Genomic DNA, 131,675 nt, shown 5'->3' on the forward strand with positions numbered 1-131,675 from the left:
GGCTTCATTTTTAAACAGGATGGCAAGAGTTTTAATGTCATTCTGTTCATTAGGTCTTTTGCCACAAGAGAGGTCACAAGAATGCAGTGTGAATGAGAGAAAACTGAAAAGACTATGCACGAGAAGACCCTTATGCTCAGCTCAAGTTTACATCATAGAGGCACAGAGGATTCAAATAAAGAACAAATCCACATATCTGATATTGAGTTATCCTATCAATTCCAATATTTAAATTTTACTCCCTTGGTGACTCAAAAGATTTCATTCCCCCCCCCCCCCAAGAAAATAATGACATTAATCCAAAAGATTTATCAAATATAAGTATTTTTCTCAGTATTACTAAATAAGTCAAAACCAATTACAATACAAATAACTGTTGCACATTCGCCATTATACACCTGTGACTTGTCGCCACACTACTACACCAACACAAAAGTCATGAGCATAACAGAGCATGACTCATTATGACATATGCTGTGTTTCTATTTCACACCATAGGCATGATGTGACTAATTTATAGAAAGTTTAGAGGGTAATAATTAAACTATGTTATATTTAGAAGGCTCTTGTGTTAAAAGGAATAATTGCAAATCAAAATGTGAAGACTAATATGTTACCTTAAACATATCACGATTCAGGTTAGCAAAGTGTTAAACAGAATGCCTTTAAGGCCTTGACATACATATTATATATCTATATTTGTTCTTCTTTTTTTTTGACACACCTACTTGTATTATGGAGTTTCCAGTAGTGTAAGATGGAGTAACACTATCAAATTTGCTTTTATGTGATGTCATATCACACGTGCAAAAGTGATGTTCCACAACAGACATACAAAACATGGGAAGTAGTACTTGCATCAGAGTTTGAGGTATGTCCTTGGATTTAAGGCTCCAAAGCCAGACAAATCAAGAGGGAACTTTGTGCATCACCAAATTCACTCCCGTGATAAAGATAGTTCTCCAATCAAGGTGATGCTAGAGAAAAGTCCTCAAGAACCTTTGAGCTACGTATCCGTGGAGAGGTTTTTCCTCTCCTCAAACTGTTTCTGGACCACCTTGTGCAGGGCGAGCAGAAAGTCGTCGAGAGAAAGCTGTGATCCATGTGAGCACTGGTAACAGAATGAGACACAAGAAGGTACTCAGTAAGTCATTCTTTCTTCAAATTACTGGTATGTGTATGTAATTAATTCTTGCATTGAGTTATTTTCATTATTTAAAGCACTGATTTTTCAGTGTTTTAGTAGTAGTCACGATAAAGAATCATGCCCATGTGTCCGATAAAACATCATTGGCATAAAACCTGAGTATGAATGCCCCTGATTTTTTTTTTTTTTTTTTAAATGGTTAATACTAAAGAACTCAATAATCAGCGCTTAATAATGTTGCTGAAGTGCAATTTGTCAATCCCCGTTTCTTCTTCTTCTGATTGGAGTACAGTGGACTACTGTAAACAAACACAGCTCTAACAAAATTCTCATTACAACGAAGTGAAAATTCAGGTCCCAAAATTATCATTTCTATATCTTTCTGTACTTTACTGTTTAGATAAAAAAAAAAAAAATGATAATATGAAAGAAAACTGCTAGTCCTGAGAACTTTGTTGTAATGAGAGTTGCCTGTAAAGTCAACCATCAGGAGTACTATTGTACTCATACTTAATGACTGCTCGGGTGCATTTTCCTGTATATGTTTGGGATGGACCACTTCATAGGTTTAGTATATCAGTGTTTACTAGAGAAGGTGTCTGTTATTGGAAGAATACCATATCACAGAAAGGTGTCAAACATGCTTTCATAAATACACAACTTCAGAACACTCTTTGTACATAATTAAGATGCACTTTTAGTCTGACAAAGGTGGTGCTAAAGGGTGGATATGCTGAAAATAAAAAGGTGCACATGTGATACACTGACATATAGATAAAAGTTTTCGTAATTTTTATGAAAAATGCACTACAACAAATTGACAACAAAACTTGAAATGCCTTCTTGACAAGGAATAATTTGGCTACAGAAACCACAGGAAGTACTGAGGTGTTGTTAGGGCACTGGAGGGTAGATATATCAGTTTGATTCTCTTGTGATGAGCTTGTTGTGGAGTATTAGGGTTGTCTGCACAATTATCTTATATGCACATGAGCAAGCTTATTTCAGATGTTGGCATTTAAAGGTAGGGAATCCCATTTGCATGCCTTAAATGAAGAGTTGTATAAATACAGTGGTATGTTGAAGAGAGTATCATTTTAGAAACTCCAATAAAGTATTGAAAGTGGAAGGTAACATTTAGTACATTTTTATTGACCGTTAGATTTTGAATTGAATTTTTTTTCGGGGCTCACCATAAATTCCAGTACATTACTAGGCCCATGCACTGCATGTGTGTCCATCATGTATATTTTGTGAAGAAAGTTCATCAAAACTTACAAAAATTTCTATATACATTCTTGTCACACACTCTGTATGTTATTACATCAGCTCTTATACTTTTAGATTTGTGTTTATAGATACAAAAATACAGAAGACTGCAACAAAAAGGCTTAAGTGTGGCTGACACACAGAACTACTGAGTAGTTGAGTTTTGTGCATTATTCAAAATTGTAGATAACTGTTGACTTCCAAATTTCTCAGCAGTGGCCTAAACAAGTCCCCTGAGGTTCATATTCAATGTTTTGCTGCATTTTGGGAGGTCTGTAAAAGGTATCCCCTACCTTTAAGAACTACCACAGGATTTACAGGATTCAGAAACAAACTGCCATGTTGTGTGCAAACAGTATGATGTGGTAATAGGCTGAGCATGATATAAACATTGGAAAATATTGAAGGATTACCAAGATAAAAACAACTCCTCATAATGGTTCTTGTTAAACAAACCCTTGCATTGTCATTGCCTCCATCAAGGAAGGAGGTTATGTTTTCATCAGCCTTTGTTTGTTTGTCCGTTTGCAAAATAACTCGAAAAGTTGTGAATAGATCTGAATGAACTTTGCAGGAAAACTCGATAATAACACAAGGAACAGATAATGAAATTTTGGTAGTGATCCAAGAATCTGGATGGGTTTTTGAAGGGTTCTTTTATCTTTTGGCAGATAGGATCAATGAAGTTGGGAGTGCAAGCTGCACCTATTTGAGGTTTGCATAAGCACTCTGAGCACATGTTCTGCTAAGGCAAGGCGCCGAGTAGCTGGAAGCTGATGACGTAAACAAAAAGAGTTCTATACTGGGAATTGGGTGATTTTCAGCATGCGTGTATAGGTGGAAATGAGCTACTTGACGGAGGTCTGCACTCTCCGAAAGCTTTTCTAGTTCCCCTTTTTTTCCTTGTCATCAATGTGTTTTCAGAGATAGAAATATCTTAAGAAAAACAAACTGAATGAATCAATGTTTCTATTTTTGTTCAGAAATGTATTATGAACTATACGATGACATCTGACACAAATGTCATCTTCAGATAAACTTTGAATAGAACTGAGAAGCCTTGTTGAACAAGAACCACTAACTGTCTCTAGCCCACTAATTCTATGTTTGCATTCCAGACATAATCATTGAAGTGAGCAGCATCCATACTGAAAGACTGGATGACAATTTTCATGTTATATCATCTCTCTCTTTTCTACAGTTGGAATTCTCTGGGCTTACCTGCAGATATGTTGAGTGGGCGAGGAAGGGTAGTTTCCTGAGAGTCCTACCACTGAGACCATAGCTTTCTCTGCATTTGCAGAAACAAGATTGATTTGAATTCATTACAGGTCTCCCACACACATGGCACAACATATAACAGAGTGTAATTGTGATAGTCCTCCCAATCTCCTGCCCCCCCCCCCCAAAAAAAAAGACATACGCCTAACCACTTAAAATCTGTGAACATCTGCAGTGTATTACCTTCTTCAGTTCTTTTCCACAGAAGGAAGTATAGAAATCTCACAACCTTCAAAAAGATGTTTTCATCTAAAAATTCTTTTCTAATACCTATCTGTACTCCATCCAGGTAATATTTTGCAGCAGTTGTGATTGCACTTGGGCTGAGTTGTATGTGCAAGGTATTGTCTTTCTTCAAAAATACATGCTGTTATGAGGATGGAAGGTCGGTATTTCACATAGGTAGAAATGTGTCATCTATGCTGATATGAGACAACCATTTCTGACATCCCCCTTATATTTCAGTCAAAATATGTCCTAGTGAGCCTACCAGCTACTGTATATGTGGTACATTTCGCAGTGTTTTGCAAATTTTACGAGTCAAGTGCTACTTGTGAAATTAACAACTTATAAAAAAGTTACCTCCTGTATTACAAATGCATTGAATAGTGCATCTAAGGTGGGATATCACTAACTTGAAAAGGAAAATACTTACTATTCATTCTTCTACTGTGTATCTCTATCACAAACTCAACCAGAAATGACATGGTCTTATAAGTCCCAATTCACAAACAACTTTACTTGTGAAATAATCATGTTGCGTATACAGTATACTGAAGAAGTAACCTTTTCTACAATGCAGGGGTATGAAAGCAATACGAGTCAGAGCAATCATAGGTATTGCTCACTTTGAGATCTTGAGAAGGAAGAGACTCGGTCTTGTGGCAGCATTCTCCTTGTACTTGATTACCTCCAAAGCATTCAGATCCAGGATCTGTTGTGAATTGATGATGTTCTTCTACAGATGACAAATATCAACAGAAAGGAATTATCAGACATTTGGGAAAAACATGTCAACAAAGCAAAACACAGAAAAGAAAAATGAATGAATATAGAGCCCCTTACAAAAAAAATAGATTTGCACAAAATCTTGGAATAAAGCGAGGGTTTGTTGCCAACAGTTGGGAGTTTGGTATTTTCTGAGACGCTCCAGCTTCATCAGTCTGCAGAGCACCATCTAAATTCTTACTTGGACTAGTGTGTTCCTGAAAAGGGTGAGTGAACCCTTTCCAGGAAGACATTCATCCAAGAAAGGTTTCTATGTGCTGTGTGGCAAATCAATGTAGTTAAATTATTTGGAGTTAAAAGGGCAGAGGTAATTAAACCCCTTGATATTAATCACAACAGTGTCTAAACCCCTTGATATTAATCACAACAGTGTCGGTTTACGGATCTTTTTCATATGACATGGCATTGGCTGAGAACTAGAAGGGCTTTATTGCAATTTTCGGAAGTACTTAGTTATTGGTATCATGTTGTAGAGCTTGATCCCCTCTTCATTATTGTGTCAATTTTGAATTATTTCAATTTCTTTTTTTTTTTTTTTTACAGGGTAAAAGTTAAAACTGCAAGGGCACTATTTACCCTATATTTGGAGCAATACATATAAATCTACCCACTTTTGATTAAATAAACTTGTTATAGCATGAAATTTGATTTTTTTTATTTGATTTTTTTTTATTTAGACTCATATCTAAGAACGTAATAACACCCTTCTGGTTATCAGCTGACGATAGCATGCTTGCATCCCATACTTCTTTTCCTGTGTGCATTATAAGAAAGAAGTATCATTCATCATTTGTGCAGCTTGGAAATAGGCCTGCCATGGACTGCTATGGGATGTTGAATCACTGCAGTCAATGTATGTCACAGCATAATATTCATGCAATTACAGCGCACTCCCGTTATAACGAACACGGTTATAACGAAATTCTAGTTACAACGAAGTAAAAATTCAGGCCGCAACATTATCGTCTCTATGTATTCTTATTGTTTATTTGTTCGGTTAAAACGAAATTCCAATATAATGAAAGAAAACTGCAGGTCCCGAGGACTTCATTATAACGGGAATCCACTGTATTCAAACTCCCCTCATTTACTGCTACTGTTAGATGCTGTTAGGATTCAATGAAACAGAAGGCTATTCATATATCACTAAGACCTTTTCTCTTCTCAAGCCTTTCTCACACTGACACTGAATTTTGAATGTGCTATTCTGTCAAAAATTTCAATTTTGACAATAAAATTAATAAGCACAGGTGGATCCAGGAATTCCGTAAAAGGGGGGGGGGGGTGGCTTCACAAAATTAAAGGAGGCGCACACGCCCCCCATTTTTTTCTTCTTTTTCTTTTGTTTTGACAAAAAATAAAGGGGGTCTTGCCCTCCTGGATCTACCACTGGATAAGTATTGGGGGGGGGGGAAGTATTTGTTTGTTCATTTTCCATCTGACAAGATGGCTGGATAGCCCCATATTCAGCTACGTTAAGCTGGTCTTCCATGGGGTCCAGTTGGATGTGAGGTGGGACCACTTCACCGGGTTAAACACCCTGCTCTTTGCGATGAATGAATGAAGCCGGATCTTTTACGTGCACGAGTAGCAGAGGGTGACTTCAAATAAGCATGCAAACACCATCAGAGTTAACACTGAGTATTCTGTAGACTACTTTCACCCTATTATGTACAATAATACCAGGCACAAACATTTCTGCAATGTCTGAATTTGGTCTTTAACTGTTGAAACACAGACATGAACAGGGAAGAGAAAAAAAGAACAAATCTAAAACAAGTCAATCAAACAATTTTAACCTTCATGAGTTCTGTGAGACACGAACGGAAGATCATGAAGATAGCCTCAGGAGAAGGGGGCCCGATGTACTGCTTGATGTCAGCCCGGTCAATGAAGGCGAGATCGATGGCCTCAGTGATGTTTGATGTGGCAAGTATCAATACATTTGGATTTCTAATGTAAGAGTAACACAGGGTAAATAATAATCTTAACACAGAAGCTGAAGGCTATCAGAGATCGCTAGTAAAAGAATTTAGATTTAAATTTGATAAGTGGATTAAATGAATGCAGAAATATTAGTAGTCAACATCAGTGAAATTTGAAGAAAATATAAAAGTCACAAATCTTCAGAGTTTTGGTTGAATTCATCAACAATTTTCTGCATGTTTTAATTTTTCATGTGTAGTGAAAGAGGACTTGACTTACCTCCTTCAGAAGGCATTACCCTTAACATATATCAGAAACTAGTGGAAGAATGTATACTTTTTATCAAGAAAAAAAAAAAAGATGTGGAATTTTCTTTATAATTGATCCTATTGTGACATCACAAATTGTTGTAGCCTTTTTATCTGTGATGGCACATGTGTATTATGACAAATATTTCTGCATTCACTGAACCCACATATATATATATATATATATATACATATTTGAGTCAAATTCCCCTTCAAGCAAGGAAATTGGTATTCTCAAAGCCAAATTGAGAATAAACTAGTACAATACCATATAACCATCATAAAGTAATGGTAAGTTATCACTCCACAATCCATTCTCAATCCTGTAAAAGATCAGTAGTGACAGTGTGCATTTGTGATAAAAAATGTTGAATAGAAGCTTGAATTCAACTTCTCTATTCGAGGTTTAAATTTTCCCAAAACATTTACCAGTTATTATGTGATGAAGGCTGAGCCAAGAAATCTTGAGCGCCACTGAAATCGAACATGCAATCATTTACTAATTAAACTGGGTGTTTATTAAGTCAGTTTCAATAGATTCCCTCTGAAAAAAAAAAGAAATTAAGATATGCTGATGTCAGCAAAGTTCATCGTCTTTATCTTGAAAACAAGGCACTTACAGTAAACACTAATATGAAAGTGTACAATCCTACAACATGAATGGCAAATAGAGAATGGGCTGTTTGTTTTGTTTTATTTTGTTTTGTTTTTGTTTTGTTTTGTTTTTTCAGGTATGAATACTACGGTAAGGAAGTGTAAATTCTTGTAGGAATGAAAATTGTCCTTTAGGCTAACCTTTTTATTAGGTCTATCTGTGTGAGCAGAGCATTGACTACCCTGATGGCATCTGATGGTTCTGTACCAGCGAGGGCGCTTTTCCTGGCTGATGTGAGGCTCTCAACCTAAGCATTGAAACAAACAAGCAAATACAAACAATCAACAGTTTGTAAAGATGATATAACTTCAACATCCAAATTTTTGAACCTCCTGAAAGTTTGCTATAATTGACTATACCTGTTTCGAAATCACATACATAATCAAGAACAAAACAGTCACATCTGCACAGATTATGCAGATAAAAAAATCCATCCTCAAACGATACATCTAGAAAACCTCAATGGTACAAGACACTGTAAATGACACTCAACAGACTTGATTCAATTTTCATAGAGTCTATTAAACCAAATACGAAGATACTGTACAGCATGTTCAAAAAGATAGATACTTTGACTTTATTTCTGCCTTTGCTTGCACTCAATATTAGCATTAAATGGATTGGACTTGACATTGCCCAGATGGTAGGGAAGGCATTCCAACTTGCCTCTTTCTTGTGTATTCTTTTACTTATTCATGAACCCTCCTAGGACCTTTACTCTGAAATACCATAAACATGTGCAGTTTTAATCATTAATAGCAGACACCTGACATGTGGAATCAGGCAGACAACATTCAAGTTCCGGCACACTTCTCACCTCATCAATCAGGATGCAGACAAGGGAATCCCTATCAGACACCAGCTCCTGGATCTTCTGGAACATCTTCATCACCAGCTTCCCACTCTGTTGGGAGAGAGACCAATGAGTGTATGACCATGTGCGCAAGAGTTGAAGAATACTAAATTACAGTATACTGTTCTGTTTAAAAGTATGTCATCAATACTGCCATTCTGACATTAAGTCCTCAATAGGACTTTTTTTTTAACATAGCAATTCTCTCCATCAAGAAATATTCTATATTCTAACTGCATGCTCTATCCACAATACTACACAAGTTTTTTTCTTTTTTTTCTTTCTTTCTTTCTTCTCTCCTGTCTGATGCTTCTTTTCACTCACGCCAACACGTCACTCCACCCCCCCCCCCCAAAAAAAAAAATACCTTGAGGCACCATGAAACACATTTGCCCAATACACTGTCATGAAACAAGCTCTGTTGTAAGCAACAGTAAATTTTCGTACTGTATAGAATTTTTGTAAAAGTTAAATACTATCCAAAGAACATTACAAAAAGCATGTGTTTCCATGAAATGTTAAAAATTAAAGGTAAACAATATTTTGAAGGTCACTGCTTTTCTCTGGTCGAGAATATTCATTCTGTAATTTTATACTGAAAACACAAACATAACTAGAAATGTCGCTATGGCGACTGGTATGCCTCCGCCATAATGCATGATTCTCCTATTTAGGTCTATAGTACATGTCGACAATGTGTGATTACATTTTCACAAAGTTGGCAAAATATTAAAATGATATGTTTGTCACAAATGTGTTGAATGTTCACCTTCCTTGACCTAGATTTAATTGGATGAATAGGAAAGCATGTATATGGGAATTTAGGGACTTTAACTTGACTTTGGCCCTTCATAAGTTTATGCATTGAGTAATTTTCAAGGTATGGAGAAAAAGTGCAATTTCTGTATTGAATAATAAATTTTTACCATTTTCATCTGGCCTTTGACCCTAAAATTCATAAGAGAATCACTGTCAGGCAGAACATGCATAAATATGTACTAAGTTTCAAGATAACTTGAGCCACTTCTGAGATATGGAGGAAGAAGGAAGTTCAGCACTTTAACTTGATCTTTGACCTTTTGACCTTTGACCTTTTTTGGCAAAAAAAAAAAAAAATACCCAGAGAATCTCTATTCGGTTATACGTGCATACACCAAGTTTTAAAAAAATAATCCTGCTGGCATTGCATAAATATGAGGGAAATAGTAAAATTTTGAAGTGTTGCCCTTGGACCTTTGACCCCTGACCTTTGACCCCATGAACCCCAAATTGCCTAGATAATCACTGCCAGTCAGTGCATGCATATATACTATGTTCAATGAAGATACCTTGAACCATTTCCAAAATACGGAGAAAAAAGTGAAATTTTACCATTTTTACTTGTCCTTTTGACCTTTGACCTCATGACCCCAAAATTTTACCAGAGAATCTTAATTGGGTAATACATGTATACACTAGGTTTCAAGAAAATATCTTGAGGCATTGCATAGATATGGGGGAAATATTGAAATTTTACACATTTGACCTTGACCTTTTGACCTTTGACCTTGAGCATGTGCACCCAAAAGTTGGTAGCCACAACTTCACCCCCTAATACACATACATGCCAAGTTTCATTAGGATACCTCAAAAGGTTTTTTAGTTACGCTGTCCACAAAATTCATTACGGACGGAAGGACGGACGGACGGAAGGAAGGACGGACGGACGGACGGAAGGACAGACGAACAGACGAAAGGACGGACGGATGGAAGGACGGACAACCCGTAAACATAATGCCTCTGGCACCACTTTGTGGCGGAGGCATGAAAACACAAAATAAAATCTTTTTTTTTGAGAAAATCTCTGCTGGCAATGTCATTTGAACGACTGCATTGACATTTGGGTGCTAATTCTATCAAATATTGAAAGTGAAAGTATATCAAGTTTGGGGATTTGTTGTTTTTCTTGTATTTTGCATGTTATTTTCTTTATACCTCAGAGAACCATCTTGAAAACAAGCTGTGGCTGTTGATTTCAATGAGTTGTCCGTACTTGTACCTGAAGCAGGGAGATTGCATGAAATAAATGAAAAGAATACAGCAGATTGATGTCAATAGTCAGATACTTTGCAGTGTCAATAGCAGATACTTTGCAGTGTATACATACTTTTTTTTGGGGGGGGGGGCATTTTTGCACTCCACCAATCTAGCACAAAAAAAAAAGAACATGTGAAAGTATTCTAAAGATATCAAAATATGAAGAGAAATACTCCCTTCTTGGGGAAATCATAAACAAGTGAAGCTCACTAAATTGGCCCACTGAGAAAAACAAATCACGCAAAATTGTCCACAATTCCACTATGCTTTTGTTGGAATCATACATATTTTATAATCATAGGAGAAGTACTATAAAATAGAATAACAACACACACACAGATCGTTTATCATCTTGTTGATGCCATTGCTACAATGTACTACCATCAAGGCCTTCAAAAGGAAAACAAAAACAAAAACAAACAAACAAACAAACAAAAATGTATGTTATTAGGTACTCTAAAAGTGGAAATTTTTGCGGTGTTGAATTTTTTGCGCATTTTGCACGAGAAACTGGCGCAAAAATAAAAGCACAAACTAGAAATGCATGGTTCTCCTTATAGGTCTGTAGTACATGTGGACAATGTGTGATTACATTTTCACAAAATTGGCAAAATACTACAATGACAAGTTTGTCACAAATGTGTTGAATGTTCACCTTCCTTGACCTAGGTTTAATTGGATGAATAGGAGAGCATGTATTTGGAGATTTAAGAACTTTAACTTGTTGATCCATTCATAAGTTTAAGCATTGAGTAATTTTCAAGGTATGGAGAAAAAGTGCAATTTCTCTATAATTGAATAGTAAATTGTTGCCATTTTCATCTGGCCTTTGACCCTAAAGTTCATATTAAGATAATCACTGTCAGGCAGAACATGCAAAAATATGTAGTAAGTTTCAAAATAACTTGAACCCATTCCTAGATATGGAGGAAACAGTTCAGCACTTTCACTTGATCTTTGACCTTTTGACCTTTGAGGCAAAAAAAAAAAAGAAAAAAAAAACTTAACAGAGAATCTCCATTGGGTTATACATGCATACACCAAGTGTAAAAAAACAAAAATCCTGCTGGCATTGCATAAATATGAGGGAAATAGTAAAATTTTGAAGTGTTGCCATTGACCTTTGACCCCATGAACCCTAAATTCTCTAGATAATCACTGCCAGTCAGTACATGTACATATACTATGTTCCATGAAGATACCTTGAACAATTTCCAAGGTCCGAGAAAAAAGTGAAATTTTAATATTTTTACTTGACCTTTTGACCTTTGACCTCATGACTCCAAACTTTCATCACAGAATCTTAATTGGGTAATACATGTATACACTACATGTAAGTTTCAAGAAAATATCTTCAGGCAATGCATAGATATGGAGGAAATAGTCAAATTTTATGTATTTGACCTTGACCTTTTGACCTTTGACCTTGCGCATGTGCACCCAAAAGTTGATAGGCACAACTTCATCCCCTAATACACATACATGCCAAGTTTCATTAGGATACCTCAAAAGGTTTTTTAGTTACGCTTGCCACAAAATTCATTACGGACGGACGGACGGACGGAAGGACAGACGGACGGACAACCCGAAAACATAATGCCTCCGGCACCACTTCGTGGCGGAGGCATAAAAATATTTTTGCTTGCCATATGTTCCAGTACTTGGTGTCTTGATTCCGCAGAAATTTGAAAGACGTGTAACTCTTACCTGCCGAGCGAGAAAAATTAGTCACAAGAAAATATCCACTTTTACAGTAGATGTGGTCAAACCTGGCATAGTGGTCACCTGTCTATGACAGCCACTTTTTTGTATCCCTTGGGTGGTGGCTATAAGCAGGTTTGACTGAACGTATTAAGTGTATATATATGCATATACTGTATGCGCCGAATATTTCGCGAGGTTTTTATTTTCGCGAATTTCACGAGTCACGTGCTATTCGCGAAATTAAAGACACGCGAAAATATTGATTCTGATCCCGATGTTATATGTGACGTACGCGTGTACACTTCTCCGTTCAGAACAGGACTCCAGCAATCACGAATTTAACCACTCACGAAATCGTCAGAATTCATGATTCGCGAAAATTTAGACTCGCGAAAAATATGGCGTATACAGTACGTTTATATAGTCAAACCTGTACATGTAAATAGCAGCCACCAAAGGGAGATGAAGAGAGTAGCCATTATAGACAGGTGACTGCTATGGACAGGTTCTCTGACATTTTGTGTACATTGCCTACATGTTATTATCATTGTATCCATCTATAAGTACTTACATGTACATGTAAGTGTGCATGTATGCACACGTGTTTTATGCATTCAACTATGGAGGTATTGATCGAGTTGTTGCACAGTAGCATGCATACAGCAAAGCAAGTTTTTCATTGTTTTTCATCATTTTTGCATTGTTATATCTGAATAGTTGATGAATGCAGCGGTGGCGATCACTGAACATTAACCATAGATAAACCAGCACACACCAAACACATTGAATTATTGGCTTAGCTGCGGCTAGGTACAGGTCTGTGGCCACTATACACAGGTTAAAATCTACCATGGGAGACAAAATCGGTCCCCGCTGGCTGCATTAGAGAGGTGGCCACTATACACAAGGTCTTTAACATGGCTTTTCTTAGGGGGATTTTTCAGTGGCCACGCATGGCAGGTGGCTGCAAAGGCAGGTTTGATTGTATTACGTATAATTATAAACACATACTTGAGGTTCAAGTCTAAATACCTGTCTGAGAGCCTGATGCAGAGTTTCTGGGCCAGTGCTTTACTCAAGGATGTTTTGCCAGTTCCTGGGGGCCCTGTGAAAAGAGAAATATAGACCAGAACTTTACAGCAGTGAATATTGACAACTCTTGTTAGTTGTTATTAAACTGACATGATACCAATTCATCTTCAAAGTACTGATGAAGTCACCAGCACCATTCATCAGGCAGGGAAATACCTTCATTTATCATTGTTTAATACTGAACATTGTTTTTTTTTTTTTTTGTATTTGTATGTTTTATTGATTTTCATGATTACAAACAATACAAATTACACAATAATTATGAACGTATGGAACAAAAAATAAAAATGAAAATAAGATCATCAATAAGACATAAAAACGCAGTATCATTTTGATCAATACACAACTTATTGTGGTAGTCACCAGTATAACATCTTGAAGGTTCTACCCTAACAAATACAGTCTATGTTAAACATCTACTAGGTTTTACAACTCAAATTTCCATTTCTTAAAGTGAAGATGAAGTTTACCTCGTTTCTTAGCCACATAATACTCTGTTTCTTTCTTAATTTTCAAGTGTAACTTAAAAAATTCAAAATTGGGTCTAATGTTTTTAAATTTACATATATATATGAAATATTTTAACGACAAAAACAAAAAGGATAAGAATTTATCTGAAGAAACTCCAAACATTTTCTTGAAATTATCCAGACTAAAATCACTATCATGTTTTAAAATTATTTGCAACAAATCATTCCATAAAGGCATTACTACATTACACTCGCAAAACAAGTGAACAATTGTTTCTGGTAATATTCCACAAAAGGTACAGTTAGGCGAATTTTTTCTCTTTATCTTAAACAAAAAATCATTTAAAGCAATAGCTTTATGAAAAATTTTGAAATAAAAAGAGCGTAAACGAGTATCGATTGAACACTTGAAATTCACATTATGGACCACTTCCCAATTCAAGTCTGGTGGAATAGTTACATTTCTTTTCCAGTATTCATAACGGTCATCTGGGGTACATTTTTCTTGTATTACATAATATGCATACTTAGGGACTTTTTTAGATTGAACAAGCTTATCAACAATCATACCAACAACATCATTGTCAGTATTTTCTACATTAGTGGATTCCAGCCAAAAATTTGGTATACTTTTCAACAAAAATGTATATTTTCTTCTGTCTTTACGAGAAACATCAAAATCTAAAATTAATTCTTCAAATAATTTGTGTCCAGGGAAAGGTGGGTTCAACAAATCTGAAACCTTACGAACATTTTTATCATACCATTCATCATAATACAGATATTGTTTTGATTTGGATCTAATCTTTTTATTGAACCACAATGACTGACAATTCCCAATATCTGAGAAAGTTTTCCCTAAGATTTCCCTAGAAGCCCCTTCCCTAAAAATATACCAAGTCCGGAGGGAATCTGCCAACTGGGTGTTATTAAGAGTTCTCATAATGGATTCTGGAGCATGAGAAATCCACAAAATATCTATGTCTGCATGAAATTTTTTTAAAAATGTGAGTTCAATTCTCTTCCATACACTATCATAATTTTTATCTAATAAACATTTAACCCATGTCATTTTTTGAGCAAGGGCATATGAATAGGGATCAATCATACAAAGACCACATTGCGCATAATCATTACACATTAATTTCCTTTTCACCCTATCCCTACCACCATTCCAAATAAAACTATAAAATATCTTATTCAATTCTTTGAAAAAAACAGTAGGGATTTTGATACCTAACACCGAGAAAAGATACAGAAATTGTGGCAATACCAGAGTTTTAATCACACATATTTTCCCAATAAGTGAAAGGTTTCTCATACGCCAACATTTAACAGTAAGTTCAACTTGTTTTAACTTTTTCTTATAATTTAGATCAAATAATAATCTTTTATCAAATGAAAAATATATACCCAAAGATTTAAACTGAGTAGTTTTCCAAGATATTCCAAACCCAGAAGCAGGGATATCCCTACAACCTCTTTTTGAACCAATCCAAACAGCTTCTGTTTTACTCTTATTAATTTTGCATCCAGAAAGTTCACTGAAACAATTTAATGTCTTAAACAAATTGTCAAAAGATTCTGAAGAACCATCTAAAAAACAAACTGTGTCATCAGCTAACAGAGACGTTTTAATTTCCTGATTATCAACGTCAAATCCTTTAATATCTTTATTCTGACGGATTGAAGACGCCATCATTTCGATTACAAATAAAAATAAGTAAGGAGAAATAGGGCATCCTTGAAAGATACCCCTTTCCATGTGTATACGATCAGTCATAAAACCATTATTCATGACATAACTAATTCTATTTGAATAGATAACTCTAATCCAATCAATAAATGTTTTTCCAAAATTAAAATGTTTCAATGCCCGGAATAAAAAATCATGTCTGACACTATCGAAAGCTTTCTCAATATCAAGCATTACAATAGAACCTGGAAGATCATTTTCATTGGCATATTCAATAACATCTAAAATAAGGCGAATGTTGGTACCAATAGATCTGCCTTTGAGAAAGCCGGATTGGTCAGAATAAATAAGTTGACCTATAAAACGCTTTAAACGATTAGCAAGGCATTTAGCTATAATTTTATAATCTACAGTTAAGAGGGTAATGGGTCTGTAATTTTTTATATACATTGGATCTTTATCCTTTTTAGGGATTAAAGTAATAATACCATTTCTTTGAGATTGGGAAAGCATTCCATGTTGCAAAGAAAAATTGTAGGCATTAATCAGCAAGTCACTTACATCATACCAAAATACAATATAAAATTTAACTGGCAAACCATCATACCCAGGGGTTTTATTTGTTTTCATAGTCTTAAGAGCATCATACAACTCTTGTTTTGAAAGTGGCTGTTCAAGATTTAAATTTTCTCCTCCAGCCAATGAGCTCTGGAGCGAATTATTAAACCCTTAGTTTCAAAATCATATATCTTATTTAAGTTCTCTTCCAATTTTTCCAAATCCAAAATAAGTGTACTGTTATTATCGTTGCTATTACTAATTTGTTCTTTAATTTTGTCTATTTCCAATAATAATCTACTTTTCTCTCTATTCCTTTCCTTCTTTTTTCTAGAAGTGTATTCCATACAAATACCAGTAATTACACATTTTAATGTATCCCACAATGTATTAGGATTACACTTTACATCTTTGTGCAGTTCTTTAAATTCTTTTATTTTATCCTTAATAATATTTACAAAATCAGCATCATGATGTAAATAATGACAATTTAATTTCCAAAATCCTCTACCTTTTAATGGCTGATTATCTTTGAAATCCAAGGAAACCACTGAATGGTCTGATTGTATGCCAGGTAAAATTTTGGATTTTACACAATTATTAAGAAAATTATTAGAAACTAAAATAAAATCCAGCCTGGACAAAACTTTCGGATTTTTCTGGTGTCTAGTATATTGTCTCATGGTTGGATGGAAATTTCTCAAAATATCAGTCAAACAAAAATCTTCCATTAAAACAGATAACATTTCACTAGATTTTATATTGGAATGTTGAGGTCTGTTACCCTGGTAATCCATATTTCCTATAACTGTATTGAAATCTCCTCCAACAATTATAGATGACCCATTTTGTTTATCAATCTCACCAAATACTTCAAGGAAGAAATCAGGATCATCGTTATTTGGGGCATACAAATTAACAAGAATAATAGGAATATCATTTAAAACTGTATTCATTATCAAATATCTACCATTCGGATCCTTAACAATAGATTTTACTTGAATAGAGAGTGAATTTCTAATCAGGATAGCCACTCCTCTACTATTAGATTTATAACTTGTGAACCAGGCTGATTCCCCCCATTGAGTTTTCCAAAAATGTTCATCACATACATCCGAGTGTGTTTCTTGCAAAAAAATAATATTAGATTCAATATTTCTCATATAATAAAACACTTTTCTCCTCTTTACGGGGTCTTGCAATCCACGACAATTAAAGGTACACATTTTTAACATCATAATGATTAAAAAGTGAAAAATTTTACAAATAGATCAACCTCAAAAATAAAAATATTACATGTATTCAAATTAACCACATAATTTATCAACAAACAATTGGCATAGACTGCATCTGTCAGGGCAAGTTCTTTGTTGAACTTGATAGTGATACTACCACATTCATGAACAAATATTACAACTGCTAAAAAGAAAAAAAGAAAAAATAAAGCTACAAGCAAATTTGATAGTGACCAAAAAAAGACAAAGATCGCGCTAGATAAAAATGCAGGACCCCAAATCAATATACGGTCCTGCATTATAAAGCGCAATGTAGATCTACGGCAACAACAGACCATAATCCAACAAATGCAAAACATAACCAGAGTGCCAAAAAGGTTGCTTCCTTTAAAATGGATCTTAACTTATTACTGCAGTTTCCACTAGACTCCATATACAACATGTACCTTTGTCTGAATAGCCTGAAATTGCCATTTTGAAAAATAAAACTAAACTCAACAAAGTAATGCAAAGCAGAGGCATCAAAAATGATAGTTTTCAGTAAATGTTCGGAGCAACATAAAATAAATTAAAAAGAACATTCCTAGTCCAATGTTTCTATGTTACGTTTTGTACTGGGTACCCTTACTAATGAAAAAAAAAATATATCTCTCTCTTTAATCTTGTGAACCTCAGCTTCAAGGGAATAATAATGGCCAACAAGGACCATAAAAATCCTTCATTCTTTTAATAAGACAGTGGAGGCTCCAACTTGTATGTTGAGAGCGTAAAATAATGCTCAACTTAAAAAACAAAACAAAACAAAACAAAAAACAAGAGTACACATACAACTGTACATCGTTGTCTATAGAACACAGTAAAATCTACGACATTTCAACAAAACTAAAAGGCATAAAGTGGAGGCTCCAACTTGTGTGTTGAGCGTAAAATAATGCCCAACTTTTAAACACACTCAAATATCAAGAGTATTATATACTAGTCTACAGAACACAGTAAAATCTACGACATTTCAACAGAACTAAAAAGCACAAAAAAAAACAAAAAAACTGTTCAGCAAGTCACTAATTTCTTGGAAAAATCTCTGAAAAGTCAATAACAACATGCTCCGCACTAACCATAGTAACTTCGAATACCAGTGCTCTACATTATTTTGCAGAGACTTCAAAGAGTAATTGGAGCAAAGAAGATGAATGTCAATCATGTCAGAACAGTACATACGTTCGCATGATGTACAGGATATACATGAGTTGAAGATACTGATGATACACAATTCACAGCACAACGAGCTTCCCAGTATTAGGATCCTTGTGAGCCAGCTTCGCAGGATATATGAAAAACGGTTTCTTTCCTTCACCCCGGAGACGCTTGAAATCCTCCATCCTGCTCTTGCGTAGGTTACGCACCCTCTTGCTCAGATCATCTACGATGAATAGCTTGTGGTTTTTGTACTCCTCAGCCTTGAAGCGCTTCAGGCACTCTGCTTTGACCTTTTCCTTTTGCATGAATGATGAAAAACATGCGTGGATCATTCTTGGCTTGGTATTTCTGACCTGACCACCTTGACCTTGACCATGACGATGAGTAGGGGTCCGATGTACCCTTTCAATGGAGTAGGAAGATGAGGCCAGGCCCACAAATTGCTGCAAAACGGTGTCGATGGTTTGTTGACAGTCCTCCGTTTCTCCCATCTCCGGGACCCCGTGAAACACTAAGTTGTTACGCTTGGAGCGATTTTCTAGATCATCAACAGCAGCTATGAGGGTAGAATTCTCCTCTCTAAGGTCTGCAACCTCTCTCTTAAGATTGTCATAATCAATCTCCAGACTGCTTATTTTCTCCCCTTGCTCATTCAGTTTCAGAGTCAACTCACCCAGCCTCTTGACAAGCATGCTGTCGATCTTGTCCTCAAAACGTTTCTCAAACGACACGAACCACATTGGAGCCTGCTCTGATGCAGTACCGGTACCCTCTGTGGCTAGCTTGCCCAGCGCGACGGGGGAAGTGACAGTTGAGGTTTCGATGGTGCTCGAGTCGTCGCTGTCGCTGTCATTCAGCTTAGGTTTTTTGCTTGAAGGCTTGCTTGGGGAGCTAACCTCGGGTCCTGTAGGTCTTTTAACTTGATCCATGTTCGTTTAGTTTGGATTTGACACTAATTCTGTTACAACATGACAAGCAAAAGTTGGATTCCGGACCGAAATGTACGAGTTCAGAAAAAACTCAACATGTCGCTACCGTAACCACGTGATCTCCCTCTAATACTGAACATTGTTTGGGATACAGATGCAACAAGAAATGATTCCCCATCGAGAAGTAAAAAAAAATAAAAAATAAAAAATAAAAGACAGAGAGAGAGGTAAACTCACATATGCTTTTATCGTATGATTTCTTAGTTGAAAGAAAATTTGTATTTGCAAACAAAAGAGTAGATACAGATGCCTGAAAAGAGCTTCATGTCAAGTAAAATTACATTGAGGGGCTCTAATGGAGTGGCAATCAACACCTGTCATATGCATGTGCTATCTTTCTTATTTATGCTTTTTCCCCAATATGAAACTTCATATGAATGAGGTCAAATGTTGAAGACATCCTCTCAAAAATGATTATTGAATTCCGAGATGCATACTGGTGCTCTTGTGAAAGGCACATTGTCACAGCTAGACTACATTGTCTGGCCCTCATTAGTGCAATGACATGTAGATATAATTGATAGTGCCTAAAACTGTCTGGCAAAAGATACATCAAAATTTCTTTTTTCTTTTGTACAAGATTACCAATGAACATATCTGCATTCCACACAAAGCAGAGTGGATATCTCATTCAGTGGTTTGACACTCCAGCTTTGGGTTAACATGAAGGCACTCAGCTTTTAACTACACATTCAGTTTATCCCTCCATACATGACCTAGTTGTAAGTTAGCAAGCCCACTCAGGTATCACATTAAAGGTCCAGTTTACCTTTGGGAGCAGTGATTTCAAAAATGTTCAAGATATCACATTTGATGCATATGTGTAGGTCTGTTGTATCATAAAACATCCTACCATATAAAATATTTGCAATAAAACCTAAAATATAAGGAGATATCAGGGTTTTCCTCAATAAACCGTAACTGTATACGCTTTATTCTGGAAACATTTTTATTATAACTATTGTTCACATTTTGTGTATTTAACAACATTTAACATCGATTATACGGATTCAAATTTTGACAGTGGTTGTTTCTATCCCTAACTCACATTTTAGAATTATTTTATAGCACTAATGCTTTCATCTGCAAATGGTAAATTATGCCTTTAAGTGTGCCTCAGTCCAACATGATGACCACAGTGACACAATAAGGATTAGGAGATAGGTAATCTCTAATGATTGATGATTAGTTTCCTGATGGCAGTGCCAATTGGGGAAGAAAGCACTTCAAACAGACATGGAAAGCAGTGAAGAAAGCACAGTACGGGTTAAAGGGGATGGCTAGTAACTGATCAGTGAGAATCAGTGGGAATGCTGGGGGATGATTGTTCCAATCCTTGTGGGATTCATTTAAGAGTACATTATGTATCTATTGTTGTGTGAAAATTATTTGCTTCAGACTGGTCTCGTATTCAAGTAATGTGCAGTTCACTGTTTCCAGGTTAGCATGCCTGTGCAGTGACAGGGCGATTAAAGGTCCAGATTACCTTTGGGAGCAGTAATTTCAAAAATGTTCAAAATATCATATTTGATGCATATATGTAGGTCTGTTATATCACAAAACATCCTACCATATAAAATTTTCGCAATAAAGCCTAAAATATAAGGAGATATCAGTGTTTTTCTCAATAAACCATAACTGTAGACGGTTTAGTCTGGAAACATTTTTATTATAACTATTGTTCACATTTTGTGTATTAAACAACACTTAACATCCATTATACGGATTCACATTTTTACAGTGGTTGTTTTTATCCCTAACTCACATTTTAGAACTATTTTAAAGCACTAATGCTGGGTTTTTGTTTCATCTGCGAATGGTAAGTTATGCCTTTAAACTGCACATTACTTGAATATGAGACCATTCTTAAGCAAATAATTTTCACACAACAATAGATATATAATGTATTCTTAAATGAATCCCACAAGGATTGGAACAATCATCCCCAAGCATTCCAACTGACTCCCACTGATCAGTTACTCAGTTACTAACCACCCCCTTTAAAGCCCAAGCTAACATAGCTAGCGAATGTTTCTATGAGATGTCCTGAAAGTTTAAACTGCCACTCTTCACCTCATAGCAATTGGGCAATAGCAAGAAGAAGAAAGTCAATGAGTCTTAGCACTTGTGGAATAGCAGTCAGAGAAGGCTGCTCTACTTTACAGTGTAATATATCATGATAATTATTCATCTACTGACTGGGGAAACAAGTAGAAAATAGTGTGTCATGATACTTGTACATCCTGGAGAAGCTGCCTACAGTGGGTGGCCATGGCTTATCATACGGGAAGCATTGCTATAGCAAACATCTAAAACTCTTACCATGCAGTAGCACCACCCTGTTCCATGAGATTATGTTTGGGTCAACTCCAGCATCGGAGAAGAGTAGCGTTGTTGAGGCGTAGTTTAGGAGCTGCAGTTTGATGGCGCTGTCGAAGATTAGAGTCTCCCACAACCCATGGATATCAGCTAAAGTGGATTTGTAACACAGTCGAAATGAGGAAACTTAGACAATTTGTTTTTATCACTGATCTGATGCATGCAGCACCACGAAAAGAGATTGACTTGATAAATAGATAACTAGATAAACAAACAATTGAATGAATAAATACATGAATAAATGAATTAATAAATATCTAGCTCAACTAACTATTGAACTACTTTATCATAAATCAAAACAAATGTACAGATAATATGTCTGTTAAAGTGTATTGTTGATCAAGTCCATGTGGTCCAATACAAGTCAATACAAATCTTATTCCAAGATACTTCCATGTAAAATCATCAGCCTGCAAGAGTACATGTTGAAGTTGATCTACCAATAGAAGCATCTTTATATGATAGAGTGACAATCTAGCCAGGAGTATATAACATGTAAAATGGAAAAATAAAACACCACAAATTGATGAAATGCAGAAAAGGATAATTGTCAAGTCGAGTCTAAATGCAGAGCTGCCAACATTCACACGTAAAGTCAGGGAGGTTCCATGGAGCAACCAGAGAGATGCTTGTGTGTTTCATGCATCTCAACAGGCAAAAATCAATATATTCTAAATCACTGAGATTTACTATATTCTCTCGTCTACACACGAAGAGATATTGACATTTTCAGGAAGCTTCCTGCAGCATCAGAGAGATTAAGCAGCTCTGCTGCACATTTCAAAAACTTGGACTAAATTACAAATCTGAATGCAACACTGCCTACTGCAACTACCACACCAGCTTATTCCAGGTTTTGCAACCTGTGTGTTCTCACCTGCCGGTAAGAGCCAGTGACTTGCTGCAGCCAGGTCCTCATCATCCAGCTCCTCACTGGCCGGTCCCTCCTCATTCAGCTGGAACACACTGACCTTCAGTACTGACTTCTTCAGGTCAATGACCTAAAGGGCGAAGCAGGTGTGCTCACAAGTCTCAATATCTAGCTGATATGAATCACTTGAATAAAACTAGCTGAATACTACATTTATATATGCAGACACTGAAGAGAGTTACAGGTAAAAAATAGTTTTGTTTTGTTTTGAAGTTTGTATGGTTGTCCCTGAATCCTATTCTGCCATCTGAATCTCACATCAGGGAGACTTGATAGCTTAGCCGCTGCGATATGACTGTCACTATATGTTTTCCTCTAATACACTCCCTGTCATACACTTGTCTCCCTATGTCATTTCCCTCCTTCACTCTCATCTTTTTAAGCTCTTCTTTTGCCAAACAATGTTCCTTGCAAATGACTACATTCGTATGTTACCACAAACCTCTTTTCCTCATCAAATAGTTTGTACACCTGCAACATACTAGAAACAATTTACTGCACATATGCACTGGGATACTCATAGACTGTAATACCATAGACTACAAAGGGTGTGCATGTAGTTGCTGGTGGGTTTCTTTTTTATGTACAGGTCCCTCCCCATGCAGCAAATATGGTTATAATTATATTTTGTTACAACAAATTAGATATTCAGGTCCAGGATTGTCATCACTAAATTCTATGATGCTCAATTTCCTTTGGTTATAATAAAATTTGATATTCACAATGAAAGAAAACCGACAGCTCTGAGGACTTTGTTAAAATGAGTGAGACCTGTAGGCCTACTCTCTTCATACTTTCATACATTATGCTACATGTATTTAGAGGTGAAACATACGTTCCTGAGCAGTCATGACTGATGTTGATATCATAATGCATCAAAACACTTACAGTTTTCCTATTGCTGTTCTGTAGCTCAGTATCACAGATTGCCACTGATATCACATGCTCGGCGAGGAAGGGGTCATCAAACTTTGTCAAGACTGTGTCGCCCACCACTGTTCCATGCTGACGAAGCAGGACCAAAACATGTTCAGAGATTGTTTTTGTTTGGGCTGTGCTGTAGTAGTGAATGAACAAGTCGAAAACAAGCAGGGTTTGACAGAACCTTGTTTATCGATATAGCTCCAGACATACAACCTTCAATGCCAGTTTATATGCATGGTAAAAGTACAAAGAAAAACAGAACTGCTATAGGCTTCTGCACTTTCTCAGGAGACCTAGACTTACCATTAACTTCAATCATCTGCCTCTTATAATACAGCCTAGAAAAATGTACTTACAATAGAATAAGTTAAACTATAAAGGCAGAAAGAGATTATTTTTACACATCAGTAGGCCTTCTGCAGCACCACTCATTATGGCATGAAAATCAAAATAAATCATGAACTTGTATCAGTGTGTTTGTCCTTAAAACAGTTACTAATTCACCACATTGTGGCTTGTAGCTTTAACTTACACTATTTCTTTTTCATCCCCTTTTTGTTTGTTGGCATACACTGTGTGCTAAAAGCTCTGCTGTATGATAATACACAAGTACATAAAAACTATGATATAGTAGATTATTTTTCACAAGAGACACAGATTTTGCATGTTTCAATTCAACTCAACTCAACTCGATTTATGGCTTATATAGATTGTGTAGAGATGTACTAGTGTACCGGTATGAATAAATTCTGTTTTAACAAATGCTTATTTTGCTTCTTTCATTGTTTCCTCTCATCAACATGGAAATTGTGAAAGTTTACACACTGGTTGGATTATTTAATTTGTGTGCTAAGCCTTTACTTGACATGCACATTGTCGTGGATACATACCACACAAATAACCACAACATTCATATGTGCATAATAATGCTGCCACTTATTTGACAGTACAGTGGGGGCACATGAAGTTATTACAGACCTTTCTAAACTGTTGACTTGAAGCAATTAGAATCTGACTAAGTCAGTTACTCTGTCATGTTGTATTTAATCTTTGTTTAAAAAACTAGTGAAACATTTGTAATATGTCTTTGCATATTCTTCTAAAGTTCTAGATAGACAGCGAAACACTAATTTTCTTTAAAAATTGCTTCCAACAAAGTACTATTTAAAAGTACACGGTATTGTTTTTCTACATATTGTAGCATTCTGAAAGTTGACTGTATAGCCTCTTCCAGTAGCACAAGAGTACAATTTTTAGGTACTATATCATGGTAAATTATGGTATAGTAGGTGCCCAACACATTGACATGTACATTAAAACCGACACCCCTCTATTTATAGCATTGCACGTAAAGAATGAACTTTCATGCATGAGACTACACACAGTGGTTTTGCATTCTTCACTGGGGATTTGAAGATGTTAAAATATTACTGAAAAACCTGATAATAAACAAGATCAACAGCAAAACAATGCTATTGTAGATTATAAATGCACATAGGAGAAGCATTACGTGCCTTTCACATGTATTGTCAATGGAGGGTAGGGGTGTTGGTTTCCAAATCATGGCGCAATCGAGGGCGTCAAAACAACAACCCATACGTTCGGAGCAGTTATCTTGGAGCATGTACCGCCAATCGCATTTTCAATGCGCGCCTGTGAATTCAGAGTATTTTCTTTACGTGTGAGTAAAATTTCAGGCAAATTGTGAGATATTCTAAGTATCTATTAATAGAAAAACATTAGGGTGTCGATGTGTCGGACACCCAACTATTGGTACAATGCTTTGCAACTTTCTGTGAAAGGCCTAGAAAGTCTTTCCTAATGTTTATCTCTTCAGTAGAAGCCCAACACTTAACACTTTACCTGTTAGAATGCTGTGTGACTTCAACATAGACAGTCATTCCAGGCTCCCACTTAGGCAGTGCTTCCTCGAGACCCTGAATATTGTACAAGGCCCCAATGCTAGATGGCTGGTTGCTAGCTGGTTCGTGCATCATACCATTAACTTGGGCACCCCCATCTCCACAATACTGAGAGATGCGCTTGGTTTCAATTGCCATCTCTTGTTGGCCCTGAGCTGTGTTCTGTAAGTGTAACTTTTATATCAAACAAGATATAACTTCAATGATTTAATACCTAGAAACAATAAATTTACATTGTCAATGGTGAGTAAACGGCATCGTTAAAATACAATCTGTTGCACCGGTGATCTGATTTCAATTCAAGATAAAAATATGATTATGATTTTAGGCCCTATCATCCTACTAGAGACCCTAGAGAGTAGCCTAACGTCAATTACCGTATAGTCGCCACTTGCATGTATTTCCTATGCACTCCCGGGTTGGCGAACTAACGACAGGCACTGAATTAGTTCGCCGCCCATAGCGCACCACGTATTATTAGCATGTGTGATATACACACACTTCAATGTAGGATGCATTGTGCATCATCGCGTTAGAAAAACTTTGTTAATCTGCCACCACCTGAAATCCATTCGAAATCAAAAACATTCTCGCACTAAAAATGATTTGTCACCTGTTACATATGGTAAAATACATTTGGATTACAATTATTAGTGTTTTTACGGAGGAAAAGGGTGAGTTAGGAATGTCTTTTGAGAGCGATGAAAATCCGTTGCCCCAGCTGATTTCCGATCGCGGCGCGCGTTACATGCTATGTGAATGTCTGGCGACTTTGGGTAGTGGCGACTTAATCGACGTTAGACCTATATAGATTTAAAAAGGACAAGTTCACCTTCATAGACATGTGGATTGAGTGGATAGACGTGTTCTACAGGAATATTGATAGAACACATCAGCAAGAGTTTGAGGAAAATTGGACAATCCGTTTAAAAGTTATGCATTTTTAAAGTTTCTGCTTAGTCACTCCTGGATGAGAAGACTACTACGGCTTGTGATGTCACATGTGTACGACGACATAATGAAAATATAAAGAAAATTATATTTAGATAAAAAGATATTTTCCCTTTTCTCGAATAATTAAGGAACACTTGAACTCCCTCATTTAGAAGGCAAGGGAGAATAAAATTACCCTTAGCATATTTCTGTGACGAGTCGAGGAAATGTGCACATTTTTTTCAAAAAGTAAATTTTTGTTAAATTATCTCATCCTTTAAAAATACGCATGTGACATCATACACTGTAGTCTAACTACACGCAGCCGCTGTCGCGAAGCGACGCGGCTGCACCTGTATTCCTTCGCAGACGTTGTCATTTTTCAGTGTGGTTGTGCGACTCCTTCATGAATATCTTTATTAATCATGGAAAACTAAAATACAAGGAATTATCGTAATCTATGATAATCATTCAATAATAGGTATGCGATTTTTTGTTTAATTACGTCAAAAACTCACCGAAATCTGTGGCTGAAATCAGGTCTGTAAACGTCCTTATTGCTTCACTCCTCATCTGCGTGTTATTTGAATGGCATTCACTCTCGTATACTACAACGTACAAGGTAGGTAGTCGGAGAGCTAGAGGGCGCCTTTTCGACTACCTACGTTGTACGTTGTAGTATACGAGAGTGAATGCCATTCATAATAACACGCAGATGAGGAGTGAAGCAATAAGGACGTTTACAGACCTGATTTCAGCCACAGATTTCGGTGAGTTTTTGACGTAATTAAACAAAAAATCGCATACCGATTATTGAATGATTATCATAGATTACGATAATTCCTTGTATTTTAGTTTTCCACGATTAATAAAGATATTCATGAAGGAGTCGCACAACCACACTGAAAAATGACAACGTCTGCGAAGGAATAGAGGTGCAGCCGCTGTCCCTACAGCGGCTGCGTGTAGCTAACTGTAGTCGTTCTCATCTATATGATCCAGCATAACTATACACAGCCCAGTCGCCGCTGTATTCGCGTAGCGTATTAACAGCGTCTGGTCGGGCTAGATCCAGCATAGACAGAAAGATCCGTCTGTCCGGAGGACTCTTTTATATTTTGCCATTAACGCTGTCCTCCGTAGACAACGGAGGGGATCCGTGAAGCCAGACGTAGTCTCCGCGGAACATTCCCCGACGGACAGATACAGACCGATCTTTCGGTCAAGATCCAGCAGTGACTGTGCAGATACTTTAAAAATTCATGACTTTTGAACGGATTGTCCGATTTTCCGTAAACTTTTTTTTCACTGATGTGTTCTACTAATATTGCTACCTTCAAGATCTAGTATAAAACAGCTGATAAAAACGCGCCAGTAACTGCCCACAATCAAGGCTGCTTTCGTCACCAACCTCCTTCCATTAGGTTCTACTGTACATTAATTCCACTCTGTCGTGATGTCTCTCGATTCATGATTTAAGTTTAAATTCACACTTGATATTGGCCATTGGGGTTGCGTAAAATTTTAATTCTGATAATGCTAACACAATTATGCACTTATGGGACTCAACAAGGGCGCGCCAGACAAGGCACAGTCGGTGGATCGATCGTTTGTCTTATTTCCGAGTTTTTTCCAGTAGATATATGTTCACGACGATGCATCTTCTTTCAGAATATTTAAGAGTTTAAGATAGTATGTAAGGCATGATTTTAAGCACGTTAATACTTACATTATATTTACAAACTTGCAGCAGCGCTGGAGACCGACTAAACAGAAAACAAATTCAAATCTACCGCCACACAATTGTACAAGTGCACTAGGTACAGGTACCGACGATACCGTGGCTGAGAATGGGAGCTAGCTAGCTAGCTAGCTGTGTAGTGAAGAGCAGCCACAGAACTCGGAGCAGCGCAAAGGGTCCTCCTATAAATCATTGACGCAAACTAATGCAAACTGATGCAAACTGACGCACATTAATGCAAACTCAATGCAAACTCAATGCAAACTCAATGCAAACTATTAATCAATAGGGGAGGTTTCTACCACCACGATCGGAGCCTTGTATTGTATACTACTATGCCACGGATACCACTGATCACATCCTCATCTCGCAAAACTACAAAAATACAAATGGGAAGATGATGATGCCCTCACAACATGGGCGTAAATCCCGGTTGGGGGGGGGGGGGATAGGGGATGCATCCCCGAGAAATGGAGGAGGGGGAGGAGGGGGGGGGCTGTGCAATCATCCCCCCTGAAATTTTTTGGGGAAAATGGAAGAAGCAGAAATGTGATTGTATTCATTGCATGACGTTCTTACGCCCGCCTTCAGAAAGCTAAAGAGAGCTTAAAAGTATTCCATCTTTTAGGATATGTATCATACATAATATTCTCAAAGCGCTCGCTCGCGAAAATAGTAATATCGACATAGATGTTGAAAAAGTGAAATAATATAGGCCGACATGACGGTATGCCTGATGCTATGACGCGCGCAACTGATGGGACCATCTGCAAATTACTTACGAAAAAAAACCCCAAAACAAACAAACAAATACAATACCGTCATAACTGAACTCCCCCGCCCTCCATTTCCTGAATCATTGAGCAAACGATGATGACTCATACGTCTATGGGCATACACAGGGATGATCAGGGGCATCGATCGAGGGCGGGCAAAGGGGCATTTGCCCCGCCTTCATTGTATTTGTTGGGGGCAAACAACAATTTGTCCCCCAAACAATGCCCAAGTTGAATACAAATCTCAAACTTTTTTTATGGAAAAATTATTGTCCAAATACCACCAGACGTAATATATGCACCAGATCGTTGAATTCCAATCATAAACATTATATTTCGATAGACTTTGTACACTTTAAAGGGGAAGGCTAGTAACTGATCAGTGGGAATCAGTGGAAATGCTGGGAGATGATTGTTCCAATCCTTATGGGATTCATTCAAGAGTTCATTGTATATCTATTGTTGTGTGAAAATGATTTGCTTCAGAATGGTCTCATATTCAAGTAATGTGCATCCAGGTTAGCGTCCCTGGTCAGTGACGGAGCCTTAATCTGCACATTACTTGAATATGAGACCGTTCTGAAGCAAATCATTTTCACACAACAATAGATATACAATGAACTCTTGAATGAATCCCATAAGGATTGGAACAATCATCTCCCAGCATTTCCACTGATTCCCACTGATCAGTTACTAGCCTTCCCCTTTAAGATTGACATTATTTCCTAACATTTCATCGTGAGCAGCAGATCTTTCACTTATAAAAGTTCCCTCATAATGATATGCAGAGGCGTCGATATGGCAGGGAGGGGGAGGGGATGGTTCCCCAATCCCATAAAAGTACTGGGGCAAACATATCATAACAGGCTCCCCCTCGTAATTCTGAGATGGGGAAATTTTCTTGCTTTTTATATAAAACTGTCTAAATATTTCACCCAGTGACTGAATTTCAATTCTGAAAATGTAAAATCTCCCTCGCGTGAGAGGGGGATATGCTTTACCCCCTTCCATACCCTCCCGTTTCCATCCTTTCTACTTAAAGGTCCAATTTACCTTTGGGAGCAGTGATTTCAAAAATGTTCCAGATATCACATTTGATGCATATGTGCAGGTCTGTTGCATCATAAAACATCCTACCATACAATGAAATATTTGCAATAAAACCTAAAATATAAGGAGATATCAGGGTTTTTCTCAATAAACCGTAACTGTAACGGTTTAGTCTGGAAACATTTTTATCATAACTATTGTTCACATTTTGTGTATTTAACAACACTTAACATCGATTATACGGATTCAAATTTCGACAGTGGTTGTTTCTATCCCTAACTCACATTTCAGAACTATTTTAAAGCACTAATGCTTTCATCTGCAAATGGTAAATTATGCCTTTAATAATACACTTTTAGATTGACAGATTTCCAAATGTTTCATGTAAAGTGTGCAGGTCTGTCACTTCGGTTTAAAAAAATGCAATAGTTCTGTCGGATGAACGGGAGAAGATATCTATACTTTCAATTATAATGGAGGGTTTCCCTACATAGATTTAGTACACTTCAGGGATTGAAAAATTCCAACATGAATGTGTTTACGAGATATTTTCATCTTAATTCTAAAAATGCAATTTTAACTTCCTATAGGGAGCAAACATGACATTTTGTCCCCAGTAATTCCCGAAATGAGGAAAATTTTCCTGCTATTTTGATAGAAAACTGTCCAAATATGTCACCCACATAATTATGCACCAGATCCTTGAATTTCAATTCTGAAAATGCAAAATCTTCCTCGCGTGGGAGGCAGATACCCCTTCCCACACCCTCCCCCATTTCGTCTCCTTGGAGTATACTTAATACACTTTGGAGAGTTGGGCCTATAGTGCAGAATATTTCATCAAAAAGTGTGCATCAAATCTATCAATTCAATTCTAACAAATTCAGAAGTTCCCTCATTCTCTTTAATAACCAGTTCCTCACTCGACTCCCATCCATTTAATAAAATTGTAGACTTGGCACGTTTTGGGAATTCAAAATTTTCATGGTATTCCACAAAAGTGTGCATCAGATCGTTTTATACCTATTTTATTCTAAAAATGCAAAAAAAACAACAACAACAACAACATTTCGTGATGTGGAAGGGGACTACCCTCTCCCACACAGTCCCCCCCCCCCCCGTCAACTTCCATTATACACTTGGTATACAGTGATGTCGCACACGCGGATCAAGAACTGAGATACTGCGATTTACCGCGAATACGTGTGTTTCTTACTTTTTTGACAGAAGGAAAACTGGAATATTTCACAAAATTGTGTGCACCGAGATCTCTGAAGTAGTTTACCGGTCAGAAATTGCTAAATCTCATTCATGTTGGAGGGGGTAACTCCCTCCCTAAAATGCATCGATCCTGGGGGGCAGGGGGTAGTTCCCCCCCCCCAACACTCCCATAAAAATGTTGGAGGGGCAAACATAATATTATCAATTTGCCCTCCATATTTCCCGAGATGTTAAAATGTTCTTGGTTTTTGTTTTTTATTGTGCGAATATTTTACCCAAAAAGTGCACCAAATTGCTGAATTTCAATTCTTAAAATGCTAAATCTCTCTCGCGTGGGAGGGGGATACCCCCTCCCACACCCACCCCAGTTCAGTCCTTTTCCTATAGATTTATACACTTTCAGATTCATCTAAAAGTGTATAAATCTATAGGAAAATTACTTTCGATGAAACATTTGGAAATCTGTCAATTTGACAGATTTCAAAATGTTCCATCGAAAGTAATTTGCATCTGAATTTTAAGGAAAGGAAGAGGCTCCCTTGTATGTGCAGGAGCGTCAATCCTGGAGGACGGGGGAGGGGATGGGGGAGGAACATATTATTTTGTTCCGCAATAATTCCCAAAATAATTAAAATCTTCTTCTTTTGTTTAAATAGAAAATTGTCCAAATATTTCTTCCAAAGTGTGCTCCAAATTGCTGAATTTCAATTCAGAAAATGCTGTTCGGTCGGTCGGTCCTTTTCCTACAGACCCAGTACACAATTTTAGATTGACAGATTTCAAAATGTTTCATCTAAAGTTTGTATCAGGTCTTTAACTTCAGTTTCAAAAAAAAAAGAGCAAACGTTCCGTTTGGTGAGAGGAGATACCTTTTTTTGATTAACCCTTTCCCCGCTTGGTTTCCGTTTAAAAACAGTTACTATAGTACACTTTGGGAATTCAGCTTTCCAAATTTCACTAAAAAAACAACAACTGTTTTTTACGAGATGTTTTCATTTTTGTATTTGTATTCTAAGAATGAAAAAGCTCCCTCGTATAAGAATGCAGGGACGTCGATCCTGGAGGATGGGGGGGGGGGGGGGCACACATGTCATTCTATCCCCCAATAATTCCCGAAATGAGGAAAATTTCCAAGCTTTTTTGATAAAAAATCGTCCAAATATTTTATCCAAAGTGTGCACCAGATTGCTGAATTTCAATTCTGAAATGCTAAATCTCTCTTGCGTGGGAGGGGATTTACCCCCTCCCATATACCCTCCCCCGTTTGTTCCTTTTCCTAAAGACTTAGTATACATCTAGCTTGAAATATTTCAAAATGTTTCGTTAATAAGTGTGCATCAGATCTATCCCTTCAATTCTAATAAATCTAAAAGTTCTCTCATCCTCTTTTGATTTACCTTTCCCCCGCTCGGCTCCATCCATTGATTGAGACTCTGCACACTTTGGGGATTGACATATTCCTCAGAAATGCGTATCAGATCGTTCTGTGTCAATCCTAAAAATGCAAATGCTCCGTCGTGTGGGAGGGGGCTACCCCCTCCCACATCACCCTCCCCCTCCCCCTGACAACTTCCATGTATCTACACAGTGGTGACGCACACGCGGAACAAGAGCTGAGATACCACGATTTAGTCATTCAATTATCTGTGAATATTTATTTTTCTTACTTTTTTTTTTTGGGAAACAAAACTTTCAAAATTTCACCCAAAGTGTGCACCAGATCGCTGAACTTCAGGTCTAAAAATGCAAAATCTTCCTTGCGTGGGATACCCCTCCCACACCCTCCCCCCGCTCGGTCGCTCCGCTCCCTCGCACAGATATTCAAAGTCCAAGTCCCCTCCCCCCAGTAATCGTGAAAACGGATCGACGCCTCTTCCCCTCCCATCCCCTTCCCTCCCTCTGTCGCTCCGCTCTCTCGCACATAATTTCCATGTTTTTCCCCACCCCCATCATTGAAACGGAACGATGCCCCTGGGGATGATTGCGTTAATTGACTTAAATCAAGACAATTGAGAAACGCAGTAGCTTTAAGGAAATAATTTACTACATAATGGATGCAAACATTCGATCCTTGTATCTTCTGCAAAAAAAAGGGGGGCCGGCCCTCCCCCTCCCCAACAAAGCTTCCTCCCCCTCCCCCCCCCCCCTCCCCCCCTCCCCCCCTCCCCCCCCCCCCCCCCCCGTTGCGCCGGTCTGCTCTGCACAAACAGCTATTAATTCTGGTAATCTATAATGATATTTGTTGTTAAAGTATTAGGGTCTCTACTGCACGTGTCGTCTTAACAGTGTCAAGCTGTACTCTAGACATACTGGGAGAACCATGCGATATGGTAGTCGCCATGTCTAGCGACATTCTAGTTTAAAGGTCCAGTTTACCTTTGGGAGCAGTGATTTCAAAAATGTTCAAGATATCACATTTGATGCATATGTGTAGGTCTGTTGTATCATAAAACATCCTACCATATGAAATATTGGCAATAAAACCTAAAATATAAGGAGATATCAGGGTTTTTCTCAGTAAACCGTAACTGTATACGGTTTAATCTGGAAACATTTTTATTATAACTATTGTTCACATTTTGTGTATTTAACAACACTTCACATCAATTATACGGATTCAAATTTTGACAGTGGTTGTTTCTATCCCTAACTCACATTTTAGAACTATTTTAAAGCACTAATGCTTTCACCTGCAAATGGTAAATTATGCCTTTAATATTGTTGTCCAAAATGACGTCATGAACTGTAGTGGTGACGGCACCGAAAATGTTAAAGTTCACAACTTTTGAATCGATTGTCCGGTTTTCCTCAAACTTTCACTGAAGTGTTCTATCAATATATAGGCCTATTGCTGATTTTACTCCATCCACATTTTATATTTTGGCTTTGATTTCCTTTAAACGATGTGCACCCTTAAAGCATGTGACATGCCACTAATGAACATGTTGTGTTATTACGTTCCTTATACAGAGGTCCCGATGCTAATCTAATTCTAGATCTCAGTAGGCCTAATTCTTTGCCACAATAATGATACATATTGCTAATTGTGATGAAAATACGATGATTTCCATTAGTGTTCAAACGTCAAGTTCAATCGGGATGCCCACCTATGAAGAAGGATTAACCTGGAGAGATTCTACTTTTTCATGCTTTGGCATGCTATATAATCTGAATTTTAACCAAAAGATTATAGGTAACATTGAACAGTCCCTTTAATTTTCCCATTTTCAATACAGTGGTGAAAACTGTGATATCCTTTTTACAACTCTTTGTATTCATAATATACCTAAAAAAATAAAAGGTTATAGAACTAATTGTTTTAATAAATTTATTTGGTCAAGTTATAGCGTCAACTACTGTGCAATGACTAAGTGCTTTGAATATGGTTGATATTAGGGCACTTGCCCTTGCACAGAAATTGGTCTGGGTCAAATAAACTTTAGATGATAATTTTGACAGTGAATGTGAACGAGTGGAAATTTAACTTTAGCTGAATTTCACAAAGATTTCATGATTTTATTTCGAGCACAAGCTCCCGAGAGTGTTCTCAAAACTCTTAATTTTCAAGTTACAGAAAACTTGAGAACTTGTGGTATGTGTTTATTATTATTATTATTTATTCGGCAATTCAACATACAATACAAACGGACATAGAATATAAACAGAAAATCGTATTACATGATATAAGAATTGTGGTGATTCCAGGTGCATGCCGCTAGTTGCCAGGGGAGGAAAAGGCAAACTTAATCACCGAGGCTCGAGGTCTTCCTCCCCACCCAGTGCATGCATGCACCCAGAATCAGCTATATCAATGTTAAACAGTTACAAACATTATCAAATAATACATTATTACACAAAATTGCACTGAATTCAAACACAAATTTAACTAAAACTAACTGATTATGACCGATGCCCACCCTGACCTGATGATCTTAGCTCATCCAGCAAAACTGGTGATTTGATATTCTTTCAAAACAAACAAACAAACAAACAAACAAACAGTACCGCTGCAGCACATTGCCCAACGATGATCACAAACATTATGTTCTGCTCATTTAAAACTGAACATCCTTGCCAAAATCTCAATGCAGAAACCCAGCCTTTGGAGTGAGCAAAACACTGGTACACCTTGTAATATATATATTTTTTCTAAAAATACTGTTGCCATGACAACACATTATCTAACACCGACATGTGACAAAGGTTGCACAGTCCTTATAGGAAAACAGCCACATAATACATCAAACCTAAACTCAAATTCAAGTACAGTAAACTGAGGGAGTGTTCAGTCAATTAACTGTATACTATGGATACAAAAAACGTGGTTACTATAGCAATGTATTGCTTTAACACTGGAAAAAAAAAAAACAATAGAATTTGCACACCTACTGTGTAGGCCTATGTACTATTCCGGCCATATATACCAAAATCTAAGTCAAATGCCTAGAACCTGAGCCACACATGGCACATTATTCGACAATAGGACCAGAAAAAAAAAAACTCTGCACATTTACATACTGGTTCCACATGCCAAAATACAAAACTGAACCATGCACAAGTAAACTATTTTCAATAAATCTGTTTAAAAGAAATACTTTTTTACGTTTAAAGAAAGATTCTACACACTTTGGTTTAAGTCACTCACAAAGTTAACTTGAACCTTAGGGAAATGCACAAACTCGATTTGTTGTGGTAAAGCAAGAACAGTTGTTTAAAAACTATAAAAAAAAAAATGTTTTTATTATCCTGTCTGGTATAAAGGTATTAGAGCAATACAGGATGCAATTCATAATAATAATTGCTTTAAAGAACTGGTATTGGATTGTCTATAGGCCTTAAGAAGTATAGGCCTATACACTTCCTTAATAAAGGCAATCCTTAGAGAGGAAATCCAGTCCAAATATAAGTTAGTCTGACAAAAAAAAAAAAGAGTATAATTTTACGATTTCAACTTTAAACATTTGACTGAAATCGGTTGAAAAATAAACTGAAGAAGTTATGAAATTTTGAAGTTTTGATAATTTATCCTAAACAGTTCTTGTACAGTGGGTATATGAATATGCAGATGAGTGAGCTAACCGTGTCATACCATCACAATTTTGCATTGATCGTGAACAAAAAAATGACAAAAATTCATTGTTTCTATCATTGAAAGTCTTTAACATAACGTTATTGCTGATGGCTGAATAACTTCACAATAGTGATCAGTTATAGATATATGAGGATTCGAGCCTCGGGCATAATTGCGTTTGAATGAAAAACTGGAAATTTCCAAATAATTATGTACAAACTATTATTATGGTAAGTTGTGAGGGAATGACATGCTCACTTTGCCATTTGCATATTCATATTTACTGTTCAAGAACTGTTTCCCACCAAAATAGCGAAACTTCAAAATGTCATAACTTCCTTATTTTTCTTTATTTTTCATCCGATTTCGATCAAATTTATACCGTTGAACTCGTAATAATTTACTCTTTCTTATCAGATTAACTTTTGGACTGGATTTCCCCTTTAATTGTATAGATATTGTGGTCGAACGATGAGAGACCCATATTAATTACGTGCTAATAACCTTTCAAGATTCTTCTATTCAGTGTTTATCAAAATTCTTTTACCCTATAAAGATGTGGAAAGTGGAATGAAAATTTTATAATGGTCCCTTATCCAGAAGAATAATTTTAAGTGTGCGATAACACATGAAATCCTTTTATTTCACTAGGCTTTTCACAAGGCTATATATGGCCACGAACGATTTGTGCGTGTGTGTGTGTGTGTGTGTGTGTGTGTGTGTTTGTCCAAGATAAAGAGATCAGACAATGACCTATTGCTTATAAAATGCAATCAGATGTCGGATTCCATTGAATATATTTTGATTGAGTGTGCCGTTGCTTTGTGTGACCTATGAGTACTATTGTCATGAGTCTTTTCAACTATTTGGTTGCAGAAAAGACCATCAACTATCTTTCTCAACTTTTTTCTTTTGTTTAATATAACCATTTTTATATTCATCGCTGTAAGTTTAGAAAATAGAAGCCCGATTTTCAATCTCTTCTTATTTTCTATTTAAAGTGAAATATAAATCTGAATTCGTTATTCCTGCTATAATTTATAAGCACGATAACACTGATAGACAACACGCATTTTCAAAAGTTTGTAGGCCTATATTTGTTAGGCCTGAATTTGATTTGTATAAACTTGTACTATGCTTTTTTTGTGAGCTGGTTCTTGAGTACCAAATGATAATAATAATAATGATATTTTAAAAAAAAGGTTTCATCGGTATGCATAAACCCCCAGTTTGTATCATTTTTACAATCTGTCACAAACTGCCCTTTTCGCCCTCGATCTATATGATCCTTCTTGCCGGCCTATTCTATGTACCCTTCTCTCGACCTGACCGTAGATAGGCCTATACTTCGTTTCCCAACTCTCCCCCCTCATGACCTCTCTGCCCTAATATAGTTAGCTCCTACTTCCCAAATTCTTTGAAAAAAAAAGAAACAAAATGGGATCACAATCTTAAACCATATAAGATATGCCATGTAAAAATAAGAGTCTTTAATTCATGCACTGCATGGTGTGAAGAGAGTCAGGACATTCCAGGTGAGTTCCTCACAGAACTCATAACCCTTATCATCATTTTATTATGTTGGACAGACTTTGGTAGTCGAAACACACAGAGAAAATCTTTCTGTGCTTTTTCCTACCAACCTCATATGCATGGGATTTATGGAGTAAATTATCTCCTTGTAACCAGTTCTCGGGAACCACATTCAAGTTGCATCATTATATCGGTGTGAAATGGGAATGGCTTGAAAGTTCTTGATTATACCAGCAATGATTATCAGCAGTTATATATCAATCTGTCATAAGGTACGCTCAGCTTAAAAAAAAAAAAAAAAAAAAAAGTATACACTTTTTCCAGTTCATATTTTAATTGGTAAAATCATTGTGTCATAATACACACCATACTAAAAGTTATCTAATATTGCTTATCAGCTGGTATAGGCTTATGCAAAAGAAAATTGTACGCATGAGGGCCGAACACATTAGTTTTTGTCCTCCAAGGCACAAAAGTAAAAATTGCAGAGATTGTCATCGAAATTCATTCTGCAAATGCCCTTCAAGATAACAATGATAACAAAACAGAGGCGGATCCAGGAATTTCGTAAAGAGGGGGCGTGTTTACAAAAATAAAGGGGGCGCACGCACCCCTCCCCCCATTTTTTTCTTTTTATTTCTTTTGTTTCAACAAAAAATAAAGGGGGGCGTGCGCCGTTTCTGGTCCTCCCTGGATCCGCCCCTGCAAAAGACCTATAACGCAATGAGAGACATGAATAAAATAGCAGAAATAAGTTTTCGTTCCCTTGTTTAAGGTATTCTCAAACAAAAACATTGTGGGGAAATTGAAGGGGGACATGAAAATATTATGTCAGTTCAAACTACATGACATATAGGGAGTACAGAATGGACAGAATTTCTTTGTCTAATTTTTTGATTAAGGAAATTCAGAACTCATGAGATAAATTCAAGAACTAAACATAATTCAAAGTTTCCTTAATTTGTTTCAAATTTCTATCCATTTTGTTACCATTTCTTCTCCCCTTATGTCTTTTGAATATAGATATGAGAGAATGATCTTCGTTTTCCTCTTTTATTTATTTATGTTTCTTTTTTGCCTTAATCTATGTTTCGGAATAGTTACACAGACATTTTAGAGATCATGTGTTGATTTTTGCAGATTTGTATTCATTGTTACATATGGAAGATAGATTGAATAACAATTTGTCAATTTTTTTTTGCCATTTTTACTTTTGTGCCTTGGAAGAGAAAAACGAATGTGTTCACTCGTGGGCATTTTAAAAGTTTCCCTTCTTCCTAGGTTGACAGACAATTTAATTTGCTTTAACATGGTGTATAAAACATTAATATTAGCCAAATGATCTATGAGAAAGATGAGCTTGAAAAGTATTTACTTTTTTTTTCTGAATGTAAATTTAAAGCATAAAATGATCGAGATAGCAGCGGCCCAGCATCGCCTGAGCTTCCTTGTTAATTAAAGTTGTTTGGTATTTACACGATATTACCGTCCACTAGCTCCAGAGTACCTCAAAATTGCTTCCCAAACGTTACAATACACGATATAATGAGAAACTAATCACTGCTGATCACCGAGCTTTGTTGGTGGAACCAGGGAGGTGGGAAGAGACCAAAGATGTAGTGTAAGATGTTTGGTGGAACTCTTTCGCTTTTATTCAGTACAACGAAAAAGCGTTACTGTTGCCATAGCAAGACCCAGCATTCTATTGTTTCGATCGAGCTAGCGATCGCCAGCCTCCGTAAGCTTCCCCCGCGCGCTGCCGGGCCTTTCTCGCTCGCAATTCGCAGGGTTTCCCGCACCTCTCGCGCTGAGAGTGAGTGCTCTTTGGTACATGGCGCTCACAATACACTTATCATACTTAGCATGCGCAGTATAACGTGAAACCATAGGTTGGTAATGCGGTGTATATGCGCAGTGTACGTGAGTAGTGTGACATGCTAAAAGCAAGCAAGGAGCTTGCATGCTTGTCGTCATCAGAGTCCGTAGCGTAGTGTGAGTGAACTGTGCTGAGAGGGTCGGGTATGGGTTTCGCCATCGGCTGGAAACTCTAAATATTTTGTCATATAGAGTTGAACCTGAATTTACTGAAAACTACGTGATCGACGACTACTAGTCACTGACTAGTATGCTGAACTTCACAACCGGGCCGCGATCGAGAGTGCTAGCCTGAGTTTTTCGTGGGTGGCAGTGCAGTGGGTTAGCTTTCTCTGCTCTGCTGAATTGAAAGGTAGAGTAGTAGAGTCTAACGTGTTAGAGACACAATTAAATTAATGTTTTCTACCCAAGTAACACGTTTAGGTACTCTTTCTATCCATGTTTAACGTTAATACTAGTTAGATCTAGGCTTACTTCATAGGTTCTATGTACTAGTAGTACGTACACTTGTCTGTATAGAGGGTTCTGATACTTCTCCAATTAAATATAGGTAGGTAGGCTTAGGCCTACTAGTAACAAGGTGGGTGTAGGCCTAGGGTTATGTTTACTGTGTGTCTTGAATGATCATGGATGTGTGTGACAAGACTGGAACTGTTCAGTTCGAGTTGGTTGGGTCACACAGCCCAGCCAGGCTAGTGTCGGGCTAGGGTGCACATATTGATTTCATTATGTTTTATCATGGACCTAGGCCTATGTCATATGTAGGCCTTCTACACACATGGACGATGAACGGAGCGGAGGTCTTTCTTTGAAGTTTGATCCGACCTGCATCACCGCCACCTGATTTTATGTGCATCTCGTTGAGTATGGAAGTTTATCTTCTTAGTGGTCGTGAATTCTGTAACGCGTTAATCTCATTGACATTGACATTGGTCAATCACATAATTGATAAAATCCCGTATTAGGCCTATACCTGTGTTTGATACTCAGACCAACTACTGAATATTACCCGTATTTCGTGAATAAGGTCATATTGTGCACATGCGCTAAATCCGCCACTGAATATTTTCTGTATTCTGTGATATGACGTCATGATACTACATAGCTAGCTGTGTGTGTACGTATGAGCGCATAATCAGTTCGCAAGACGTAACTCAACATGGCTGACAGCCGGCGATTTCAACATCATTCACGAGAGAAAATCAGCGAGAAGAAGGTTAGCACAACACCCAAAAATACAGCAAAGGCCAATGCAAAGCGAAGGCAGCCTGGGCCCTCTCGAGCTCTCAAGGCATACTTGGAAGAAAGTGACGAAGTGTACCGTAGAGTTCAATGTAGAGTTCAGTGAGTATTCCGCATAGAGTTGGATTATTAAATCATAATCCAGCTCTATGGTATTCCATGACTGGTGACGTTACGCACAGCAACGCACATCTATAATCAGCGCTAGCTCACGCATTCAAGTATTTCAACAGCCGGCGATTTCAACTCCACTCGCTGCAAAAAATTAACGGGAACAGAAGTAAAATCCTGGATTGCCTGTGTGACTTTACCAATGAGATTACACTACAGAATTCATGTAGATCTACACTTACATGTAAAAAGATAAAATCGTTACCCTCTGCTTGTTCTTACGAAATATGGGAAATATCTGCCATAATGGTATTCCATTTAGCCTCCGGCCTCATGGAATACTTGTATGGCACCAGACCGTAGATTTGCCTGTATTTTGTGAACAAGCAGGGGGTAACTAAAAGTAACCTATTACCAAATGATTTTTATTCAATTGCTCCCAGCCAGCGGCTTCATTCTGAATTAAATCAGCTAAAAATTTGCCAGTATATAATTGAAATGATATTGATCATTCTAGCTGTAACAGTTTTCCTTGAAAAATAAGCCACGTACTCACAAAATCCGCATTTGAAATGACCCTTCCTAGTAAAAAGCTGCCTCTTTTAACCGATGCAAATTGTATTGTATTACCAAACGTGAGCCCTCTAATGGGGAAATTCATACAGTGTATTTTTCAGTCAGTGTGATTATAACACTGGATAACGAACATAACTTTTGTTATTGTGTATAAGTATGAATTTGCGGTAAATTGTACTTACGGTTTTTTGCTGCATTTCAGCAGTTTTCCAGTTTGGTTTCCCCTGTGACCGCTGTGAAATAACAGCGAGTAGATTCTAGTCCCATGCATATAAAAAGCATTCTACAATGTACACGCTTTTAATGTACACATTCGGTAATAGGATACTGTTAGGTAATAGGATACCTGCCTATACATTCAGATGTTTGGACAATGACGCTTGTGTAATAGACCGGTTTACTAATGATATGCATAATGACGTCAACCCCACGCGACCCTAGTGATTGTAACTAGGTCGGGCAAGCGAAATAAGCGCGGACGCGCGCGCCACACTGTTTTTGCATTCACGCGTGTATTGTCTACGATCATTACTCGCTGCGGATTATCGACAACTTTTGTTTGCTATAATCTTGCTTTGAGATGGCGTCAGCTTCAAGTTCTAGCCAAAGTTCGAGCAAGCCATGGAAGAATTGGACAGTTAAGGAATTAACTGAGTATTTGAGGGATATAGGTGTGAGCACAAGCGGCTACAACAAGGAGAAACTCATCAAACTAGTGCAACTGCCGTAGCCGATTTGGATTTGCCCATCAATCCCGACCTCTCCCGGGCGGACACCGGCCGGTCACTGCTGCAGGAGAAGCTCGCTCTGGTAGGCTGCTCGTTCTCCGATCCTAACAAGCTCGCTGGGTTTACATCCAACTTTGACAGATTTTGGACTCTTTGACGTGTTCAACTACCTGATCATCAATCGGACTGACTATGACTGTAAAAGCTAAAGGGATACAAGTCATTTGACGACTACCGTCTTTTCGCGGATGGGAGTGTTTCAAGCCTGAAGTTCAACGAGGTTTCGGACACGAGCCCTTTTCGTGTTTTCCTTAGTGAGGTTAGGCCGACCTGACATACCTCAACAAACCAACGTACCAGACCTGGGTCGTGATGATTAAGTCAACGGGGGAAATAAATGTTGCCTACTGCGAATGTCAGGGAGGTTAGGTCTATCATTGTTTTTGTTTTTAATTTTAGGTCTACGTCTAGATCTACTCTAGGTCTAGTCTATATAGGGCTAGGCCCCTAGGCCCTAACTGTTATTGTTAATAGAAAAATAGGTCAAAATCGCCATTCTATTTCATGAAGTTTAATCAGTCTGAGTCTAACTTATAAAAAAAATCCTTGGAAACATATCGATTATGAGAGATTCGTTGTCTAGTTTAGATTTCACAATCAATCATAATGCTTAGAATCATTGAAGTTTGAAGTGATGCGGTCATACTGTTGTATGTTCCGTAGCAGCAGTGTTTTCCACCCATTTTCAGAACTACTGAAGACAAAATCGAAGCCAAAATTCAATAAAATCGAAACTATAGTCCAAATTGCGTTTGATCACAGCAGAATTTTCCCTCATCTAAGGTTGGGAATTGATTTAGAGCCACACGAAATGCCACGAGGTAAAGTCGAAGTTGATGCATCTTACACATGTACACAACATACACGTAAGTCTACATGTGGGGATGTATCGGGGACGGCTGCAGCAGCCGACGTTGCAGGCTCGCATCCTTTGTTTGCCTGAGGTTGCGGCCGTGTGCAAAATTAAAGATCTGTGCATACATTAGTAAACCGGTCTATTGTGCATCGTCACTGACAAAAGAACCGTTTCCCTCATTTCCTTTTTATTTCGCTGAGGGTGCCTTTTCAGACTTAACTGCCTTTGGAAACTCGACAATGATATGCTGGAGCAGCAAACCTCAAATTATGACAAAAAGACCTATCTGAGTATCTCACTGAGCGTTGTTGTCTTGGCCGAAATCGTCGAAATGCAACACAAAAATGTAGAATTTTAGTAATGCTGAGTAGACCCTCACAATCAACATTCTACATTTTACATATTTAATAGAAACTATATACCTTGGATTTTGAAGATTTAGAGATTCTATATTTATCAAAAGATTTTACTGCATATTAAAGGGACTGTACAGTTCTGGTAGAGGTGAGGATGTAGCTTTTAACGCTTCGCGAGATATTCAGAAACCAATCCATGAGATGTCAAAGAGCATGCAATTCTAAGGGGTATCAAAAGTTTATTTGATGAAAATCGGTTTTGAAATGGCCGAGATATCCAAAAACAAGGTGAAACAAAGAGATCCTAATGAAAGGTGTGGCCTGTCGCCTTTTATTATTATCACTTTTTTGGATATATCAGCCATTTGAAAACCAAGCTTCATCAAATAAACGTTTAATCCTGTTTAAAATTACATGCTCTTTCATATTTCATAAGAGGTTTCTCATTATCTCACTTAGGAATGTTATAAACCTGAATCCCCACCTCAACCAGTACTGTACAGTCCCTTTAAATTGTTGGAAATATTCATGTTTGACCTTTTACCGTACAATACTAAATTTGAGCCTCATTTGCCATTTTTCTCTATGTTGTCCACTCAACACGAAGGTGTGCAGTGAATTGTGTGTTTGAGTAGTGAATTTGATACTTGAAAGATGTTGATTTTACTATCCCGTTATGAAAATCATGTTCGGAATTACAATGCGATTTTGCATTGTGCAAAAAGATAACTTTTTGTGGAGGGGTTAGCTTGAAGTATTTTTTTCAAAATCAGAGAGAATAATTCACATAATGTTGCAAAATTTGTAATTTTCAGGACTTTATGAGTAACTGGCACAATCTAGTGCTACTGGTTGTATTTTTGCTCGAATTTTCAGCCTCTGAGGACAGAATTCAGAGCAACGAATTTAAATGAGTGTCCGGTAACACGATTGACCCTCCTACTTAAATGATATTGATGAAATATGATGACAAGTGAGGTATGACACTATCAGTAGAAGAGTTTTTTTTTTGTCCCCGCCGAACGAGTTCGAGCAGGGGACTATGAAACGGGCTCCGTATGTGTGTGTGTCTGTGCGTGCGTGCGTCCGTGCGTCCGTCTGTGCGTGCTAACGAGAGTATGCTTGTGTGGCTAGGAGAACAATAGTGCACAATAGATGGCCTTTATTCCGTCAGGCTTGTGTGGCTAAAATTTTTGCTTGTGTGTCTATTTTAACAAAAGGGAGAACAAAGGGGTAGACACACAAGCATATCACCGTGAGGTCGGACGTCCGTGCGTCCGTCCGTGCGTCCGTCCGTGCGTCCGTCCGTGTGTGCGTCCGTGTGTGATCAAAATGTTAAATTTGCTACTTCTCTGTCATTTATTAGCCAATTTTGATTATGTTTGCGTCATATGATAGCACTACATGGGAGCTTTGAAACTTCTACACAGAATTTCAGTTGTGACCTCTGACCTATATTGTACATTTTGCTACAAAATGCTACTCCTTCGCCATTTCTAACCCGATTTCGATTCCGTTTGCTTTATGTGATGGCACTAGGTGAGGGCTTCAAAACTGCTACACAGAATTTTGACCTTTGACTTCTTTGACCTTTGACCTTGATTTTTGACCTATATTGTACAATTTGCTACAAAATGCTACTCCTTCGCCATTTCTAACCCGATTTCGATTCCGTTTGATTCATGTGATGGCACTAGGTGAGGGCTTCAAAACTTCTACACAGAATTTTGACCTTTGACTTCTTTGACCTTTGACCTTGACTTTTTACCTATATTGTACATTTTGCTACAAAATGCTACTCCTTCGCCATTTCTAACCCGATTTTGATTCTGTTTGCTTTATGTGATGGCACTAGGTGAGGGCTTCAAAACTTCTACACAGAATATTGACCTTTGCCTTCTTTGACCTTTGGCCTTGATTTTTGACCTATATTGTACATTTTGCTACAAAATGCTACTCCTTCGCAATTTCTAACCCGATTTCGATTCCGTTTGCTTTATGTGATGGTACTAGGTGAGGGCTTCAAAACTTCTACACAGAATTTTGACCTTTGCCTTCTTTGACCTTTGACCTTGATTTTTGACTTGTACTGTACATTGGCTACAAAATGCTACTCCTTCGCCATTTCTAACCCGATTTTGATTCCGTTTGCTTTATGTGATGGCACTAGGTGAGGGCTTCAAAACTTTTACACAGAATTTTGACCTTTGGCTTCTTTGACCTTTGACCTTGATTTTTGACCTGTATTGTACATTGGCTACAAAATGCTACTCCTTCGCCATTTCTAACCCGATTTCGATTCCGTTTGCTTTATGTGATGGCACTAGGTGAGGGCTTCAAAACTTTTACACAGAATTTTGACCTTTGACTTCTTTGACCTTTGACCTTGATTTTTTACCTATATTGCACATTTTGTTACAAAATGCTACTTCCGGCGGGGACATATATTACGCACCGCGTAATTTCTACTTTTCCTTGTTTTCCTTGCTTCAGTTTTGTAAATGTTTTCTCAAATGATAGTCCCCTGAGTTTTATTTGTTGAGTGCTTTGAACCAAGAATGCAATACAAACTATCACATCATTCTGACACTTTGATGTTTCCCTGCAACCCCTATCCAGCAGAAACAAAAGACAGGCAACAACGACAACATCATCTCCTGGTGTATCAACAACTAGCGACCATTTTACAAGTACAGTCCAACCATGGGTTGTGGATCCTCACAGGGTGTTTCACAAGCTCAGTACCAGACCTATGAGGTCTCGTCAGTTTGGGAACAAGTCTCACGAACTGTGGAAGCCAAACGCAGTGGGCAGGACAAGCTCATTGTCAGGCGTTCAGGATGGAAGACTATCCGCATTTTTGTATCATCAACCTTCAGAGATTTTCATGCAGAAAGAGAACTTTTTATCAAAGAGGTATGATAGAGAATATCATACACTGTGTACTGTAAAAGTGGATATTTTCGCGCGATGAATTTTTTGCGCTCGGCCAGGTAAGAAGAGTTTTGCGTGTTTCTAATTCCGCAGAATCAAGACATCAAATACTGGAACATATGGCACGCAAAAATATTTGTGTGCTTTTATTTTTATGCTAGCTTCTGGTTGCGCAAATGCGCGAAAATTTCAACACCACGAAAATTTCCACGTTTACAGTATCGTATTTATGGAGACATACATGTACAGTGTGTACCAGTAGTAGGTTAAATTTTGAAGTACTTTACAGTACATCAGTTAATGTATGATCTATAGATGTCTGTGCAACTAGAATCTTGAAATCAAAATTCATAAGTAGCTTCTGACAGGTGATGATATGTCCTACAAATGTACGTACCTATGTCCTACAAATGTACGTACCTGTACACCGTATACTCTGTAGTCAATAAAGGGTCATTATGCAGTAACAGTGTACATATTGCATTTTTATGCCATATCATAGTGCCATGAAGAAATTGTACAGCTGACATACCACACATACATGTGTAACACACACGCACACACACACACACACACATGTGAGCACTGTATGCACTCACTAAAGGAGGGTTTACCGGTACTCCTGAGAGAAAGTTCTGTATTAAGGAGAATTTATCCCTAAAGTACATATTTTAGTTTTTAAGTTTTGATTAAAATGCATGTGCTGTCATTGCTTGATAAGAAGGCTACAACAATTTATGATATCACAGTATTGGAAAGATTTAAAAAAAAAAAAATGATATTATACAGATGTATGTATACGTGTGTGTGTATCAGAGAATGCTGCAAAACTGGCAACCTGAGAGTTATTTGAAAGTAAATTTTGTATCTTGTTATGACAGCTGTATCTTGTGATTCTCTTGTAACAGGTCTTTCCTGAACTTCGGATGTGGTGTGAGAAGCGCCGGCTTCATCTTGTTGACTGTGACCTCAGATGGGTAAGAGACACAAAATGTAACAAGGGCTCTTTGCAATTACTATACTTCTTTCTATTATGTATTTTACTGTTTTGAAAATTGTACAGAAACTTTTTTTTTTCTGAGTTAAACTGATTGGGCTTTAATCATTGACATCATGTAGACTGTAAACTTGAAATGACAGGCTGAAACAAAAAATAAACATGTTTGTTGGTATCAGAGCACAGGGGCATTAAATCTAAAGTCTACCAATTGTTTACATCATAATTATCTGGTTTTCAACTAATCATGCATTAGAACATGTTATGTGGTCTCACTGACCTTTTGTCTTCAAAGTGCATCCTAATCTTTATGGCTGTAATATATAGTATTTCTTGAAATAATTTCGTTTAAGTTGATTGTGTTACTTTTCTCCTTTTGGATGATTAATCTCTCATTGCCATGATACTTTCCATGCCACTTGCATTATTGAAATAAAATTTGTCATACATCATGAATGTAATAAAAATGAAGAGATGATATTGTGGTCTACCTCAGAAATCATGTTTGGTTCAGAGCTAGAGATGATATGTCACATTCCAAGCAATAAATCTCAAGGCATGGTGAGAAATTCTTGCTGTGAATAATAGGACCCATTGCATATTTGATATTTGGTCAGCTCTGGAGAAAGATTATAGTAAAAGTACAGTGTACTCCCGTTATAACGAACACGGTTATGATGAAATTCTGTTTACAACGAAGTAGAAATACAGGCTGCAACGTTGTCCACTCTGTGCTTTTTTATTGTTTATTTGTTTGGCGAAAACGAAATGTAATGAAAGAAAACTGCCCGTCCCGAGGACTTTGTTATAACGGGAGTCCACTGTATGTTTGGTCTTAAGATAAACTAGACAAACCAGGGGCCCGTTGCATAAAAGTTACAATTATGGTAACTTTGCCATCCAGTGGTAACTACCATGGCAACAATACTCAACAGCCAATCAAAATCAAGAATTCCATGGAAGTTACCATTGGATGGCAAAGTTACCATAATAGTAACTTTTATGCAACGGGCCCCTGGATTAAGGGTTGCTAAACTGACACCAGACGTGTGGAAAGTACAAACAAAACAATGTACTGATGTGATGTGTGGATACATCTTGCATGAGTCAAAGGTCAAGGACAAGTTCATGAGATATACTGATGTAGCCAGGTATTGCACTTGTTACTCTAGAGCTTTTGCACCACCGGTAATTGATACAGATGCCACTGTAGGAGTGTATTGATGACAGTTTTGATAGACCTGCTTTACCTATGTTGTACAATGTACAGTATTACACATAAAGTATGATTATCAATTATTAATTTGTCTTATCCAGCCTCTTGCTTTCATCATTGTGATATTGACTTGGAATCATGTTATCCCTTTCATTGCTACAGGGTGTTCCAAAAGATACAACAACAGAAGAAACCTTGCGTACATGTCTCAGTGAAATCGATCGCTGCTACCAAGACAATGTCATGCCTTTCTTTCTAAATTTGACCAGGTAACCCATAATATCAAAGTTTTCCTTCACCTGAATGTATAGAAACTTTTAAATGGAATCTGTTTCATATGTGTCATAAACTGTGGTGCACTTGTGCTTTATTCTCTTTCTGTTACAAAGTGTAATTGATTCAATTCCTTCAGTAGTTTATTCCATCAAAATTGTTGGCATTGAAGTAGACCAGAGATAGACCAAAATTGATAGAAGACAGATATTGATTGTGTTAGTAACTCATGGAAGAGAATTTACAAAATACATGTTCCCTCTAATTGAATTTGTACTTTTCTTGGATGATCTCGTATGGAGGGGAAGTGCTTGAAACTGTCAACACAATTATTTATTGACTTGCTGGATTCGTTTCTCTGTGCGACATCAGTGACAATCTGGGAATAGTGAATTTCTTCATTTTTAGGTTGAACGCAAAGCTTTAAAAGACAGTATAATGGAACACATGGGACTATTATGAATCTGGCTGCTTGAATCATGCTGCTTGAAGCAAAGATTTGGTTTGAAGTCAGTACTTGATTTTAAGCTAGAAGGCTCAGTTTCCTCAGTCAGGAGGATGTCTGATTTATATGACTAAACAGGACTTTATGATTAGTGAAATGTATTTTGTCAATATTGTTTTAAAGCTATGAAGACTCAATAGCATTCAATGTAGCTCACCCTTTTCAAAAACCAAGTTAATGGTGATCTGGAACTTTCCCTATTCAAAGCAAATTCTGGTTTGCAGTTTTGACTTACTGGCAAATTTGCCTAATGTCAACGCTGTGGCTCACCATATCCCACATACTGATCTACATCCCAGTGCTATGCCAGTAAAGAAATTGGGAGTATTTGTCTGTGCACAGGTGATCACCTTTAACTGAGTTCGCTTCCTTGTGACTACTATTCTCCTGTATTGTATGTCTTTGATGTTCTGTCGTTTCTTTCTTCTTTTCAGTCCTGATCTCATGATGAAGATGTTACCAATATTTTCTCAGTCGCCAGAAGCTTCTGGGTATGAATATGCTCTACCCCGCATTGTTTGGCAGACAACCAAATATTTCACAGCCCGTTTTCTGTCTTTTTTGTTTTTCTGTTTGTATGGTGCTGGAATCCTTTCATGCCCTTCCTCTGTCTATTCTCTTTCTATCTTGTCCTTTCTCTCCTCTACACGCAGTTCATTGTAATTGTGACATGTGTCGTGTTAATTTCTTCAAATAACATACTATAAAAAATGCATGCCAAACATTTCACTGCAAAGAAATTGTAGGTGACCCCTGCATGGACATACACATTGTATGTAGTCACATTACTGCTCAAAATAGTCATAATGCAAGTAATCATAAACTTGTTGGCTTTTCCAATAAGTAGTAAAATGAATTAGTTGTTGAAAGGCAGTGGAATGCTCTGAGCATGTACAAGCATTAATCAGCATGTTCTGGAACAGTGCAGTACAATGTATGTCATCATATTATTTTGTTGTGTTCCTTGTGCAGCTGTGTTGTTGAGCTGGAATGCTTAATCATGTTTGTTTGATCTTTTGTTTGCATGCAGCAAGATCACCAAATATTGCTCTGTCTGTACTTGTTACAGGGGACTGCCCAATTAAGGGAGACTTAAGTTAATCTTTTATTGCTTAAAAAAAGATATACCAATGAAGTACATATAGCTTTGCTTTTATTTCTTATGGAGAGGAAACCAAGAAATTATCTATGGCATTTATAAGATTTATCAGATATATAAATGCCAATCACAACTTTTGTCTGTTTGATCATTTTAATGATATGCATGTGTTTAGCGCTTATTGCTTCTAAATTATTGGGCCTACTGCATTAACAATTGTAGAGCACTGACCATGTACACTCATGCATAGTAGACTGTGCATGCACATGCCTTGGTTGTGACTGGGTGCATGCTGGGGCCAGCAATATATCACTTTACATTGCATTGAGATCTTCTTATGTATTACAAGAAAATCCCAGAGGTGGATTTTCATATTTGGCTACACAACTGTACATGATGTGGAGGAGGTCATTTGAATTTGTGCAAATTCTCTTGAGATGAATGGTCAGTGGTCACTAAACCTGCTCTCCAAACTGCTATTTTCCAGCCATTTGTTAAGCTAGGAACATTTAGTGATTAAAAAAGGAAATTTTAGCTGTAAATTCCACCAAGAATGTCCAGTGATAATTCATTTGATGTATTGGATAGAAATACATTTTAGCAAATAAGCCTCACTGCAGTGAGAATAAAACAGCAGTCCTCAAGGTGAGTAGTCAAGATCAGTAAATTTCATAGCTTGATCTTTGCTGCAGTCATCAAGTTGCTTCAGTTGTTTGTTTGTTTGCTTTTTGTTGCATATTCATGATCTGCATGAAAAAGACATCAAGCATCATATCGTGTGCACACAAATAATCTATATTCCTTTAAACGGTTAAAAGATAAATGTTGTCTGCCTGGCATGTTTATTTTAAAGAAAGTCTAGAAGTTTGCTCATTCTCAGCAAACATTTGCAGGAACACACTGCCCTCAATATGTAAAGAGAGGGAGAGGGAGGGAGAGAGGAGCGTTTTGTACAGGCAAAGTGAGCCACTTGCATACCAATTTTCCTTCAGTTTACTGCAGTAAGCAGTACAAAGTAAGCATGCCTGATGCTGGACAGGAAAGGCCTCACAATAAACAGAATGCAGCTTCTATGGGATCCTTTCAGACCAGTATACACACAACAAATAAGTACAGAAAAGGTCTGAGGCAACCCACATATAAGCCATTCTTTTGTGTGTCTCTCAACAAGTGGCAGACACAGCATTTGCCAAGATGTTCTTGCCTGTAAAGATGACATAGTTACAGTATGACACCTGTGAAGTTGCAACAGGAAAAAGATTCTTTAAACGGCTTTAATTTGCCTTGCTTATTGTTTCTATTGGTCATATATTTTTCTTCATAAGCAAGTGCTATGATTTAATTTTTGTATCATAATTTTCATATATATATATTTTTTTTTTTGTTATTGTTGTCTGTCATTGAAACTGCTTTCTGATGACAGTTATGAAATGATTAATGTCAAATGAACAGAGATATACAAGTTGTTGTTTTTATGATAAGACATAATGTAAGAGAAATATTCATGAAACATGATAACATAGATCTAAATCACATGCATAAATTAATCATGGCAATGCCATCGCCTCACAAGTCTTTTTTTTTTATAATTTAATCGAACCTGTATAAAATCTTTACTAGTTTCCCTATTAAGATAGAGATAAAGAATGATTGATATCATTTACAACAAATTAGTATAGAATTGTAATGTCTACACAGTTTTGAATTTCAAGGTAGAGGAGGCAGCAGTTATATCTACAAACATGTATTACAGCGTTTGTGATGGACAAAGCAGTAGAAGGACTGTAAGGGGTTGACTTATTTGATTTTGCACAACTTTACAACCATTGCCACCTTTTCATAAAAACATGTAAAATATTAAGAATTCCATTTAAGTTTCTTTTGATTCCCATGAAACTTTTAACATTGTGTTTGTTTGACTTTATCTACATCATTGTTAGTCAACTTGAACATTTATTGGCATTTCACTTTGCCACCAAACTTGTACAGATAGTGTGGTTGTCAACTGCATGTTGTGCTTGTCAGCATAAGACTTGATATGCAGACTACCAGTAGTGAGAAAAGGAAGTGTCAGTGTTTTAAATGTTGTGCCCTTACTTCTATTCTTATCAAATACAATATGTAATGAACAAATACAATAGCGCTCATGGCAATCAAGATGCGAGCAGTGCATTGTTCAAGAGTACAGTGAACTTTAAGAATACTGCAGTCTTAATAGCAGTTACATGATGTAATCTTGTTGAAAATAAAAGATTCACTATTTGTTTTATTTGCTCTTTGACCAAGATAAGTCCAATGAATATGACAAAGCTTGACACTATCTTTGTTTTCTGGTGACCCTCTAAAATTTGTAAATCTGAAAATTTGGTGACCTGGAGAAGAAATGTAGTGGCCCAAAATGAAAAGAAACATAACAATCTATTCTGAATATAAAGTGCCAGATTGGGCCACCAAACGATAGCCTATTTGGAAATGTTGTGGCCCAACATCAATTTTTTTTTCACCCGTCACTAATGTCGAGCCCTGGATAAGATTCAGAGATATGCTGATTCACAGACATTACTTTCATTGAATATCATTGTCATTCAGCACAATTGTCAGACTCTGGCAATAATAATAGTTCATGGTCACTCTGCTACCATGTGCAATGTGTAACCATCCATTTCCATCTCCATTTGGGATTATGAGTAACTTTTTTGGTGTATTATCACTTCTATTTTTCATTTTTATAATTTTTGGTACATTGCAACCACATGTCTCTCTGGTAATAGTGGCTTACATTGATTCATCGTACATTTAATATTTATGACTGTATTACTCAGGTGAAATGTTCTTTGTATGTATGTTGTAAGGTGGCAAGTCTTGTCTCTATGCTCATTGACACTCTTTCTCAAGTAGGTTGGGCTGTGACGATCACATTTATTTTTACTCTGACTAACAAAGAACACTATACTTGTATTTCTATTCTTACACAATTATTAGTTGTAGTATGGCATGAGTTGTTGCAGTAGATAAGGCAGAGGAATATTAATGAAATCTGTGAAAAGGGGAGCATATGTACACTTAACATTTCACATTAAGGGTGTGTATACAACACAAGCTTTATACCTTGTCGGTATATTTTAACATTTTCTTTTCTTCGAAAGTGACAGTCTGATTTCAATCAGCTTTAAGCCAAGGCTTGGTGTTGTTTTTCTGAAGTGCCAAAATCCATAGACTCATCCTAAATGCGCCTGAATCCATAGACTAATAGCACAACTGTGATCCACGCTCCAGCACCTGACATGACTCAGTCAATGGATCACAGTTGTAAATACTTTAGTGCAGTAGCCTATTTCAAGGCTTTAGTAGCCCAAGGCCTTGCCAAAGGCTAGATTTCAACCAATCTTGGCCGGAATCTTTGTCAAGAATATTGGTTACACAGTGTTTCAATGAGTTAAGATGGTCCTGATGGTAGCCCAGGGATGGGGTCCCAAAGGCCAAGAACTATGGAAATTTTGAAGATCTTATCCAGATGATCAAGAATTGGTACAACAAAGTTCTTTTGAATTTAGATACTCTTACAAGTAAGTTCTTGACAGACAATGGAAGTTGTGGCCTGTTTGGGTGTAAGCATTTTTAATAGGCCTGATGGTCAATATCTAAACGTCATTGTCTTCTTTTCATAACACATGGTAAATTTTTTTGTAGCAAAGTTGACAGGAAACATTCGTACAGGCAGATAAATGTGTAGCTTTTCAAATTGTGTATAAAGTGGCCTCATTGTGTCCCCAGGGGCAGCCCCTAAGGCTAAAATTGATATGAATTTGTAACATTACCCTTTACATTGACAGCCAAGAGTTCTTTTTGTTTATTTATTTTTGTTTTTGTTTTTGTTTTGTTGTTGTACATGCAGCATGCACATCCACTGTAACCATGCCTGAAATGCAATTGTGCACTGGACCAATGACAGATTTCTGTTATAGAAATTGAACTGCAAAGCAAAGCAAAGGGGAAAAAAAGCAACAAAGTGCTAGAAACTAAACTAAGTATGCCACAAAGCATACTTCTGCCTGCTCTGTTGACCACATGCTTTCATTAGATGCAGTTGTAGTGACAGTAGTAGAGACCAACTAAAAAAGCAAATGATATGAAGTGATGATGTCATGGCCTGATAAGTCTTGCTCTGACCTGCTCACAAATCCTTGCTGAGTTTAAAAACAAGAAGTCAATCCCTTTGCAGCAAATTGTAGCATTGCATTGCAATATCTGAGTATACATTGTATATTGATTCTAGGGGTTAAAGGGTTGTTTGTGCTAAATAATTAGGGCCTAACCCAAATTTACATGTTTGTGCTTTGATCATTTAGAGAGCTAGAAGTTGATGACATCATCTCATCTTCATGTGATTAGGAGTCGTATCACTACTGTGTGAAATCGTGTTGAAGCTTTGCAGTTTCATAATTTTCTTTTCAGATGGTGATGAACCTTGTCCAAAATTCTGTTGGTATGAGTTTAGCAAAGTCATCTTGAACATGAAATGGAATAGAGCTTTAACTACAAGATTTACATTGTATACTCACAGAAGTGTGAGCATTTCATGATTTACAGGCTTGAAATGTCAAAATGAATGCTTACCATACACATTATTGATGGGATAACCCATTTCTAAGTACTCAGAATGTGAATGTTATTACACATACATTGGTATATTCACTACAAGTCCACATAGAGTCCCATTTGAATACAGGCACTACAGGGCACACAACTTATTTTGATCTAAAAGTAGGTTTCTGCAACACCATCCTGACACCCCCCCCCCCCCCAATATTCATCCTGAACATTTCCTTTACAATATACCAAAAGAATGATGAGACAGAATGTCATACCTGCACGCATGTAAACATTTGTTTTCTTTCTTTTATAAGTATTGTTAATGAAACTAGGAAAATTTCCATGAAGAGGTGTAGTCTAATTGGCAGCCGTTTTTTTCTCTACCTGCTCTGTAGTGAAGAGGTGTAGTCTAATTGGCAGCCGTTTTTTTCTCTACCTGCTCTGTAGTGAACGCTGTGGCTGGATTCCAAACCAGATGGAAGTGCCTGAATCTATCATGCAAGAGTACCGTTGGATCATGGGATTGTCTGTGACAGAGATGGAGATCATGCACGCAGCATACAGGAAGAACAATCCTAATTGTGAGTCATATGAGAAGTGACGGAGTCTGTGTTCTGGGAAAATGTCCATATGCAACATACTGTACTTTGCAGAAATGGCTCGAATTAAGATGATGTGCCCTCGCTCCTCTTTTGGTACAATTTTGTTTATCGTCTAGAAGCTGAAAGGAAGTATGTATGTAGCATTACAATGTATTTTTTCCCCCTTATTGACAATACAGGGAAATGAGGAGTGATTACTTATGTGTTGTTCATCAGGAAAAGTAAGATGCATCAAGATAGTCGAATTTGAACGCTCCAATGATTTTCTTTCATTGCATGTAGATTTACTGTAAAAGTGTATACCTTCAAGATATCTTGTTTATCGTGATAGGAGCTCATCTGGTAGCAGGACTAGAGCGCTATTCAAACTTGCAAGCATATTCAAGATCACCTTTTGCAAGCATATTCAAGATCACCTTTTGCAAATGTGTGCAACACTGAGGGAGATTTTTATGATGAATATGTTGTGTTACATTATTCATCGGATCGGCACACTGTATTGTGTATCCACATGTATACAGTGAACTGTCATTGTGAGAACCGTCTAGGAACTTGTGAAATCCCTTTTTTACTTTAAAATTTTGTTATGTTTGGGTTTTGCAACATAGCAATATATACAGAGATACATTAAAGTTTGAGGCAAGAAAAATTACCTTATTTTGTTTTTTGTTTTATATATGGAAAGTCCATGGTATAAATCCAAAACATATTTTTGCCACCCCCCCCCCCCCCCCCTCCTTTTTATGGCTGGTGTAAGTCGTGAATGTCAGATTAACACCGGTCATTTTCTTCACTTACTTTGTTTCAACTCATTTTTCTTTCTGTTGTGCAGCAATCTTCATGATCAGAGACTCAAGCTTTGTGGGTGATATTCCAGAAGCTCAAAAGAAGGATTTTGTTGATGTCAACCCCATTGCACCCCAGAAACTGAGCATGCTCAAACAGATGCTGAAAGAGAGATTTGGGGTAAGCCTATTATACTTTTCCTTTTGTCCGTTTTACTTTCACTGCATTTTCCATTATGTTTGGATGACAGTGCGTGTCATGAAAAATGATGACTTTAAATGATAGTACCACATGCATCACAATTCCGTCCCCATAGAAGGAAAGAGAAGAGACACTTGTCTTATTTTGTGCATAGTTTTCATAACAGCTTCTTGTAAAATTTTGTTTAAAAGTCAAATGTTATTTTTTCCTAAAAAAGTAGAATCAGTGCTTCTAATTGCTTTATATTTCTTTGTAGTTTTTAGTTTTGATAGAGTGCAGTTCTGTAATCCATAGAACACCTTGGCATAAAATTTGTGAACTCATGCTTTTCAGGCTCTGTAAGTATTCCTGTCTTTTATCTGATGGGTTGCAACAACAGTCCCAATATCAAAAGAGTCTTTTTGTGTTTTGTCCTTTGTAGAGAATCTGAAAGACTACGACAGATATGCTATGCACTCTACACGATTGGACCAAAATTCATATTATGTTTGTATCATTTTCTGACATCTTTGCAGGAGCATCAGGTACACTTCTACGAGTGCAGTTACAATGGGCTGGACGAAAATGGTGTTGTGCAGTTTCAGGGATTAGAAAGACTCAGAGATATGGTAAGATGTGTTGTGAGGAGTGGAATGGCAGAATGTCCAGTGCATTTTAGACATTATCATTCATATCCTAGTTATAACTGTTCATTATATTGCTGCTCTTACCAGTAATGTCACAATGTGATGGTCCTGTACCAAATTTGTTACCAAGGATCACTTTCTCTTGTGTTGAAGTCCTGAAATTCATATGAATTATGTAGAATGGCAGCTTCTTCTGGACAATTTCATAGCGTGTTTATCTATTGCTTGGCATTGCCTCTTGTGAATAACTCTTTCAGTTGCATTTAAATGGGTCTTACTTTCAAATTTACTGGTTTATCTCACCTAACCAAAACATTCTGTGTAAAAGATTCACTCCAAATGAATATGCAAGTATCTTTGTATTCATCTCTGACCATTGTCATCTTTTTAGGACTCAGTGATAAAAGTAACAGATGATTGTCAAACTATTGCAAGCAATGAATGGATGTAGAAACTGCTTCATGATAGGAACCTCTTTGTTTCCTCACTCCGTCTGATTCTGTGTCAACCACCCTTGCCCCTACCCAGGTGTTTGACTTCTTCCAGAAGCGTATCACTGAGCAGTACCCACTGGATGACCGCCCCATGGACCCCTACCAGCAAGCTAAGGAGGCACACGAATCCTTCATGAAGAACCGCAGTGCCTGTGTCCTGGGCCGTACCTCCATCCTGGAGCAGGTGAAGGACCACGTCCTCTGCACCTCCAGCACGGCACCTTTGGCCCTCCTTGGTGGGCCAGGCACCGGCAAGTCTTCTATCATGGCACGTGTGGCAGAGGTGGCCGTCTCTAAGGCCTTGACCAGGGAGATACCTGGGTGAGTAGTTTTATTTATCTCATATTTTCATCTCTCACTCCTCGCCTATGGAACTCCTTCCCATCTTTCCCCTGTGAAACTGACAAACTGGATCACTTCAAAGCCTCACTCAAGACTCACATTTTTCACCAGGCATTCAGTTGCTAATTTTCTTGGAGGAGTCTGTGCCTTTGAATGTTTCTACAACAGATATGGTGCTATTCAAATGTTGTGGATCATCGTAATCATCATATTCATGTTGATAGTTGCTCTGGGTATTTACCGTTTTTGTTGTTGTTTCACTTTTCTGATATAAATGGCCTCACATACTTCACATTATCCTGAAAGTGGCACAAACCACCAATGATGTTTTGCAATTCACTGGTAATATGAGAAATTTCTTTGAACTCAAATTTGTATGACATCAAGCAAATGTTATTCCTGTTGTGTACTTGTTCCTGTCCCTAGGTTATATGATCTGTGCAATTCTAACTAATCCTGTTGTCCTCTTTTTCAAACTGTACATGAATGTGCTTGATGTGTGATTGTCTCACTTATTGTCATTCTTTAAGCACCTCAGTTGTAAGACAGAAGGTCAAATAATGCAACTCTGTAAGAACAAAATATACAAGCGGGAGAAAGAGGAAAAGGATTGCAGAAAAAAAGAAACAGGGAGAAAGACATGAATAACATAGACAAAGAAAGGTAAAGAGAAAGGTGGAAAGAAAGGCCAAAAAGTTGACCATCATCTATGATTTTGTCCTACCACAGTGCTCCTGATGTTGGATGGCATGTGTTCTATCACTTTGTTGGGGCTGTTCCAGGCTCACCAAATCTTGAAGTGACACTGAAGAGACTTCTGAGAGAGATTGGTGCTGTCAAGGTATTCACACAACTTGATAAGCCTTAATAGTTAGCTCTCACATGCAAACATCGTTGTGTGTGGGGCTTTGTGGGGATTATGGTATATGAGTTGACACATTTCAATACTTTTCAATAATTTCCCTAATTCCAATTCATTTCATTACCTGTTAAGCCTTGAAGCATATAGCTCTGAAGCAATGTATAATGTATTCATGGCTATAATGATTTGCGAATTGGTACATGCAAGACAATTTCATTAGTGGTTGAGTTTATGAACGAGAACTGCAGTTACAGAATGAAAAATTAATGATATCCATTTTCAGGGGAAAGTTTTCTGTTTAATTTCCTGGCTTGGTATGATATACAGGCATTTGAAGTAATGATGGCGATATTTAATGAGTTTTTAATTTTGCAAGTTTTACAAGTCAACAGATATTCACAAAAATAAAAACACTATGAAACATACAGCACAGTTACTTATAATGTATTAAAGTAGTTCTGACAAAGGAAAGTTTGCAAATTTGATTTGAAATGATTAACAGAATTAGCCTCTTCCAAGTAAGGGGAAATAAACTTCTCAGGGATGGATGATCAAAGAAAGAAGCTTGATCCCCATAAAACTTTGTGCACCTGCACAGGGCAGTGTAGTAGATGTGTTTCTTATTATCACAGTTTCCTAGCTGCTGTATACATGACTCATAGGCAACTTTAATGTGTGGCTGTGTGCTGACAAGTTTTCATTATTTGGTTACCTTGTGTAAACATTGTATTCAAAGTGATGAGAATGAATGTCATTAATCGTTGGAGTTTATAAAGACTTGATGCCAAATACTAATTTTAGACAAAGTTTGATGGAGACTGAAAGAGCCTACAAAGGAGAGCAACTATCTCTTCTCCCCATTGTCTAGATGTATGGCTTTGATGAAACATTCGGCAGTAAAAGTCATCTCACTGCATGCTAACTTACAGATGAACTTGTTTATACTGTTGTGATCTGTTTTTCCCCCTGTAATATTCACACATTTGTCATCCTATGTCATGTGACTTTAGGACACCCAAATGCCAAAGGACCTGGAGGAAACATGTCAGGTGACTTATGCTGCTCTCTCCAATCCCAACACCCGACCAGTCATCATCATTATTGATGCCCTCAATCAGGTCAGTATGACACCATTAGAATCAAAGGCACAGTAATCCACCAACTTTATCATTGACTTGCAGCCTGATACACTCTCCAGCCTATGTTGTTAAATCTCCAAACTTGGGTCAACTGTATTATAGCACTGTTCATGTAAGTTGCTCTTGTGCACCTTACTGTAAGACCAGATGAAATATATTGTTTTGTCATCTTTGTAGATTTTATTTATTTATTTATTTATTTTTTTTTTTTTTTTTTGGGGGGGGGGGGGCACACTCAGACGTTATGACTACAGTAAGATACTACAAGACGTACCTTATGGGCATATATATATATGTGATAGGACACTCTTCACTTTTTCACTTTGATCAAGTTATTCTATTATATGAATTTCAAAAATCTGAACTTCAGTGTAAATTTCTCCTGAGCATAGACTGATGTAAATTCTTCTGATCATCCAGTAGAAGTACAAGATCAATAATTAGTTGAATCAAGAAACCGGAATTAAACTCACTTGTTGAGACATTTTGCCAATTGTCAATTGGCTTCTTCAGGCGAATGATGCTCCCATTGATGGAACTGCCTTTATATAGTGTGACGTCACAAAAAGGGAGTTTAATTCCAGTTTCTTGATTCAACTGATGATAGATATTTGTTCCTGAGCATGTTTCACAAACTGTTTTTTTTTTTTTTTCATCTCTTCTCTGTTCTCTCTGATTTAGTTTGATGAGAGCAAGGAATCCACTGTCCTCACCTGGCTGCCCAGCAAGCTGGCTCCTCAAGTCCGCTGCATCTTTTCCATGATAGACGACACCCCCCAGCACCAGTCACTCACTAGCCGCTCAAATGCTCCTACTGAGGTGTTTGTCACACCCCTTGACATGGAATCTCGAGAGGTAAGCACGAAGCCAAAAATGAAAACACTTTGTGAGATGTGAGTCAAGAAGCAGGGCTTGAATTCCTCTTTTCTATCACAATGGTGTTATAAGCAAATAATCAACGTTTGTAAAGGTGATGGGACAAACTATCACTTCCGAGGCGATCTGGATGTAGCTATCTTTCCGAAGCGCAGCTGAGGAAAGATAGTGTACACATTCAGATTGCCGAGGAAGTGATAGTTTGTCTCATTGCCTGAAACTAAAAGTTGATTATTTGCTTTATATTCCACATCTAGGGTTCTAGATATTCCCATTTTATTCCACATCTGAAACTGTTTTAGCTGTCTTAGGGTATCCTGAGGGCTTAGGCTACATAGTTTACTTTATGACGTATGCGCGTAGATGACAAAACAACAAATTTGCTCCGTACCCCGCGCATGGCACCGAAATAAAAGTGCGTTGCACTGTGGTCTATCACTTGACCCAGGTCAAATGATAGACCACAGTGCAACGCACTTTCATTTCGCGCGTACTCAAAATTGTAAGTTATATCACGCGTTAGGACTGTGTGGAATAAGAGATCAGCAAAACAAAATGACTATCATCATAGAATGTAACGAACTTTTCTTCTCAGGTGATGTGAGGGCAGAACTACGCTTTATCACATGATCAGCTCTTGACCAATCCTATAGCAAGATTCTTAGTATGTGGAATATAATACTGGATATTATCGAAAGAGCTGTCTTGATTTCCCACCCCCCCCCCCCCCCACCCAATTTTGTGTGAGGTCAAGCAAATGAACTAGACACCTTTGCAGAAAAACATGTATATTAGATACACACACACTCAACACACACACATGCAGTACATATTAAAGGATAGAGAAAGGGATAGAAAAAGAGAACATATCTTTTTAGCTATAGTTATTGTTTAAAATTAAAAAGAATACTTCCATAAGCATTTAAATCTAGACAGAGTTGTGGTGCATTTAACACAGTACTTATTGAATTCCATCATTTACACCAGTAAACCTTATAGAGTGGGATCATACACACAGTCAAATGGGTGAAAGGGTACCATAAATTAGTCTGAGAACAAGAGGTTATTCAGAACATTTGTCACCCGGTACAACAAAAGGATCAGAAAGTCGAGGGAGGTCAATTTTCTGACAGTGACATGACATTATTCCCTTACTCTTCTGCTTTAATTTCATATATAACACGACTCATAAAATACTCGGTTGTGGAGATATTGATGATTTTATGAGACCATGTTGAGTGGTTTTAGGAAATCAGCATTTTGAGAAAACCGCCGTCAAAGTTTTCTTTCCGACACAGTCGTGATCAAGGGGAGGTCACCTCTTTGCAATAGAAGGTCCGCTCATAGCAACCTCCGCGATGTTCATTCAAGCTTTGAATAGCGTCAGCGGTCTACGCATGACCAATCAGTAACCGTGATGCCACGCACTGACCAATTGTCACTAGGGGTGGAGTCTTGCAGCACTAAATCCAAATCTTCGGACACGTTTCTGTTCCTTTGATCATTTAGCTTCAAAATTCAGCAGATGACAGACGAAACATTAGCCAACACACATACAACATTATGCCAACAACTGAAATTCGATGGTTTTTACCGATTTTGATGATTTGACTTTAAATTTGATTTTCTCGGCTCTGCCGTCAGCGACTTTCGGATCCTTTTGTTGTGGCGGGTCATATTTTATCAAATACAGAAGGAAGCATACCTTTATGATATTTAAACATAAAGATGAGAATATTTAGTCTGGCAAGTTCATGGCAAAATCTTCAATTTGTCAAAAACTGTAATATGTACATTAAAAAAAATAATGAATATGTGGTGGAATATTGTAGAAGTAAAACTTGTAAACAATTCTTTAGTAATGCCACTCGATACACTAGTACTTAATTTATTAATTAGATTTTCATTTAGATGCAGTATGTACTGTGTTTTGAAAGAAATTGCCTGAGATAAGGTAAAAAAAACCCCCAAAACAACACACAAATACCATTCACTTTTCTTTTCCCATACAGGCCATTGTGAGGGAGACACTTGGGAAGTACAACAAGAAGTTGGATGCTGAACAAATGGCCAACCTCCTGAGCAAGGAATCCTCCCAGAACCCCCTGTGGCTCTCAGTGGCATGTGAGGAGCTCCGTGTCTTTGGCCTCTTCTCCAAGGTCACAGACAAGATCAACAAGCTTGCTGATGGACTCTTGAAGTAAGCAGTGATGATCAGTTAAAGTTCAGATAGTAGTCCTTGGAATTTGTAAACCTATATCTGGGAGTGACTTTGGGTTTGTTAGAAAGAGAAGTAAAGGTTGTAGGTGTATGGTCTTAGTCAAAATAGACATTATATCATGGTTGTTATTGATAACTTAAGCACTAAATACGGCTTTCACTTCGGTCAGCAGAAAAGCAAATATCAATATATTTGTTAAGCTTTAATCACCTGATCAGATGAACATTTTTAGAACTGATCTGATATGCAATATGCAGTATATCTCTTAAATAACTTGGGATTGTTCAGTTAGTATATTCACATTACCATACCCTGGTGCCCCCTACATTTATTGATTCTCAATATGATTTTGGATATATCTGAAAGTAACTTGATCATGGAAAAGCGAAGACTGAAAACAGTCTACTATTCCCTAGCGATTTTATGTCTTTTTTTAGTGTTTTTTTTTTTGGGGGGGGGGGGGGATGTTGCCTTTGTGAATCTAAATTATGCTTTGCACTGGGTATTTCTGTAGTCTCCTGGCCCAGGTGTTTGACCGCTTTGAGGAGGAAAATGGAGGCAATCTTCTGGTGGCTACTCTGTGTCTGCTGGAGTGTTCCAACACTGGACTCCTGGAGACAGAACTACTTACCATCCTTGGTGATGAGGATCATCTCATGCCCAAGAAGTTTTTCCACGGGTCAGAGAAGAAAGGTCAGTTTCCTGTCAGAAAACAATTTCCTGTAGAGAGCCTGTCAATTCTTGTAACTTTCCTCAAGCTATTTAGGCTGTCCTTTATTTCTGCACTTGTATGAAGAAGTAAATATATGTGCAATGAAAGTAAAAGCAAATTTACATAATGATTGTAAAAACTAAGCAAAGCATGATGTCCAGTACAGTCATAGTATGCAAATTACTGACAGATTTATACACGACAAGTAGGTGTCTATTGAATGGATATAAATGCCAAGTCAAAAAGCAAGATTTAAGTATATTTAATGCTTCAGAGTGAAGTTGAGCATGAATAAGTGATAAGCTTTATACACATGGTGAAAAACCTATTCTGTCACTAGAATGGGCATAAAGAAATGGAAAAGAGACAGGGTTACAAACTTTGGGCCAAGGTACGTATAAATGAACAATTTAAAAGAATAAAAAAGAGACAGGGAAGATATATATGAGATAAAACAGACAAAGTCAGAAAAAGACACACATTGAACAAATATCCACATGCTCGGATTTACATTCTAATCTTCTAGTTAGCTAAGTCCTCAACATATTTGTAAGTGAATGAATGCTTTCAGCATTTTTTTTTTCTGAAACTGTAGAGGAATCTTTAAGTCTTTCTATCTTTGCTTTATTTTGCTCTTCTATCCAACAGACAAGAGAGAGAAGAAGGAAAGTGATATTGGGCCTCTATCAGCCCACAAGTGGTCACGTGTGTTCCGGGGCCTCAAGCCATTCCTCAGGCCATTTGGAGAGAGCGGAGAGGGGCGTCTGGACTTCTACCATCGCTCCCTCAGCAAGGCGGTTCGAAGAAAGTGAGCCCTGTGAATAGAAACCGTAACATATGTAGTTCTAATTGTTTGTCTCTGTGCCTCCGCCACAAAATGTTGCCAGAGGCATTATGTTTTTGTTTTCATCTTTGCATGGTCCAACAACTATCTGTTACATATCACCAACTTTTGTTTGTAAATGTGCCTTTGTGTCTCCAACAAGACAAAACTAGGAAGTAAATTGATGTGAAAGCCAATGTAATTTTCTTAACCCTAATCAGGCTGGGGGGGGGGGGGGCGGAATCCGCCCCCCCTCGACGTTTCGCGCAATATCTTCGCATCGCGATAAGCTCCCGCCGCGATGTTTCATGACTTTTTTCTTTCAAGTATTGCGCAACTTTTGAGACCCAAATTGTTGCGCCCGCGCGTACCGTTTTGACGTGACGCCCGTTCGAAAAAAAATTTATCAACCCCAAAATTGCTCCAAAACGTGATTTTGTGTACAAATCCAATGCAAATTGTGTTTTTTCAATTAATTCACATAAAAATTCATATCTTCACTTAGAATGGCCAAAATTAATTCATTTTAGCATAATAATGCTTTGAAAAATGTTTGTGACAAATTTTGGCCAAAAAACAAACAAAAACAAAAGGTCAAAAAACAAAGAAATACATAAGAAATTAAAAAAAAAATAAAATACATAAGAAATTAATTTCGATACAGATTTTTTTTTATCCTATGTCTCAGAAGAATGATACAAGAAACATTCTTAAAAAGAAATTAGCTTAATTGGAGCATGAATAAGTGATTTAGAGCCCAAAACTGATTTTATGCATAAATTACAATAATTAATTGATATAAAATGTAAGAAAAATTTTTCGGAGAAAGCAACCATACATTTTGATAGAATACGTCGCGGGCGTCGCTTGTGCCGATTTTCGGCGCGATCGCGCGTTCCATAGGCGAGATCTGAAGGGGGGGCGGAATTCCCCCCCCCCAGATATAGCATAGCCAAAAAAGCCCAGCCTGATTAGGGTTAATACATGAGTTTTACAAAGTTGTTCGGGGAAAACACAAACTCCCAACTGTCTTGCTACTGCTATAGCACCAGTAGCTGAATATTTGGACTTTGATATTTTGCTAATTGCTAGTTTTGTCATTATGCATGCAACTATATCATCTGATATATTATATCACAATCTTGTCATTATTCATGTCTGTCTCTATTCTAGCAGGTGTACTGATAATACAAACAAACAAATAAAACCAAAGGAGTCAAGTACTGAAACTTTGTTGCAATGTTTTGATGCTCTAATGTACTGACTTGTCTCCTCTAGGTATTTCAAGACCACACTTGGAGCTGATGATGATGAACAGTATAGCTGGTGGCATACAAAACTGGCTGATTACTTCCAACGAACCACAGCAATAGAGCGCAAATGTGAGGTAAGGGATGCAGGACTTTAACCCATTGAGGACGGCCTGATTTTTCTATAACATGCATTTCCTATAGGCACTTGCCCGAGTGTACTCGGGACTAGTCTTCACCAAGTTAAATACACATTGCAAGAGACTGCTTTGCCCTTCCCAGTTTTATGGTGTAGCTTATCTGCCATTGTTTCATCATTTTTTTATGTTTTGCGCCTGTGCCAGTGTGCGACACCTGTGTCATTACATAAGGGCTATATTTGTGCCTGTATCAAACGATTACAGCATCATTCACCGATGTCTGAAGATAACTGTAATGCTCATTTGGTTTGACACTTGAACAAGTGTGTGTTCAACATTTTGTTTTTGTCCTTTCTGCCTCAAGAATACTAGTGCTCTGCCCCATACTATTAGAAGTTGTTAATTCAGAAGTGAACTTAACATACAGATGTCTGTGAATGTTCTCAGTCATCCAGGTAAAATATCACATGAACTATATCGGTAAATCTAGTCAACTGGACTTGCTTGTAATTTGGAGTAGCAACGTTTCACGTCCTCTCCCGGAATGCTTCATCAGGCCGACTGATCTTTGGCGGCAGTTGGTTGTTGACCCGTAACAGGGTCAGGGAATTTCGGAAATCTTGTCTGGATGTGGAGACTCTGCCGTATACTCCCATCTGAACAGCAGTAACCACACCTTTGACAACAAGGATGTGATCATCTTAGATCACAAGGCACGGTGGTTCGAGAGGGGAGTCAAAGAGTTTATCTCCATAAAAAGGGAGGAGCCATCCCTAAACTGAGCCTACAACCCGGCAGTTCGGAAGATTCCTCGACGTTTTCCGAAATTCCGCGACCCTGTTACGGGTCAACAACCAATTGCCGCCAAAGATCAGTCGGCCTGATGAAGCGTCCCGGAGAGGATGTGAAACGTCGCTACTCCAAATTACAAGTAAGTCCAGTTGACTAGATTTACCGATATAGTTCATGTTCACATACAGATGCGATTTATTGACACATGTTAGATTCACCACATGTGAAAACACTACTTGTCTGTGTTGTGTGATAACCCATAGCCAAGCAGCATTCTTGAACTCATGCAATTTTTTGTTTTTATTTCTTAGTAATATCAAGGCATTCTATTAGTTTGTAGTAACAGACCATTATTTTTCATTCTTTCTTGCCTCATGAACATTGGCCGAAAACATTAATTTAGTCATGCTAATTCACCAGTCACTGTGTTAGAATGGTAACTATCACATTAAGTGTCTTTCTCTTTTGGACCCAAACAAAATATATAGCAATGTAGTGGCAGTTACAAGATTAGCCATGAGGATTTAGTGACACAGACTGTTCAGTAACCAATTTTAGGGGAGATAGATTTTGCATCACACATAAAACCAGTAGACTAGAAAAGTGAGCTTTCAGTAGTAATCTTCATGTGCTGATACTGTAAAACGATATATTCGCGGCATGAAAATTTTACGAATTGGACCTGACGACCTTTCTCGCAGCATGAAATTTTCGCGAATTGCCACTGACGTCCAGTGCATATTGTGTAGGCAAGAACTTTTGCATGTATTTTAATTTCGCGAATTGCCACTGACGTCCAGTGCATATTGTGTAGGCAAGAACTTTTGCATGTATTTTAATTTCGCAAATGTTGGCACTCGCGAAATTCGTGAAATTAAGATACAGACGAACATTCCTTGTTTTACAGTAGTCTCAAACTGATGCCTGCACTAAGAGGGAAGACCACTGTAGCACACGCTAGTGACTTAACCATCTCTTTGTCTTGTGTTCTTTTGTCACTCGGCGCCTCCAGGAGTATCCCTTCCACCTGAGTGTCATCAATGATGAGAAGCGACTTGCTGACTTCCTGACAGAATGGCCCGTCTTTGATAACTTCTACCAGCAGGAATTCAGTGCTGAGCTGCTGGCCTACTGGAGGAAGGTAGGATCTGAGAAAAGTGTCTTTCTTTGAATGTATCATCTCTGAGTATCATGTTACAGGGCTGTGTGTTCTAGAGAAATTAGATGGACTGACTTTATTTGAGTGCATTAGTGTGCATGACTGGGTGTGATGGCTGGCATGATTAATTGATGAGAGAGCTCATTTTCATTTTCCTGCTGCTGTTTTGGAAGGTCTGCAAACTGCAATAAGTGGTTTGGAATACATTCTGGAAAATCAATATATCATATCAATCTGAATAAGAGTGCGCACATTTGTGTTTTTAAAGCTTTGGTAACTTTGCGTCCATCATTTTAATATGGCATTTCACTATTAGGCCAACAAGGGTTCCATTGACGTATTCATGGTGTATGTGTGTTTTTGTGTTCATTTTCTGGACATACATGAGCAACCTTATTGCATGTCTTTGCACTGACTCCCAGTTTATTGACATGGTTATTAATGCTAATGTATGTCCTGTGTTAACTTCAGGCTGGTGGTCCAAAGAACATGGAGGATCGCTACAGGAAAGCCCTGGAGAGCTTGGAGAGTGACCCAGAATTTCCGAGGGAAGAGCTGGCCATTCGCTATGAGAAGGTTGCCCGGGTTGTGTAAGTGGGAGATGGTCATTCCATCTGCTCTGTTTTTCAGAGGATGACATGTTTGCATACTTTGTTTACAAGACAGTTACTGTCAGAGCAGTTCAGTTGTATGCAGAACATGTCATTTAAGAAATATGCAGGACATTTAATGATTAAAAGATTCCAGTTAGTTGTCTTGTGATTTAGGATGAGTGCCAAAGTGTTAATGCATTATTCATAAGGTGAATACACAAAGGCGATGTCTTTAAACATGTGGACATGTGTGGCAGTTTGTCAGGGTTTGGAAGCCTTTGTCATTTTTGCCAAATCTTGAGATATTTGTGTCAACTTATGCAAACTTTAAAATGTATTGATGATGATTAGTATACAGACGTTATTCATGTTTGTAAAAACACTCGAAAACTTAATTTTTAGAATTCATGTACCTCATATCATATCACATGTACATATGTGTGACCACTTGACTTTGATACATTAAAGTTACTTTTGTCATTATTTCAAGAAGAAATGCATTCAAGTCAGTTGTAATCAGAACAAAGGTCTTGTTAGACATAGATCTTTACCTGTGTTTACAAGAAGAGGCATAGATGATTATAAAAGTCAAATTGAAACTGTAGAAAAGCATTAATGACTGTCACAGTTTCTGCTTGTTGATGGTATTGCATACTGCAGGATGCAGGCTGCCCAGCTGGAGACAGGCTACTCCATCCTTGAGAAGGCAGTGAGTCTGGAGACAGATGAGCTTGGGGCTCGGGAGGAGCGCTTGATGGTTCTTTATGACCTCATCGCCAGCTGGAACAATGAGGTACAGTATGAGGCTGCCCTTTTTATCATGTATTTTCCCCCCAAAGGACAGAAGGAAGAAGATGAAGAAGCAAACAGCACTTTGCTTGCTCCAAGGAGAAAGTTCAAATTTGGGGGCAAATACAGTATGTCCCCCCAAAAATTACAATCAGATTTTTGCATTGATAACTTCCAATGCGATTGAACTGTCTAAATGCTACTTCAAGGTGTTAAAATATAACATCTTCGCTATATTTTGAAAAAAAAAAAAACATTCAATTTGGTTAAGTGGTCACAGACAAATGTAGATATTTGTAACCCATGTCATGAGTCTGATTCTTCCAAGTTCAGCACTTGGATGCGCTTGGAACTCCATAATGTGTGAACAAAATGGACAGAACTTGGAGTAAAGGGATTCTTGACATGCTCTACAAAACTTCTCATTTCTCTTTGACCACTGAAGCAAATTGGATGAGGTTTTCTGTAAGATGTGGGTAATAAGTTATAGTTTCATACCCTGAACTTGTATTTGGATTGATTCAGTACTTTTAAAGTTATCAGTGTGAAGGGTCCCATTGTAATTTTTTTTTTTTTTTTTTTTTTTTTTTGTGGGGACATACGGTATTGTGTGAGAGTTCTCATATGGAGATTGCCCAATACCATAAAGAGTGGCTCAAAGTATAAATCTATTTAAGGGCAAATGTTCATGTGATAGTTCTCATATAAAGATTGCCCAAAGATCACCAAAATGAGTGGCTCAAAGTATGACTCTAGGAGTGAATATTCATGCATTAGTTTTGATATGGAGATTGCTCAATCCCAAAATGAATGGCTGAAAGTATAAATTTTGGGACAAATATTTGTGTGAGAGTTCTCATATGGAGATTGCCCAGTCACCAAAATGAGTGTGATAATAGATTTAAAACCAGTGGTGGTAATATAGCATTACTATGATTGCCTCACACTACCTCTGATTAAATCAATAGTGAATGAAAAGATATAGGTAGCACCTTTAGTATGTCTCATTATGAATTAATCACTGCTTAGCAAATGGAATCACGTATTAAAGTGCATCGATAGACTAGAATGATGGTTGTCATTTGTTTGTAGTGCGTGTTCATTTCACTTTTTGCTCACTTTATATTCCTTGTAATCGTAACAAAACTATTACAAAAGGAAAAAAAATGAGGAGTAAATAAAGGACACTTCTTGGCATGTGTTTGTTTGTTTGTTTGTTTGTTTCCACCAGCTGCTCACCCTTCATGACTGGATCACAACCAGGATGTTTCCCCAGCTACGCCCTTCCATCTCCTTTCGTCGTAAGGCCCTCGCCATCAGCGCCAAGTTCCTGGACAGGGGAGAGAGCTTTAAGGTGAGTATTTGCCCTGTAGGGAGACCCTTTTTTTTAGGGGGGGGGGGGAAGGGGGTGGGGGGGGGGGGCTTTTTCATAGGCATGATGGGCCGGGGGCTGGAGACTGAAGTTGCATTCAGAGTTTGTATCAAGGTGTATTTTAGTTGTTTAGCCTGTCAGCTTGCATTTTCATATTGGCATCCATGTTATGTTGTAGTAAATATGACTGATTGTATGTACAGTCAAACCCGCTCTAGTGACCACCTGTGCTTGTTTACTGCCTGCCCATAGTAACCACATGGACATCCCCCACAAAGGGAACGTGTAGTGGAGAACCTGTTCGCTATGTACGCCTGCCCAGTGCGACCAACGATCACAGATTCAGATTCTTTTGGATGCCTGAAAAGTGTGTACATTGACCGCTCAGTCAATGAGAGTAGGTCAGCTCAGTAATCTAGATTTTTCCATGAAGGTATAAGGGGAAAAAAAAAATCAACATGCAACAACCCTTTCAGGGTTTTCAAACCCAATGTCCCTCTTCAGGACTCAAGTGACAATGAACGAGAAATATCCCCATCATTATGTTGGTAATGCATAAATCCATGGTGGCCAGTTCTTACATAATGCCAACAACAATAATAGTTTAAACATATTCAACATACTTTCATACTTTAAAAATGCATGAATTTCATATCCTCTGCGTCAAATGAAATGTTTCCTGGTTGAAAAGTGATGTGAACATATTACTATAGACACCATATATTTCTTGTGGTTTTAGTTTTTGTAAATTTTGCAAGCCTGGTGCTATTTGCAAATGAAAATAAGAAAGATATGAACTCTGATCTGTTTATTGCAGTACTCATAGCTAATTCAGGAAATTGTTTGGAAGTCATGATTTGTGAAAAATTAGAAGGGATGGTACAAAAGTAGTCATGGTGGTCATTTTGTATTGATGTTTTGTTTCTGGTTCACACAGTTGACTTCATATAGGTATTTAGTTTTAGGATACATACATGTTTGTAATCATCTTGAACCCCCCCCCCCCCCCCCCACAAAAAAAGAAGTAATAAATAGATAACAAATCCATAGTACTGCCAACTGCATGGAATCTGTCTGCAGTGACCACCTGCCTATAACAGCCACATTTTGTATTTCGCTTGCGCTGTCGTCGGAGACAAGTTTTGATTGTACTTTGATATGATATGTTTAGATATTTAGTTTTCTTTTCTGTATGACAAAAGACAGCGTGGTATCAAAATAAGCACAGCAAGACTTGAGTTAAGAAATGCATGACAAACAAGACGATATTGGCTCTTATCTTTCTTTTCTTGCATCGGTGGGGCTTCACTGCAGGATGCTTGTTTTTTAAAGAATTAGATGTGCAGTGAATCATGACTCAGTGGCTGCCAATTTAGTAATGAAGGTTGTGAACTATGCCTTAAGTATTCACATTGATCGCATGACTGCTATTCATATTTCATGTGTCTGCAGTTCAAGCACGCATTCTCACTCATGAAGCTGGCGTTCAATCTCAAGACATGGTATGTCCTGCGTGGAGACAATGAGCTGACGGCACGAGAGGCCATGGATCTGGGATTTGCAAGTCTCAAGGAGGCAAAGGGGATCTTTAAAGAGGTGATTGCCCCTCCCAACCTTTAGTCTGGTAGTTATGTGTCAGAGTGACCCTTGATGTTAATTATATTTGAAGCTTGTAGGCAACTCATCTCTAATGCACATTCAAGTCTTTGGAATATTTGTTGAAATTTGTGGATTTTTCATCACTGGTTGCAATGCCAGCTACAATCCAAGACAGGTCTGATAATGTAATGTATTGCAGGATACGGCTTTCTAAGGGGAAATTATTTGGATTAAAAGACATACCTTGGATTAGCTGTCCCTCTTCCTTACATTGTGTGCATATCATTGATTTTATGATCACACATCAAGAGTATCTAGCAAATTATAAAATCACTTCACTTGCACATATTCATCTGTGATAACTTTTCACCCCGTTAACTAAGCTGAACCCTTTCTGTGCCAGGAATTGTGAACAGTGTGTACAAAACTATGAAGTTTTCAGTGCCAGTAGGCACTCAAAGCACACACAGGGCTAAAGCACAGCAAATAGACACATGTAGAGGCAAGTACATTGGCATTGTAATGTCAGTGGTCACTAATTTGATTCCTAAGCTTGGAATGTATCTTAAGATCAGTTTAGTGACTCACAAGCACAGATGGACATTTTCCACTTGCAGTGTTTAAGATTTTATATCCTCTGGATCATTTTCACCATTGCACATATCTATTTTCATTGTCCCAGAGAAAAACCAGCAGTGCCTTTGGGTTCAGGAGCAGCAGATGTAGAAATGTTCTCTATGTACAAGACCATGTTAGAAGCATTGATACCTGCTCTCTAATGGAAGATTAAAGATTGAACCAATTACCATTGCACCACCACACACTCTCTCATCACCTCTACACTTGTGGTGATAAAGATGTCCTCATTTATCTTGTGCTCTTAGGACAACTGTATTCCACAGGGCTTTACTAAAAGAAATGGCAGGAGAATCGATTAGATCATTTAGATAGTTAAGGTATCGCATGTAAGTTGCAAATGAGAGGTATGACAACTTAATTGATCGTCATTTCATTTCACTTGCTTCGTCTGACCTGGTTCTTCCAAGCATTGCTACACCCATTATCATTCTCTCTTTTCTCTGTATGCCTTTCTCTTCAGCTGAATGACAAAGGACACATTGCAGAGTGTTTGATGAATGAAGCCTTACTTGTTGGTGAAACAAAACAAGTGGATGCTCTGGAGGTAGGTTATGGAAACTTCTTGATTATCTCCGCCAACGGAGGAGGTTATGTTTTCGTTACCGTTGGTTTGTTTGTTTGTTTGTTTGTTCGTTAGCTAGTTTGTCCGTGTTCAAAATAACTCAAAAAGTAGTAAACGGATTGGGATGAAACTTGCAGGAAAGGTTTAGAATGACACAAGTAACAGATGATTAACTTTTGGTAGTGATCTGATAATTTTGGGGGGAATTTATGAAGGATTATTGATATTTTGGCAGGTAGGGTCAATGAACTTGGGAGTTTAGGCTGCGCGTGAGGTTTGCATGCGCGCACTAAAGTGCGTGCTCTAGTTTGTGCTATGGCAAGGCGCGCCCTGCAGCTGAGGGTTTATGACGTAACAAAGGCTTCTATATTGGGAAATCGGGCGACTTTCAGCACACAATGCTATACGTATGGGTGGAAATCACTGATATATGCAAGAACAAGATCAGTGGTGGAAATGAGCTGCACGCTTGGCAGAGGTCTGCGTTTTTAGAGCGCTTTTCTAGTTTGTAAATAGAATTAGCTGGAGCGGGATGGAAAGTAGGCTATGACAGCATTTGATACATGTCCTGTTTTGAACTTTGTTTCTTTGTACAGAAATGCGGTAATGATATTTTTAATTTTTCATGATTGTTTTGGAATTTACATTAATATAGGTGAAGTGTCTGGTGAGAACGTGCCTGTTGGAGTTTAAATGGTACTTCGTTAATTTGATATTATGCCAGCAGCATGCTACAACAACCAAGTTTTGCATTTCGCCTTGGAAAAAAACTATCAATGAAACATGATAACTGGTATTTAATGGAATATTTGTTGCAGTTCTGGATCACATAGGAAATATGCCTGTACATTAGGAGCAATGAAAATGTCTCGACTCACTTGTCAGATTAACAATTCCTTTTCCTGATCGTATGTCTGTACTAGGCAAAATGACACATTCCATTTATACATAACTTCACATAACATTCTTGAGAATTCAGTGTGTGATTCTCCTAATGAAACAGTATCCCTCAGCAATGTCTTCATGAAATTATTCCTTCTCATACTGTGACAGTTAAGCAACAGTAGGTAATAAACTGTGTGGTATGATCAAGGCAGCTGAAGTGTAAAATACAGAACATTGTGATTAATCTCTATATTGATATAGTACAGGTAAATTGTATGTTGTGCTGATACCTACTGTAGTGTAAACACAAAAATTTTCCAGGTACATTAACTTTCGTATATTTCGCACTTCTTTCTCAAACTGTAATTCTGGTTAGCGCGAATTCTAAAATATCTTCACAGTTTCTTTGGCACATTTTGAATGGGTTTACAACTGCGTAGCGTGAATTCATGAACCCGCAAATATGTTTTTGAGCCGCTCAATGCGAAAAACTAATTGCATGAAAATATCAATGTTTAAGGTATACTGCCACAAATACTCAGAGAATAATCGTCTCACCACCATGTGAGAGCTTGCTAAACCTCACTCAATATTCTCCTGAACATGTTTTCCCCCCCTCCCTTGCAGCTTCACAAGCAGGCAGAGGAGCTGTGCCTGGAGGCCTATGGTGAGATGAGCGTCCTTGCCAGCCGCCTCTTTACCAACACTGGTATCCTGCTGGAGGAGATGAACATGAGGGAGGAGGCCTATGATTATTTCCTCCGAGCCAGGGATGTGAAAGTTGCGGTGAGTTTTTGTTTTCTTTTTGTTTCTTTTGTCTTGTTTTGTTTTGTGCAGGATTCAGATAGATCTCTCAGAGAGATGATTCAGCTTCCTCTATCTTTAAATGATTTTTTTAGAATGCATATGCTGATACTCTTTCTGTGTATCTACCGTGTCTGTATTATTAATACACACATGGTTTAAAACTGTCCTCCACCTTTCGTGATGAATGTAGATTATGTGCAGCATTCTATTTTTCTGTAATCGAAAGTGGAAACTTTTTAAAAAGTATTCTTTGTTTTTTAATGAACATTTTTGTGACAATGGCATTACTAACAGAGACTGTCTGCTAGATAAATGACAATAGATTTATGGATTGCTTTTTTGCAGGTGTTTGGCAAGGAGCATCCCCAGACACAGAGGTTGGACAGGGTCCTAAAAGAGGATGAGTATGCTGCCATCGCAAGGCGAAGAAATACCATCATTGATGACAATCAGCACTACTAGCGTCACCCCCTGCATATATATATATATATGACTTCATGAGCTGTCTTCTGCAGGAAACCTTGAGCCTACATATCTTGGTGTCTTACCAAGTAGGAATATGGCATTCTTGTCTTTTCCTGCTTCTCTGTGTTTGATATTTAAGAAGGCCGATGAACATGCTGTGTAGTTTAAACCTTAGATATAGATTGGTCAATCGTTGGACGAACTTTCAGAATATGAAGCTGTATCATAATTGTTTGATCTCATTATGAAGATACTCCCCTTTCCCCTTTTGTCTTAATGTTTCTATATTGTTTTAATGGTATCTGGCCATTCAGTAACTTGCAAGCTTGAAGGCATTATTGTTTTGCAGAATTTGTTTGTGTAGCCACACACTGACATTATCATTTAGCAGAACATGTTGGCAGTATTTTTTTAGTGACACATATTGATATTATTGTTGAATGACACAATTTTATTTTCCTCCCTAAGGAGGAATGAGCAAGCAAATAACAAGAATGAATGAAACCAAATATATGCAGAAGTATCTCATGTGTTTTACATAAGTTCATATAGCTAGGGTAAGATGTTAAAAAAGTGACTTACTCACCTGCATTTACTCTTGGATTTACACAACTCTGTGTTAAAGTAACCAAGTGTCTTTCCCATCATGGTTCAAAAGATTTTCACTGGTTTAAAGGGGAAGGCTAGTAACTGATCAGTGGGAATCAGTGGAAATGCTGGGAGGTGATTGTTCCAATCCTTATGGGATTCATTCAAGAGTTCATTGTATATCTATTGTTGTGTGAAAATGATTTGCTTCAGAACGGTCTCATATTCAAGTAATGTGCAGATTAATGCTCCGTCACTGACCAGGGACGCTAACCTGGAAGCATTAAACTGCACATTACTTGAATATGAGACCATTCTGAAGCAAATCATTTTCACACAACAATAGATATACAATGAACTCTTGAATGAATCCCATAAGGATTGGAACAATCATCTCCCATCATTTCCACTGATTCCCACTGATCAGTTACTAGCCTTCCCCTTTAACCGATTTTACAAACAGAAGAAAGTCCCGTGACCTTCCCCTTCCTATCTTGGCCAATTTCCTGCATTTATATGAAAACTGAACAAATCAACAGTTTCATCCGAGAGTTTAGTAAAAACGAATTAATCATGAAATTGGGATGTCTTCCTTCACCCATGGAAATAACAATTTACCTCCAATAGAAAAGTCTTTGAGAAAGTGCAGAAATCAGAATTCATTGTATCTCTATGAACTAATTCCATCAATGTAATTATCATTCTCATACTTCTGCCACATATTGTTGAAGGAAGTGTTTTGCTTTTGACTGCTCATTGAACCATGTGTCCTTTTGTCTATCAATTTGCTGGTACATCTTTTGCAATGTTCATCAATAATTATACTTGGAACTTGTATGGTATCAGTAGACATTGAGCATGAGATAAAAACTTCTAATCTGTAAGGTCAAGAGGCTGTATTTTCACATTTAAAGATGTGGATTGGAACATGATATGGATGTATGCTAATCATGTTTTCATTTTACATGATTCACATGTTGAATGTAAAGATCCAATTTTGGAAGTCTACCATTTTTGCCATGTCTTGTGAGAAATGTTCTGTGAAAGGAATCAGCATGCTGCGGTTTGTTATGTACATAATTTATACAGGTACTGGACTGGACATGAACCCAGCTGAATGTTGTGATGAGTAACTTCTGTGTGCACACCTAAATATAAGGATTACATGCATCATGGTACACTTAGTTGTGTCAGTTGACACCTAGGTGTTGAATTTCTTGTAAGTTTTATTTATGCCACACATTCTCTTTTGAGTTGGTTTGCAGTGGGCATGACAAAAATATGTCGAACAAAATCAAACAAGCACATTGCACCTTATTTTTAACTCATACAAAAAATTGTATCAGTTTCACCAGTACTATCTGTAGTGTTGATTTCCCTTTAAATTGCATTTTTTTTTTTTTGGTCGCCTCTTGTACAGGCTTGAAATGTTTTTTGTTTTTTGGGGTTTTTTTTTTAATCGTGTAAAAGAGATATGTGGTATTGAATACACAGATTATTATGTTGATTCATATTCAGAACATTGTTGGACTTTCGTATTTGTCTGTACCAACTAAGGATGGAGGCAGCGGCACAAATTCACAGAAGATGTCAAAGTTAGTTAATGTATTACACAAACTTTGTGTGCATAAGTACCCATAACAGATCGTGTATGCCAACAGACATCTAATGAATGCTCGCTGACACATACATATGAAAAGTATGCCTATTTTGCACTTGTTCTAGTCTATGGACTAATTTTATGAATTATGGATAAACTATGGATTTGATTTAAACTACCTTTGTCAATTTTGGCCATTGTGTTTGCGGGACCTTTGTTGCCTGCCCCTTGTTTATTCACTCTATATCTCATAAACATGATTTGAGACAGCTTCTTCAGATTTTCTTGATGCTTTGTCCAGGTATGCTATGCAAGGTGATTTTCTGACTAGATTGCTGACAAATTCTACACTTTTGAATGTCACTGACCTTTGGCTAGAAATGTTATTTCTATCCAAAACCATAACCAGGAATGTCCTGTTGTATGACAATTTTATTGGATGAATGGAAATGACTGTAACTTATTTGCAATGAATTGTACCAGAAAAAGCTCAAGTATAATGGTCTTAAATGTAAGTGGATTTTTTTGAAACCCTCACTTTGAATTCAGGGAGAAAAATCTGGTGGGAATGAGGTTAAGTTTGATGGATGACAAATGTAGTTGCAAGGTGTTTTGAGAGTTAATGTTCAATCCTCAAGGTGATTGGTCAAGATCTATGGACTCTATTTCAGTGCAAGTGAATGACCACTCTTGTCACATGTGTAGTAAGTACATGAGAAAGTGCAGGCATGGCAGGATTGGTCAAGTTTCTTGTGTGGCAAGATTTCTTAAATATCGTATGCCAATACTCTTGAAAACTGCAGAGCTCTTTGTATTGCTTTCCAAGCTATGTCTAATTTCTTTTTTCTACATGACATCCAACTTTTCCAGACATATTGACTGTGTCCTGAGCAGGATATAAGAACTCATTAATTTATAATGTCCTTACCATGTTCTTTCAAGCAAAGTGGAATGTAAAACCAGGGTCACATTGACATAAACTTGGTCGAATTGGATTGAAATGTTGGGTAAGTTTTTGATTGCACCATGAAATATTGTATTGAGTCCTTTTGCTGCGTGAAGCTGTGATCATATGCAAGTGCAACATGTAACTTAAACTTTTTATTCAAAAAATATGTTACTGGGATAGAGATGAAAATCAGCTGTTCAAATGTGGGTAGGTTGTAATCAGAAGATATATTTTTATAGTTTGCATTTATTCAGAAACCTGATAGTTTGTTATTTGTAAATTGTATATAGTACAGTTTATTATTTCTGCATGTATATTCTGATCTGGTGTGTGAAAGAAGTTTTAGATATGTGTATTTTTTAGTTTGAAATTACTGATAGATTAGCATCATAGCTATTTCATTTGAATATGCTTTCACAGAATCAGAATCAAACCACATCTGATATTAGTATCATAAAATTTTTCTTGATTTTTCATTTTTAAATGGATTGTGTTATGTGTATTTGTGTGTGCTCTTGAGAATAGTTAATTGTCTTCTTCACTTCAAAAAAAAAAAGGTGAAAAATGCTTCATTAGTCACCATGTTTTCATGTTAAATTAGAGATAGCAATTTGATTTTGATTAATGTTATTGGGTGGTCTTTTTTGTTGTTGATAGATTAAGAGAATATTTTGTTTTTATTTAAAGTATAAGAGAAGACATATTGAAGCAAGTGTCTAAAAACTTATTGAGAAATTATTTTGACAGTCTTGTTGTTTGTATATGATAGTGAATGAGACATTGGATCACTTTGTATCACATTATGTTAGCCATGGCTGCAGACTATTGCTCTAGCAATACGCTGACTTCGCACAGCTGAACTTAACACCAAATTGCAATGGGACATGCATGAGGGTATGCCTTGTGATTTGGCAACAGTTTGTCAAGGGGGCCGGAGTTGCAAGATTGTTGTCTCTGCCATTCAGAAAGACCTAGAAAACCTTTCACTGCTTTTACCTTTATATATCTGCCTTTCAGGACCCAAGATAAAAACTTGATTAGAATGAAAAGAATTTCAGAATATATATAAATGTGTGCTTATGTATACAGCATGTCTGCATTTTTGTTTCTTCTTGGTTTTGCTTATTCACATGTCTCACAGTCACATACACGCACACACACACACACAAACAGACACACACACACAAACACTTACACACATTTTAGAATTCACTTGATTGATACTTGTATATTTTCTTTATTTATGTGATTCTAAAACTGATATAAGGTAGAAACATGTAGTTCATATATAGTGGGTGTTTGCATTGTTGCATTGAAGCAAAATGTGCACTATACAAAGACTGTGATTGTATTATGGAACACAGTGTACATGTATTCGTATTGCCTGTGCAGTGAATTCATAGACTTGACTTGCTGTATATTCAGACATATATACCACATGTTTCATAGATCAGCAAACATGAGTTGTAAAATTGGCACTCCAGAACAAGAGCAACAGGCATACATTTTGTGATGGCAAAAATCTGCTTGCCTTGCAATCTTTTATTGATATACTGTACTTGGCTTGATGATAATCATGATTGTGAATGATGTGTGAGAATTCAGGAAACTTCCAAATATGACACATACACAATGACACTTCCAAATATGATACATACACAACACATGATCACCCTCATGCAAGCAAGTAGACACAATTATATCTTTTATTAAGTGACATCTTTCAAGTGTGTTTCATACTGACGTTAAAGATGTTGACTGTATAATCATTCATTGTAGAAGCTGTTGCACTATCTCCAAAGGGTCCTATTCATTGAAACTTTATGCATGTGGTATGAGAGTGGCATGTAATAAAGATTTGGCTTAATGGATTCTGTGTTACAGTTTCGAGCAGTGAACTTGGAAATACATCCATCCATTTTCTCTCATTTCCTTCAAAATTAGAGGAGTCATGTTGTTTCATTGCTTCCAAGTGTATTGTCATAATAAAGTACTGTGAGTTATGGGTCGTGCACAAGCACACATATTATGTACAGTCAAACCTGCCTCTAGCGACCACCTGTCTTTAATGACCACCTATCCTTGGTGACCACATAAAAATCCCCCTCAGAGAAAAGGGGTAGAATAGAACCTGTGCATAGCACCCACCTGTCCAATGCAACCAGATCACAGATTTTATTTCCTTTGAGTGACTGCATAATGTGCGCATATAACAATCAATCATTCCGTTAGCATGGGTCAGCTTGACAGGCGGCACTTTCAGTTTTATTTTTGTTTTTGTTTTTTTATATGGAAGGACAGCTCTTTTCAACCCCAACAACCCTTAATCATATTAAATGGTCAACATTAACATTCATGCACATAGTCACAACCAACTCTTATTGGATGTCTTGTGTGCACAATGCTGATGATGTTTCATGGTGGATATTGTTAAGATGTTGTAAATGAGTGTGCATTGGTGGTCAAATCTGTGACTCCTGTTGTTTTTGATGATGCTGTACATGCTCTCAGTGTTCATTTTTTTGTATGATAAAGGTCATATTTAGGTTGCTGACTTGAAAATCACCCATTTTTCCTGAAGTCTGCATGTCAACAATGGTGTACTCTTAACCCCTTATTATGGCCATGCTCTTTTTTTTTTTTCTTTTTTTTTTTTACTCTCTGACCTTTCCCCACTATATAGGCAGCTTTTGCATTTGAGGATTGAAATTCAAGCTGTGGTGCACACTTGGAGTGGAAATATTTGAAATATTTTCTATCAAAGTGATAAATATAAAAATCCAGGGAAGATGTGAATGGCTACATCAAAATACTAGTCATCGAATATGCAGTGTGATGGCAAGAAAAGATAAAATATATTTTCACCCGAAAATTGTTTCTCTGTCAATGAAGGTACATCACTGACTGATTAACAGTAATTCGTAAGCCAGTTTGGAGATAGTTCATTTATGTTCTCATGGGTACAAGTGACCTTTCATTTTTCTCAGTTGGTTAGGCATTTCACTCGATTCAAGGCGACATTAATGCATCAGTTTGCCCGACATAGCAATTTATGGAACTCGTATTCAAACAAAGAATGAACCTGCGTAGATCAAGTGACCAGAATGGTTTGTCAATCAACACTTTGGGAAGCATCCATTTCATTGTGCTGTATAGAATGCAAATTTTTTCCTGTTAATATTGCCAAATACCAGGCTTGCTGTCAGGTGGATGTACTAGCAGGCACCATTGATAAGGATTACATTAGCCCGACCAGCCGCCGTGCAAAGCACGGCACGTTTTAAAGCGACTGGGCCGTGTATAGTTAGGATTACATGAATAATCATTGTATCACAGATGCTTATCTCAGCGAATTTAAAACCAACCTGTCTCTCAATACACATGACCTTTTCCTGCTCATGGGCAGACTGGAGCCCCAAACTGGCTTATTGAAGTCATATCTTAAACAATATCATGATTGAGGAAATCTATTTTTTTGCCAATCTATCTTTAAGTCCTTTTTTTTTTTCTTTTCTTTTTTTTTAGTGTTGGTCATGTCGGCTAGTTTTATGCAATTTACCTAATGACATCCACATATATAGCCTTTTTTTGGGGGGAGGGGGGCTTTTGTTTTAGGCCTACTTTTTTTTCTTTTCTTTTTTTCAGCAGATAAAACCCCAGGAGTGGCACCAAAAATAAAACTGGGCCCCCACTTTTGAAAATGTGGTGCTGGCCGTGTACTATATTCCAGGTCATGGCAAATTCACTTAGTTTGCTTTTCCTTCTTTTTCTTTAGAAAAAAAAAGAAAGAAATATTGTTATGTTATTATTCTTATTATCATTATTATTATTATTATTATCATTGTTATTATTATTATTATTATCATTATTATTATTATCATTATTATTATTATTACTATTAATATTATCTTCATTATCATCATCATCATTATCATTATAACTATTATCATTAGTATCATTACTATTATTATCAATGCAACAAAATGTTTCAGAGTAGTAAACCAATGATTTGATGAATCGTTACATTTTCATAAATCATAGTTTCAACATTTTTTGGGTCAACGGCATACAAAACAATACCTTTTTTTTGTTGTTCCCCCTGAATTTCAATAACATTTACTATGGAATGCAGGACGAAATTGTACAAATTGTCCCACCATAATCATGGGGGAAAAAATATAAAGAAAAATATCAAGCAAACGAATAGTTACCGATTATACGCAACGTGATTTGATCGATTAATTCTTGTTGATCGATTTACATTATAAAACACAAATTTGGAGGTACGTGTTAGTGTGGTTTCCAGACCCCGTTGCCAACTGTAGTCCCTTCCACGAAAATGCGCCTTCCCCCTTACAGATTGCTGTCTGCGCGCTTGATCTCGAAGTATTACATCAAGTTTTGGACACAAATTTTGAAATTGAATTAGTCAATGGTAACTTGCATGATGTTAGATTAACTTGGTAAATATAGTCTTGAGAATCTGGTGTAATTTAGAACACTGGAGAAAACAAACTATCGGGGATGATACAGTCGGGGTTTTGTAATATATGATGAGTCAGTGGGATGAGCCTTTGCTTTTTACGGCTGAAAAAACAAACACAAACAACAGAAACCTACCTTCAATATGCTACGAATGTCTGATTTATGGTTTCCATGCGAAATCATCAAATGATATACCTGAATAGAATGTTTTATGACCAACGTTTGAAAGATTGTTTATTGGTATTCGGCAATAATTATAGTAATTCTCAATTAAAAAAAAAAAAATAAGTAAATAAAAAAACAACAACTATTAAAGGGTCTTAAAGTCACTTTGATTACAAAAAAAAAAAGATCGTAATCTCCAGAAAAATATCGAATATATGCTTTTTTAAATTCCACTGTGGAAATAGAGCAGATTGGCTTCCTATGAGCTAGACAGGGAGATGAGTGTTGACAGAAACATTTGAGCTTGATCTGTGTCAGTCATTCAGGTGATGAATTTCATTATCTGCAGTGGCGAATCCAGAGGGGGGCTCAACGGCGCAAGCCTCCCCCCCCCCTTTATTTTTCGTGAAAAATAAAAGAAATAAAAGAAAAAAATGAAATGAAATGAAACCCGGAAGTGGCACCAGAAATAATTAGTCACGCCCCCCCCCCCCCCTTTACAGAATTCCTAGATCCGCCCCTGATCTGTTTGTTTGTCCGGCTTTTTCTAACTGAGAAAATTATAGTTAGAATTGCTTCACTAAAAGGCCTAGCACTTTCAAAATGGAAGAAATTATTCAACACAACTACCATCACACTTTTAAATGGGACTAAATTTTGTCATACCATTATGCGTAGCTTTTAATTTTCTTTTCTATTTTGCTTAATTTGACTAATCAAAGGGAGCGTGCCATTTTCATTACATTTTTGTTGCATAATTTGTCTTTACGTGTAGGCCTATAATAAACAATATTTGACTGTTAGTGCTAATTTTCGGGTTTTTTTGTTTGTTTGTGCATGTGTTTTTGTTTTTTTACTTCTGGTGCCTTATTTTATTGTAGTTTTCTTTCAGATTTCATTATGTTAATTTGGCAAAGAATGTTGTATTATTGACTACAATATGTATTTTGATCCTATCAAATCTGTTGATAAACTGAGCAAATTTAGAAGCTTGCGTGCTCTGAACTATACTCTTTGCTTTAATATGAGTATACTAGTATAGGTAGCATATCGCTGAAACTGTGACTTGAGAATAGACATTGACTGTCATTAGTACTATCACGGTATACACGTAGACTGTCTGTCTTTGCTCAACCAGTAGTATAGAGCCAATTTGCAGTCAGTACAGAGGACCTTTATGCCTGGAAGCAAAACGGTACAGGCAGATGGTCTGGAAGCCAGACTAGGTACTCGTACGCCTGGAGGATCGGACGATCCCCTCGACTCGCTAAGCTAAGGAGTATCCATTCACGTAAACTGTGCATTGGCGTACGTGTATTGTAGGCGCTGTACAGTACGGTGATCGGCTGTAATCATGGCGATAGGTCTCAAACAAGAACAAGAGCCACTGTCAAGAAATATTGCGGCTTATGCTGCAAATGAGATAAAGGATGGACTGGAGGACGAACAAAAACCAAGATGGGGTCCAGGGCATGCTGGAGCTAAAGAATTAGCAAGTCTGTACAGTTCTGGTAAGCTTTTTGTATGTGTGGTAACCTTTCCCGAACGGGTTGTGAGTTGTGACTTTGTGAATATCATTCACATTCATTGCCACTGACTTATTCTGTGACACTGACAGTTCACGTTCGTTTCACAGCAGCCGGCCGCACGGCCGGAGATCATTCATGGGTGATATTCTGCCTATTATTTAAAGTCAGGGTATTCTGAAAATCCTAAGTGTCCTACCTTTTTTCCTAAACCTAGGTAAAACTTAGGAAGATATGCAAATTCCCGGCTTAGCTCTAAGTTCTAACGTTTAGAATAGGCATGATAGGAAGAGGGGTTGGTAACGAATGGTTAATCAAATGGTTAACGTTAACAAGTTAGAATTAATCGAGAATGGACTTAGAAAATAGAATTTTAGGAAGATATTTAGGAAGGCAGTGTATACAACCACACGCGTGTGTCTTTACCATCCAGCCACACGAGTGTGGTTGTAGCCATGGCCCTAGTTGCTGGATACAGCCACACTCGTGTGTATAATGTACTGTACTATGTACATATCCACAAACGCGTCGTAGCGGGAATGTGTGTGGTGTGGCCGGCCACATCAACACGCGATCATGCAACACTACAAAGCAATGAACATGAACCTGCCTCCTAGAGTCCTAGATTATCACACCATCTACAGTGTAGACAAATTTACCTTTTTTTTCATTTTTAACTTTATTCTCATTTTCTTGATTTGATGAGGTAAATTTAAAGTTACAATTGATTTTGATACATCGTGTCGTTATTGAGACTTCACCTTCGTGTCGTTCGTTCGGGTACTCGCAAATAGCGCATCCACGATCCAGCGTACACATGCAGCCGGCGCGCGAGTCCGGCTCCCTCCTGGGGCGGGGCAGGCGGCACAACTGCGCTGGTTAGGCTGCAGCTGCACAGAGCGATCGCTAGCACACCACCAGCAGTTTAGCAATGTCAATCCAAAGTCCCCCAATTTAGCGGCAGTTGTAACTTCGCTATTAATTCTAAACCCATCATATCAAGCAAACAAGATGAGAATGGAGCGAAAAATATATTTGTAAAATAACAATATTAAAAGGTATGAAAATGAGGTTACTTTCATCACTTTGTGAGCAAGCTGATTGTGTGGCGTTTACGTGTTTGACATGCACGCACGGCGATCATCTTCTCCGTACCGTGTGTGTACATTGTATCCCTATGTACATTAGCCCGACCAGACGCTGTTAATACGCTACGCGAATCGCGCTACGTATGTACAGCGGCGACTGGGCTGTGTATAGTTATATGTACATGTACATTACACATGAGTGTGGCTGTATCCAGCGACTCGGGCCATGGCTACAACCACACTCGTGTGGCTGGATGGTAAAGACACACGCGTGTGGTTGTATACACTGCCATTTAGGAAAGCCCCACCCCTGTTCTAAGTACGTTGTGTGGGGAAATTACAGTTTACCGGTTTTACGTCATAAAATTAGCATATTTAAGCGTAAAGAGCTGCTGCAGTGCTGGAGGTGGGGTCAAAAAAAGGCCCTGCCTCCAGCGGCTAGCTCTGCCTCCAGCCAGTGGCTCTGCCTCCAGTGGCTCTCCCTAATGGGCCTAAGTTAGAGAAGAATTTCAGCCCAACAAAAGGGCTTAAATTCATCTTTCCCGTCGTTTGGGGCCCCCAAACAGCCCGGAAATGGAACAGCCGTCAAAAAGTAGGTTGTAAGAAAATTGAGTGGTTTTGGAGGAAAACTGTTCTAAATCAAGATAATGCACTCGAGTAAATCGACGATAAAGAAAATCGAGCCGAACTACTTTAAACATGATGACGTCATCACAGCTGCCATCCTTCTTGTTTCATCTCTTTTCCACACAAGTCATTCACACGATCATATCAATCACACTAGTTTGATAAGGCAGTGTGTATACGCGTATTGTCATGAGACAATCGCGCGCTCAACCACCATGCCTGTACACTATACTAGTAGTAAACATGCACACGATCTGCAGACTCAATACGGTATACGGGCTACCACTGTCACACACACATACACAGGATATGATGTATATTGAGTCAACATGGTGGGCTGTCAGTGTCAAGCGCACCCGCACAGTGCGTAAGCTCTAGCACTAGCAATTAAGTGATTGCTTTCTAGTCTCACTTCAATTGCCATTGTTTTCTAGTTGTCTACATGAATACAGACTATCCTTATATTAGCTCCTAAACATGTGAGTATACATCGTAAATTCAGGGAAATTTTAACGGCTAGTCTAGACTAGGATCATAAGAATCTAGAAATACATTACTGTCGCTTTCGGGGGACGCCCCCGAAACCCCCGAGAACCGCGTATGAATACACTGACTGTCATTGGTTGGTTCCTGATGATACGCCATTTTGTATTGGCTGAAGAAAGGGCGTGGGCGGGATAAGGTGGCCTATTTAAATTTGCATTAAGGAGTTTCTAGGAAGATATTTCAGGATACCAATCTGTCTTTAAATGAAAGAAGGATATTATTCAGAGGGGTGAAGGTTAAGGTGTGAGTTTCTTCAGTTTGTCTCCCTCTACAAATTAAATTTGTTAAGATCGCAACTGCTGATCTGTAAATTAACAAACATGTCAGAAAAGAAGGAACCAGTGGGACTGGAACCTGTCATCTACTGATTTCCGGGCAGCGACACTACCACCAGGCTGTCCCTGGTTGCCGGCAGTGACACGATGAACATGGAACAAATATTACTTAGTACCCAAGCTCTGAGATTCCGACATTGTTATGTTAATTGACACTACCACCAGGCTGTCGCTGCCCGGATAGCAGTAGATGACAGGTTCGAGTCATTGCTATTAAAGAATGGGATGACCTTAGCTACAATGGGAATGATCTTCTGATGCAGCCTCATCATGCTCAGAAATGGCTCAAGTTTCTTGAGACATGGGGCTTGGGGTAGGCCTACTGCCAGATGGCAGAGGACCTTTTCTGTGTATACGGGTTCAGGACTGTCTGAACTCAAGTCAAGCACCAGGTACTGTAAAAGCAATTATTTTACCAAATTTTGTGAATCGCTGTTGGTCCACAAATCTAACAACATGCGTAAATATTGCCATGTACAGTAGTAAAGTGGCTGAGGAAATGTGCAGGCATTACTGCACACAAAAGAAACGTCATGAAAATGTCTCTGACCTCTTCATTCACAAAAATATCTGTTTACAAAAATAACTGATTTTACAGTACAATGTACTTCATTCTTATCAGTATTGGAGAACTTTTTTTTTTTCATAATAACCATACTATACTGTACGAGCTGAAATTTTCGCGGTGGTTTTATTTTCGCGAATTTCGCGAATCGCCTTCGAACCGCGAAAATAACAACACGCAATTAACTAAAGTTCAGTTAGATCCTTGTAACTGCGAAATAAACAACACGCGAAAATGTCCTCCAAGTAGCAATTCGCGAAAATATCTGCACGCGAAAATTTCAGCTCATACAGTATATGACAAAATTATATTGGAGTAGGATGTAGAATTTTGTGAATCATTGTTGGTCCACGAATTTAGCAACGTGCATAAATAATGCCATGTGCAGTAGTAAAGTGGCTTAGAAAATGAGCAGGCATTACTGCACACAAAAGTAACATATCACAGAGACTCCAACTCTCCCGCTTTCGATGGGAGATCTCCCGCTGAAAGCCCATTTTTGCAAAATCTCCCGTTCTCCCGCTTGAGATTTGATTTCTCCCGCCCTGGCTCTGTGTCTCCCGCTTGAAATGACTTCTTACTTTTTGTCTTCGTATGTTGAAAAATAAGCCTTAGATAGCACGAGAGAGCATCAAGAACCCTAATTATTAGAGCTTCCAGAGCCCAAGCGGGCCCTGGACCCCGGCCGCAAGGAAATTCGCGCTCGTGATATGTGCTTCGTGCACATCAAGTTGGAGTCTCCCGTTTGCTAGGGGTTTTAGGTGGGTGAATCTCCAGATCAGAAGGTGCTTGGGGTTGGAGTCTTTGATCTCTTCATTCACAAAAATAACCGATTTTACAGTACAATGTAATTGTACTTCATTCTTATCAGTACTAGAGGACTTTTTTTTTTCTTCATAATAACCATACTATAATATAACAAAATTATATTGGAGTAGGATGTCTACATCACACAGTACAGGTTTGTTGGTCTTTTTCCACTCTGTGTAATCAACTTTAACAGTGGTGTATTTCCTTGTAAGTCAGACAAAAAAAAAAAAAAAAATTACACTTTTCATTTAAGATCATTGTTACTAGCATAAGATTGAATGGATGTACAAGTCAAAGTGAAAAGCAGTTATCGTTTGCTGTACACAATATACAAGTAAATGGCCTTTATACTGATACATATGAAATTGACTGTTTGTTTCTTCCTCTTTTTGTCTCTCTCTCTCTCTCTCTCTCTCTCTGTACAACTTCCATAGGAAAGAGGACACAAGAAATAATATGTGTGACTCTCTGTGTGTCACTTACGTTATTGGTTGCTATTCAGCTGGTCCGGCACTTTGAATCTGATAATTGGATGGTTCCTTTTGTTGCTGCAGGTATGTAGTTCACATTATTTTTGCTCTCGATCAATATGGAAAAAGTGTCAAGACATTTGCCTGGGCTCTACACCAACTTTTTCTCTGGTTGCCTATTTGGCCCTTGAAAAATCTTGGTGGCCCAAAATGAAAAGAAACATAGCAATCCACTTTAAATATTAGTTACCCAATCTTGCCACCAAATGAAAGCCATTCTCAAAATTTGGTGGTCCAACATCAAGTTTTAGTGACCCAGGCTACTGGACCACCGCTGATATCGTGCCTTGCACTTGGTGTCACAAGCTACTTGTATGTATGATCCAACTCTAGCAAGCCAAGTAGTTCAATTTGTGCATGATTACCATGTTACTTAAACAAGGTGAAGTACCGGTAGACTGTTTCTTGTGGTGAACATAACAGAAATCCTAGAATACCTACATGCTTGCATCTTTGAAAGTCATGGACCACCTAACATATTTTATTGACATGTCGATCATCAAATGCTAGGATCTTCAAAGTCCATGCCTTTTCTTATTTTTTGACCAGTTTGACTAAGAATAGAAATAAATAAATCATTTTTGTCAATTTCAGCCATAACTCTGTCTTGAAATCTCCAGTGATAGAATGTAAGATGTAATTTGGTAGAATAAGTGCATGAGCTGTTCTTCAACTATAGTGTGATTGTTGAAAGTCAATGTCAGAGGTAACTGCGTTGTGACTCTTATTTCAAGATATACAGTGTAAATTCAGTAAGGAATGTCCAGAGATGCATTATCAGTTAAGGTGGAGAGAAACAAATTTAGATTTAAATGCTCTGCATGTAATGATAGTGATGTATAAAGGTCAAGGTCATGACTGAAGTCTAGAAAAAACTGTAATCCTGCCATGATGCATGCTAGGAAAGTGAAGTGATGAGGTTTTGTTTTGTTTTTTAATGGTTAGAGATGAGTAAGGAAAATATGTCCTTCTTAAATGCAAAGAATTTGTAAGGTCAGTCCTCAAGGCCAGCAATCGAGGTCTCTGAATGCACATTGAATGGCCTTCTCAGTAAGTGAATGCATGAAGAGCAAAAAGCATTTCTCATGACTGCATGCTGTAGTTAAAGTGTTGTACAGTGTACTTTCTCTCTTTTGGTGAAGACTTGGTTTTTATTTGAAACCCTTTTTCCAAGTTTTCCATGTTTTTTTTTTAAAATAAAATTGTAGGTTTCACTCTAAATTTGAAAGCAACTTTTTACAAAACTGGTTTCATTACCAAAGTGTTTGTTGCACATTGAAATGTGAGCAGAATATTGTATTTCAAATTGTTGTTCATTTCAAGTGACCATAGGCCTAACCATAGATCCAAAAAGAAATAAAAACTTTGCCCATCACTTGTGTTTTATGATGGTTATGTCCAACAGTTGGAGGTATTTTTGTAGCAGACTTCTTTTCTGGATTGGTCCACTGGGCAGCCGATTCCTGGGGATCCATAGAAATACCAATTTTTGGCAAGGTAAGTATACAGATATAACAAGTATCTATTCTGGAATAAAAATGCCCTGTCCTTGGTCTTTCCACTCCATGTGAAGAGTTGGACAAAAATTTTTGAATATTGTGAGTACATTTATCAGCATGCCAATACAATGGGTACCTTTTAAAGATAAAATGTAGACGTGGTGATGTACTGGGCTTTTACTGGCAGTGATATCCTCATTTTTTTTTTCTCTCTCTCTCTCTCTTGCCCAGTACAGTACTCTCTGCTCAGGGTACCATTTAATCAGGTACTCCACTTAACCCGTTGAAGACAACTACCGAGTATACTCACGCAGGTGTCTATGGGAAATGCGTGTTGTAGCAAAATCAGTCTGTCTTCAACGGGTTGTAGATTGACTTACCAGCTGAAAAACAGTTTCCAATGTGTGTTATATTTACTGGATAATCAGGTAGGCATTATGGTTAAACGGGTAGGAATTTTTCAGATTAACCTTATATCTATTTCCATAGTTTCCCTCAGAAAGCCTATAAAGCTTGTGTTAACATAAATTATGTAAAACAGGACTGGTGTACCATCCAGTTGGAAGACCATGGATATCATAGATTTTGTAGATGACTGAGCAGTTGAGGCAGTTCTGACAAATATACACCAAATACATGATGCTGTTAATAGTACTTAACCTTGAGATTTTATATGACAGTGAACAGAGTTAAACGTCAGCATTTTGAATTAGGATTTGATATCCATAAATCTCTAAATGACATGTACAGTAGTAGACCTAGTCACTTTGGTCACAGAATTAACTTTTTATATGAAATAAATATCCCTACAAAAGGAATGAGTTTTATTATGAATCACATTCTTACAGTGACACAGGATATTTAAGCAACATGATGCTACATTCGGACAGAAGCCAACAATATATTGATCGACGTATAGTTGCATCAAATGATATGCTGTATGCCAGTACAGCATGTCTGTCTGCCGAAAGGTTGCTCAAATGTTGTCCTTTTGTGGAGTTGATAGGAATTTTTGAGACCCAAAATGCTGTGATATATGTTTTTATTATTAAGTACCGGTAGTGTTTCATTTATGTAGCAAACACAAAGTCCATTCCCTTGTGGACTCTTATTTTATTATATAAGCGTATATGCAGACCTCGTGGTGTGAATCTCTTTTTTGCCATTACCACCATCCTACAGGCTTTCATAAGACCATTCCGGGAGCATCACATTGACCCAACAGCAATTACACGCCATGACTTCGTTGAAACGAATGGGGACAATTGCATGATGTCATTGATTGGACTACTACCTCAGTCCTACCTCTTGTTGACTGGTTCTGCTGAGGACATCCAGCAGGCCTACTCACGACACTGCTTCTTCCTGCTCCTGGCCATCTTTGTCACACTGACCAACCAGATCCATAAGTGGTCACACACCTACTTTGGCCTACCCGCCTGGGTGCGTTTCCTACAGCGTTACCATATCATCCTTCCATGCAAACACCACCGTATCCACCATGTGGCACCACACGAGACCTACTTCTGCATCACCACAGGCTGGCTCAACTACCCCATGGAGTATGTAGGATTCTGGTCTCATCTTGAGGCAGGCATCGAGTACCTGACTGGTGTGGCGCCAAGGACGGACGATTTGAAGTGGGCCAAGAAGTCGTAATGGCAACTGTGTGGTAGGGTTCTCTTCGTTATTGTCACTGTTGTTGAAAAAGACATGTTACACTAAAATTAATGTGCCAGACAGGCAGTGTATTGGGTCTAGGTTTTGATAGCTTTTCTGTGCAATCTGCATCAAATACTCATGATCTACAAACCATTTTACAGGTAGACGATTTGCACTATTTAAAAATCAATGATGAATCATCAAGGAGTGACAATTTACTGTCTTGGCAGAGTAAGTATTGCAGCTGCTGTGATGATGTGTGGCTCAAATTTCATGATATAAATTTGGTATATAGCTCGCCTTAAAACAAGTGTAAGATAGGCAAAACTTTCTTGTGCCTGTGTCAGGGCATATTTGTTACTTGGTGTGTATTGGCGTATGTGATTTGTCATGGGCGTTTACTCACTTGAAATTTGCATAATCCGAGGACAAAATAGCATTGTAAAGTTTTTTATCAAATCATTTATTCATTCATGTATTTGGAAGCTATGAATCAAGAAGTATTTGGCCATATTTCAACAATCTTTTTTTGTACCAGTTTATTTTCCCTGGTCAATTACAAGGTTAGTTGTTACGTAAAATCTCAATAATCTGCAAACAGTCAGGTGACAAAAAGTCATGGGCCTGTTACAAATTTCACTGTTAGTGCAATAGATTCAATGAGGTAATAATGGCAGTGTTGATTTATATCAACACTGCCATTATTACCACATAAATGAATGTTTCATTGCAATGCAAATAAGGGACAAAACATTTAGGCAGAGTTTGGTTAGGTAGATGTATCACTCTGTTTAATAGGGAGAAAGGGAAAACTGGGATTACTATACTGTAAAAGTGGACACTTTCGTGGTGTTGAAATGTTTGTGCATTTCGTGCAAACAGAAACAAACCGGAAAATAAAACTATGCAAATATTTTTGCTTGCCATATGTTCCAATAGTTGATGTCTTGATTCCGCGAAATCAAAAACAAGCGACACTCATCTTACCCAGCCAAGTGTGAAAACTTACAGTCACGCGAAAATATCCACTTTTGATATATTCATTTCTAGCTTTACCATGCAAAGTCTTTGTTTTGTACCACAAATGTGATTGTCAACTCTTCTTTTGTTGCAGTTATGTATGTGGTTCCCACATGGACTTTTCAGTTACTGAAAGACTAGTGGATGGGCTTCCTACTGTGTCATTCAGTGTGGTTCCCATGGAATGATCAACCTGAAGTCTGGCTCTTCTTTTTTTTTTTTTTCATTCTTTGCTTACATGAACTAATGAAGCCTTGCAGGTGCTGATTCCATTGCTTTATATATGTTGTGTAACTGGACGAGATATTATTTAACACTAATGTGAAAAGTAGTTGATGTGAGGAAATCAGTTTATTAAAACTTTCAAGTCAGGATTTTTGTGATAAGACATATATAAATCCTGTCGACTTTAATGGTGTTGTTAAAAGTCTCTGTGATATACACTGTACATTGTATTTATTTTCTATATTGAATTTAGAAAATCACCTTGTGTGGAAACCTACTTTGATTTTGTTATCAGTTCGTAGATTTGGGGTTTGTTTGACAGCCCTCTTGAGCTTGTCTGAGATCTGTTCTTGCTTGTCTTGGGCAAATGGTTCACAGTCCACGCATGCTACTCAAAAGAAGAATAGTTCCCTGTATGTGATAAACAGCAGCATAGATTGACTTCACATACGAAGATATCGCCTGCTCTCTGCCATCTCAGTTTACTAATGATAATGTGTTTCTCCCTTCTTTGATTTGATGTTCACATAGTACAATCTACAGACCTCATTATTACAATATATCAAACATATTGTCACTCTTCAACAGATGGTGGGTTTGATGTTGATACAGTAAAATCTGCATTATTCAAAGTTGTATGACCCGAAAAATGCCTTAGTCAGAGACTCTTCCCCCCCCCCCCCCAAAAAAAAAAAAAAAAGCCTGGTTGAAGTTGATAAGTCTAACAAAGAATCACATCGTTTTCACTTCGTCATAAAAGATTTGAGAAATCAATCAAATGAGTTGAAGTGGCTAAGTGTTTAGTGAATCTCACAACACAAACTTACGTCACACTACGTAGAACAATATACAACTCCAATGCGCTCTTCTTGGTTCCCACAAATGTATGATTATGTCTGTTTTGGCCCAGTGTGACCAATAAGTCCAGATTGGAAGTCAAAGGGGTTCTTGTAGCCTAGGGGTGTATTCATGTGCCATGATGCAAATGAAAGATGTTCATAGATAAAGCCATAGTGTATCAACTGAAGTGTACGTGTACTCAGAATTGAGTTTTGTCTCACCTGTGTAATGGAAGCAAGATATACATGTACGCGTCACTTTTCCGCCACTGGCAGCGATGGCATCGACAATTTTGTATACTCTAAAGTCTTAATAACTTTCCAAAGCTTTGAGCTATGACCGTCAAACTCGCACCATGGGTACATTACCTAAAAAATGCTGGTTAAGTTCGAATATGAGTGAAGCCTGACAATATCAAAGGTCAATGTTAATGTACATATATATCCATGTGATTATTGCATGGACAAAGTGCAGAATTTAAAATCGTAATATGTAGTGTGAAAAGCTGACTCTCTACTTGAGACAAATATTGCTTGAGTCAAAGCACTTTCTCCGTTCTTTAGGACTGTGATGATTAAAAAGTTATGTTTCCTTCAGTTTTAATGTTTGAATTTTGTCAACCACCTACATGTATATTATCTTGAGATGCTCATGCCTTGCAAAGAATTAAGATTTAGAAACAAAAGGTGCAAATAATATGAATTGTGCAATGCGATCATTTAAAATTCTGTGGATAAATTGATTTTTTTTTCCCCATGAGAGTATTGAAACTTTGAAGTGAAGGTGTGTATGTCTATTCATCTAATATCATTAATGTAAAATGTAAGTGTTCCTCACCTTGAACAACTTCAATTGTTCCCTTATTGACATCTCTTATAATTACTGAGAACTGATCAATAAAAAGAAGACTGCAAAACGTGATGTATTTGGATTGTCCAGTTGTACTGACAGTAGAGATATCCTTTAGACGATAATCTCGCTATTAGGAGCACAGTACATGTAGCCATATCCCTTAACTGAGTGGAATTGCAGTTGTTTAGTTTGCTACAGAAGGTGATTACGTACGGGCATTCTTGTATAAAATTTCTCTGTATGCTGTGTGTACAGTTGAAGTCACTTTATAGGTTGACTACATGCAAGCCTGTGAACTGTCATTGTCAAAACTCTTGAAACGGTTTTGACCTGTATGTGAAATCCAAACATGATTTTAATGATTGCTTTGCTTTCTTAGTTTTGAGCGGAACTAACAAACATAAAGATGGTTGTGTTTTTATATTTGCAAGAAATGGTCAGTCAAAAAGAATTCTTGACATTCATTCACGTTGGTTTGTTTGCTTATTTTTCACCAAAGCCTGCATAGCACTGGAGTACTCGGTTTTAGGTGTAATACACTTTCTTATCCCAATGTAAGAGCTTCTTGTATGTATGATTTGTAATAAATTATGCATTTCCACAAGAAAGTTCAGTGAAGGCCTGATTGTCATATTTTGTCTAAAGCAAGATGATACAGGCTAATGTTACATTGAATATTCTCTTTAGAATAAAGTGACGCTCTGCATAAGAATTTCCTCATTAGATTTGAATGTTGATGCATCTTTTTAATTTGTGTAGTTGCAAACAACAGCATTAATATATTTTGTTAAACATTCCTGTGCCCAGGTCTGTTTGCAGTTGTTAGCTGTAAGCTGTGCCTTTGTGATTTCAAGACATTTTTTTTTATTATTTTCTTACTTTTGTAAGGGGGGGGGGGGGGTGAAGACTGGCATTTACTGCATATCAAATGTGCACTAGAACTGTCTTCAGAGAAATGCTTTACACTAAACTATATGCATCATGGTCAGTTAAAACTACCAAATTTAGTAAGACATGTATGTCATGTTAGTGTGAAGTGAATTTATTATAGTGTACATGTATATAATGATTACCAGTATAGTTCATTAAACAACAGCAAATATGCATATATGGTGGCTGTTTAAATTTTGTGACCAATAGTGCATCACTGCATGTTTAAGGATGTAAATAACCGTGACAAAAGCATTTGAGAGTTAGGAGAAAAAGGCTTGTGTTTTCATGTCATAATCTATTATGATATCATCTTGAAGTGATTATATGTACATCTTGGTGTATGTTTGTGGCATTTATGCCATTTCATGTAATATGTGTCCATGTATTTGTCTGGTCTGGCCTAACATAGATCTATGAAATTTTCAGCATTGTACCACACTGGACAAGCATCATTTGTTGCAAGTACTGTAAGATTTGTTTGAAATGTGTTTAGTGTGCTGAAGATCATGTATTGTGAGTGAAACTTGTTTAAAGCAAGGCTGCACACTGACCCATTGTTTTTACTGGTCCATTCCTGAAAAAAGTTACTGGTTTTTTTACTGGTTCTGGGCTCCATTTCATAAAATTTGATATGATAGCAACTCTTGCTGGAATGGCAACTACCCATAGCAACAGCCAATCAGGAAGCTTGAGTCTTATCATTAACATGACAATGGCCATTCCAGCAAGAATTGCTATCATATCATATTTTTATGAAAATGGGGCCCTGGACCGTCAGACGTGTGCCAGTGTGCAGCGTTGTTTAGAGGATTGGTAAAACAATGTACCGGTAATTGGCCCTTTTGGTGTATGTTTGTTTTTCTTTAGAGGGTGCCTACTAATTTGTCTGCTACTTCGGTACTTGAAATCGAATATGTTCAAAATTTGACATGATCAAGGAGGAGTGCTTTGACTGCAAAGAGTGGTGTTACCCTAGCAAAAGTGCATTTATGTTCCAACTTCAAATCTGATTTCTTTCATTTTGTTGTAGTTGAAGACACACAAAAATAAATTGACTGGGCTCGCATTTGTATGTGATTGAGTACAGTGGACTCCCGTTGTAATGAAGTCCTCGCGACCGGCAGTTTTCTTATGTTATATTAAAATTTTGTTATAACTGAACAAATAAACAATTAAAAACAAAGAGCTGGTAATGTTGCGGCATGAATTTTTATTTCGTTGTAACCGGAATTTCGTTATAACACTGTTCATTATGATGGGAGTGCACTGTACATGCCTCGGGAGTATGCATATTGTGATTGCAAGACGATGTGCTGCCACAAATTATGAGCCTATCATGGAAGTAAATATACATGTTTGACATCAGCATGAGATATCTGCAATTACTTGACAAAATTTGCATGCTGAAAAGCAGAAGCTTGCAGTGGTCCTGTTTACCGAATGTAAAAGCAAGAATCTGCTAGGGTGTTGTATGATACCCATCTGAGAGAATGCTACATTCCTTTGGAATACTTCCGTCACGCCATGATCAGCAATGCCAATTGTGAACATGTATAGTACATATCATGCACACCAGAGAGCAAATTAGCAGTGTTGCTATAAGGAACCATAATTCTGATGGGATGTTATTTTGATTTATCAAAATGTGGCAAGTGCCTGCTTAAGTTTATAATAATGCCTGATGGTAGTTGTTGTATTTTGCTTTATGAAAGTAAGATATTGGAATGTAATTAGATGAAAGAGAGTGTACTACAATAACATGTATTCTAAGTTTAATAGTACAAGTTGCATCAGGGCATACTTTCCTGTGTGTTGTCAGAGGGGCCGTAGGGACCTCAGCAGTATAAATCATGCATATATTTGAGAGCACATTTTGTTTTGCATGTCCCATTCACGCAACGGTTCACAGTGTCAACTGCTGTGTTCACAGTGCACATGTTCTGTGCAAATTTACGCATGAGCCAGTGTGGTACTTTCCTTCTTCTTTTTTTTATTACTTTTACAATTTGATTTTTTTTTTACACATTACATGCTACTCTTGTTCAGTGGTAGTCATGGTTGCACATTTTAATATACACTTTATAAATGTGATGAGATGAAACAAAAGCTGGTATTCGGAGTTGGTGTAAAAGCATGCATGTGGCAACTGTAAACTTGTTAAACTGTACATTACTACTTCTGGCATATTCACACCATCCAATATTACCTTGTGAAGACATTGCACTCTAATGTATCAAAACCTGTGCATCATTTGTATGTTGTGCAGTCGACTGATTTTTACAAAGTAAAATACAGCTTATTACATGTGATTCATGTGGCTTTCTCTGGTCATTTTTTCCTTGAGTTTATATATTTTCTCTTCCCCCCACCCCTGTTTTTTGAAGCCCTTTCACAGGTAGCATTATATTTAAATATCATAATTTATACGTGCTCGTCGGTTGGTCTACGTGTCTAGCTGACTGTTGGGCTTGTTATTACATGTATATGGATTTGGTACATGTATTTCAGAACCATCAACTAGATGTTCCTCTCTCTACAGAATGTGATTTATGAGTTCATTCATGCACCTAGATCATTAATTATAATTAGCCAGTGGTGTATTATTAGATTTCACTCAAACAACAATCATAACTCTTCAGATAGTTTTAAGCGAAACTGATATATTACTTATACCAGAGCATTAAACTTGGGATCATCAACGATCCAGAAATAATATTTACATTATAACCATGTAAGGGGACAGATTGGTCGAAGAAATGCATCAGTAAATTATTAAAAGTACATTTCTCACCATATCTGAGTTGGCTATAATCAGAAGTACATGTATACAATCGGAAAAATGGGACTGGTGTTTTCGTCAAAATCGGACCTACTGTGTAATAAACCAAAGTTATGGTGTTTAAAGTTACTTGACAAAACCGTACTATGAGTTGAAACTACATTGTATTACCGACAGTTTGATTGAATGTTTGATTTCCTTAAGATCCATATAATGTTCTGATTTTATGTCAGTATTGTCTGGGCAAATAAATATTTGTTTGATAGGGCCTCATTTTCTCTCTCTTCTCTTCTGTAAAACAACAACAACAACAACAACAACAAATATCGAAAGTATAATGACAACTGGAACGTGGGAGAGGTGATAACGCATTGTTGTCAGACACCATATGTTATCGATGGGACGGAAACACGCAACAAAATATGTTCATCTTCATTGCCACCATCACACCCACGGTGTCCTTGCTTATGCAGCACTGACAACAAACAACATAGTTATTTATCTTAAAAATCTATGAAACGTGTCGGACGACGAAAAAGTAATCAACACTGTCGATGGACTTGCTTATGCAGCACTGACAACAAACAACATAGTTATTTATCTTAAAAATCTATGAAACGTGTCGGACGACGAAAAAGTAATCAACACTGTCGATGGACCACATATCGATCTCCACTCTTTTGCCGATTCTTACCGTGGGAAACTGAAGACTTCATCTCCTTCCTAAAACGTGAACGATTTTGATTTTGCCATGAAGATTCCATTCTTTTTTGTACTGTAAAGGTCTGCATGAATATGAAGAATATTTTGCTCTCACGGCACAATCTGAACACCAAGAGTGTGCGAATGGTGAGAGAAAGACGAGTAACGACGCTGAAAGAAATACATGTTGGTGCTGCTGTAGCATTTTCCACAAACGCTTTGTCACTAGAGTTATACTCTAAACAGCTTACGGACGAGTTATAGGCAGAATAAGTTTTTAGTGGTAACAGGAGGCTCATAATGATTTTTAAAAGTGACAGGAACGTTCGTAACAAATTTGGGTAGAGCAACGTCTTTGAAAGTGATGATATAATTTTGTCTTCTCCTTGAGACGTCGTGAGATATATATGACAGAAATTACCCACTTTGCGAATAATATGAAATGCGAACGAAACGAGAAAGATGATGATAATCATGTTAACCCGTAATATCTGAATGATAAAATCAAATTGACCAATCAAAAAGTTCAATGGTAATGTGTAAGTTGTGTATGTAATAAGATACTGTGAAAGGAACACACTGTAGGGGTCAGTTGAAAGTTGAAACAAAGCCGTTGAAATGACACTGAGGCCATATGGGGGGGGGGGGGAGTCTGTGAATGTTTGAAAAACGCTTAGACAGTCGAATCGCTCAGGAAGCTCTTCAAGTACAGAGGTTTATAATGACGTCACGGTCACGGAGCATCCAGGTAGGAGAGCTTCCAGGGCCCGTGAGAGGAGGGGTCGCTCTCTTCATCTCATGCATGCATCTTTACGTTTAAATCGCGGGGATATGATACTTGGTATATGATACTTGTTCGACAGTCTCTTTGTCAAGGGAAAACCTTTTTTCGGAGGTTATGTAAACTTCACTGCATGTTAGTTTTACTAGATTTTTAGTCCTGCAAGATTGCTTGTTTTTTTAATGAATCAATTTTAGATTTACAAAACTAGCCTTGTTTATTATTGCATACACAAAGATTGGACTATGTTTTATTACACTTGAATTCATAACAAAGTGCGTTACAATGCGACTTCCAATACACATTTTGAATGAAGCCCTAACCATGCTAACCAGATAAGGAGGGAGACAAAGCGTGAGTGATCCAAATCCATTAATGTGATTCTCTTTGAGATTATTCCGTAGTCTGTGTCGGAAAAACTGACCATTATACTAGTAGTGGCGTGATACACAGTATACAAATAAGACATCAGACAGTATCTTCCATTCATCATTTGCTTAAATGCTCACATCAACGGTCACTGCCAGTGCAGTGGCGTAACTACGGGGGGGGGGGGGGGGGCGCATGGGGGGCACGTGCCCTCCCCCCCCCCCATCCGTTGGGTTGAAAACAAAAAATCGACATGAAAGGGTGATCAAGAAATAAGATATTTTTCTAAGATTTCTTTTAGCCATAACTAAAGAGGTATATAGTGTGAAACATTCTTCAAAAAGCCCGGAGCCGACAAAAGATTGTGATTCAGCGTGATTCCTGGTTGGCATTCTGAAATTAAGCAGGATGTGCGCAGTGTACTCAGAACATCCGAACGGCAAAAAGAGTCGCTGCAATGTTGCGCAATGTGATGTAGAATGTACACCTTTGTACCTTACGCTTCGTTATACTGTATCAAAGCTAGATCATTATTTTGCAGTGTTGCTTTACATACTAGTCTATATTAAAATGCCTTGCATTGCCAATAATAAAACTTGACCTGGGCTATTTCCTAACTTTTCCATACCAAAAAACACACACACACACAAACACAAACAATTATAGGGGTTGCTCTAAAGTGCAGATTTTGACATCTTTCCCCCTCTTGGTCACTTCGACGCCCCCTCGCTGGTCATACCTCCCCCAATCATGAACATAAACCGACACCCTTGACTACCAGTGGCGGATCCGGGGGGGGGGGGGGGGAGGAGCACCGGACGCCCCCCCCCTTCTTAATTTCCAAAGCGGAAAAATAAGCTACAAGCGGGAGTTTTTGGACTGTAAAATGTCAATATTTTCAAGCTCGCTCGCTCGCATTTAATCGTTACGCACTTCTCCTGACGTTGCTGCCAGTAATTGCCAGCAGTTGCACTCGGTGCGCCCCCCCCCCCCCCGCTTAATTTTAAATTGAAAAAATATACTACAAACGGTAGTTTTTGGACTCTAAAATGTCAAAATTTTCAAGCTCGCTCGTTTCGCTCGCTCGCATTTAATAGTTATGCCATTCTCCTGATGTTGCTGCCAGTAACTGCCAGCAGTTGCGCCCGGTGAGCCCCCCCCCCCCCCCCCCCGCGAAAAGATATAGCTACAAATGACAGTTTTGGGACTGTAAAACGTCAAAATTTTCAAATCGTTATGCCATTCTCCTGATGTTGCTGCCAGTAATTGCCAGCAGTTGCGCCCAGTGCACCCCCCTTGAATTCCAAAGCGAAAAAAATATAGCTACAAACGGCAGTTTTTGGACTGTAAAATGTCAAAATTTTCAAGCTCGCTTGCTCCGCTCGCTCGCAATTAATTGTTATGCACTTCTCCCGATGTTGCTGCCAGTAATTTGTCGTTTCACACCGTTATTCCATAATCCATGTAAGAAAAACTTACAGTGTTGCTCAATGACTGCGCTGTGGAATATATCACATTCCGTTATGTATTGTAATCCCCATTAAGTTTGCAGACTGACCCACAGCGCACGCACACACGCGCACACACAAATACACACGCACACACCCCTCAAAATTACTTTTCCATGAGGTACCCCCCCCCCCAAAAAAAAAAGAAAAAAAAAAAAGAGAAGTTTTGACCCACGGTACGCCACTGGTCGCTGCACATAATATACCCGTTCTCACAGCATCTCATAAGTTAATAATCCTAAACAGGCCGAGCCTTTTTTTTCTTTCGCTTTGCTAAATCGGGGGGGGGGGGGGCTGATTCTCCCCCCCCCCCCCCCGATCTCGGTCATCAGTGGCGCGATCGCGACGAAATTTGGCACGCGCGACACCCACGTTGTAATCTACAAGATTGTGGCTTAAAATTCTTTGAAATTATCAATTTCTAATTTTAATGAATTAGTTCTGCATAGTATTAAAGGTACTAGCCCACATTTGCAAACCCACGAAAATCAAAACTGCATAAAACAGGTCCAATATGACTTCAAGTACAAGTTATAACAGTAACATACCTCACCTGTCGCTCTTTGTCTATACAATTCGATAAAAGAGAGAAAATCATCGTTTTAGAATCAATTTTCAAACCGGGTCAACCCGACCCAAAATCGAATTACGTGCGCGGGCTATAGCTACGTACATTGTACATGTAACACGTACGTGGACCGGAGCTAGCGAGCGTTATACGCATGCATACGGATTACGGTGCATTTTCATTTATTTTTATGAAAGTAATGAACTAATTGGAACGAAATTTTGCACAGGTGTTACTGCAATCATACCCAAACTCCATGCTAACTACGAGACCAATTGCTGCAGGTTTACAAATGTGGGCTAATACCTTTAAGCCAAACATCTTCCCATTAAAAGTGTCGAGAGTCTATTTTTGGTTTGTATATCTGTTTTAATATATTCAACAATATATTGTACATCATAAAATCTTCCAAAAATCTTTTTTTTTCTTGAGGTAAACAATTTTTCGTTTCTTTGTGTATTTTACTTTTTGTTTGTTTTTAATGGAAATTGTCATGAACACTATTCTACCATAATCAGCATAAAATTAATCAATCAAAATGATGAATTAATCAATCAAAATGATGGGGGGGGGGCTGATTCCCCCCCCCCCCCCGCCCCCGATCTCGGTCATCAGTGGCGCGATCGCGACTAAATTTGGCACGCGCGACACCCACGTTGTAATCTACAAGATCATTGTGGCTTAAAATTCTTTGAAATTATCAATTTCTAATTTTAATGAATTAGTTCTGCATAGTATTAAGCCAAACATCTTATTCTTAGCTTGATAAACACCAATTAAAAGTGTCGAGAGTCTATTTTTGGTTTGTATATCTGTTTTAATATATTCAACAATATATTGTACATCATAAAATCGTCCAAAAATCTTTTTTTTTTCTTGAGGTAAACAATTTTTCGTTTCTTTGTGTATTTTACTTTATGTTTTTTTTTTATGGAAATTGTCATGAACACTATTCTACCATAATCATCATAAAATTAATCAATCAAAATGATTATGATTATGAGTTTCATGCAAGAGCACTGTTATGAGTTTCATGCAATTAGAGCACTGTTTTCCGAAGGAAATGTACACAAAATCACAAACTTGTGTCCGTTCTTATCATTATTATCAGTACTAACTTATTCAGACTTGGGACTTTAAATCATATAAGAAGAACATTAGACTGTACTGCTTTTTTACCAACTACCGAGGTATCATTGGAAAGGTTTTATTTTGCTCGATTTGATGATGGACCATGCTCTAAAATATCTAAAAATGGCAATCATGTTGGATAGACTTTGCATATCATTATGATATATATATATATATATATATATATATATATATATATATATATATATATAATACATATATATAACTTTTGAAGCGATTGTCCGATTTTCCTCAAACTTCAGTGATTATGTTCTACTAATATTACTGGTTTTATTCAATCCACATTCATATTGGATTTTAATGATCAAAACAAACTACATCAAGCAGTCAGTACTGTAAACTAATGCATGGATATTAGCGTTCAGCTATAGACAGCTCGAGATTTTATACCTTAATTATAATTTCGAGGTTCTTTTTTTCTTCAGTTGGGTTGTGGTTTCGCTGGTTGAGGGTAAGTGATGGTTTATATTATCATATCTCAACACTCACAAGTCACTGTCCACAACACTCCTTGATGTGAACTGGACCTTGCGTATTGGATTTTTTTTTCCTTTGTGATTGCGAAAAAAAAATGAAATGTGGAACAGAAGTTGGTTGTCCATATCAAAGATATTAAGAATATCAATTTCGGGGTAATCAATTAAGCAGCATCATCTTCTCCATTGAAAGGTAATCACAACAACGTCATTAGAACCCTACATCTTATGGGAATGATATTATTTCGTTCCTAAAATTAAATATATATATATATATATATATATATATATATATATATATATATATATATCATAATATATGGAAACCTTTCGGTGCGTCACCTTATGTACGATGTGATGTAGCACCTGTCTGTTAGCGGAAACCTGTTCAAATAAGGTTTTCGTACGATGTCTGTTTCATCTTCGTTTTGCAAGTGACACCACAGTAACTGCATGATGGCACACCGTACTAGAAAAAAAAATAATAACAACAGGTTGTCACGTAGATGTCTTTTGTTAATATTTAGACCCTATGATCCTAGAATCTGTCATGGAAAAGTTTTATTCAATATTGATATGTCCATCAAAAGTGTGAGCCAATCCAGATGTTTATTTTTTTTTTTCGTGCAGTCTTCATTATTGACCGTGGTTTAAGATCCGTCCTCCAACGTGTTTTCTGAAACACCTTTTGAGGAATACTTTCGGAAAGCTGTCGCGGATGGCAACACGTAGCATAAAAACAATATGTTGATGTTTTGTCACTTGCATGAAGACGAGTGAAGACTCCGAACAATACCTACCGACACGTTGAAAACAGATGCACGAGACACAAATATGCCTTTTTTATGATGATGATGATACAAACAAAGCATGGGACTACAAACATTATTGATTTACAGTGGTTGATCAATCTCACAACTCCTACCGAAAACAATGATCTAATCACTGTGATCCCTGCCAACCCATTTCACACCCGAATCCCTACTACCTAATGCGCAAAGGGCAATAATGCTTTCTGATTGGACGATGCTGCCTAATAGGTGAAAAGTTACGGAAAGGATATCCAATCAGAACCACATCAGTCTTTGGGCCACCTACTGTACCTAATGACAAATAAATTGTTATATCATCTTGCGATTCCATCATTTCACTTTTCATCCTCCGACGTGTCGCATCTCTATCATTTGAAGCAGAAGGTGTAGAAAGGGAAGCGACAATGATCTGGTGGTTGAGTGTTGCGCTAGTCGTGCTGGCTGGAGGTGCAAGTGCCTCAGTCATAGCTATTGGTAAGTAGGAAGCCTACATTGCATGGGAGGGGGGGGGGGAGATCTACCAACCCCTGGTCATGCCTTGTTCATGTATGCATGAAAACTTGAAGATGTAAGATTGCATTATAGCGTACGAAGTCAACAAAGTGCGAGGAAATTTAATGACCGACGACAGTTCTGAATTATACACGCGTGACATTGTCGTTATAGTGTCAAAATACGCAATTTACCGATTCTTATTCCCTTTACCAAATAATGCTATGTTGTGAAATGCTTGTTGATCTCTGACAAGCACGATGGAAAAATGCCCTTTGGTGAAAGATTGTCATTGCCATCTGTATAATTCAATCGCAAATCGATAGACTTTCAACATGAAGACAACATGGGGAGAGTGATATAGCACTTCTACTGCTGATGAAATAATTTGAAGATTTCACAGCATTTGGATGTTCGTTCCTATCTCTTGCTGATTATGTATGCATGCATCAACACGATTAAAACAGTTATAAGATAAGAACATTTCAAAGCACTGAAAGTGGTTTACTCAAAGAAATAAAAAAGGTTGGACGTCGTGTTATTGAAAGACATTATAGTCATATGGTTAATGTAACATTTTGATTTTGTGCATTCAAATTAGACTGCAGGTCATGCGCTCGTGGGTTAAAACAGTTCCAAAGTTAAACTATCATAGTACATCCAATTCCCGCTTCATCGTTGCACTCTGTCCTGTGCATCTAATAGAGAGCTTGAGATTTTCTCGACACAGACGTTGGGGGAGCTGTTCTGCCCATGCGCAAATTTGCTTATAAGATATGGCCCCAATAAATAATTGCGACCATTGTATTTTTTAAACGGATGCAGCCTCTGTTGTATCCCACATTGCACCGGTGTGCTGAAGCCCGACTCACGTATATACTCACTGTCTTGCAGAACAACATGCGCCAAAATCCGCTGATTAAGAACCCCTTTTTTTTAAAGCTACTAGTATAGATAAGACAAAAACCGGCTTCATTCTTTCTGAGACTTCATGAGTATATGAAGTTCTTGGTGATGCATGGTGTGAATGTTCATAATGATTATTCAGTTAAACATATCGTTGCTCACAGGGGCGTCGATCCGGGAGAGGGGGTGGGTGAGGACATTTAAGGAAAAATGAAAACATTGGGGACGGAGCACACAACATATCATTGCCCCATCTCCAAATAATTCTCGAGATGTGAAAATTTTATCCATTTTTTTTTTATTAAAAAAAATTGTCCAGATAGTTCACCCATAAGTTGTGCACCAGGTTGTTGCATTTCAATTCTGAAAATGCAAAAATTCCCTCCCCGTTTGGTCCTTTCCATTAGTCTTAATACGCTTTTACACTAAAAGATTTCAGAGTTTCAATAAAAGTGCGCACCAGACCTGCCACCTCAATTCCCAAAATGCGAAAGTTACCTCGTGTGGGAGGGGATGCTCCTTTATTAACCCTTTCCCCTGGCTTGGTTCCCCTCTATAGATATAGTACACTTTGGGGGACTGGTAATTTCCGAAATTCCACTGTAAAGATGGAAACGATTAAAAAAAAAAATGTTAAAATGCAGATCAGCAGTTGGGATCTTACAATTTCATTAATACAGAGGGCATGCAGACAAATTAAAGTCACACATTATCTTCACCCATCTGCTTTATAATCTCTTCCTTTCAAGGGACAGTTTCTTGAGGACCAACCCCCCACAATTATTTGATTTTTTTTTTGCTTGTTCTTCCACACATTATCTTAGGTATCAAATATAATGTTGGCGTACTTAGAGTGATTTAAGCGTATTGTGTGATGTTATATACAGTTATATGTATATATATATATATATATATATATATATATATATATATATATCAAACATATCATTCTCTTTGCTGGTTTTTAAAATTGTTGTTACCATCGGTTGTTTGATGTGTGGATGCATGCTACGATTTTGATTTGTAGAAAACGTATAGATCATACATCGAGGGTGCGGCTTTGCCCCAAACATGCGCCATATGCGCATACGAGAACAAATCACACCCAGTGTGCGGAAAAGGCTCGCAATAAATTTCAAAATACAAGTACATTGTACTTTAAAATTCTCGCCGAAGTAAAAACGACGTCCGAAATTGACGACGCTTCCGAACCCCCGCGTTCGTTTGGCGATCTTTTGCAGACTAAAATACAAATGTTGGATTTTGCCATTCGCGTCCTTCGCAAATCGTTCGCGTGCTCCGTGAAATCAGCCCTTAAAGTTCTCTATCTTTATCTTTTCTTCTTCGTGTTCTTATACATGTATCGTTTGCTGCAACTATGATACATAGGAAATGGCTGATTTCACGGAGCACGCGAACGCTTCCAAAAGTTTTACTTTAATACATTCATTCATTATTTCCATTCTCTAACAAGAATATATAATTATTTTGCAAAAATATTGAATGTATGCGGATATCAATTGCTGGAAATGGGGAGGAATGCTAAACGCAGTCTCATTCTTCCCACACGTAATACAACAAATCACATGTTTGATATAAAGTTGTACATAGAAAGTGGAAATACGGCACAAACAAAGAAATGGAAACCTATTTAGCCCTAAGCAAACTCCCTAGACAAATCCCTACATTAAGTCGCTGCCATGCAGTGGAGAAGGGAGAGAAAGAGAAAAACTAATTAGTGGTGTGAAGATAAAAAGGTAGAGGACTATAACAAGATGATTAAAAATAGCGAATGGTTGGACTAGCCGCTGACCAATTGCTTGATTTTAGATGAAAATAAGGTTTGCTTCGGCTAATTTACAACTATTAAAGAATCAGCAAAATTTTACAATTTCATAATGCTAATGATTGTATAAGACGTTTACGTTGATGATGAGACTCAGATAAACATTGGTAGATAATTATATATGTATATATATATATATCAAAATTTAATGAATCTGATAAATTTGGTAAATTTTTTCTAAAGCAAGCATTTATTGTTTTATATATAGATGGATATTATAAAAATGCGATATAATGGTGTGTCAAGTCCATGTGTGATATTAAAATACATACGTAAATTGACTGGAAATCATCGGAGGGTGCAGCACTTTTTAGGGATTATAATCTATTCAGAAACATTTAAATAAAGTAACTATGTGACTGACCCAATGGAATGCATCCTTATTAATTGCATACGTATATTTTTCGTCCATTGTATATTGTAATGCCAACATGTGCACATAATTATGCACTTATTTTCTGTAAAAATTTATATTTGTGTGTTTCTGTTGGAGATGCTAAATGGATTGAATGAGAAAGTGATGAGGGAATTCAATATTACCTCTATTGCATGGATATTAGTATTGTTAGTTTGATTTGTATAATCAACACATTAAAAGAGCGGTTTCTTACTGACATCTACAACTACACTGTATTTCGATCTCATGATCACCTGATTCACTATCTCAACTAACTTTATTACTTTGTACTTTTTAACATAATATGAGGTGTTATTTTCTTCCGAAGTAATCTTTGTAAGTCTTTGCATGCTGCAACATTGGTCCACAGAGACAGTTGGAAACAAACTGTAGGTCTTGACGATTTTTGTCACTTTAAATCTATTCCCTGAATGACTTCACATCTTACGCAGATTACCCATTGACATTTCAGACAATGAGCCACCAATCGTCTCACACCCTGACGTCATAAAGATCCTCAGAGACGGGGCGCCGTACGTCTTGGTTGGGCCTTACAAGTTTAACGTGGAAGATGACAGCCCTACTACCCTAGTGAAGTGTAACTATGACATCACAACGACTATGCCAGTGACTGTCGGTGAATGCATCATCGAGTGTACATACAAAGACGATTTTGGCAACGAAGGCAAAGGTGTCTTCACGATCTTCGTCAAAAGTAAGACTTGCATTCTTATCAGTATTTTAGATGGTTCAGACAATAATGTGAAAGTTTGAGTTGTTTGGTGTGGCACTCTGTCGAATGTGCCTTCCTGCTGTCAAAATGAAAGAAAGAAAAAAAAAATAAGATGAATAGAGAGAAAAACTGCTTTCACACTTGGGAAGATTGCCACAAGTAGCTACGCTGATCACTACCTGTTTTTATTCCTCTGCACAAAGTTTATATTTATACATAGTTTAATTCTTATTCTTCTTGTCAGTATCAAGAGGATGAAATGTGTATACTTTTCTATAAAAAATACAATTTTGTAGAATTTTCATTGTTGTGTTTTCTTTTGATCACTGTCCATGCGTGACGTAATGAACTATTATAGACTTCTTATCTAGCACTGGCGGCACCGAAACTTTACAAAAATCATAACTTTTGAACGGACTGTCCGTTTTTTCTCAAACTTTACTGATGTCTTCTACTATCGAGAATAAAAGATTTGTGAACTTTTTACGTTATCCCCTGTTTTAACAAGAAGTTGATGTAATACAGGACGTAACTATAGGCCTACTTACATGATTACGCAGATTAGCTAAGGCAAAGATGTCAACACCTATATATAGTACATCCATCTGCAGGTGTGTAGACCTTAATTCCTGTCGTGACACATTATCAAAAGTCATTTCTTTTTATAAGAACAGACTACGAGCATCCAAAGTCACCAGTCCCGGGTTATTACTGCATGAAAATACCCTGCAAATTATACGAATATCTGGATTTTTTTTTCGGCCCAGCCCCGCACTGTAAACGGGGTCGTTAGACCCCGTTTACTCAACTTAATTACTTACTCAACTTACTTACTTTCAGACTCAATTGCGGGGCCGCGCCCCGCAATTTTGTCCGTTTACACTGCCGGGCTCGGCCGCGCTTTTGATTCAAACCTTTCAATATTTTGTCGTAGTGGCGCTCTGCTTGTAAACAAACGCAATTTGGTATTGTCTGGTTTTCAGACCCTTTGCCAACTGAATTCCGTGGCGACGAAGTCGCCGTTCGGGCAAAGGCCTTTGCCGAATGGAAAAAAAAAATCCTTTGCATTACAAAACCACCTTAAACTATACTAGTTTTCGACGTTGAGGGGGTTATCATCCTGAATAGCGAAATATACAGGCAGAGGGTTTGGAAGCCAGACTAAAATTGGCCGCGCATTTGGCCCAGTTTGCGTTTACACTGAGAAAAGGCCGGGCTCGGCCGCGGATCGGCCGCGGCCGAGACCACCTCCAGAGCGAGGCCAAATGCGAGGCCAATTTTGGTCTCGCATTTGGCCTTTTGCGCGTTTACACTGAAATGAAGGTAGGCTCGGCCGCGGCTCGGCCGCGGCCGAGCCTCGCACTGTAAACGGGGTCTTATTCCCTTTGATCATGTTCGAAGCCGCCGCTCAAAGATATTTGAAGCATGTGCCAAACAGGATCTGCCGCAGATCTGTCGCAGATACGAAGACAATTGACTCGTGTCTCATTGCATGCACCAGCCACTTTCAAAGGAAGATATGTCTTTGTGATGGTAATTCAAGTACTTTTCGCTATCCCTTCTTCTAAGAGGTAGGTGGTACAGACACGAGGATGCGCGAATAGAAATTGAGCAAAAAATGCTGAAATGAAGATGAAAATTACTTGACTGGGCATATCCGGGCACTATATCTATCAATAAAGAATTATACTTGAAGATTATTCCATATTAGTTTCATTTGTGGAAATTAAGCGGAAAAGTGATAAAACCAGCTTTCCAGGATGGTACAGTTTTAAACATTTTCACATAATACAGCTCTGATTTACACTTTTGCGTAAATTTCTGAACGGAATTGACTTTTGTTTTACATGCTTTATCATTACGTGAAATTTCATTTCATTTAATAAATAGATAAGCAAAATATGGCCGACATTATGATAACGTCAAAAATGAATCTTCAGATTGCTCAGCAAGACGGCGGCGTGGAACATCGATCATCAAAGGCACAAGTGCACCTGTGAAATTCTTTTGTACATCAATAGAAATCTGACAACTGTTTGAATAATTACAGCCAGTTGGAACTCCATGTATAAAACCTCCTTGTTACCACCTACCTTTTATGAGAAGGGATAGCAAAAAGTAATTACCATCACAAAGACATATCTTCCTTAAAAAGTGGCTGGTGATTATGCAATGAGACACGAGTCAATTGTCTTCCTATCTGCGTGGCAGATCCTGTTTGGCACATGCTTCAAATATTTTTGAGCGGCAGCATTGAACATGGGATCGAAAGGAACAACACTGCTGTTAAACTCTATCTCTTGAACCTCCTTGCTCTAAACATGCTAAAAGGACCATGCTATCCGAGACGCATCTCAAGGATAGAAACCCAAATTCAAAGGTCAAACTCAAATTCAACTCAAACTTTATTTTCTCTCTTTTTTGTCTTGACATTTATCAGTAAGGAATAGATTATGCAAATAACACTTTGCTCAATATTTGTCTCTCCTTAATTTTTAGAAAATCATGCATTGCTCTCATTTTTAGAAATTCAAACCACTTTGTAAAATGTTATGTAAAAATAAACTTTCTATTCCCAGGATTACCCATGATTGCTGATCAATTGTTTACTATGTCACTTCTTTGAAAGAACATCGAGTCCTCACCATTCTTAACCATCATTCCTTTTGAGCTAAACCATGGACCTCTTACTACACACATAGACTATGAATGATGTCTTTCTTTGATCCTGGGGCTTGCTTAAACTATTATTTGCAATGTCATGAAATGTTATTAATGTTTGATATCTTTGAATGTACACTTTAATGGTAAAACATACGTCGTTTATCGTTACTTTTCATGTTTACTCTGAAACAATGTGCGAAAATGGGGAAATTAGATCACAAATCACAATAAACCTGTCAAAATGTTTGCCTTCTCTTGTAAAGAACGTGCATTTCGCAAATGCCAGTGTCCCTGGTGTCCCAGTGTCCCAGTGTCCTGCATGTTATTTCTTTCTTATTTGGATTTAGAGGAAGCATTCTGCGAGAGCCCAGCGATATCTAATCCAGATCTTGAGATAGCTTCGGGTACCTCGTGGAATGGTGTTGCTCTTACTGCATCCGGACTCGCCTCGAATGAATTTGCAGAGGGAACGACGATCGTTGTAAAGTGTCCCAGAGGCTTTGAGCCCACCTCGCCTGGTCCTGCTACGTGCAATAGACTCGATGCCACCGACACAGTGGAATGGTCCAAATCCAAGTTTTGTAGACGTAAGTAAAAACTGAATATTGAATTCAGCTTGACTGTTCTCCTCTTCGTTGTTCTTCAGCTCTCATTTACCAAAGACATATCACATTATGGTATACAGATTAGTATACAAACCTTTTTTCGAGGCATTGGACCGTAAGATGCATAAAAAGTACCTATTGCTTTCAAGTTATTGCTTCGAGCACAAGCTTGTCAAGCAAACAGTCAAGCAATTGCTTCAATCCATATGCATAACTTTTTGCTTGTACTTAAACATTTTGCTGCATGCACAAGCAATATGTGTTGTTTGTGCACCTTGAACTAACATATTCCCATTTTAAAACAAATGATATTGCATGGAAGCATGCTAGCTATGCTCAAAGCAGAGGAAGAATGTTAATGTCTTTTGCAAATTATATATGTAATTTAACACTGATTGACAGATTATGTCATCGACAGAGGCTAGGTTAGGACTCCTTTTTTGTGGGAGGAACCAAAGAATGTGAGGACAGAAATTAATGACAGAAATATATGAAATATATGGGAGATATTTAAGACGTTTTTGCCGCATAAGTTATCATCAAGTACATGTATTATGAAATCAAGACAAGTTGTCATCATGCAGTTTCATTTATTTTCATTTATTGTTTCTGCATGGTACAACAATGAAATCATTGTGACAGAGAACACAGATAAGATTATGATAAGAGGAAAAAAATCAAAGTACCATGCAGGAGGATCCCCATAGTAAGCCGACGTTAATATTGGGGCCTCATTAACTTTACTTAACGGCATACAACAAATTATTTCACACACACACACACACACACACACACAAACATAGTGAAAGATGGTGAGAAAGAACAGGAGAGAAAGATATAGAAAGACTCCGTTCATTGTGCAATATTGACAACGATACACTGTACAAATACAGCAGTATCGAAGGTGCATTCACCATGTTGCGAGGTAACGGCCGGGTGAAGCAACGTCGATTAAAGGACCAGGAGCGGCCGCGCAAAAACGTTGTTAGCGCTAACAGCGCACTAACATCACTGATAGCGACGATTTGGCCGCACAGAAGCGTGCTGTTAGTCAAATTCTCTAAAGGCCGTGTCTTACTTTTCCGGGCAAGCTACGCGGGCTTGTGGCGAGGAGGTATTTTCCAGTACGCAGGAGATTTTCCGCGGGTGAACAAGAATGTTTGCAACTTTCGCACTTGTTTCTTACTTACTAGACGCGTGCTACTTAGCTTCTACTTGCGTGCATTCCGTGTGACCCTGCGTGAGAGATTTGAAACCGATCCGTTTTCTGTTACGAGCGACTTATGGGTACTGAGAAGTATCTGTGTTGGAGTTGCCTGCGAGGTGCTGCCGGTAAGGGTCTCCTATTGGTGTTCTGCGTGTACCTCTGCGAGCGAACCCCCACTACTCACTCGGAACAAGTTTTGAGCATGCTAAAGGCCTTGTCATACCGTATCTGGAGAAGTTTTGCGGCTTGACTTGCGGGGAATCAAATTTACTACCCGGAACTCTCTGCAGTTGGTCCGCGCCTGACAGTACCTATAGCGCGTATATCGCCTGTAGTTAGCCAGAGGTGCGCACGCAAGTCCGATTTCACCGCAGCCAAGTTTTGAGCATGACCAAAACTTTTTCCGGGTGAGTCGCGGGGATGCCCGGAGAGGTCCACGCAGAACGCCAGTAGGAGGCCCTTAGCGGCAGCACTTTGCAGGCAACTCCCATGCAGGTACTTCGCAGTCCCCGTATGCAGCCAAGATAATGACATTCCGTGGGACTTTTGCCATTCCTGCAGAAGAATTCCTTTACTGAGTTGTCAGCCTCCACGCGACTGGTACACAGGTCACACAGTATACCCGCTAGTAGAATTTAAGTAGAACCATGGGGCTACTAACTAGTAGCTCCATTGTAGAACGCTTCCAGCAAGTGAGACACATGCACTGACTCGCCCAAATCCTTGTCCGCCCTCAGAAATTGTCCGGTATGCTGGAAAATCCCTACACGCAACAATGCCGCGTAGCTTGCCCGGAAAGGTGTGACAGGGCCTAGACATGGTTGCGGGTAAAAAGATTTGCGTGCGAACCTCCGCGCGACTATGGGTGAGATACGTGCTAGGTACTGTCATGTGCGGCTCATCTACGGGGACCTCCGGGTAGTAAAAATTGTTCTTTGCAAGTCGCACGCAAGGCTTGCCCGGAAAGGTGTGACACGGGCCTAACAGCGCGGTTAGCCTAACATCGCGAGGCCGCACAGAAGCTAACAACAGTGGTGCTGTTTTAACAATTCACTGACAGTGCCAAGGGCTCCCATTTTGCCCCCCCCCCCCCGACGTTTCGCGTGATTATTCCGCAACGCTTGATGCTCTTGATTTTATAAGTACAGCATTTGTAATGCGCCTTCGATCTAGTATCCTATTCTGAGGCGCAGAGGGACGTAATAAATACAATAGCATACATCGTAGCGTGTACATAAGAAGGTTGAAAAAGGAGATAGATAGAGATATACCCCAATGAACAATTCGTTGAAAATTCAATCAAAGCAAAATGCGAACATATGTGATTCAAGAAGCTTTTTAAATGTTTCAATGGTCTCTGCTGATCGGATCCTCAGTGGAAGAGCGTTCCAGAGAGATGGTGCTGCAGAAACAAAGACTTTTTCTCCGAGAGTCGAGATCGTTCTTTTAACTGTTAATTGTTTACTATTACATGAACGGAGATTTCTGCCAGGGACGTATTCTGAAACAAGGTTTTGTTTTGTTTTGTTTTTAATGACTTTTTCTTTCAAGTATCGCGCAACTTTTGAGTCCAAATTTGTTGCTCCCGGGCATACCGTTTTGAAGCCATGCCCCTTTGAAAAAAATTCGTCGACCCAAAAATTGCTCAAAAACATGATTTTGTGTACAAATCCAATGTAAATTGTGTTCTTGCAATTAATTCATATAAAAATAAATATTTTTACTTTCAATGGCTGATAATGATTTATCTTAGCCTGATTATGCTTTAAAAAGTTTCTGCGAAAAATTTTGACGAAGAAAACAACAAAAAAAGTAAAAAGCAAAGAAATACATAAGAAATTCAATAAACAACGAAATACATAAGAAATAATTATGAAGCCGAATTTTTGCTTCAATATTATTGTTGAGGATATTGAAAAGAATATGTTCACCAAAAATTAGAAATCTTGGAGCTTTACTTTTTGATTTATAGGCAAAAAATGTATGTGTTTGCATAAATTAGCATAAATTAATTAATATAAAATACATTGGATTGGATTGGATTGGATTTATTTATTCAATACTTCATAAAAACTGTGCAAACAAACAGAGAAAATACACAACATATAAGTACAAATACATTACATTCAAATTCATGTCGTCAAGTGTGTATAAAGTAGCTGACATGACAGCAACGGATACAAAATATAAACATCAACATAAGAAATTATGAAGCATTAGGAACTTGACAGGAAGGCGGTGCCTCATATGAAGCCAAGTCCTTTAACATGTACCAAAAGAATATCATAATAAATTACAAAGTTACAAACAGCAGCACACACACACAAAAAAAAACATAGACACACAAACACATGAAACAAAAAGTACATATATATTGTCTTATAAAGAATATTTTCTATGATACATTTATTCTAAAGATTGTCTGTCACATACTGCTTAAGATGGGTTTTAAAATTCGTAAAAGTCTGACTTGACTTTATTTTCTCTGGTAACTCATTCCATATTTTCGGTCCATTATAAAATATTGACTTTTGATAAGAGCTTACTCTTACAAATGGCAAATGATAATTAAAAAAAGTTTCTTGTTACACATGAATGCACCTGGCTATTGAGCTAAAAGTAATTAGTCAATACTCCAGGAAGCATATTATGAGAACAATCATGAAAACATAAATATTGCACTTTGATATATATACATATTATGAATATTAAGAATTTTCAAACGATCAAATATTCAAACATAAATTAAAATTTGAAAAATCTAACTATACAGTCTTGTAGATTACATTGGCCTCTACCTTAGTGCAAATTTTCGCGAGGATCGCGCGATCCACGACTGAGATCTGAAGGGGGGGGGGCCAAAAAGCCCCCTCCCCCCCCCCACCCCGTGGTTTCAAGTCCCTCAAAAAACCCGATGGGATTAGGGTTAAAGGGCAAGATCATCTTCATATACAGACATGCGGATTGAGTGATTGCAGCAAGAGGATACATCAGTGAAAGTTTGAAGAAAATCGAACAATCCTTTCAAAAGTTATGAATTTTTGAAGTTTCTGCTTAGTCACTGCTGACAGATGAGAAGACTTCTACAGCTTGTGATGTTACATGTTAACCCGGTGAAGTGGTTCCACCTCACATCCAACTGGACCCCATGGAAGACCAGCTTAACGTAGCTGAATATAGGCTATCCAGCCATCTTCTCAGATGGAAATGAACTAACAAACATGTGCAGAACGATATAAAGAAAATTCAACATATTTTCACTTTTCTCGCATAATAAAAGAGCGCTTGACTTGCCTATTTCAGAATGCAGGGGATTTTTTTTATTAAGCATTTAACCCTTAACATACGTCAGTGACAAGTTGAGGCAATGTGCACTTCTTGTTGTTGTTTTTTTAATACATTTCGTGAAATTCTCTTTATATTTTCCTTATATCGTTCTACGCATATCATACATCGTATAGCAGTCTGCTCATCCAGCAGTGACTTCAAAAACATGCATGGAACTTAGTACATAATTTATGCATGTACTGACTAGCAGTGATTATCGTGGGAATTCGGGGGTCAAGGTTCAAATGTGAAGGTCAACTCCTCAAAATTTCACTATTTCCCTCACATCATATGCAATGCGTGAAGGATTTTTCTTAAACCTTAGTGTTTGCATGTATTACCAAATTGAGATTCTCTGGGAAGGTTTTTTTTTTTATCAACGTATAGGTTTAAAGGTAAAAAAAAATCAAATGAAAATGCATAATTTCACTTCTATCATATTTTGGAAGTGACTCAGGGTATCTAATATGCATTCACTGTCTGACAGTAATTCTCTTGGGAATTTTAGGGTCATGGGGTCAAGGGTCAAGAGTCAGGTTAAAATACTAAAATTATATCATTTAAAACTGACATATTTTTTCTCCCTGCCTTAGAAATTATTTAATGCATAAATATATGAAGGGTCAAAGGTCAAGGAAAATCCTCAAATCCCAGTACCTGCTTTATTGGACAATATAACCATTAATGTAATTAAACATAGTTGAAGGAAAGTGAACACTTGACACACATGTCATTTTAATATTTTGGCAATTATATGAATCTGTTCTCACACATTGTCAAGATGTACTGTAGACCTATAGGAGAAGCATGCATTATATCAGAGGCATACCAGTCGCTATAGTGACATTTCTAGTTATGATTGGATTGTGAAGGGAGAATGAAGAGGTGGATACTTTTATCTTTTTCGTTCTTTCCCGTCACTTTGTCTGAACCTTTTTGTATGTTTTGATTTGTTATCTTTCTTCATCTAACTAATAGCCAAGTCCTGTAACGAGCTAGGGAATATAGAGAATGGAGATGTAGCTACAACAGACGGGGTAGTACTGAACAGCAGAGCAACGTACAGCTGCCACAACGGATACCAACTGAAAGGAAGCAAAACCCGTACTTGCAGCTTACCCAACGGCAATTCCGACACACCTTCTTGGTCTGGTTCTGCTCCTTCCTGCGAGCGTACGTTGGTTCTCAAACATTTTGTACATACTCATGAACATTATGACAGAAGATATCAAGGTCTCATTATCTCTTTTTTAAATCATATTTCTGATCACTTCTGAATTATTGTGAGCTTTTAATTATAATTTTTAAAGCCAAAATCTATTCTTTTAACTTCTGCAAAAATATGAGATCGGGCCAAATATACCAAATTTTGACGGAAAATCTATACTTTCTATATTGTTGACCAAGTGGATCACTAAAGATGATCACTCCTGAGGATTTTGAAATGGAGGGGAGGGGTGTCACCCACTTAAAGTGAATCGGTTTAAATCGGAAGAATCCTAGCAATATTTCTGTGAAGACAAAGCCAAAGCGGACATTTTTTTTTTCTCTTTGACATGGTGAAGTTTCTCGCCGATCCTCCCGATCAGAATTTCCGCACTTTTGATCATCATAAGACAAGCAAGGAGAACGCAATAGCAACGTAAACACATCGGGATGAGGTCTTTTTAAGGGAAGTGACATCAGCGGCAACAAAAAGCGTGACGTAAATTAGACAACGATGTAGTCCCGTTTCTGTGCCGCTGTATATACCCTGATCAAACTTTCCCGCTGTAACACCGTTCTTACTATAGCAGCGCCACACTAAATTACACTTTGGTCGATTCTTTCAACGCTCTCAGCACGTTGCGTTCTTATTCTAGGAGATATTCTTTTGGCCGCGTAAATGATTATCATGGTATTATGAAATCAAAACATGTCAGCATTCAGTTGCATTCCATAGGTCCTTCAGGGCTGATGTAAGTATGTAGGTCCCTACTTATTTCAGCACACAGCATGAGAATAATAATAACATCATTATGTAAGAAGATACGTGCGTGATTATGAATCTCCATACATTTTTGTGAGTACGTGTATACATGTTGCCAGAAACTGGGCTGACACAAAGTGCAAACCTTGCATTTTAATTATTTGGCATTTTGTACTATTTTAATGCCTCCGCCTCGAAGTGGAGCCAGAGGCATTATGTTTTCGGGGTGTCCGTCCATCCGTCCTTCCGTCCGTAATCATTTGTGGACAGCGTAACTAAAAAACCGTTTGACGTATCCTAATGAAACTTGGCTATCCAATGTAGGAGTGAGCGAAAGCGAAGTTGTGCCTATCAACTTTTAGGTGCACATGCTCAAGGTCAAGGTCAAATGCTCAAAATTCTACTATTTTCTCATATCTATGCAATGCCTGAAGGTATTTTCTTGAAACTCAGTGTATACATGAATTACCCAATAAAGATTATCTAGAGAAAGTTTCGGGCCATGAGGTCAAAGGTCAAGTGAAAATGTTAAGATTTCACTTTTTTGTCCATATCTTGGAAATGGTTCAAGGTGCATCCATGGAACTTAGTACATAAAGAAATTATGTATGTTACTAGCAGAGATTATCTTGGGAACTTGGGGGTCAAGGGATCAAAGGTCAAGGGGCAAAGGTGAAGGTCAACTCCTCAAAATTTCACTGTTTTCCTCATATCATATGCAATGCCTGGAGGATTTTTCTTAAACCTTAGTGCATACATGTATTACCCAATAGAGATACTCTGAGAAGGTTTTTTTTTTTTTTTGTTTGTTTCAACGTAAAGGTTAAAAGGTCAAAGATCAAGTGAAAATGCATAATCTCACTTCTGTCATAATCTATCCTGGAAGTGGCTCAAGGTATCATCATGAAACTTAAAGGTACAGTTTACCATTGGAAGCAGTGATTCTGAAAATATTCGGGTTATCACAGTAATATGCATAGGTATGTGTATGTCAGTTGTATCAAAAAACATCCTCCCATATATAACATTTCGCCATAAAACCTAAAATATAAGGAGATGTCACTGTTTTTCTCAATAAACCATAACTGTTGACGATTTAGTCAAGTAACAAATTTATTATAACTATTGTTCACATTTTGTATATATACTGGACAGCAAAAGAAAGTACCCACTTCTGTCAAAGGCCGCACCCAAAAATTCAACCCCTAGAAATAAACAATTTTTGTACACAGGTATGCTGCAATATCCATTAGTACAATCTCATACCCAATAGCAAGTGATTATCTTTATAACGAAGAAAATATGACATGCACATCATCGTGGTCACTGAATCAAAAGTCACAAAATAGCCGGGTTCACACGTACACCAATTAGCGGATACAAATCTCGAGATTTGCATCGCGATCGTCATCCCGAGTTTTTTGCACGTGTGGACAGAAAAAACCCGAAAATTAGCGGGATAAGCATCGCGATGCTAATCCTAAGAAATCTTGCGCTGGTTCATCAATTAGCGGGATAATTGGCCCCGCGCTGGTACGTGTGAACGGTCGGGATTAGAATCTCGAGTTTTTATATCCCATCATGCAATGCGCACATCACAACAGCGAGGCCTCTGCGAAGGACAAAGGGAAGTGCGCGCAGGCAGTGATAGAGAAGGGCGCTGTGTGACCCAGTTTGCAGGCTTTGCTGTTATCTCTATCGGCAATTAGCGGGATAATTCGGTACGTGTGGACGCTCGCCAAATTAGCGGGATACCGATCGCGATCGCTATCCCGCTAATTTGGTACGTGTGGACGCTCGCAAAAAAACTCGAGATGTGGATCGCGATCGTCATCCCGCTATTTTGTACGTGTGAACCCGGCTAATGTCACAGACTGAGCCTTTCAAACCTTACAAGACGTGGCATAATTTTCCTGATGAAAGCTTGCTTAGACCAGAGTAAAGTAATGTCCAGTCTAAAGAGCTAACTGATTTTATTCTGAGAATTAGCATAATCAGGAAGGATAGCATCCCTAAATACAGAATACCAAGGGCGCCGGAAGCGGGGGGGGGGGGGGGCAGGGGTGGCACTTCCCCCCCCCCCCTCCCAAACAAAATGTTGGGGGGGGGGGGCAAAACGAGTTTTTGCCCCCCCCCCCCCCAAAGTGCCCCCTGTAACAAATAATTAATCACTGATTTAAAGACCAAAATGAACAATAAAGGCATATTTCTTGTCTAAATGTTGTAATTTCATAACTGAAAATGCAAAAATTTTCGCCCCTAACAGGGCGAAAATTATAATACACTAACAACATACATTATTGTATTCATACACTAATAGGAACTTATGAGTAAATTTAGTGTATAGATGGTAGCCTCGTGTCCTCGAGTGTGCCCGCTGAAACATACCTTTAGTAAACCTTACATTCTTCATTTTCTTCTTTGTTTTCTAGCAGTATAAGAATATTTTTTATTGTTCGAACGATGCGATCACGTTTAAGCTTTTAATGAGTACATTTGAGATAAATTACAAAGTGAAAGTGGCTCGCTCGTTCTGCCCGTACTTATAGTTAAATGAAAAGTTTTCATAAGTTATTATCATAGTCCTTCGCAGTGATTTCTTTAACTATGTTTAATTCCTCAGAAATTTAATTTAAAATGCTCTATAAAAGCGACTTTTATACTCTGTTTTTACAAAAACTCCCTACCGTGGGAGGGGGTATCCCCCTCCCACTCCCTCCCCCGCTCAGTCGTTTCGCTCCCTCGACGAGGATCTCACACCATCACATAATAAACCCCCGTGTTAAGATCATAGTCCTTCCAACCAAGTCCTTTCCAAGTCCTTTTCAATATGTTAATTCCCTAGAAATTTGCTTTTAAATGTTCTATAAACGCGACTTTTATACTCTGTTTTCACAAAAAGTCCCTACCGTGGGAGGGGGTACCCCCCTCCCACACCCTCCCCCCCCCCCCCCGCTCGGTCGCTTCGCTCCCTCGCCGACGATCTCACACCATCACATTATTATGTACTCCCGTATGTAATAATCATAGTCCTTCGCACTGATTATTTTTCACTATGTTTAATTCCTTAGAAATTTGCTTTTAAATGGTCTATAAACGCGACTTATGTACCCTGTTTTACAAAAGCTCCCTACAGTGGGGGGGGGGGGAATCTCCCTTTCCACCCCCACCCCCCCCCCCCCCCCCGCTCGCTCGCTTCGCTCCCGCGCCGAGGATCTCACGTCGTCACATAAATGTGCCCCCGTTGAGATTTTGTCCCTACCGTGGGAGGGGGTACCCCCCTCCCACACCCTCCCCCCCCCCCCCCGCTCGGTCGCTTCGCTCCCTCGCCGACGATCTCACACCATCACATTATTATGTACTCCCGTATGTAATAATCATAGTCCTTCGCACTGATTATTTTTCACTATGTTTAATTCCTTAGAAATTTGCTTTTAAATGGTCTATAAACGCGACTTATGTACCCTGTTTTACAAAAGCTCCCTACAGTGGGGGGGGGGGGGGAATCTCCCTTTCCACCCCCCCCCCCCCCCCGCTCGCTCGCTTCGCTCCCGCGCCGAGGATCTCACGTCGTCACATAAATGTGCCCCCGTTGAGATTTTGCCCCCCCCCCCCCAAAAAAAAAAAAAAAAAAAAAAAAAAAAACAGAAGTGTTCCGGCGCGCTTGCACTCATTAACATCATTTTGACAAAACAGGTGTTCACTTGACATATTGGTCGTTTAAAAATGTTGTCCATTATTCAGTGGCCATTTTGCGTGGTGGAAAGTGCTTTTGTGTGGGACTTTTGATTTAGTGACCAAGATGCTGGGCATGCATGTCAAGTTCTTCTTTGTTATGAAGACATTCACTTGCTTATGTGCATGTGATAAGTAAGGGGCATTGTAGCACACCTGTGTACAAAAATTGTTTATTTCTAGGGGGTGAATTTTTGTGTACGGCCTTTGACAGAAGTGGGTACTTTCTTCTGCTGTCCAGTGTATAACAGTGCGTGACATTGACTATCATAATTGAGATTTTTACGTTGGTTCTTTCTATCCTTAACTCACATTTTAGAACAAGTTTAAGTACTAAAGCCGTGTTTTTGTTTCACCTGCAAATAATAAACAATGCCTTTAAATACATGTATGCATCCACTGCCTGACAGTAATTCTCTTGGGAATTTTAGGGTCATGGGTTCATGGGGTCAAGGATTAAATGTCAGGTCAGGTTAAGATGCTTAAATTGTATTATTCAATACTGAAATTACACTTTTTCTCCCTGCCTGGGAAACTATTCAGTTCATAAACTTATGAAAGGGTCAAAGGTCCAGGAAGAATCCTCAAATCCCTAATACCTGCTCTCTTAGACAATATAGCCATTAATCCGATTAAACCTAGTACAAGGAAGGTGAACACTTGACACATTTGCGACAAACATGTAATTTTAATATCTTGTAAATTTTGTGAAACTGTTCTCACACATTGTCAAGATGTACTGTAAACCTATTAGGAGAACCATGCATTATGGCGGAGGCATACCAGTCGCCATAGCGACATTTCTAGTTACGACTGGATTGAGAAGGGAGAGAGAAGAGGTGGATACTTTTATCTTTTTCTATCTTTTTCGTTTTTTCCTGTCACTTTCTTGTCTTAACCTTTTTGTATGTTTTGATTTGTTATCTAAATAATAGCCAAGTCCTGTAACGAGCTAGGGAATATAGAGAATGGAGATGTAACTACAACAGACGGGGTAGTACTGAACAGCAGAGCAACCTACAGCTGCCACAACGGATACCAACGGAAAGGACGCAAAACCCGTACTTGCAGCTTACCCAACGGCAATTCCGACACACCTTCTTGGTCTGGTTCTGCTCCTTCCTGCGAGCGTACGTTGGTTCTCAAACTTTTTGTACATACTCATGGCCATTATGAGAGAAGATATCAACGTCTCATTATCTCTCTTTTTGTATCATATTTCTGATCCATCGGCGTAAATCCGGGGGGATGGGGATGCATCCCCCCCCCCCCCCCATAAATGGAGGAGGGGGATGCCATACTCCGTCATTCCCCCTGAAATTTGAAAAAAAAAAAACGGAAGAAGCAGAAATTTGATGGTATTTATTTCTGCAAATTACATGACGTTCTTACGGCCGCCTTCAGAGAGCCAGCAGAGCTTAACGGTATTATGTCTTAGGATAATTATGTATACATGATTTCAGTTCTAATCAATTCTATGACGCGGGCAACTCGGGACTATCTGCAGATTACGTACGAAAACAGGCAAACAAACAAACAAACAACAACAACAACAACAACAAACTATACCGCCATAATTGAACTCCCCCATTCCATTTCCTGAATCATTGAGCAAACAATGATGATCTCTCTCTCTCTCTCTCCCCCTCATCTCCCTATTTTCTGTTCTCCTTTTTTCACACTCTTCCTTTCCCTTTTTTATTCCCGATTCACCCTTATTTCCCCCTTTTCTCAGAGGTACCCACATGATACACTGCATAGTCTTTTGAGTGGGTATATACCTCCACTTTTTTTAAGTAGATTGTATGAATACGATTGTATGCTTCTTTTTTTTTTTTTTTTTTTGTACTGATCATGTAGACATGAACATGTAGTTATCCCTGGCTGGCTATGTATATTCTCAACGACACGCACGTCAGATTAATCATATTTCTTTGTACATTCTGTTTAAAAAAAGTGAAAATAAAGCTTGAATTTGAATGTGAAAATTTGAAAATCTGACTCAGTCAGGATATCATTTGTCCCCCCGGACAATTTGCGAGCTTAGAACATGTGAGGACAAATTGCGAAATTTCTTGATGGAAAATTGTCCAAATACCGACAGAAGTATGCACCATCAGATCGTTGAAGTGCAATCATAAACATGCAAAAGCTTCTCCACTGGGTCCTTTTCGATAGACATGGTCTTTTGAGATTGACGTGTGCAACAGGTCTTTCACTTACAAAGGTTCCCTCATATGCAGAGGTGTCGGATGGGGGAGGGGGATGGTTCTCCTAAGTATTGGAGGCAAATTTATCATTTTGCTCCTCCTTGTGATTCCCGAGATGTGGAAATTTTCTTGCTTTTTTGATAGAAAACTGTCTAAATATTTCAACCAAAGATGGCTGAATTTCAAGTCTGAAAATACAAAATCTCCCTCGTGTGAGAAGGGAATTGGTCTACCCCCTTCCATATAGTCACCCTCCCCGTTCGGCCCTTTCTACTTTATACACTTTTAGATTGACAGATTTCCAAATGTTTCATCTAAAGTGTGTACCAGGTCTGTCACTTCGGTTTAAAAAATGCAAAAGTTCCGTCGGGTTGGTGGGAGGAGCTACCTAGATACACATGTACTTTCAATTAATGGGGGTTCCCCTCCATAGATTTAGTACACTTCTGGGATGAAATTTTCCCAGATTCCATCATAAATGTGTTTACGAGATATTTCCATCTTAGTTCTAAAAATGCAAAAGCTTCCTCGTATGAAGGGGTGTCGATCCTGGAGGCTAAGGGCAAGCATGTCATTTTGTCCCCAATTCCAAATTTTTGATAGAAAACTGTCCAAATATTTCACCCATACATGTATTATGCACCAGATCCTTGAATTTCAATTCTTTCAAATCTTCCTCGCGTGGGAGGGGGATACCCCTTCCCACACCCTCCCCCATTTCGTCAAATATTATATACTTAACACATTTTGGAGAGTTGGGTGAGTGCAGAATATTTCATCAAAAAGTATGCAGCAAATCTGTAACTTCAATCATTCTCAAGTTCCCCCATCCTCTATAGATTTACCCTTATATACAGTAGTTTTGTAGAAAGTAAAGTAGATGTGAATGTGTTTACACGTAGTGGTTGAGTAGTTAAACGTCCTTTACGCCTTGTTTTGTAAACATGTGTATTTATATCTGTTATTTTCACATGTGCATGTACATTATCACTTATATTTTTGTATTCATAAATTATTGTAAATATGTTTGTACTCTCATACCCCGAGAGGGGGTAGATAGAGTCAATAAAATCTTACACATCTTACAAATCTTACAAATCTTACCGCTCGGTTCCTATCCATAGAATTATACTTTGCTCGCTTTGGGGATTGACAATTTTCCGAACATTCCCCATGAGCATCAGACCGGTCTATTTCAGTTCTAAAAATGTAAAAACTCCGTGTTGTGGAAGGGGACTACCCTCTCCCACACAGTCTCCCCCCCCCCCCCCTCCGTCAACTTCCATACACTTGGTACACAGTGATGGCGCACACACGGATCAAGAACTGAAATACGGCAGTTTAGTCATTCACACAATTATCTGTAAATATTTATTTTTCTTCCTTTTTGATAGGGAAAAATCCAAAATTTCGCCAAAAATGTGTACGAGATCTCTGAATTTCAGATCTGAAAAAGGAAAATCTCCCTCCTGTGGAGGAAGTGGGCACAGTCACTCCTCCTCCCCCCCCCCCCCCCGCATTCTCCTGATTCTAGTTTATATTGTACAATTCTAATTCTTTTCATAGTAACAAAACTCGAATATCTCACCAAAAGTGTGCACCATATCTCTGAATTTCAGGCCTGAAAATACGAAATCGCGCGAGTGTGAGAGGGGGCCTATCCCCCTCCTACACCCTTTCACAGTACATTTTCCTGAATACAAATGCTTCCTACTTTTTTGACAGAGGCAAACTGGAATATTTCAGAAAAATACAGTACAGGCCTTAAAGTGCAAAATCTCCCTCATGTTGGAGGGGTAATCCCCTCCCTAGGAGCGTCGATCCTGAAAATGTTGGAGGGGCAGACATATAATTTTGCCCCCCCCCCCTCCAATAATTCCCGAGATGTGAAAACTTTCTTGCTTTTTCACATAAAGTTTTCCACATTTTTCATTCAAAGTGTGCACCAAATTGCTGAATTTCAATTCTGAAAATGCAAAATAACAAAATATCTCTCGCGTGGGAGGGGGATACCACCTCCCACACCCTCCCCTGTTCCGTTCCTACAGACTTTGTGCACTTTTAGATTGACAAATTTCAAAACGTTTCATCTAAAATAATTTTAATATGAATTCTAAAAATACAAAAGCTCCCTCGTATAACCACTATGCTGCGGCGTCGATCCTGGAGCACGGGGGGTCAAACATATTATTTTGTTCCCCCAATGATTCCCGAAATGAAGAAAGTTTCTTGCGTTCTTGCGTTTTTGTATACTGGATTTTTTTTTTCTTTTTTACGGGGGGTGGAATGTATACCCATTTGCCAAAATATTTTTAGCTTGTTTGAAGAAAAAAAATCCATCTGGTGTACACGCTTAATTCAAATTGTATTATTTCTTTTCTTTTATGTTCAACAACTCCCTGATGTGCTTCCTTAAGTTGGTTGGAGAGGCCCAAGGGTCATAGTGATTTTGCTTGCTTTTTTCCAACCCGGCTCCTTCGGGAAGCTCAACAGGGAAAGCCTGACACTTTGTTTTCATGTGTTTTGTTTGTTTATTCTGTTTCTCTGTTATCACTTGTATTGTTTTGCAAATGCCGAATAAATAATGATAATAATAATAATAATAATAATAATAATAATAATAATAATAATAATAATAATAATAATAATAAAACTCCAAATATCTAATCCAAAGTGTGCACCAGATTGCTGTATTACAATTCTGAAAATGCAAAATCTTTCTTGCGTGGGAAGGGGGAATACCCCCTCCCACGAACCCTCCCCCATTCGGTCCTTTTCCTACTTATAGTGACATAGACTTAGTGCACTTATGGATTGACAGATTTCTAAATGTTTCATTGAAAGTGTGCAGCAGGTCTGTCACTTCAGTTTAAAACAAAACAGTTTCGTCGGATGGGAGGGGATATCTTCTTTCAATTAATCCTTTCCCGGCTTGGTTTCCCTTTAAAAACATCTTTCCAAATTCCGTCAAAATTATGTTTACGAGATATTTTCATTTGTATTTGTACTCTAAAAATGCAAAAGCTCCCTCGAATGCAGTTACGTCGATCTGTGAGGATGGGGGGGGGGGGGGGGGCAAACATGTCATTTTGTCCCCAAATAATTCCCGAAATGTGGAAATTTTCTTGCTTTTGTGATAGAGAATTGTCATCCAAAGGGATACCCCCTCCCCCGTTCGGTCCTTTTCCTATATAGACTAAGAACACATTTAGATTGACAGACTTCCAAATATTTCATTTAAGTGTGCATCAGATCTATTACTTCACTTGTAATAAATTTACGAGTTCCTTCATCTTCTTATGATTTACCTTTCCCCCGCTCGGTTCCCATCCATTGATTTAGATTCTGCACACTTTGGGGATTGACAATTTTCCGAATATTCCACAAAAAATGCGCATCAGATCGTTGTATGTCAATACTAAAAATGCAAAAACTCCATCATTATGGGAGGAGGCTAATCCCTCCCCCTTCCCCTGACACCTTATGTTTTTAGTAGGCCTACACAGTGATGTCGCACACGCGGAACAAGAGCTGAGTCGTTCAATCATCTGTGAATATTTCTTTTTCTTTTTATGATCTACCAAAAGAAATAAAAAAATTCACCAAAAGTGTGCACCACACCGCTAAATTTCAGGCCTGAAAATGCAAAAACTTCCCCGTGTGGGAGGGGTAATACCCCCCTCCCACAGACTAGAAGTGATTATCTTGGGAATTTGGGGTAATGGGGTCAAAGGTCAAGGGTCAACTCCTCAAAATTGTAAATCTCCCTCATATCATATACCATGCCTGAAGGATTTTTCTTAAACCTTAGTGTATACATGTATTACCCAATAGGATACCTCAAACGGTTTTTTAGTTACGCTGTCCACAAATTGATTACGGACGGGAGGACGGACGGACGGACACCCCGAAAACGTAGTTTATGCGTAATTGTGTAGGTCAGTTGTATCACAAAACATCCCACCATATATAAAATTTCGCGATAAAACCTAAAATATAAGGAGATATCTTTTTCTATCTTTTTTGTTCTTTCCTGTGGCACTTTTTTTTTTGTCTTAACCTTTTTCTATGTTTTGGTTTGTTATCTTTCTTTATCTTACTAATAGCCAAGTCCTGTAACGAACTAAAGAAGCTAGAGAATGGAGATGTAGCTACAACAGACGGGGTGGTACTGAACAGCAGAGCAACCTACAGCTGCCACAACGGATACCAACTGAAAGGACGCAAAACCCGTACTTGCAGCTTACCCAACGGCAATTCCGACACACCTTCTTGGTCTGATTCTGCTCCTTCCTGCGAGCGTACGTTGGTTCTCAAACATTTTGGGGGCAAACAATGTCGGGGCCCACATTTATTAAGATCGTTTTGTTTTACTTTGTTTTTGGATGTTTCATCTGTCCCAAACCCGATTTTTGTCAAGTAAACTTTGAATTCCTTTTGAAATGGTATGCTCTGTACTGTTTCACAAGTGTTTTCTTGGTATCTCGCGAAAAAAAAGCCCAATTTTCATCTCCACCAATACCCTCCCTTTGATATTGATAATCACTCCTCAATGGCCGATCCAGGATTTTGAAATGGGAGGGGGGAGGTTGGGTGTCACAATCCTCCCCCCCCCCCCCGCTTAAAGGGACTCCCTAGCAACATCTCTGTGACGACGAAGCCAAAGCTAGGAGACATTCTTTTAGTAGCATAAGTGATTATCAAGGTATTATGAAATCAAAATATGTCATCATTCAGTTGCATTCCATAGGTCCTTCAGGGCTGACATAAGGATGTACTTATTTCAGCACACAGCATGAAAGTAATAGTAACATCATTATGTAAGAAGATATGTGCATACATATGAATCTCCGTATATTTTTGTGTAAGTTTATACTTTTTGCCAGAAACTGGGCTGACACAAATACAAAACTTGTCTTTTAATTATTTGCCATTTTGTACCATTTTTAAGCCTCCGCGACGAAGTATAGAGCCAGAAGCATTATGTTTTCGAGGTGTCCGTCCGTTCGTCCTTCCGTCCGTAATCAATTTGTGGACAGCTAAATCAAAAAAAAAAAAAAAACCGTTTGAGTTATCCTTATGAAACTTTGTATTGTTATGAGTGGGTGAAGTTGTGCCCATCAGCCTTTGGGTGCACATGCTTGAGGTCAAGGTCAAATGCTCTAACTTTTACTATTTCCTCATATCTATGCAATGCCTGAAGGTATTTTCCTGAAACTTAGTGTATACATGTATTACCATTTCTACCTCCATGGTATTACCAACAAACTTTCTCGAGAGAAAGTTTGGGCCATGAGGTCAAAGGTCAAGTGAAAATGTCAAAATTTCACTTTTTTGTCAATATCTTGCAAATGGTTCAAGGTACATCGATGGAACTTAGTAGGCCTACATAATTATGCATGTACTGACTAGCAGCGATTATGTTGGGAATTAGGGGGTCAAAGGTCAAGGGTCAAAGGTGAAGGTCAACTCCTCAAAATTTCGCTATTG

At 38.0% G+C, this 131,675-nt stretch overlaps 3 protein-coding genes across 3 annotated transcripts; 2 read left to right on the forward strand and 1 right to left on the reverse strand.

Moving 5' to 3' along the window:
- Positions 1-284: 284 nt before the first annotated feature.
- LOC140233528 (pachytene checkpoint protein 2 homolog) lies at positions 285-28,306 on the reverse strand. The gene is made up of 13 exons (XM_072313647.1): positions 28,283-28,306; positions 25,562-25,794; positions 23,663-23,831; positions 22,721-22,844; positions 21,787-21,933; positions 13,260-13,332; positions 10,422-10,485; positions 8,412-8,498; positions 7,735-7,841; positions 6,505-6,658; positions 4,546-4,655; positions 3,638-3,707; positions 285-1,111 (listed from the first exon to the last, which is right to left on the reverse strand). Exons 2-13 carry the CDS (start codon positions 25,756-25,758, stop codon positions 1,007-1,009), a joined length of 1,407 nt encoding a protein of 468 aa, XP_072169748.1. The 5' UTR covers positions 25,759-25,794; positions 28,283-28,306; the 3' UTR covers positions 285-1,006.
- An 18,131-nt stretch (positions 28,307-46,437) lies between these two features.
- On the forward strand, positions 46,438-76,770 carry LOC140233532 (telomerase protein component 1-like). Its single transcript, XM_072313652.1, has 23 exons — positions 46,438-46,665; positions 47,592-47,660; positions 49,059-49,165; positions 50,109-50,165; positions 55,814-55,947; positions 56,801-56,934; positions 57,471-57,563; positions 58,110-58,396; positions 59,147-59,258; positions 60,290-60,397; positions 61,100-61,273; positions 63,307-63,494; positions 64,030-64,208; positions 64,876-65,035; positions 66,329-66,437; positions 68,245-68,373; positions 68,863-68,981; positions 69,645-69,777; positions 71,005-71,127; positions 72,598-72,741; positions 73,844-73,927; positions 75,458-75,616; positions 75,983-76,770. The coding sequence occupies exons 1-23, from the start codon at positions 46,453-46,455 to the stop codon at positions 76,097-76,099; spliced, it is 3,132 nt and encodes a 1,043-aa protein (XP_072169753.1). The 5' UTR covers positions 46,438-46,452; the 3' UTR covers positions 76,100-76,770.
- An 8,469-nt stretch (positions 76,771-85,239) lies between these two features.
- Positions 85,240-94,986, forward strand: LOC140232968 (plasmanylethanolamine desaturase 1-like). The gene is made up of 5 exons (XM_072313075.1): positions 85,240-85,400; positions 89,821-89,940; positions 91,322-91,413; positions 92,598-93,087; positions 94,192-94,986. Exons 1-4 carry the CDS (start codon positions 85,244-85,246, stop codon positions 93,072-93,074), a joined length of 846 nt encoding a protein of 281 aa, XP_072169176.1. The 5' UTR covers positions 85,240-85,243; the 3' UTR covers positions 93,075-93,087; positions 94,192-94,986.
- The last annotated feature ends 36,689 nt before the right edge of the window (positions 94,987-131,675 follow it).

This window comes from Diadema setosum, chromosome 9 (assembly GCF_964275005.1).
Source record: "Diadema setosum chromosome 9, eeDiaSeto1, whole genome shotgun sequence".
In the NCBI taxonomy this organism is placed as follows: Eukaryota; Metazoa; Echinodermata; class Echinoidea; order Diadematoida; family Diadematidae; genus Diadema; species Diadema setosum.

What these genes read in the sequence shown, in the direction of transcription:
- LOC140233528 (XM_072313647.1), bottom strand. Translation starts at nt 25,758, where the DNA reads ATGGCAATTGAAACCAAGCGCATCTCTCAGTATTGTGGAGATGGGGGT. An exon ending in AGAACAGCAATAGGAAAACT is followed by an intron (nt 22,845 to 23,662) that starts GTAAGTGTTTTG and finishes TTCGCCCTTTAG; the next exon opens with GTCATTGACCTGAAGAAGTC. An exon ending in CAGATAGACCTAATAAAAAG is followed by an intron (nt 6,659 to 7,734) that starts GTTAGCCTAAAG and finishes CTCTTACATTAG; the next exon opens with AAATCCAAATGTATTGATAC.
- LOC140233532 (XM_072313652.1), top strand. Translation starts at nt 46,453, where the DNA reads ATGGGTTGTGGATCCTCACAGGGTGTTTCACAAGCTCAGTACCAGACC. An exon ending in TTATTGATGCCCTCAATCAG is followed by an intron (nt 60,398 to 61,099) that starts GTCAGTATGACA and finishes TCTCTGATTTAG; the next exon opens with TTTGATGAGAGCAAGGAATC. An exon ending in CTTGCTGATGGACTCTTGAA is followed by an intron (nt 63,495 to 64,029) that starts GTAAGCAGTGAT and finishes GTATTTCTGTAG; the next exon opens with TCTCCTGGCCCAGGTGTTTG.
- LOC140232968 (XM_072313075.1), top strand. Translation starts at nt 85,244, where the DNA reads ATGGCGATAGGTCTCAAACAAGAACAAGAGCCACTGTCAAGAAATATT. An exon ending in GGTTCCTTTTGTTGCTGCAG is followed by an intron (nt 89,941 to 91,321) that starts GTATGTAGTTCA and finishes TATGTCCAACAG; the next exon opens with TTGGAGGTATTTTTGTAGCA. An exon ending in AAATACCAATTTTTGGCAAG is followed by an intron (nt 91,414 to 92,597) that starts GTAAGTATACAG and finishes ACCATCCTACAG; the next exon opens with GCTTTCATAAGACCATTCCG.